The following is a 106,979-nucleotide window of genomic DNA, read 5'->3' as shown; positions in this document are numbered from 1 at the left end:
ATTGGAAAGAGAAAAGTTCAAAGAAAATGAATAATTGTGAGATAAAGAGAGAGAAAAAATGAATAAAGAAAGATTTAATGTTTTATTTAAATTTAAAAATAATTAAAGTAATGTCAATTTTAAAAAAAAAAATGGATATTACATGTGGCAAAAAAATTGACGGTGTTTAACATTTTCGTTATTTTAAATAAAATTGACATTTTTTAACAAGTTAGTATATATAAATAGAATTTTGATACTTAATAAGTAAATTTGACACCTTCTTACAAGTTGGTGTGTAAAATTGACATTCTTCCCATTTTAATATATATATAGAGACTAACTTTTTTAATAGTCCAGATTCCAGAAATATCTCTCTCATATATCTCTAATTTTAATATATATAGAGAGATTAACTTTTTTAATAGTCCAGATTCCAGAAATATCTCTCTCATATATCTCTAATTTTAATATATATATAGAGACTAACTTTTTTAATAGTCCAGATTCCAGAAATATATCTCATATATCTCTAATTTTAATATATATAGAGAGACTAACTTTTTTAATAGTCAAGATTCCAGAAATATCTCTCTCATATATCTCTAATTTTAATATATATATAAAGACTAACTTTTTTAATAGTACAGATTCCAGAAATATCTCTCTCATATATCTCTAATTTTAATATATATAGAGAGACTAACTTTTTTTAATAGTCCAGATTCCAGAAATATCTCTCTCATATATCTCTAATTTTAATATATCTATAGAGACTAACTTTTTTAATAGTCCAGATTCCAGAAATATCTCTCTCATATATCTCTAATTTTAATTTTAATATATATATATAGACTAACTTTTTTAATAGTCCAGATTCCAGAAATATCTCTCTCATATATCTCTAATTTTAATATATATATAGAGACTAACTTTTTTTAATAGTCCAGATTCCAGAAATATCTCTCTCATATATCTCTAATTTTAATATATATATATATAGACTAACTTTTTTAATAGTCCAGATTCCAGAAATATCTCTCTCATATATCTCTAATTTTAATATATATATATAGACTAACTTTTTTAATAGTCCAGATTCCAGAAATATCACTCTCATATCTCTAATTTTAATATATATATATAGAGACTAACTTTTTTAATATTCCAGATTCCAGAAATATCTCTCTCATATATCTCTAATTTTAATATGGGAAGAATGCCAATTTTACACACCAAATTGTAAGAAGGTATCAAATTTACTTATTAAGTATCAAAATTCTATTTATACCTATTAACTTGTAAAAAAGTGTCAAATTTATTTGAAATAACGGAAATATTAAACACCGTCAAAATTTTTGCCACATGTAATATCCACATATTTTTTTTTTATTTTTATATTTTCATTACTTGGATTATTTTTTCATTTACACAAAACATTAAAAATTGTTCTTATCCATTCTTTCTCTCTCTTATCCCACGATTATCCATTTTTTTTCTTAATTTCCCTCTTCATTTCCTCTCTAATATACATAGGGAGTGCATAAATAAGTCCCTTCCTAAAATGAAATTGAGGCCATATCTTTGTAATAAGATCATTCAACCTCTATTCCTAATTTAATTCAAATGGAGATATAAACCTAATCTTTTTATATTATAAATCAAAAATAATTTATATTAAATTGAGTCTTTATAACTATCTACAAAACTGTAAAATTAATAATTGAACTACAACAAGTTCAACTAAAATGACATTACATGATTCAAAATGAATTATGTGTGACAAAAATTTACTGTGAATTTAATATAATCTATTAATTTTGAATCATGTAATTTCATTTTAATTGAACCTGTTTAGTTCAATTCTTAATTTTATATATTTTTTGGTTTGGTTAGATATAAAGACTCAACTTAATATAATTTATTTTTGGTTTATAATATAAAGAGATTGTGTTTATCTCTTTCCATTTGAATTAAAAGTGGATAAAATAATATACGATAATATGATAATATGATGTGTAGAGAGATAGAGGTCAATAAACCTCAATTTCATTAATTAGTTTCATTTTAGGAAAAATAATCAATCGATCCCTATGGAGATGGAGATGGAAATGGAAAGAGAAAAGTTCAAAGAAAATGAATAATTGTGAGATAAAGAGAGAGAAAAAATGAATAAAGAAAGATTTAATGTTTTATTTAAATTGAAAAATAATTAAAGTAATGTCAATTTTAAAAAAAAAAATGGATATTACATGTGGCAAAAAAAAATTGACGGTGTTTAACATTTCCGTTATTTTAAATAAAATTGACATTTTTTAACAAGTTAGTATATATAAATAGAATTTTGATACTTAATAAGTAAATTTGACACCTTCTTACAAGTTGGTGTGTAAAATTGACATTCTTCCCATTTTAATATATATATATATAGACTAACTTTTTTAATAGTACAGATTCCAGAAATATCTCTCTCATATATCTCTAATTTTAATATATATATATAGACTAACTTTTTACTTTTTTAATAGTCCAGATTCCAGAAATATCTCTCTCATATATCTCTAATTTTAATATATATATAGAGAGACTAACTTTTAACTTTTTTAATAGTCCAGATTCCAGAAATATCTCTAATTTTAATATATATATAGAGAGACTAACTTTTTTAATAGTCCAAATTCACCTTAACCTCGACTCTACTCTCCAAGCTCACTGCTCAACCAAAGCCTGTGGTCTTTCCATCCACCTTAATAAGATAAGATAAGGTCCCAAAAGGCGAAATCTCGGTAAGCTTGATGACGACTTCCGTTTTGTGAGAGTAGACGTGCGGATGAAGAATGTCTCTCTCATATATCTCTAATTTTAATATATATATAGAGACTAACTTTTTTAATATTACAGATTCCAGAAATATCTCTCATATATCTCTAATTTTAATATATATAGAGACTAACTTTTTTAATAGTCCAGATTCCAGAAATATCTCTCTCATATATCTCTAATTTTAATATATATAGAGACTAACTTTTTTAATAATCCAGATTCCAGAAATATCTCTCATATATCTCTAATTTTAATATATATATAGAGACTAACTTTTTTAATAGTCCAGATTCCAGAAATATCTCTCATATATCTCTAATTTTAATATATATATATAGAGACTAACTTTTTTAATAGTCCAGATTCCAGAAATATCTCTCTCATATATCTCTAATTTTAATATATATAGAGAATAACTTTTTTAATAGTCCAGATTCCAGAAATATCTCTCTCATATTTCTCTAAATTTATCTTACTTATCTAATCATAAATTATACGTCATAAAGTTTGTACAGAGTAAATTAATTATCATATTTATTTTTTTAAATATATAAATAAATGTATTTAAGAGTATGTTAGGTAAGTTTTAATTGAATAAGATATAAAGTTAGGAAAATGAATTTTGAGGAAGTGGAGATTTATTTTTATTTTTATTTTATAAAATATTTAAAAGATATTGATATATAAATAAATAAAAAATTTAAATAAAAAATATTTTAATTAATGAATTAAATGATTTAATAGATAAAAAAGAAAATTAGAATGATGATTATTTAAATAATTCAAAATTAAACAAGGCCCAATATATATAATTTAAAAATAATAATGTATATTTTATTAAATATTATTAAAACATTATCAATTTATAATTTTAATAAATTATATATATATATATATATATATAATTTATTTTATATTTTATATTTCAAAATTTTATAAATATATTTAAGTTTATTATATAATATATTATTTAATTAAAATATTAAGATATTTATAATAAAAATTGAATACAATATTTGATTATTAGAATAAAATTAAGTTTTTTATTTTAAAATCCAACCATATTAACTATCTAATTAATTATTTTAATATTAAAGTTATTTTTACTTTTTTTAATATAAATTAATTATTAAATAAAAATATAATGAGTGAGAATAATTTGGTAAAATAAATGAAAAAGTAGTTATTTAAGTATAATGGAAATGACATTCGATGTATCTTGTAATAATTTTATCTCTAATTTAACCCAAAAAAAACTTACAAGGTTAAATTTATAATAATTTGATAAAGTTAATATATTCATCAGATATTTTCTATAAATGCATAAGAAGTTTAAGGACTATAGTTAAATTTTTAATTTGAATATTTCCTTTTTCAATTAAAATATTAGTTTCCAGAATTTTCTAACAGAGGCTATTTTGAATTTATTTTTAACAGATGGGAGTTGCGTATTGGATTTCTAATTCTCTTGCTATCCTTAAATCTTTTAAGGAGAAATATCCTACATAAGTTTCAGTTTCAATCTTTGGTATGGTTCCGATCGGGAATTAACGAGTGTAAATGATTATTTTTGATAAAAGAATTTAAAGAGTATTGATATATATGAATAAAATAAAAAGTAATAATTTAAAATAAAAAATATTTTAGTATTTTATTTAATGAAAGAATAATGTGATTGTTAAAAAAATAATTAATTAAAAAAATAATTTTTTTGATTTTTAAAATAATTAAAAAGAACAAGTCCTTAGACTTTTCAACCTTCTTTTCTATTACATATTATATATGCTGACAGATGTCGTTATTACAATATCTTTAATTTTATTTTTTTTATAAAAAAAATTAATTGAGACGACGAATACAAACAATTGAAACAAAACAATATCTATAGTTGACCAATTTGAGGGAACTGATAATAGTTATTATTACTTCTTGTATTAAAAAAAAAGCCCTTTAAAAAAATGTCTGTCCCTCTTTATTTGGGGAATTTGACGAAATGACCTTGCAAACCGGGTTATTTGACCCGGTGGAATTTTGATAATTTAATTGCGCTTGTGGTGATTTTATTTTTTTTGGACGATTTTGCCCTCGTCGCGAAACGCTAAGTCACTTAGCGTTTCGCGAAGTGACGATATGTGAAATGTCCAGATTGCCCTTACTATTTAATATAACCTCCGTACTTTTTTTCATTTCTTTTCTTCTCCTTCTCTCTCTTCCCGCTCTTCTCCTCCTTCTCTCTAAACTCCGGCGGCGGCGGCCGCGAACTCGTCGGAGATCTCGGCGGCGAAGTTCATTCGAAATCCACTATGAGCTCGACGACGTGCACGAGCACTGTTCCAATAGGTACGTCTATTTGAAGCATGTTTTATTGATGTTCGGTTTCTGAGATTGATTAGGGTTTACTTCCTGTTTCGCTAAGTGCCTAGCGATTCGCGAAGGACTTCTCGTTTCGCTAAGTGCCTTACGATTCGCGAAGGCGAAGGCCTTCCCGTTTCGCTAAGTTCATAGCGATTCGCGAAGGACTTCTCGTTTCGCTAAGTGCCTTACGATTCACGAAGGCCTTCCCGTTTCGCTAAGTTCCTAGCGATTCGCGAAGTATTAATTATACGTCTCTAAATCAAATCATGTTTTTATATTGCAGCTGAAGTTTTCGTTTTCTATAATGGAGAGTGGAAACTTGATGCTGATGGAATACTGTATTTGATGCATCTTCAATCAAAACATTTGATCTACCCCAAAGTACTCGTTATGCTGAATTACTTGATATACTCTACGATAGACTTAATCTCCAGTTATCAGCATACGATTTAGTGCTCCAAGTGAAGTATGATATTCCGAATATCAGAAATCCAAAACCTGTTTTTATTGATAATGATGGGGATTTGAACACATATCTATCACGCTTGATTTTGGGTCGAACAGTGTCACCATTGTGTGTATCTGTAGTGGAGAAGTCAGCGTTTACTAAAGAAAAGATACCACTACTTACATACCCAACTCAAGAAAGTATACTACCACCACAACTTACTCAGAAATTTGTTCCACCTGTTGTACCCTTGGAATTCTTTGTTGAAAGTCAAAATGAAGCCGGAGAAACCTCTTTGCCTCACATCCCACTTACTCAGGACTTGCATGTTAATAGTGGTGAAAAAGCATCAATACCTATACAACCAAGTGCAAGAAGATCATCATTGGGTACACCAACTAGTGCAAGAAAGGCATCAAATGGTACACCAACAAGTGCAAGAAGATCATCAATGGGTACACCATCTAGTGCAAGACGATCTTCAATGGGTACACCATCGACAGACCCGACAGACACATCACCGCCAAACCCCACATTTGCGATGGCATTAACTAGTGAAACCGTATTGGAAGTTGGTTTGTTGTTTGAAAATAAAAAAGAACTTCAACTTGCTCTATATAAATATGCGATGACCAATCATTTTGAATTCAAAGTGGAGAAGTCAAGAAAAAATCTTTGGGAACTCAAATGTTTGGATGAGACATGCAAGTGGAGCTTGCGGGCTGTGAAAGGTAAGTTTTCTGAGATGTTTAAGATCCGGACATTTGAGCATCAACACTCATGCTCAACTTTGTCGAGGCCCAAGAAAAAAATGCAAACACCAGCATGGGTTATTGGGCAGTGCGTGAAGAACAAGTACATGGACCATCATCATAACCACTTGCCTAAGAAAATAATTGAAGACATGCAGACAACTTATGGGATATTTTTGACTTATAATAAGGCATGGAGGGCAAGGAAAATGCTTTAATAGCGGTGCGAGGAACGGTAGAGGATTCTTATGGAATACTGCCATCATACCTTTACATGTTGGAGAATTGTAATCCTGGTACCATAACCGACATACAGACAGACGAGCTCGGTCACTTCAAGTATATGTTCATGTCCCTAGGCCTCTCAATTAGGGGTTTCAAATCCTTTTGCCGTCCTGTATTATGTGTTGATGCTAGTTTTCTTAAGCACAAGGTGGGTGGTCAATTATTGGTGGCTATTGCATTGGATGCGAATGAGCAACTATATCCTGTCGCATTCGGCGTTGTTGATTCAGAGAATAATAACTCCTGGACTTATTTCATGCAAAAATTGAGAGACGCAATTGGATTAGTTGATGATCTCGTCTTCGTATCCGACAGACACCCAAGCATCGCTAATGCCTTGTGTGCTGTTTTCCCAGAAGTAGACCACGGTGCGTGCACATATCACATAAAGATGAATATTGTGGCCAAATTTAAAAGTGATAAGTGTCATGCGGAGTTTGATTCGACTTCAAGGGCATACACTGTCCACGAATTTAATCGGTGGTTTGAGAAAATCAAGGTTAAAGATCACAGGATTGCTGCCTATTTTGAAGAAATTGGGTTCCCAAGATGGAGTAGAGCATTTTTTCCCGGTAAGCGATACAATCAACTGACAAGCAATTATGCTGAGAGTTTCAATAGTCAGAGCAGGGAAGCCAGAAAGTATCCCATTTCAGAAATGGCTGAGTATTTAAGATTCACAATACAACAATGGTTTAACAATAGAAGAGAAAGAGCGTCTAATCACGAAGAAGTTTTATCTCCAAATTATGAGAAAGTGTTACGTGAGGGATTCGAGAAGGCTAGATTCTATACAGTCCAATCACTTAACCGATTCGAGTTTTATGTGCATGACAATCAGTCCCATTTCAAAGTCAATTTGAAAGACATGAACTACACTTGTAGAGTATTCGAAGTTTCGGGTCTTCCTTGTACGCATGCAATGGCTGCTGCCCGTAGTCGGAATTTGGTTTCTTATGACTTCTGTTCAAGGTATTAATATCTAGCTCACGTGTTCATTCTGTTTAACCAATTAATAATTCGTTATATTTTCCCTACACACAGGTATTACACAACTGAGTGTTGGATAAATTCATATGCCGAGACATGTTATCCTCCCGGTGATGAAGAAAATTGGGATGTTCCCGAACATATCAAGCAACGTTCATGTCTTAAACCAAATGTGAAGGTTAAGAAAGGCAGGCCACAAACAAAGCGTAGGTCATCCCAGGGTGAGGTCCGTAAGATCCCGAGACGATGCAGCTCATGTGCTGGGCTTGGACATAATAGGGAAACATGCAAAGCAGTGATGCCTGCACCATCTACTGCACGAGCTTCATCATCTAAGCAGCATGACTCATCATCTAAGCAGCATGACTCATCATCTCAACAATATGAACCTTTAGCTTGATAGATACTATGTTGTAATATATGTTGTTAATTGAACTATGGTACTGGTATGTTGTTAATTCAGGTTTAATGCTTGTTTAAAATATTGTCAATTGGCATTATATAATCCTTGTTCTACTTAATCCCATCGTTATAAATCTTTGAATTCAACCTTAATAAATTACAAAATTGTTCAATCTTGATTTCAAATATATCCATCCACCGACCAAACCAATCTCAATTGAGAAATGAATTAAGGTTGCTAAAGAAACAGATGGAAAATATAATCAATCTGATGGGAGGCACTTAGCGAAACGAAGAGTACTTAGCGAAACGGGATGGACTTAACGAAACGGGAGGGTACTTAGCGAAACGGGATGGACTTAACGAAACGGGAGGGACTTGGCGAAACGAAAAGTACTGGGCGAAACGAAGAGTACTTGGCGAAACGAAGGCTACTAACTTATCTTTTTTGTAAGTTGAAGGGTCAATTTACAATACATCAATTTACACAAAATAATTTACAATACATAATCCAACTTCCAACATATTCATCAAGGTTTACAATACATCAAAATAAGTTATCCAATTTACAAAAAATAATGTTTAAGGTTCCATAATCTGATGGAATAACCGGACCGCCATCTTCTGTCTAAAAAATCCCATATTTTCTGAGGTCACATTATGCACGGGTTGATTAGCGGTCAAGTGTTCCATGTACATTAGCGTGAAGACCCCACAATCCCCGCTCTCTGTTGCCCGTGGGACTTCTCCAACCTTAGCAGCAGCGGTTTTCACTTTGGGGTGTGGAAACCGTTTGTAAGTCATTGGTTGGAGGGGGCCTTCGAAGTTGAAATTAGGATACCTTACCCTCTCACCGGGAGTGATTGTTTTGGCGAATATAAATGGAATCATGTCGCAGAAGGGTTTCAAATAAGGATCCAGATTCTTATAAAGATAGGCATCACAGTCGTACACGTCAATGCGGTACTTTTGAAGACGTGCTACACACAAAATCCAGTGTTTCTGGTTAATGTTCACTGGCATGTAGACGTCGTCAATTGTTGACCACTCTGGCATATATCTATGTGGTGCGCCCATATAATAGTCTTTGAATTCGTCGACTGGATATTTGGAAGGATCCTTAATAAAAGTCCGGTGCTGTCGCCTGATTCTATCCGACAATACGCAATCCCCAATTGCCGCATGTGTATTTTTATATGTCTTGGGATAGCAGGAAATCCTTTTCCGCAGTAGATGGCAAAATGCATCGATTTCCTGCACAATGGGAGCATACAACATACATTGAGTACATATCAAACAACATTGACTAAGTACTTAGCGAAACGAAGAGTACTTTGCGAAACGAAAAGCACTTTGCGAAACGAAAAGTACTTTGCGAAACGAAAAGCACTTTGCGAAACGAAAAGTACTTTGCGAAACGAAAAGTACTTTGCGAAACGAAAAGCACTTTGCGAAACGAAGATTAATGAATTGATTTGAACGACTTACCGTGTCTTCAATCCATGTAAGCCTTGTTACAACTCTAACCAACACTTCCTTCTTTGCTTGAACCGTATGTAAATCCGTTGTCGAATTATCGGTTTTTGGATCATCCAACCACGCTTTTACTTTATCCAGTAGCTCATCTTCAAATTTTTGAAGGTGATTCACTTTCATAGGATCCTTTGTCTTGGGCATTTTTGACAAGGAAGGGTTGGTGTACGAGTCATCTTTTTTCGGCTTCCTCACTCTCCTCCCATAATTTCCTTTAGGAGGAGTATTGTATAACTGGAAATCGTCATTGTCATCATTGTCATCATTTGTCTGTGCTTTCACATCCACCACAGTCTTCTCATCCTTCACCTTCACTTTCAAATCCTTCAGTTTCAGATCAACCTCCACATCATCCACCTTAGCCACACCATCCAGCTTCTCACCGTCCTCCACTTTAGCCTCAACGTCCATCTTTACGTCCTCCACCTTCGCATCGTTGTCTTTTCCTTCATCCTCCACCTTCTCATCATCATCGACCTTCTCATCGTTGTCTTTTCTTTCATCCTTCACCTTCTCATCATCATCGACCTTCTCATCGTCCTTCTCACCGTCTTTTCTTTTGTCCTTTTCCATCTTTTCATCATCATCCACCTTCTCACCGTCCTCTTTTTGTTCATCCTCCACCTTCTCATTGTCCTCCATTACATCGTCTTTCTTCCCATCATTCATCTTCTCATCATCCCCCACAGTCTCCTGTATCGCTATCATCTCCTGCAAAATAGACAAAATTCTGGTCAGTACAAACTTAGCGAATCGACAAGTACTTTGCGAAACGAAAAGTAATTTGCGAAACGAAAAGTACTTTGCGAAACGAAAAGTACTTTGCGAAACGAAAAGTACTTTGCGAAACGAAAAGTACTAACTTTGCGAAACGAAAAGTACTTTGCGAAACGAAAAGCACTAACTTAGCGAAACGAAAAGTACGCAGAATACCTCTTTCTTCTCCTCCTCCTGTTCAACCTTGCTCTTCTCAACTTCGACATCCTTCTTATAATCCTTAACCTGCAAAATAGGTACTGGTCAGATCAGATATGTACTTAACGAAATGAAATGTAAAGTGCAAAATTCAATATCTCCATACCTCAGTATTCTTTTCCTCTTCGACCTTCACAGCCTTCTTAGAATCCTTCTTCTTACTTTTCTTCTTCTTTATATTCTCCTCCATATCATCTAATCTGGTTAATAATATGGACATCCTTTTGTTGGATTTTTCTAACAACTGTTTGGACATATTAAAAACCATCTTCTTGAACGACTCAAGGTGAGTTTGTTGAGTTTCTTGGATTGTGATTTGTAGCTCTTTGATGAGCTCTGTTTTCATTTTTTTCATCTCCTCTTTCATCTCTATTTTCAGCTCCTCCTTAATCTCATTAAAATCACATCCAACAGTAGGTGTTGGAGCCCGAGGAGAAGGTGTGTCAGCCCGAGGACTTGAGGTCGCGGATGGGGGAGTAAGAATGTGGGCCGGAATCGATTCATAAGCAAGCTTCTTCTTCAAGTTGGCTGCTTCTTTAAGAGTAGCATCAGCCTTTCTCTTCCTCGTGGCAGGTTTGGGGGGAATCGGAGTAACTTCTTCATGTTCACTTTCTTCGTCTTCATCAACATCATCTTTTATTACCTTCCCATCAGTAAATCCCTCAAAAAAATCATCAGTTGTCTCGTCGATTTGCTCAAATACATCACCACTGTATAACCTCTTCTCCATGGAGGACTCTTCCATCTCAGTCACATCCGTGGTCTCTAGAGCAATCTTTACCTCCATCGATGTGTTTTTCCTGTTGGAATGATAGAGTAACAACCTTGGGCGTAGAGGGTCATTAATCTGATTCCTTCTGGCGAATTTAGGGATAAAGTTTTCGAAGACCTCATACGTCCACACTTGAAGTGCCAATGCGAACCCATAGATGTTATATGCAAAAGGAGCATAAGGATCTTCAGCCTTCTTTTTCTTGTCAAAAAATGAGGTACAAAGATGTTTCATGTTCTTGTTTAAACCCTTGAGGGTGGCTCTAAAGGTGACCTTCCCCCATGGATATTGGAGGAAAGTGTCATTGTCTTCCACCATGTTGAGTATTTTTGGAAATATAACTCTTTTTGGGTCAAATGTGAATAGGTACTGGCAAATCAGGCATACCAGCCCCATCTTGAATGCATCTTCCTTGTCTTTGCATTTGAAAAAAGCCTTCTCGAAGTCGCACATTTTCACACTCATGCTCCCTTTAAAGTATTTAACCGAGAGAGGTGGACAACAGCGCAATTTTTCTTGGTCCAACTCAGGATAAACGCCGAAACATAGGCAGGTAACTAACGCATACTCCTTCATACCAAATACAAGCTTTTGCCCATTCACCATGAAAGTTATCTCCTTGGAGTTTGAGCTTAACCTCCTCAACAACATTTGATGTACAATACTTCCTGAGAACTGTAAGAGGGGGGCTGTGAATAATGATCTGAACTGGGTATTGTACACACTCTCCAGAAGATCCATTTCCTCGAACTTATTCACAATCTTCTTCAGGGTGAGGGCACTTTTCCACGAAATCCGACCGGGAAACTCAGTAACAGTTGTTTCTGCCATCTACAAAAGGAAACAACATCATCAAAAATGTTAGAACAAACACATACAAACGTAAGAACTTAGCGAATCGGGAGGCACTTAGCGAATCGCTAGGCACTTAGCGAATCGGGAGGCACTTAGCGAATCGAGAGGTATCGAGCGAAACCGTTAACTGAACATAAGACAGCATTACCGAATCGGAAACATTACGAAACTAATCAGAAACAAACAATAAACTTAACATGCAAAAAACCCTAAACAAAAAATCTGAAACAAACACTTAAACTTAACATGCAAAGACCAAAATCCATAAGCAAAAAACCAGAAAATGATCGGCCACAACTAGGTATTTAGCGAATCGCTAGGTACTTACCGAATCGGAAGGTACCTAGCGAAAGCTAATGAAACCCTAATGGCAACAAAAATATACTGAACAGAAACCCTACTGGCAAAAAATATATACTGAACAGAAACACTTAACATTACACTAACATGCAAAAACCACCAATGAATAAAAAAACAGAAAATGATAATGAACTAACCTTAATGACGAACGAGAAGAAAGCAGAAATGATCGGGCTTGACAAAATTCAGTGAAGAGAAAATGGGTTAGAGAGAGAGAGAGTCGGGCGGTTGAAATGAAATGTTCTGAATTTTTTGAATATATAAGGTCTAGCGCGTGTGAGTACGCGCGTCTCTTCAACATCCGTAGCGAGTCGGGAGGCACTTAGCGAATCGGGAGGGACTTAGCGAAACGGGAGGAACTTAGCGAAACGGGAGGGACTAAGCGAAACGGGAGGCACTTAGCGAAACGGGAGGCACTTAGCGAATCGGGAGGGACTTAGCGAATCGGGAGGGACTTAGCGAAACGAGAGGTCAACGAGCTCCAGCTAAGAGAAGATGGTTTGAATACGTTTTCGCTACTATATTTTAATAACGAAATCGAATTCAAACCATTCTCCTAGCTGGAGCTCGTAGTACTTAGCGAATCGTCAAGTACAAAATTTTTTATTGGTTTCATAGGTAATCTATCTCGTTTGACAAGGTATCAACAACAAAGTCATGGTTTTGAAAAGAACATGTGTTAGCAAAACAAACCCTATAATTTTACATGGAAACATTTAGATTCTTCAGAAAAAGTGTTTGAAGAAGCGATCGTTGAACTCCAGATAAGAGAAAATTGTTTGAAATTTATTTCTTTAGCTTAACGACTAACGAAATCAAAGTCAGCCAATCTTTGCTTATCTGGAGGTCAATGATAGATTCTTCAAATGCATTTTCTGAAGAATCTAAATGTTTCCAATGTAAAATTAGAAGGTTTATTTTGTTAACACATGTTCTCTTCATAACCATGAAGTGATGTAAATACCTAGTCAAATGAAGTTCATGATTAACTATAAATAACAAAAAATCTTGATACTTAGCGAATCGCGAGGTATACTTAGCGAAACGGTAAGTCCGTAGCGAAACGGTAAGTCCGTAGCGAAACGGTAAGTCCGTAGCGAAACGGTAAGTCCGTAGCGAAACGGTAAGTCCGTAGCGAAACGGTTAGTCCGTAGCGAAACGGTAAGTCCGTAGCGAAACGGTAAGTCCGTAGCGAAACGGTAAGCAAATCTGAAACGGAAACACATACGCTCTTATCAGACAGAGATTTTCAGCAAATATGAACAAATAACAAATAATAACCTAACGAAATGCTCAAACATGAACCAATATGAACCATATAAGAAATAAAAATCAACAAAACGGAGAAAATGATGGACATAAAGGAAATATGAAAAGGTTTTTGAAATGAAGAAACCCTAAACAAGAACATAACTGTTAGAATGAAGATCTACCTCGACGCCGTTCAAATAGTTAGAATCGGAGAACTCACATAAACCCTAGTATAAGAAACCTGCATGCAAAATAGATCTAGGGTTAGAAATCGGCAATAGATAAACATAAATGAATTAGTTAGGTTAGAAGAGCTCTGATCGGTATAGATTTGTATGTATATTGGAGGAAACGGAGACGTCGTCGCCGCCGGCCGCCGTCGTCGCCGGCCACCGTGAGTGAAGGAGAGAATTGGAGAAGAGAGAGAAAAAAATTTAGGGAAATGAAATTATTTGGGTATTTATACAAACCTCTAATCCACTTCGCGAAACGCTAAGTCACTTAGCGTTTCGCGATAAGGGCAAAATCGTATAAAAAAAAATATAACACCACGAGCGCAAAAAAATTTATAAAATTCCACCAGGTCAAATAACCCGGTTTGCAAGGTCATTTCGTCAAATTTCCCCTTTATTTTGATTACTTTAAAAAACAAAGAATTTAAAATCATATTTCATAATTTTTTTTTTATATATTTGAGTTAAATTATTAAATATATATTTTTATTTCAATTTTATAATAAAGTATAATATTTTATTGATGAATTATTATAAACAAATATTCTTTTGGATGATCACGAGACCCATATTCCACACAGTATCATGAATCATATTTGTGGTAAAGAAAGGATGGGTGAAAAGAATTTGAAATTATCTGAAATAATAAAAAAAAATAATTCTCTTCCATCTTTTTTTTACTATTCTTTTTACCAATGAGATGTTGTAACGTCATTCTCTTTCACAATTTTTTTTATTACTTGTACATGTTGTGTTTGCACACAAAAGTGAAGTATTACTTCTTTGAATTTTTTCTTTTTGTATTTGTACATGTGACGCTTTCTTAATGGGTATAAGCACTATCTATACTGATAGCATCAAATTAACCCAAATTTTTTCTCTATCATTTTTTTTTTTAATTTTGAGGAGAGAAACTTGACTCCATTATTAGTCTTCCAAACTTATCTTCATATTTTTTTAAAAATCATTTATATTTAATTTTATTTCATTTTAACGTCATTCAATTACTTAATTGTTTTTTATAAAATTTAAATAAAAAATATGTAATAATTAAACTAATTAAAAACATAAATAACTTATCTTTCTATTAAACATTTAATAAAATAAAATAAAATCCCAATCAACCCAAATCAAACAATATCTTTCAACGTAAATTTTGGTCGTTCATCCTTAACAACTCACTAATATTCATCATGTCATCACGTGATATTCATCACGTCATCACGTGCGTCAGTCCTACATTGCTTCCCCATCAAATTATATATATAATTTATTTTTCATGATCAAATTCAAATCTCATGAATATATGCTTTTGTATTTTTTTTTAATAATTTATGGAAATTAAATAATAATGGTGTTTTTTTAACTTACTATTTATTGTTAATTTTATACAAAATTTCAGATTAATTTTAAAATATATTATTTTATCCTAAATATATTTGGTAGAGAAATGATAGAAAAAAGAATTTGGATAAGAAAAAAAAAGAAGAAGAATGATAATGACACAATTTGAAGGCTGAAAAAAATCTAATTTTTTTTTCACTCTTTTCCACATCTTTATTTTCTCTATCATTTTCCAACCTCAATTTATGTAGTATCTATTTTTTATAATAAATTTTATAAACCCACTAAGGTATTGCATTGATTATAATAAACTTAAAAAATAAAAGATTACGAGTTTGATTGGTCAAGGCTGTGATGTTATGCTTCTTCTCCTAATTAAAAAAAGTTATACAAAATTTCAGATTACTTTGCACATATGCCGTGCTATCTATTTAACCAGTCGCTATTATTTATCGACGCTTCATGTTATCGTCGGCAACTTATTGGCGGCGCAGTAAAGTGCCAGTAAACACTTATTGCGACAGTAAAATCTATACTTGTTATTCTATTATATTTCAGCCCATATTCTTTATAGCCAGCCTCTTATAAGCTGGTCACAACTTAAAACTTAAGAATTTATATGAATATCTCATTAAATTTTAGTAATTTATGAACCAAATCAAGCTAAAATATATGTTTCATTTTAATTATTTTGTCTTACTTTATTTACATCTCATTTCTCATATTGATATTACTCCCCATTTATTTAGTCATTAACCGAATCTTCTGTTGGGTTTTTTGTTTCCTTAGTCTATGAGGAAAAGCCCAGCAAATAGGCCCATTTGGGCCCCACTTTATTCACTTATTTGGGAGCAATATAAAAAGGGAGAAATCTTCTTTTGCAAGAAATAAGAGCAAAAGAAAGAGAGAGAAAATCAAGAAAGAAAAGAGGGAAAAAACTTCAATTTCAGCAGCCTTAGTATTTTGATGATTGCCGGAGTTTGCACCGTTGGATCGTTCTAATTTTTGGACAGCAGCTTCACAACTTCTGGGCCAACATTCTGAACGGTGGAGATCGGATTCTGAGGTCTGGAGGTCGGGGTTTCGTTGCCGGAACAGTAGCAGTTGTTTTTGGTGATATTCTTCTTTTCTTGTTCTTTGATTGTTTCTATATCCTTGATGTGCATGTTTCCAAGGGTATTATAAATTTGTATGCCTCTAGTATTGTCTAGAGAAGATTTTTGTATTGCTCTCTTACTGGTGATAGTGGATTTTAAGCGGCACTAGGTGTCCCGTGGTTTTTACCCATTGAGGGGTTTTCCACGCTAAAATTATGTGTTGTTTGTGTGTGTTTGCTTGGTGTGTTACTCACTGTTTTAGGACTGTGTTGATTACATTTTGCATACCTATTTGTTAGCTTCCTCACAGGTTTAAACGGTTTGGGAAAGTGTTGCCAAACGTAGGATAAATTCCGCATTTGTTGTTTACTGTTGTGGTGCATTTCCATCAAAGTGGTATCAGAGCCTTAGTTGCTTATTTGTGAATTGAACTGTTTGAACGATGGAAACTAATACTAGTAGGATGATTAATTTGAATGGTTCAAATTATCATGTTTGGAAGGCAAAAATGGAAGATCTCCTATATGTGAAAGATTATTACTTACCTGTTTTTGCTACTGATAAACCTGAGAACAAAACAGATGCAGAATGGACTATTTTGCATAGACAGGTTTGTGGATATATTCGGCAATGGGTGAAGGATAATGTGCTGAATCATATTATTGGGGAGACACATGCTCGTACTTTGTGGAACAAGCTTGAACAGTTGTATGCTCGGAAGACTGGGAACAATAAACTGTTCTTGATTAAGCAATTGATCAAGTTACAGTACAAAGATGGCACTCCTGTTACAGATCACTTAAATGCGTTTCAGGGTATTGTGAATCAGCTTTCAGGAATGGGTATCAAGTTTGATGATGAGATTCAAGGTCTATGGCTACTTGGTACATTACCAGATTCTTGGGAAACTTTTAGGGCATCCTTGTCCAACTCTGCACCGGATGGTATTATCACCATGGAATTGGCTAAGGGCAGTGTTATGAATGAAGAGATGAGAAGAAAGTCACAGAGTTCCTCTTCACAATCAGATGTCTTGGTCTTTGAAAAGCGGGGGAGAAGTCAGAGTAGAGGTCCGGGTAACAAAGGAAATCAGCGTGGTACTAGCAGCTCTGGTAAAGGGAAGTATGCTAATATTGAGTGTTACTATTGTGGTAAAAAGGGGCACACAGTAAAGTTCTGCAGACAGGCAAAGAAAGAGAACAAGAAGAAAAACTACAACAACCAAAACAACAATCAAAGGAAAGATGACGATGGCAGTGACAAGGTTGAAGTGAATACTATCACTAATGATTTTTTTGTTTGTTGTGATGATAATTTGGTGAACTTTGCACATGATGAGGCGAGTTGGGTGATTGACAGTGGAGCTTCGTGTCATGTTACATCACAAAGAGATTTTTATTCATCTTACACTCCAGGTGATTTTGGGGATGTCAAGATGGGTAATAGTGGGATATCAAAGGTTGTTGGCATTGGAGAAGTCTGTTTGAAGTTTGATACTGGGATGGAGTTGGTTTTACAAAATGTAAAACATGTCCCGGATATGAGATTAAATTTGATTTCTACAGGTTTACTTGATGATGATGGGTACAACAACTACTTTGGTAATGGTTTGTGGAAACTCACTCGTGGTTCTTTGATCGTGGCAAAAGGTAAAAGGTGCTCAAAGTTGTATGTGGTACAACTAAAGATCTCCAAGAGCATTGTTAATGCTGTGGAGAATGCTGACATGACTGAGATATGACATAAGAGACTTGGTCATATGAGTGAAAAGGGCATGGCTTTGTTGTCAAAGAAGGAAGTGTTATCAGGTGTAAATGATGTTCAGTTGAAGAGGTGTTCTCATTGTCTTGCAGGTAAACAAAACAGAGTTTCCTTCAAGAGCCATCCTCCCTACAGAAGAGAGAACATACTTGATCTTGTTCATTCTGATGTTTGTGGTCCTATGAAGACAAAAACACTTGGTGGTTGCTCATATTTTGTCACATTCATTGATGATCACTCCCGGAAGGTATGACTTTATACTTTGAAGTCTAAAGATCAAGTTTTAGATGTGTTTAAACAGTTTCATGCCACAGTTGAGAGAGAGACTGGAAAAAAGCTCAAGTGTATTCGGACAGACAATGGAGGTGAATACATTGGGCCATTTGATGCTTACTGTAGAGAGCATGGTATTCGGCATCAAAAGACTCCTCCAAAGACACCACAGTTGAATGGCTTAGCAGAGCGGATGAACAGAACATTGGTTGAGAGAGTCAGATGTTTGCTTTCACATTCAGGGTTGTCGCGTTCCTTTTGGGGTGAAGCGTTGAACACGACGGTACATGTTATTAATCTAACCCCTTGTGTTCCTTTGCAGTTTGATGTTCCTAACAGGGTTTGGAGCGGAAAAGATGTTTCTTACAGTCACTTGCGAGTCTTTGGATGCAAGGCATTTGTGCATATTCCCAAAGATGAAAGGTCAAAGCTTGATGTGAAGTCTAAGCTTTGTGCGTTCCTCGGCTATGGCGATGATGAGTTTGGATACAGGCTTTATGATCCAGTTCAGAAGAAGCTTGTTCGAAGTCGGGATGTTGTGTTTATTGAAGATCAGATTTTTAAGGATGTTGAGAAGATAGAGACAGTTCCTCGACATAGTGATGATCTTATTGATTTGGGTCCAGTTCCTCTACAACATGTTGACACACAGGTTGGAGATGATGTTCCTATTGATGACCATGGTACTGATGATGTTGATGCTCAAGAGCAAGATGTAGATGAAGTTGTTCATCCAGAGTTACCAGTTCCAGACATGCCACCATGTGTTCCACTCAGACGGTCTACGAGAGATCGTCATCCTTCTATACGTTATTCTGCAAATGAGTATGTTCTTCTCACTGATGAGGGGGAGCCTGAGTGTTATGCAGAAGCTATAGAAGATGAGTACAAGAAAGAATGGGTTGAAGCTATGCAAGACGAGATGGATTCCTTGTATAAGAACAATACTTATGAGTTGGTGAAGTTGCCTAAAGGCAAGAGAGCATTGAAGAACAAGTGGGTTTATAAGGTGAAGACTGATGAGTTCACCTCACAACCCAGATACAAAGCTAGATTGGTGGTCAAAGGATTCAGCCAGAAAAAGGGTATTGATTTCGATGAGATTTTCTCTCCGGTTGTGAAGATGGGTTCTATTCGGGTGGTTCTCGGTTTAGCGGTCAGTCTTGATCTTGAGGTTGAACAGATGGATGTCAAGACTGCTTTCCTTCACGGTGAATTGGATAAAGAAATCTATATGGAGCAGCCTGAAGGGTTTCAGGTAGAAGGTAAAGAAGACTATGTGTGTAGACTTCAGAAAAATCTATATGGGCTGAAGCAGGCACCGAGACAGTGGTATAAGAAGTTTGAGTCTGTTATGGGGGAGCAAGGCTACCGAAAGACTACTTCAGATCATTGTGTTTTCTTTCAGAGGTTTGGTGATGATGATTTCATCATTTTATTGCTTTATGTTGATGACATGCTTATCGTTGGCAAGAATGCAGGAAGAATTGCTAAGTTGAAACAGCAGTTGAGCAAGTCTTTTGCAATGAAAGACTTGGGGCCTGTGAAACAAATTCTTGGGGTACGGATCACTCGAGATAAAGCTGCCAAGAAGTTGCATATGTCACAAGAGCGATACATTGAGAAGGTGCTTTGTAGGTTTAACATGGACAAAGCTAAAGTGGTTAGTTCTCCTCTTACTACCAACTTTAAGCTAACAGATAAAGATTGTCCTACTTCAAAGGAGGACATTGAAGATATGGATAAGGTTCCATATGCCTCAGCGGATGGTAGCTTGATGTATGCTATGGTATGTACAAGGCCAGATTTAGCTCATGCAGTTGGTGTTGTTAGTCGGTTTCTGTCAAATCCTGGTAGGAAGCATTGGGAAGCAGTTAAATGGATTCTCAGATATCTGCGCGGTACTTCCAAATTGGGTATCACATTTGGAAATGAAAAGCCGGTGCTTATGGGATACACAGATTCTGATATGGCTGGAAATAAGGATAACATGAAATCCACTTCTGGATATTTGATGACATTTGCAGGGGGAGCTGTTTCATGGCAATCAAGATTGCAAAAGTGTGTGGCCTTATCGACAACAGAGGCTGAGTATATGGCAGCAACGAAAGCTTGCAAAGAACTATTGTGGTTGAAAAGATTTCTGCAGGAGCTTGGCTTCAAGCAACAGCGCTACGTAGTTCTTTGTGATAATCAAAGTGCAATACACCTTGCTAAGAATTCCATGTTTCATAAGAGAACGAAACATATTGATGTGCGATATCATTGGATTAGAGAATCTCTTGAAGATGGGTTGTTTGAACTTGATAAAGTTCACACTGATGATAATGGTTCCGATATGTTGACAAAGGCATTGGCAAGGGAAAAATTGAAGGTGTGTTGTTCGATCGCCGGGATGGCGAACCCTTCCTCATAGTCAGGAAAAGGGGGAGATTTGTTGGGTTTTTTGTTTCCTTAGTCTATGAGGAAAAGCCCAGCAAATAGGCCCATTTGGGCCCCACTTTATTCACTTATTTGGGAGCAATATAAAAGGGGAGAAATCTTCTTTTGCAAGAAATAAGAGCAAAAGAAAGAGAGAGAAAATCAAGAAAGAAAAGAGGGGAAAAACTTCAATTTCAGCAGCCTTAGTATTTTGATGATTGCCGGAGTTTGCACCGTTGGATCGTTCTAATTTTTGGACAGCAGCTTCACAACTTCTGGGCCAACATTCTGAACGGTGGAGATCGGATTCTGAGGTCTGGAGGTCGGGGTTTCGTTGCCGGAACAGTAGCAGTTGTTTTTGGTGATATTCTTCTTTTCTTGTTCTTTGATTGTTTCTATATCCTTGATGTGCATGTTTCCAAGGGTATTATAAATTTGTATGCCTCTAGTATTGTCTAGAGAAGATTTTTGTATTGCTCTCTTACTGGTGATAGTGAATTTTAAGCGGCACTAGGTGTCCCGTGGTTTTTACCCATTGAGGGGTTTTCCACGCTAAAATTCTGTGTTGTTTGTGTGTGCTTGCTTGGTGTGTTACTCACTGTTTTAGGACTGTGTTGATTACATTTTGCATACCTATTTGTTAGCTTCCTCACAGGTTTAAACGGTTTGGGAAAGTGTTGCCAAACGTAGGATAAATTCCGCATTTGTTGTTTACTGTTGTGGTGCATTTCCATCATCTTCAGTTCATATCATATAGCTTATTAATTACATATAAGATACTCTCCGAATAAAGCTAGAAGAAAAGAGGGATAGCGATAAAGATGACATACATATATATATATATAATGTTGGTCTATAATTGACGCATAATCAAGGGAGCACCGAATTGAGGCTGAGTAGTGGCTACGGGACAAGGAGCATGGGCATAAGTTGGGGAAAGCTCAAATGAGAAACGTTGAAGAATCATGGTCACCACCATCTTAGCCTCTACTAAAGTGAAATTCTGGCCGATACAAACCCTTGGCCCACAACTAAAAGGGAAATAGGAGACGGGACATTTTGTTGCATTCGATATTCCATTTGCAAATCTCTCTGGCTTGAATTCTTTTGCGTCGTCCCCCCACATCTCTTTATCATGGTGAAATAACACTATGGGCAATGATATTGTTGTCCCAGCTTGCAAATGAAGCGATTCTCCTAGTTTCATGTCTTTCGCAGTGATTCTAGTGAGTTCAGCCACAGGTGGATAGAGCCTTAGCACCTCGTTTATTATCATTGTAACCTGAAAAGTGTAGAATTTAACATTTTGACAGCATGACTACTTCAGCTAAGTGTCTAAATTAAACTTACAATCTTAAGGCGATTAAGTCCATCAAAATTGGGTTTTCCTTCCTTTCCAAATTCATTACAGACTTCTTCTCTAGCTCGATGTTGCCATTCTTGGTGTTGAGCCAAAAGAACCATTGTCCAGAGAAGTAAAGTTGCAGTAGTCTCTTGTCCAGCAAAGTAGAAGAGTTTGCATTCTTGGATTACCTCATTCATTGTCATCACCATTAACTTCCCATCTTGTTTTCCATTGAAATTGGATTCTAATAATATGGTTAACAAGTCTTGATTGTTTTTTTCACCATTTTTTAAGGCATGCACTCTTTTATTGATTACATTAATGAGTAGATGTTCCAATTGTTTAGCTATCTTCTTCATTCTCATGTTTCTCTTTGTTGGAAGAAACCTAAATCGAGATAGTATTTAGTAACAACAAATTAATATCCATATGTGCTTCAATATACAATAGTGTTATTATTAAGTTACCTCCATCCCGGGATGTATAGTTCGTTTAAAAGTGGAATGACGATATTAGCTTGTAGCGTTAGAAGCTGAAATATCTTCCTTCCTTCTTCATAGGAGCTACCAAATGCAGCTCGCGAAATCACATCGGCTGTCAATTTGTATAAATATGGCCAAACATCCACTTCTTTGGACACTTTCAATTCCTTTTCCCATGCACTTATCATCTCAAGGCAACTCACATGAAATGCTGGAACCATAAGCTACACAAAGAAAAACAGAGATAGGCAGCATGTAAAGGATTTAGACAGGCCATGCGTTTATATAAAGGAAATTAATTTGTCACCTTTATCCTCTCCATACGAAAAACCGGGTTGATAATTTTTCTATGCTTGATCCATTGATCGTGTTCATGGTTTGAAAGTCCATCGATCAACAGTTTTATGAAGGGGTTGGTCTTCGGCTTGATATAGTTAAAATTCTTCGACAACACCTCCTTCATTAGATCCGGCTCTGTAATGTGTACTCTTGGTATGTTTCCAAACCACATGAATGTTTTCTTTCCTATATTTTGTTATACAAATTAATTAAACACACAAATATGTATTAGTTGCATCTCCTTTTCTAAGGAAAAGAAAGGAAGAATGAAGGAAGGAAACATATACACACATACCATAAGTGTTGATGATTTTGTGAGTGAAGGGGACGAGACGAGGAACAATGTCGTCTGAGATTGAAATAGGGTTGGTCCGGTTCTGTTTGGTTATGGCGTTGCAATCTTTGAGGTCTCCAAACAAGACCCTATAAGGATTCCCCTTAAAGCCTTGGGTTCTAAGATGGTTCTCCATTCTCTTGGGCTTGAACCAAATCCATTCAAGAATTCTCCATCCCCACCATGTAACCACTGCCACTACCAGAATATAGCTTACTATATTGGTCATGATCAACTCATACATCTTTCTGTTTTGTTTTGGTTTAAGATGAGGCCAACTACTTCTTGATGCTTTTATAAAATCACTCAAGGATAAAATGGGAATTTAAGAGAAAAGTTATTTTACTTTCAATTACACAATTAGAGTTTGACACTTTAGAACAACTTATATTATAAGACCAACCTTACCCACAAAGAATCAAACTAATGTTGAAGCTTTTATAGAAATAATTTTATAAGTTTTTTCAAATTTGAACCACCGCAACCGATCTAGTTCCCCAAATTTGTTGAAAATTACTTTGACTCGAGGTTGTCTTTCTCCTAAGAGAATCTCATACCAATATTTAATCTTAAAACTATTTAAACATGTAATGAAATGAAAAACAAAAACAATTGACCAAAAAAAATTATATATAGTTATTATCCTCTTGTATGTATAGTTTATAATATTTGAAAAATCTTTTTCAATAACTTGAGATTAGAATAAGACATCACAACCTCTATATTATTAATTCAAAATTTTACAAATATATATAACAATAATTAGTTATACTTTTTCTATATTTATGCCAAAAAGTATCAATATCATCTATATATACAAGCACACAAATATCAAATATCATCCATAATCGAAAACTGGCTTTCACAATACAAAGTTGATGCATGCCCAATGCCTACCACTTTTTCTTATTTTAGGTAGTGTTTTATTAATTTAATTTACTATCTATATCATGCTATTATAGAAAACTGACTTTGAATACAAAATTGATGCATGCCCACTTGACCAGTGCACCATTGATCTTTCTTATTGTGGATGTTTTTTTTCTTATTATATTTTATTGACTATTTATGTCATGCTATTATTTTTATTTAAATAGTAATATTCATATATATTATTTTTTAAGTGAAAATAAAAGTCATATTATAAAATAAAGTATCAATAATTTGTTTGTATAATGAAGAAAGAATATATATCAAAGAAAAAATAATTAAAAATCATTTTTGTATGTGCATGCTATGGGTGTTTTTTTTAATTTATTATTTGTTTGGATGATATTTTTTTTTGAGATATATATGACTGATATTGAAATAATTTTTCATTGTTAACACATAAACATGTTTATTGTTAAATGACGCAATTTAAAGACTAGTTTAACTCCCTAGCTCAAACTCAAGTGACCATTTCCATAAATGTTAGATGATACTTAAAATTATTTTCAAATGGATTGAAATGTACCTTGTTATTTCTTATAAGTTATTATTGAAGTTTCATTAGATTTGATTGTCCATATTTATACATTTTCATTTATAATTTTTTATGTACTAATATTAATATTTTGTAAATTAAAAAATATATAAAGTGTAGTATTTTCCAAATTCTGAAATTTACAAGTGTCGCTAATTAACGTCGCAAAATCTCTTGTTAAATAAACGTCGGAATGCTTTTTTACTCATTTCAGACACTTATATCCGCCACTAAAACATTTTTCCGACACATTGTTTAACTTTCATTTTTTGCGCCGGTAAATGTGAAATATTTTGTAGGGACTGTTTCACATCTCCAAAATTGGTCAACAAGGACTTGCCTCCTTCGACACATTTCTTGAATTTAATCAACCCTATATCTTTCTAACATATGGCCCCGAATCATAATAGAATATCAAAATCACGATAAATGTATGCATTGGATTACATAAAAGTACTGGTCTTAACAAAATTGGAATGAAAAGGATAATTATAATATCCAGGTTGCTCTATACTTGAGCATAATCAAGTGATCAGGTAAACAGTAATGGAAATTAAATTTAAAAAGGATAACAATAACTGGTCTATAGTCGATGCAGAATGAATGGAGCACCAAACTGAGGCTTAGTAGTGACGATGCGATAAGGAGCATGGGCATAAGAAGGAGAAAGCTCAAATGAATATCGTTGAAGAATCATCGCCACTGCCATCTTAGCCTCTAGTAAAGCAAAATTCTGCCCGATGCAAACCCTCGGACCCCAACCAAAAGGGAAATAGGAGACATGACCTTTTGTTGCATTGGATATTCCTTCTGCAAATCTCTCTGGCTTGAATTCTTTAGCATCTTCCCCCCATATCTCTTTATCATGGTGTAACAATAGAATGGGCAATGATAATGATGTCCCAGCTTGCAAATGAAGTGATTCTCCTAGTTTCATGTCTTCCTCAATGATTCTAGTCATCTCAATAATAGGTGGATACAGCCTTAGAACCTCGTTTAGTATCATTGTTACCTGATCAACATGAAAAGGTAATTAATACTTATTAGTGTATTATAAATTAGATTAAACTTACGATCTTAAGGCGGTTGATTCCATCAAAATTGGGATCGCCATCATTTCCAAATACTCGAAGGACTTCTTCTCTAGCTCGGTGTTGCCATTCTTGATGTTGAGCCAAAAGAACCATTGTCCAAAGAAGTAAAACCGCAGTAGTCTCTTGGCCAGCAAAGTAGAAGAGTTTGCAGTCTTCGATCACCTCTTTAATGGTCATAACCTTTAGCTCCCCTTGTTTGAAATTGGATTCTAATAATATGGTTAACAAGTCTTCATTGTTTGTTTCACCATTTTTCAAGGCTTCAACTCTCTTATTGATCATATTAGTGAGTAGATGTTCTAGTGCTTTCACTATCTTCTTCATTCTCATATTTCTCTTTGTCGGAAGAAACCTACATATATATATATCGACAATGGTAAAACAAAACTAGTCACTTAAAGTAACAACAAATATACCTCGATCCTGGGATGTATAGCGTGCTTAGAGCTTGAGTGACGAGTCCAGTTTGTAGCGTTAGAAGCTGAAATATCTTCCTTCCTTCTTTATAGGAGCTACCAAATGCAGTTCTTGAAATCACGTCTGCTGACAAATTCTGTAAATATGGCCAAACATCCACCTCTTTCGACTCTTTCAATGCCTTTTCCCATGAATTTATCATCTCAACGCAACTCACGTGGAATGCTGGAAGCATAAGCTAGGGAGATCGAGAAAAGGAGATCACAACTTTAACATATATACATGCTTATTTTTAATTCAAATAGTAAGTTACAAAAGAGAGTTTTGGAGCTGATATTTAACATCTCTAAGGTAAGGTGTTGGCTAATATTTTGTATCCATTGAGCCTATAGTATAGGACATTTATATGTATGAATTTTTTTAAACTAAGGAATAGAGAAGAAATGTGTAACCTTTATCTTCTCCATACGAAAAGCAGGGTTGACGATTTTCCTATGCTTAGCCCATTGATCATGTTCATAGATACCAAGTCCACCGACCAACATTCTTCCAAATGGGTTGCTCTTCGGCTTTAGATAGACGAAATTCTTCGACATCACCTCCTTCACCAGTTTTGGCTCCATAATGTGTACTCTTGGCATATATCCGAACCACATGAATGTTTTCTTTCCTATATTTTGTTGTACAAATGTAACAAACACCCATATAATAATATACTTAAAAATACTAAATTATGTACTATATTTATAATATAATTTCATTTTTTTTTGAAAATTGAGACGTTTTTACATTGCAACCCGACCCAAGGTATATACCGTGGGCTAATATCCATCAATACTACGAAGAAATGAGCACAACAATATCAGGTCATTACAAAATAAAGAAACATAAACTAATCAAAACATGTCATAAGTGCTGAAACGAATATTAATCTTAATATTTTTAGTGGTAAGGTATGTTTTTCAGTTCTTACCCACTCCGTGTTTCTCTTTTCTATTTGGATTTATAATATAAATTATATAATTATATATGAACAACTTATAATAAATAACATTTATAAATGACCCTCAATCAAACTTGTGGAGTAAATTAATTAAATATTGAATGCCTGATAAAACTGAAACTGAAATTTTCATATTGAAAAAATATTAATACGTTTAGTTTTTCTTTTAATAGATAAAAAACAACTTCATTATTAAGAAATACCAATAATTAATTCATAAGATATAGTTTAAATTGGATTTTTTAAACTTAAAATTAAATGTATCTAGTTTAGTTCACACTTTAAATGTTTTAAATGAAAGTGAGTCATAGACAACAATGAAAACAAGGATATATATAAATAACAAAATAAAACTACCTCATACCCATGTTAGAAAATAACATGGAAATAAAAGCAAAAAAAGAAACTAATTAAATTAAATAATTTAAAGTGAATTATTATTTGGTAAATCTTCATAACAATTATAATGATATTTGAAAATTGGTAAGTGAAAAGTGAGTAAATTTTTGACATTTAATATGTAAAATATTATTGAATTAAATAAAATTTTATCATGTGAAAATGGAACAAATTTTGGACATATATATAATATAAAAGGTGTAATCTATGGAGTACGTAAATAAAACTTTATGAACTGAAAAGTGAATTAAAAACAAAAGATAAATTAAGAAGTGTATTAAAAGAAGATTGTTTGACTAAATTTTGAATCATAATACATATATTTTTTAAATGACAATATTTTACCAAATAATTTATTTATTCTAGGAAGAAGTATACTAAAAGGTCACATTGAGTCATAGTTTGCATGCATCCCTTTGTTATTATTTTTTTTAGTTAATTTGAGAATGAGTTGTGAAAGTTGAATTTATTTAGAGTTTGATTATAAAATTCTTTGAGATTTTGATTTATTTAATGATATGACAGTCTATAAATAATAAATAAATAAAATAGGAAAGCAATGAAGGAAGGCATGCAATGAAGCAATGAAGGAAACCATAGGTGTTGATAGTTTTCTGAATCAAGGGGAGGAGACGATGAATATTGATGTTGTCCGAGGGGTTGGTTTGGTTTTGTTTGGTCATGGTCGCGGAATCTTTGAAGTTTCCAAACAATATTCTATAAGGATTCCCTTTTATGCCTTGGCTTTCCAGATCATGCTTCTCCATCCTCCTCGGTTTGAGTCACATCCATTCCAGAGTTCTCCATTCCCACTACCCCGCCACCGCTAGCACCACAGCCATCGCCAATACGTACGTAGCTCCCTTTGTCGGTTAACTCATACATGGTTTTGTGATGGAGAAAGAAAAGAAACAAAGGATGAAGTTCAAAAGAGAAAGAAGGATGAAGAAGTTCTCAAGAGATTTGTAGAAGTTCCTAATTGTAAAATTTCATTTTGCCCACTAAATTTTTATTAAATGATCATTTTGTTTCCTCGCCTTGTTTTAGGATCACTTTTATTCACATACTTGTAAATTAAAGTGGGCTCAAAGACTTAATTACACTATCATCATTTAACTATTAGTTAATTTTGTAATTAACTTATTAAATTATATCAATGCAACTTATGCATCTCTTTGATATCAATTTTTTTCTTTCTAATGTGCATGTCTACAGTTTAAAGAAGTTGGTCAATTATAAGTAATGAAATGAATCAATTTGAACATTTTTAAAAGTTTAAGAAGCAAATGAGTTTTTGATACAAAATGAAGGATCAAAATGAATTTCCATATATTTTAAGGTGCCCTAAATAGTATACATATATATAATATATTTATTTTAATGCTAATTGATTGTCAATAGTTGACCATTATATATTATCTTAGTACCTTTTAAAAAAAAAATGTATTGTCTTATAATTAATAGCTAATATATATATATATATATTATTTTCTTTTGGTCAAACAAGGAGTGAAGATTGTATATTAATTTTCATTAATGATTTCTAGAATTTTCTAATAATTTAAAAAAATAATACAAAATTATTTCATTACTCAAGCAAGGCCTGCCAACAAGTTCTTGGACTAAGACATTCCATTCCTAAAAATTAAGAACTTAATTTTGTTTAGTTATTAATTCAAACCTTCACTAAAAATAAATTTTTTTATTAATTTTTTAAACTAGATTTAAGAAAGAAAAACAAATTCACATTTTTTCAACTGCGTAGACTGGAGCAGTACAAAAATTGAGACCGAATTTGCAAGCAATAAACATAGATTTTTTTTTTAAATTTTATGAAAGTTGAATCGATATCTCACTTCTTATATATTGTGTGATGGAGTAACTATTTATTAAAATTATATATATTTATAAGTATCGGGATTAAAATATTCTACAAACTATATTGTGATAAAAGTGCATTGCTTTTTGTCACAATGTTGTAGACTCAAACTTTTGTGGACTTGACCATTTTAAAGACAAAAAGTTACATGATGAGATTAAAATAAAATTCACTTTTGTTTCAAGCGAGGGCACTCCAGCAATAAATTGTTTTTACAAGTTATTGTTGAAGTTTCATTAGATATGACTGTCCATAATTATACATTTGTATCTTAAAATATAAATATATAGCTAATTTAATGTATTTATAATTATTTTTAGTACTCTTGTTAGTATATATATATATTGTTAATTATTATGTAGATGTTTATATATATATATATAGTTTATCTAAAAATTATTGAACCGACCCAAGTATAACAAATAAGGTGACATGAGAAAACTCAAAACCTATCTACACGTAAATCGATAATAAGATAATCTATTTTATAGGGGAGAGTAAATATATATTGAAAAAAAAACATTTGAAAATTTAATCTATCAAGGTGAGAGAGGCGTGATAAGATTAAAAATGAATAGTTTGAACATCGATTATAAAACTTATAAGTTTCTTCGGTGCGCGCCATATGACGTTATATATATATATGAAGACTAATTAGTTGTCAAACACATGTGAGGATGAATACTAATTAATTAAAAAATGAAAATGGTATCATTCTTTGACTATATATAATATTTACCTAGAGTTTGATTATAAAATTATTGAAGCCATTTTAGTTTGAGATTTTGATTTAAGTTTCTAAATAAAATAGGAAAGCAAATGAAGGAAATTAATTAGGCATGCATTGATCTAACAAGAGATATATACAAACCATAGGTGTTGATGGTTTTCTGAATGAAGGGGAGGAGACGAGGAATGATGTCGTCTGAGATAGCGATAGGGTTGGTTTGGTTTTGTTTGGTCATGGCCGCGGAATCTTTGAAGTCTCCAAAAAATATTCTATAAGGATTCCCTTTTATGCCTTGGCTTCTCAGATGTTTCTCCATCCTTTTCGGCTTGAGCCACATCCATTCCAGAGTTCTCCATCCCCACCACCCCGCCACCGCTACCATCACTGTCACCGCCAACGCCAATACAACATAGATCCCTTTGTCGGTTAACTCATACATGATTTTGTGATGGAGAAAGAAACAAGGGATATGTAGTTCGAAAGAGAAAGGGGAAGAAGGATGAGGAAGTTCTAAAGAGATTTGTAGAAGTTCCTAATTGCTAAACTTCATTTTGCCACTAAATTTTATATTAAATGATAATTTTGTCTAGTTAACTTGTTTTAAGATCGCTTTGATTCACATACTTGTAAAAATGGCTCAAAAGACTTAATTACACTATGTTAAATTATTAAATTATATCTATGCAATTTATGCAGCTCCTTAATATCAATTTTTTATTTTCTAATGTGCATGTCAAAATTTAAGAAGTTGGTCGATTATAATTAAGAATGGTAATGTGGCGGATTGGAACGGAAATGCAATAATCATTTATGCCCTAATCTATTTCGGAGATTTTTTTTACTACCATTATCATCGACTCGTTCGATTTTGAGAAATCCCTACGGAGCACCGTTATACCATATTATTTAAAAGAAAGAAAAACAAATTCTTTGATAAAAAAATTTAAACAAACATTTTAATATTATATACTCGGTAATATATTGAAAATTTATAATATTATAAAGAAATATTTTTTTAATAAAATATGAAAAATAAATAAATATATTAGTGAGGTTATATATATCATTGTGTTTATAAGTGTTCGGGACAGAATCATGGTGAGATCGGAACATATAACACATATACTATTCCGGTAAACTACCGATCAAATTGGAGAAAAACGAGATAATTTGGATCGAAAATCGAGGAATGGATTGTAATTCTCATCCCAAATTATTATTAATGAAATGAATCAATTAGAGGCTTTTTCAAAAAGTTTAAGAAGAAAAAAGAGATTTTGATGCATATTGAAGGATCCAACTGAATTTCCATAACATTTAAGGTGTCCTAAATAGTATATATAAATAATATAATATAACTACGAAAATTTTCGATCCCAATTATCAAAATATAATTAAAATTTTCGTGTGCGATGCAAACGGATAAAATATAATTAAAATAAATTTAATAATAAAAATAATATGTATTTGATGTTTAAATTAAATTCTTAATAAATCACAAATAAAAATAGAACGCTCTCATTCTACATTTTATTTAATTCGGTAAAACAACTTATCTTCTCACATATCTCATCATATATTTTTTCTGAATAAATCTATCATCTCGTGACCTTACACTTTCACTTTGGTCAATCAAATATTTAATTCATATTTTTTAATATTTAACATCGTGACCTCACACTTTGGTCAATAATATATTTAATTCATATTTTTTAACCACTTTCAATTGATATACCAGCCTATTATCCCTCGGAAAACCACATCCCAAACACACTTGGTTAAAGGGTTATACTTGTTTTGTTAGGTTGCAAGTTCGAAACACACATATAACATTTTAAATTTTATTTTTAACCGTTTTAAGTATATATATGAGCGGGTCAACCCAAAATCCGACCAAGTATCCATTTACTCTCACATATATATCCAAATTAACCACAACTTTTGACCCGACAATCCAAACACTTTAAAAATTAATCATCATTATATATATATATAGATTAGTTAGTTAAAAAGTTGAACTTATATTGTTAAAATGTCTCACGTTCATCAAATTTAATGTTGAATTTTAAAAATAAAGTGTTATTAGCCTAATTGGTTAAAATGTTATAATTGTTTTTTTAGGTTGTAAGTTCGAAACACTCATATAGCATTTTAAATTTTATTTTTAACCGTTTTAAGTATATATATATATGGACGGGTCAACCCACAATCCGACCAAAGTATCTATTTACTCTCACATAAATATTCAAATTAACCATAATTCTCGACTCGATAATCCAAACACTTTAAAAAATAATTATTATTATATAGATTTTTTAATGCTCATGTTGATTCTTAATGGTTGATTTTTATTGAAATATGGCTAAAGAATGTTGATGTTGTTCTTTAATGATTTGAATTTTGATGGATAAGATTTTAAATATGATAATTATGAAGTAATAATTTATGTAATTTTTTGTGTTATATTTTTGTAGTTGCTAAAAAATTGAATTCGAATTCAAATTGATTTGGCGATAAAAAAATTCAAATTCGGTTAGAATAAATACCGATAATCAAATTTGAATCGATTCAATTTTTGAATTAGCTTAAAAAAAATAAAATTTCAAATTTTGGTTTGAATTCGAATTCAAAATTGACTTGACAATAAAAGTAAAAAAAAAAATCGAATTCGGTTTGAATTTAAACTGAAAATAAAATTCGAATTGGTTCGATTTTCAAATTAGCTTACAAAAATAATTCGAATTTCATCTCGATTTTTGAACGAATTTTAAACAAATTCAAATTCAAATAAGGTTTTCATTTGATTTTCGAGTTGGGTTTCAACTCGAAACCAAACTGAAAACCGAATTCATTTTTTATTATTTATTTTTATTACATATAATTATATAATATATAATAAAATAATCTATTACAGAATTGAAAAATCAATATTTAAATCAATTGTGGTCGATGTTTATTGAAGTATCTAAATTCTTATAGCCAAAAAATGTTGATATTGTTGTTTAATGATTTGAACTTTGATGGGTAAGATTTTAAATATGTTATAATTATAACATAATAATTTATGTAATTTGTTTTTTTTAGGTTATATTTTTGTAGTTGTTGAAAAAATTGAATTCAAATTTAAATTGATTTGGTCATAAAAAAAAAATCGAATTCGGTTCGAATACAAACCGATAATCAAATTCGAATCGGTTCGATTTTTGAATTAGCTTAAAAAAATAAAAATTCGAAGAATCCGAACCGAGGAACTCAAATAATTCGAAAACCGAACTGATCGATAATGATCACCCCTACCCCACGATCATGATTTTTACATTAATTTAAGACGTTTTAAGAAGAATCGAACTCGTAACCTTTATACTCTTAACAAATAAATTGGTCAGTTGAACTACATAGAGGGTATTCTTGTTAATATTTTGTAAATTAAAAAATATATAAATTGTAATAATCTAACGATTCAAAACGTCTCTAGCCTAAACTAAGTGTGACTACTAACAGTCCTAGACTTTAAGAATCCGGTCAAAATATATAAATTTGATGCAAAAACCATGTTAAGTAAGCGTCGGAACAAGTACTTCTTCTCGGCGCAATTTGAAACGACGCTAAAACATTTTCCCGACACATATTTCAAAAAGGCTTTATTTTGCACCGGTAAATGTAATATTTGTCACATCCCAGCCAGCAAACAATAAACGAGGATGAACTGCTTCAACTAAGACTTGCCTCCAGATCTTTCATAAAATTCATGAATTCCATCGTTTCTATATTTTTTTAATATATTAAGGCCCCGAATCAATCACTATCTTCCGCTGTCCTTACATGATTCTTACATTTCAGTAATATAAATGGATCACTTAAAAATAATAAAAAAACACTATTGCCTACTAAACTATGCCTTGATTTAAATATTTAGGGGAAATTAAAAAGAATAACCATATATAATGGTCTATACTTAACCATGCATAATCAAGTGAGTTTGCAAATAGGAAGGCATGCATGTAAGAAGAGATGGACATATACAAACCATAGGTGTTGATGGTTTTTTGAACGAAGGTGAGGAGACGGGATTGATTGTTGGTAATCTTATTTCATAAAAATTACAAGTAAATGATATATGAAAAATAATACAATGATAATAAAACAAATACAACAGATTATTTAAGAAATGAAGAAAAATCTTCTCGTTTGCTCCGAGGCCTGTGGAATCACAGTTCCCTTAAAACAGTTTCACCGTCTCCCGTTTGTGCTGGAGAGTTTCGTCGGTGGCTGCTTCCCAGGGTACAACGGAACCTGCAATGATTTAGCACAAAAAATCACTACAACAACGAACTAGACAAAAGTACCTGAATTACAATCACCGGGTTTTGCACAAGAATGGTCGAGTCAAGAAACTCGAAGAACACTCACAAGAACACTCACAAGAACAAGGAAAGACTTTAGAATTCTAGAGAGAGAAGTGATGAGATGATGTGTTGAGAGGAATACAATGTGAAGGGATATTTATAATTAAAAATTAAACTCATAATCAATTCTTTAATCCAACGGTCACTAATCCATCATCCATTCATCCAACGGTTATCGTTGTTTGCCTTTTCATCATCTTTGCAAGTTACATCCTACAATAAATATTTTGTAGTTACAATGACAATTAACATCATTTGTTAATTGCCTCATTCAAGAATGAAATTTCACCTTAATTTACATTTGAATTTTATGTGAATTTCATTTGGATTAATTTCATTTTAATTCACATTTGAATTTCATGTGAATTTCATTTGGATGGACCAATCAATTACCTATGAAGTCAAATGCTTGTCATTGCTTTAAGGTGGGAAATGTCCATTTACAAATTCATGGAATTATTAGGTGTCATTTGTTAAAAGAGTAAGAGAGATTGGCTTGAACACTAACATGTCATTTACAAATGATTGTTTTCTGTTATAATTTTATATACAAAAACACTAATAATCATCATGTGGGAACTATCTCCATTCTTTGTTCATGATTTCATAACATGACTTTATATAGAAACACCTTTCTTTTTATCGAATCTTATCCTGACCGTGTTTCTTATCTAGATCCAGAAACAAAAGTGTTTCCAAATTCCCCCCAAGTTGTTAACAAGCCCAGCGTTCATTAATCAGTTTATTATCTCAAGACATTTATATAGTAAAAGCTGTCTGAAAATGTAGTGACAGTCTAACATGATATATAGAGCTATTATTACATCTATCTGAGGTGAGTAGGTCGGAAGCAAGATCATGCTCCTCTAGAGTTTACGGAGAATCAAGTGAGCGCCAAACTGGGGTTGAACGAGCACAGCAGGAGAGGGTGCATGTGCATAAGATGGTGAAAGTTCAAAACAGAAGCGTTGCAAAATCAAAACCAATGCCATCTTTGCCTCTAGCAGTGCGAAGTTTTGCCCGATGCATAACCTAGGCCCCCAACCAAATGGAAAAAAGGAAACTTGGCTCTTTGTTGCCTTTGATACCCCTTCTGAGAACCTTTCTGGATTAAATTCTTTGGCATCATCCCCCCAAATCTCTTTGTCATAGTGGAGGAGGTAGGTTGGTATACATATCTTCACTCCTTTTGGTAAGACAGTTGATGATCCTAATTCTGTGTCGTCGTGGATGATCCGTGTTACTGAAACTAGAGGAGGGTAGAGTCGGAGAACCTCATATAGTATAGCAGTTACCTGATGACAAATTAGAGCACGAGTGTTGTTAAAATAACTCTTCTTTTTTTTTTCTCTCTTTTTTGTTTTTGACAATAGGGTTTTTATCTGAAGTAGGTTATGACAACATCCCACTGAAATACCCTCACTTCAGTCAAGGTGTTTTCAGTGATCGAAAGTGTTGTTACGTTAAGAAAATAACTTACAATTTTAAGGTGGTTTAGTCTGTTAAAATCAGGAGTGCCATTCTTGCCGAAAGCTTCTAGAATCTCATTTCTGGCTCTTATTTGCCAATCTTGATGCTTGCTCAATAGAACCATTGTCCATACAAGTAAAATGGCAGTGGTTTCCTGCCCTGCCAAGTAAAATAGTTTACTTTCCTCAATCACATCTTGAATGCTCATTCCCTTTACACTCTTTTCACCATTTTCTTTTTCTTGTTCAATTTCTTTAAAGTTGGACTCCAACAATATGGCCAATAGATCATTATGGTTGTCTTCACCATCCTTGATAGCTTCCAATCTCTTTTCTATCATACCCATGAGTAAACAATCCACTTCTTTTGCTATTTGCTTCATCCTCCTGTTCAACTTCGTTGGCAGAAACCTATATCCAGGAATATGACTGAAAGCCAAAGCTTGAATGAAAAGTTCAATTTGCTCTTTCTGTAGCTGGAATATCTTTCGCCCTTCCTTATAACTGCTTCCAAACGCTGTTCGAGAAATCACTTCTGCCGATAATGTCTTGATATGCGGCCATACATCGATTTCTTCTTCAGACTCTTCGACGATCTCCTCCCACGCACTAGTCATCTCGATGCAGCTTTCATAAAATGCTGAAAGCATATTCTGTTCACAAAAAATGTTGATACTTTAATAATAGAAGATTACAAAATGAAGAAACACCATATATATATATATACCTTTAATTTATCCAAATGGAAAGCAGGATTAATGATTTTTCTGTGCTTGGTCCATTTATCAAGATTATAACTTGCTATTCCTGTAGCCACCAACTTGACAATCGGTTCTTGATTGGCCTTTTGAAAGATGAAATTCTTTGACATAATCTCTTTTATAAGCTCAGGCTCCATTATGATTACATGTGGCACTGGCCCAAACCACATGAAAGATTTCTTTCCTGTAAAACATAAATAATTCCCACATCGGTCATATTTTTCTGTCATTATTTAGTAAAATATATATTGAACCGACCCAAGTATAAGAAATGAAAAAAACTCAAAACATATCTTCACGTAAATCGATAGATAGTAAGATAATCTATTTTATAATAGGGTAGTAAATATATCTTGAAAAAAGTTTATTCGGTGCTCGTCACATGACGTTATGAATACTAATAAATAAATTATAATTGCATGGATATAATAATAAAATGAAGAGTGCCGTGGCGGCGAACATACCGTGGCGGTTGACGGTGTGGTGTACGAAGGGGTCGACACGAGAGATGACGGCATCTTGGTCGGAGAGAGATATGGGGGCTGAGTGAGCTTGTGTTTTCATGGCTAAGATCTGGTTCAGGTCGCCGTTTATGGGTTTGTAAGGATTCCCATGGAATCCTTGATTTCTCAGAAGCCTTTCAAGTTTCTTGGGACCAAACCAGACCCATTCCAACACTCGCCATGCCAACATGATCATTATTATTATTAAACTACTACTACTTATTATTATAGCTACCAACATGACCAAACCAACTGATTCCATCTTCATGTTCATCTCCGGTCTATTTACGGGAGGCAGAAAGAGAGAAGAGAGGACAATCCAAAGTGTCGAGGAATTTTTGACAAACAAATATATAGCTCACACCTATCCTTTCTATCAGAATTTCATTTTTTTAATAATGATATTTTGGCTGAACGGTGCTTAATGGGAAACTAAGCCATTTTGTTTTTAACAAATCTAACCAAAATTCTTTTTTTTTTCCTTTTTTTAATTAAAAAAAAAATATCGTTAACTTATTATTTACATAATATTTGTAAATAAAATATCTATATCACTAATTTAATTCTCGCTAAAATTTTAGCGAAAATATGAATTTCGTTAGTTACATGAGTTTCGTTAGTTATATTAGTGACATGTATTTATAAATGACACGTAAATATGTTTGAATCGTTAAAGACAAAATCTCTTTAATATAATTTTAACACTAAGAAATCATTCATGGTTAAGTTTGAAGAAATTGATCCAAAATTCTAATTTTCCACAATGAGTAGCCAATTTGACCAGACCTATATAAATATAAATAAAAGTTTATCAATAATATGCCAAATATATTGAAATTAAACTATGAGAGTGAACAAAAATAAGGTTCTTTGTATAAACAATAAGGTAATTAAGGGAGAAACTTCTATACGGAAAAAAAAAATGATGCCTAGCTTGTCACCTTGTTATATTTTAATAGGAAAACATATTTTTTCTTTTGCTTGTATCAAATGCTTAATTCTTAATTAGATATTGTTAAGTTCATAAATCAATCATCCTACACAATATTTTAGCCTCTTCTTATTCACTATCAAGCAATTCAATATGTGTAGTAAATTCCTTTCTTTGGTTTATAGTTTATTCATGACAACATGCATTCTCTCTTTAATTTATGAAAACAAAAACAACATTGTTTCAAAGATGTTTCAAGAAAGGCGAGATGACGCACAAAACTAGATTTTACGGAGAATCAAATGAGCACCAAACTGCGGTTGAACAAGTATAGCAGGACACGGTGCATGTGCATAAGATGGAGAAAGCTCCAAACTAAACCGTTGCAAAATCATAACCAACGCCATCTTTGCCTCTAGTAGTGCGAAGTTTTGACCGATACAAACCCTTGGCCCCCAACCAAATGGGAAATACGACACTTGACTCTTTGTTGCCTTTGACACTCCTTCGATGAACCTTTCTGGATTAAATTCCTTGACATCATCACCCCAAATCTCTTTGTCATGGTGTAGAAGATAAGTTGGTATAGAAACCGTCACTCCTTTTGGTAAGACCGTTGATGGTCCTAACTTGGTGTCTTCGAGGAGGACCCTTGTTATTGAAACTAGAGGAGGGTAGAGTCGAAGAACCTCATATAGTATAGCAGTTACCTAATTAAAAAAACAAAAAGGTCACAAAACATTAATGGAACCAACATTAATTAATTAGATTTACCAACATGATCAATAGGACTTACGATTTTAAGGTGGCTTAGCCCGTTAAAATCAGGCGTGCCATTGTTACCAAAAGCTTGTAGAATCTCGTCTCTAGCTCTTATTTGCCAATCTTGATGCTTGCTCAATAAAACCATTGTCCAAACAAGCAAAATGGCAGTTGTTTCCTGCCCTGCCAAGTAAAATAGTTTGCTTTCCCCAATCACATCTTGAATGCTCATTCCCCCTTTTACATTAGTACTCTTTTCACCCTTTTCTTTCAATTGATCAATTTCTTTCAAGTTGGACTCCAACAATATGGCCAGTAGATCATTATTGTTGCCTTTACCATCCTTGATGGCTTCCAATCTCTTATCTATCAGACCCATGAGTAAATCATTCATTTCTTTTGCTATTTGCTTCATTCTCCTGTTCACCTTTGTTGGCAGAAACCTATATCCTGGAATATGAAAGAAAGCCAAAGCTTGAAGGAAAAGTTCAATTTGTTCTCTCTGAAGCTGAAAGATCTTTCTTCCTTCCTCATAACTGCTTCCAAACGCTGTTCGCGATATCACATCTGCTGATAACGTCTTGATTTGAGGCCATACATCGATTTCTTCTCCAAACTCCTTGATGCTCTTCTCCCATGCATTAGTCATCTCGCTGCAGCTTTCATAAAATGCTGAAAGCATGTTCTGTTCATAAAACAGATAGATAGATTAGAGTTATTTGATTGTTTATGTATTTGGATTACAAAAAGAAAATACCTTTAATTTCTCCAAATGAAAAGCAGGATTAACTATTCTTCTGTGTTTGGTCCATTTATCATGATTATAAGTTGCTGTTCCGGTGGCTACCAACATGGCAAGTGGATGTTGTTCGGGCTTTTGAAAGATGAAATTCTTTGACATTATCTCTTTTATAAGCTCAGGTTCCGTTATGATTACATGTGGAACTGGCCCAAACCACATGAAAGATTTCTTTCCTGAATACATAAATCAATGATTATAAGGTGTTAATAATGGATAATAATTTTATTTATTTATTTGAAATAGTACGATAATAACAACTCACCCTAGTATAAGTGACAAAAGTTAGTATTTAAGACATCAAACATTATAATTTCGATTCTCACTTAAAATGCCTTTAAGTTGAAGGAATTAAGAGAAAATATGATTTAAAATCTACCCGTCACTTAACATTTTGGGTCGCCCGGGTAGCCCCATAAGTTTGATCTGCCCCTTAAATAAGTGGGTGACTTACAAGGTAAACAAATAACAATCCTAGAGAAATAAAAATTATGTGTTATTGTCTTATGGATGGGTGGGGGAATCGATTTTATTAGTTGATCGGTACGTACTTTGTCCTGAAGTTGAGGAATTACAAAATATTATCAAATTAAGTTAGTCATATCATATGTATCAAAATTAATAGTTTAAGAGGTCCTGGCCTGAATCAAAATTGAGACTTTAAAGGATTTTCTAATACAATTATGATGATATGAGATCCAACATGTCATCTTTTTTTGTTAATGGCAGACAAGTTACTTTAACTTTAATTATTTGCCATCTTTACCAAAGTTGATTTACAATATCGTAATCTTTTAACAATTAAATTATTTAAAATATCAAAGTATTCTTATTTTAATTTTATAAACCCATAAAAAAAAACTTTTAAAAATGAATAGATCAAACAAGTTCAATAAAAAAAGGTTCTTCTCTTTGACTATTCTCTTACACAACAAACAAGTTGTATAATTAAAAATATTGGGACAGGTGTAAGGTATTATTTGTTAAGGATAAATATAATAAAATACTAATTATTTTATTAAATAACAAACAAGGCGGTGGTGGCATACGTACCGTGGCGGTTGACAGTGTGGAGTCCGAAGGAGTCGACCCGAGTGATGACGTCATGGTGGTCGGAGAGAGAGATGGGGGCTGAGTGAGCTTGTTTATTCATGGCTAAGAGCTGGTTCAGGTCGCCGTTGATGGGTTTGTACGGATTTCCATGGAATCCTTGATTTCTCAGAAGCCTTTCGAGTCTCTTGGGACCAAACCAGACCCATTCCAACACTCGCCATAACAAAACAAGGATGATGATCAATAAACAACTGCTAAAACCTAGAACTTCCAACTTCATGCTTATCTCCGTCGTCGTTCGTTTATGGTCTACGGGAAAATTAGATATATAGAGAGAGACTAACTTTTTTAATAGTCCAGATTCCAGAAATATCTCTCTCATATATCTCTAAATTTATCTTACTTATCTAATCATAAATCATACGTCATAAAGTTTGTACAGAGTAAATTAATTACCATATTTATTTTTTAAAATATATAAATAAATGTATTTAAGAGTATGTTAGGTAAGTTTTAATTGAATAAGATATAAAGTTAGGAAAATGAATTTTGAGGAAGTGGAGATTTATTTTTATTTTTATTTTATAAAATATTTAAAAGATATTGATATATAAATAAATAAATAATTTAAATAAAAAATATTTTAATTAATGAATTAAATGATTTAATGGATAAAAAAGAAAATTAAAATAATAATTATTTAAATAATTCAAAATTAAACAAGGCCCAATATATATAATTTAAAAATAATAATGTATATTTTATTAAATATTATTAAAACATTATCAATTTATAATTTTAATAAATTATATATATATATATATATATAATTTATTTTATATTTTATATTTCAAAATTTTATAAATATATTTAAGTTTATTACATAATATATTATTTAATTAAAATATTAAGATATTTATAATAAAAATTGAATACAATATTTGATTATTAGGATAAAATTAAGTTTTTTATTTTAAAATTCAACCATATTAATTATCTAATTAATTATTTTAATATTAAAGTTATTTTTACTTTTTTTTAATATGAATTAATTATTAAATAAAAATATAATGAGTGAGAATAATTTGGTAAAAAAAATGAAAAAGTAGTTATTTAAGTATAATGGAAATGACATGTAGATGTATCTTGTAATAATTTTATCTCTAATTTAACCCAAAAAAAACTTACAAGGTTAAATTTATAATAATTTGATAAAGTTAATATACTCATCAGATATTTTCTATAACTGCATAAGAAGTTTAAAGACTATAGTTAAATTTTTAATTTGAATATTTCCTTTTTCAATTAAAATATTAGTTTCAAGAATTTTCTAACAGAGGCTATTTTGAACTTATTTTTAACAGATGGGAGTTGCGTATTGGATTTCTAATTCTCTTGCTATCCTTAAATCTTTTAAGGAGAAATATCCTACGTAAGTTTCAGCTTCAATCTTTGGTATGGTTCGGATTGGGAATTAATGATGGTAAATGATTTTGAGAATATAATTATTATTTTTGATAAAAGAATTTAAAGATTATTGATATATATAAATAAAACAAAAAATAATAATTTAAAATAAAAAATATTTTAATATTTTAATTAATGAAAGAATAATTTGATTGTTAAAAAAATAATTTTGTTTGATTTTTAAAATAATTAAAAAGAACAAGTCCTTAGACTTTTCAACCTTCTTTTCTATTATATATTATATATGCTGACAGATGTCGTTATTACAATATCTTTAATTTTATTTTTTTTTATAAAAAAATTAATTGAGACGATAATACAAACAATTGAAACAAAACAATATCTATATTGTTATATATTGTTATGCGAAGCATATAGTTGACCAATTTGAGGGAACTGATAATCTATATATATATAATGATGCTTAATTTTTAAAGTGTCCGGATTGGCGGGTCGAGAGCTGTGGTTAATTTGGATACTTGGGTCGGATTGTGGGTTGACCCGTTTTTAAATTTAAAACGGTTAAAAATAAAATTAAAAATGCTAGAGGTATGTTTCGAACTTGCAACCTAACAAAACAAGTACAACTCTTTAAACAACTAGGCTACAAAGACTTTATATTTTAAATTCAACACCAAATTTGATAAACGCGGGACGTTTTAATATTAATATAAGTTCAACTTTTTAACTAACTAATCTATATATATATAATGATGCTTAATTTTTAAAGTGTCCGGATTGGCGGGTCGAGAGCTGTGGTTAATTTGGATACTTGGGTCGGATTGTGGGTTGACCCGTTTTTAAATTTAAAACGGTTAAAAATAAAATTAAAAATGCTAGAGGTATGTTTCGAACTTGCAACCTAACAAAACAAGTACAACTCTTTAACCAACTAGGCTACAAAGACTTTATATTTTAAATTCAACACCAAATTTGATAAACGCGGGACGTTTTAATATTAATATAAGTTCAACTTTTTAACTAACTAATCTATATATATATAATGATGCTTAATTTTTAAAGTGTCCGGATTGGCGGGTCGAGAGCTGTGGTTAATTTGGATACTTGGGTCGGATTGTGGGTTGACCCGTTTTTAAATTTAAAATGGTTAAAAATAAAATTAAAAATGCTAGAGGTATGTTTCGAACTTGCAACCTAACAAAACAAGTACAACTCTTTAACCAACTAGGCTACAAAGACTTTATATTTTAAATTCAACACCAAATTTGATAAACGCGGGACGTTTTAATATTAATATAAGTTCAACTTTTTAACTAACTAATCTATATATATATAATGATGCTTAATTTTTAAAGTGTCCGGATTGGCGGGTCGAGAGCTGTGGTTAATTTGGATACTTGGGTCGGATTGTGGGTTGACCCGTTTTTAAATTTAAAACGGTTAAAAATAAAATTACAACCTAACAAAACAAGTACAACTCTTTAACCACCTAGGCTACAAAGACTTTATATTTTAAATTCAACACCAAATTTGATAAACGCGGGACGTTTTAATATTAATATAAGTTCAACTTTTTAACTAACTAATCTATATAGGTGTTGAGTAAATGGATACTTGGGTCGGATTGTGGGTTGACCCACCCATAAACTTAAAACCGTTAAAAATAAAATAAAAAATGTTATCCGTAATTTTTTTTCACGATTTTTATATTAATACTCGTGCAAATGCACGGGAAAAATGCTAGTAGTTATTAGTAACTCTTGTATTTAAAAAAGGGATAAATGATAAATTTAGGACTATAGTTACAGAGTTTTGTTAAATTTAAGACTTTTCTAATTTTTTATCATTTAAAGAACTCTCCTTACATTATTTAGTTATATTTAGGATTACCGCTAATTCCGTTAAATTATTTAACGTTGTTTATCCATCACATTTATTTTTATTATATTTTATTACATCAATTAAACATAAATTAATTAATTTATTATTATTATTAAACAAACAACTAACCGGTCGGAGACTCCTCCAATCTCCAAATCGCTCTCCTTTCACTGGAATTGAATTTCTTCAATGAAATTTTAATCTCCTCTCTTTCTCCCATCATCATAGCCCATAAGAAGACGAGTTGCACTAAAATTGTTCAAGGTGATTGGACTGTGAATGCATACCATCACTGTCGTCAACCGTCATCATTGTTGAATGTTGAAGATAAAAGCAACAGCCGAGGATGCCGACAGAGAAGAGGGAACTTTTGTTGCTTTTACTGATAAACGAGTAGACTGTTCTGTTCTGTTCTACTACTCAACTGGTATATATATATATATATAAATAAATATAAAGAGAGCTCTGCCATAAGATTTGTTTGACTCACGATAATGCCACGAGAGCGGAGTTAATAGATTTGTTTAACTCATGATTAACTATTGATATCAAAATCCGATTAAACTCAGAGCTATGAAAAAATGAAATTGAATAGATCAATCTTATATTGTTTTAAGATAAGGATAATTAACATTTCAGGAATCATCAATTAACTAGTTCTATATTTACTGTACATGATCAAATCAAAGAGGTTTATTTGAATCTAGTGTAGATTTTACTTTACTTTTAGCCCTAATAGATGTAGATCCACTTGTTTCTTCTCTTCCACTAATTCGTCTTCATCATCAAGTCTCCACGGCGGCGGTATCTTCATGATCTTCCTAGTTAGGGCCTTTAAAATCAACTTCCTCATTAACATCTCCAAGGATCTCTAGTTCCACCAGCGAATAACTGTCACCGAGTTCACCGCTGTGACCGCCCTTCTTTGGTGTACTGATAAAGAAAGGAACCCTCTGGCCTATTAAGTTGTTTGTTTAATAATAACAAATAAATTAGGTTCTGTTTGTTTGATGTAATAAAATATAATAAAAAGTAATGATATGTGTCAATAACGTTAAATAATAATTTAACGGATTGAGTGGTAGTCCTAAATATAACTAAATAATGTAAATAGAGTTCTTTAAATGATAAAAAATTAGGAGAGTCCTAAATTTGAGAAAACTCTACAACTATACTCCTAAATTTATCATTTATCCATTTAAAAAGGGAAATTTGATAATATAACCCTAAAAAGAAGCTAATTTTGATATTTAACCTTCGTAATAAACTTTTTGATTTTTAACCCTTTTTTTAAATTTTTTCCAATTTTACCCTTAATAACTTTTTTACATATTTTTTTTTCTTTTTTTTTTCTTCCTTTTCTTTTCCTTCCTTTCCCTCCCATTTCCTTTCTTTCTTCCCGTTTTCCTCTTCCCCTGAAGCCGCGGCGACCGTTGGCTTTCCCCGAGCATCCCGACCATTCTTCCGGTCCCTTTCTTCCTGCCGAGCATCCCGACGATCGCCAAGCCACAGACGGACGATCTCCAAGCACCAGCCGGACGTTCTTTGTTTCTCGTTCTCGTTCGAATCATTCAGAGACCTATACTTGTGTCTGCTACTGGCTGGGCAAATGCAGCAACCATAGATGTCATCTATGATTTACTACACATAAAGGGTCGCAATGACATTCCTGTTGGTCTAGGAGATGTACTTCCAATGAACCAATCTGACTCTATTTTCTCGGCTGTTGGTGATTGCAAGTACACTCAAGCTATCCCTAATGGTAATGGTGGATTCCTCGACTCAGACACCCTTTATGGATTAGCTCGTGATTTACCACGAAGCCCACGAAGGTAAACTGTCCTTGTAAATTGCATTTAAAGATTGTTTGGGTAAAAAAACGACAAAAGCATTTAACCTTTATTATTTTTCTTTTGGTTTCAGGTTTACTTCTGAGAACTCAGTAAAATATGGAGCTCCTCGGGATACTGATCATCCTGAACTTATATAAAAAATCTTGACGGTTCTGGATGTGATGCAGGAGGTCTTTATAAATGGTGGACACATAAGAAGTGGTGATCATAAAAATACAGAAAATGGCAATATCTTTACAATTCCCGCAAACAAATTTGCAGAATTCAACATGTTTCTTGATCCCATGGCTGCGAAAACAGTTTTCGAATCTGATCTTAACATCACACTTATCCCATTGAGTGTCCAGCGTAAGCTCAGTGAATTCCCCGTGATTCTAGAAAGGCTTCGTATCAACAAGAAGACGCCCGAAGCTTTTTTAGCTAAACGATTACTGTCTCGTCTATACAAGCTGCAACAAAAGAAACACAGATATCAACATGTGGTAAGTTGACATCCATTCATTGGTTGGTTACACTAGTTTGTATACAATAAATAATTGGCATTTGTTTATGTTATTCTGCAGGGCATGTTTTAAGGTGAAATATTAGGTGCAGTAGTAATGGCTGGCGACCGTCTCAAATTTATAGAGAAGTCTGTTGTAGTAATGGCAATGGGATTAGAATCTGAAGATGGGCAGACAATTATTACTGATGCTAATATGGGAAAAATGGTTAGAATTTTGGAAAATGTGGATTCAATTGCATGCTATGATCATTTTGTGGCTCGGCTAGCCGACAGACAACAATCGGCAGTTGTTGGAAGTCTTGAGGAACAGAAACAAACATGGAGCAAACCACCCAAGTGAACCTACAATCGGTTAGACAAAGTTGTGAACCTACAATTGGTTAGACAAAGTTTCAGCTTAGCAAATTTGTTGGAATTTTGTATGCTTATTTTAGTTTGTTATTCAGTGGATTATTATATTCTGTCTCATGAAATTAGTTTGTATTAATTATGATACTAAATCTAAGTTTCATTTTTAGCTAATTATTAACAAGTAACTTGAATCTTAAACTTAGTTAACATATATAATTAATAGATGGATCTGGAAATGAATACAAACAGCAGAGCAGTTAGTGTTATCCAGTTCATACTTGTTTCATTAGGCGTCCTCTTCCTTATTACACTTTCATTTTCTTTTCTCAAAAGATCAATAATAATATAAATAAGGAAATCATATTGAAATCTGAAATAAACATACAAATATAATTAATTAATATAAGATTAAGACATCATTCATTGGTCGGCAATAGATAAGACTTTGTTTTGTTCTAAAACAGGGGAGGCCAAACATTAGGGCATTGATTTATAATACATAAGTAGTAAGTAATCTAATAACATATTATTATTATTATTATTATTATTATTATTACATGTCAATCAAGTCTTCTTAACAAATACTCAACTTGAACTTCCTTTGTCAATGGCATGATCCAATCTCCATACAAATCCCCAACCAAGTTTGGTTTTATTCTGTAATTCGGATCTGAACCTGAAACCAGTTCATCTCCCTGATTAATCACCACTTCTTGACCATGAGTTTTCGATTTTATCTCCACCATTCTCTTCACTGCTTCTTCAACCATTGGATATGTAAGTAAATCCATCAGCCATTTTCGGTCCTACAACAAAGACAATATCAAAAGTTCATTAATTGACCTCTATTGTAACAACTAACAGGAACTTTATGTAAGTGCTCCCACACACTTAGTTGTGCTTTTATTGCACTTGTATAGTCCTCGGGCGAAGCTCGAAACTTAGCCTCTGCTACAAATTTCCCATAGTGAATTCTCTTCGAAAGGGCCTGGAAGAAGAATTGACACGAATTCGTCAAATTGATCAATGGGGATACCATATCTATATCTATATCTTTATAGACTATACCTGAAGACAAATTGTGTCACATACTGCTGTTGATCCACAATTACCATCATCTCCTTCCTTAACCAATCTGGGAAGAAGGTTTTTAAAGTACATATATATCCCATACTTTCCTGTTAATATTGATCAGGCGACCAATTAGATGAAGAACCTGACAAAGAACCAGCATAAGATCAACTAGATGAATGATGAACACTAAATATTGAACTAGTTTACCTGTGGATACTTTAAAGGTGGATACACGAGCATGAAGCTTCTCAGTTTCTTTGACCATAAACTCAACCAAAGACCCGCTAAACCCATCAACTGGAAAAGCATTAGGATCATTCAATAATCCTAATGGATGAGTCACATTAGAGTTAAGGACAACCATTTGTGAAACATGCGCACTGTAAAGCTTTGAGTTCCCTTAAAGAAAACAAGAATTACAATAAAATTAGCTATAATCTCCACAGTGGCTTCACCAAAAACTGAAGAAGAATCATGTTCAATCCAAATATGGGCTGTTCTCTACCATCGGTTGCATGCAAATGACATATAGAGTAATAAATGACTGAAAAAACAGCTTTGTGCATGATCCTCCGGCCAGGTGAAACCATTTTAGTTTTTAATATTCCTATACTCTTCTAGCTAGATTAGCAAACACAAGAGGATTGTGAGAAATGATAATACACAAGAAGCTATCTTAACTTGTAAGAACTTCACAACAGAAATTCAATTCTTCTATTGGAAAATTCCACGCCCCCGCCCCACGCCCACGCCCACGCCCACGCCCACGCCCACGCCCACGCCCACGCCCACGCCCACGCCCCACGCCCCACGCCCCACGCCCACGCCCACGCCCACGCCCACGCCCACGCCCACGCCCACGCCCACGCCCACGCCCACGCCCACGCCCAACGCCCAACGCCCAACGCCCAACGCCCAACGCCCAACGCCCAACGCCCAACGCCCAACGCCCAACGCCCAACGCCCAACGCCCAACCCCAAGCCCCAAGCCCCACGCCCCACGCCCCACGCCCCACGCCCCAGCCCCAGCCCAAACCCCACGCCCAAACCCCACGCCCAAACCCTAAACTAACTAAGCATTTCCGAAATGAAGCAATCCCTAAACTAAACTTCAGTAATCTAGGCATATTGCAGTAATCATTAATCCCTAAACTAAACTAAATGATTAGAACGAGAAAGGAGAACTAACCTCAGGTCTCTGAATGATTCGAACGAGAAACGAAGAACGTCCGGCTGGTGCTTGGAGATCGTGCTTGGAGATCGTCCGGCTGTGGCTTGACGATCGTCGGGATGCTCGGCAGGAAGAAAGGACCGGAAGAATGGTCGGGATGCTCGGGGAAAGCCAACGGTCGCCGCGGCTTCAGGGGAAGAGGAAAACGGGAAGAAAGAAAGGAAATGGGGGAAAGGAAGGAAAAGAAAAGGAAAAGAGGAAAAAAAAAAATATGTAAAAAGGTTATTAAGGGTAAAATTGGAAAAAATTTAAAAAAAGGGTTAAAAATCAAAAAGTTTATTATGGAGGTTAAATATCAAAATTAGCTTCTTTTTAGGGTTATATTATCAAATTTCCCGTTTCTTTCACTCGTTGTCCTTTAATTACAAAATCATTCGTCCTTTTCCCTTCCCTTCTCTTCTCATGGACGCAGTTCCCTTCACCATGAATCCTTCAACTCCATTTCCATCTCCCCCCTTCTCATTTCCACCTTCAAACCCTAACCCTAACCCTAATTCTTACCCCAGCTTTCACCCATTTCCTCCTCCCCAGTACTATCACCACCACCACCACCACGCCTCAACTTTTATCTCCTCCACCGCGCCTCCGCCTCCGCCGCCTGACCTCACTTCCTCTCTCGCTTCTCTCAAGGAAGTAATTCGTCTGGCTGAATCAACTGTTGATTCCATATCTTCTTTTCTCGGCACTGCCAATGTTGCTACAGCTGACGACAACCTCTCCACTTGCCCTTTCAATCCTCATCACCTCGTTCCGCCGGAGTCCCTGTTTCGTCACTCTCTCCAATGTCCGTCCTCTTCAGCCGTTTTAGATCTGGAGCTCCTCGGATCGTTTCGTTATCACGAAACTCTACAGTCATCCGATGAGCTAACCAAACAGAGGAGTTTCGTTCAAGAACTGCCCCCGTCAAATGCAGACCTATGTTTCTCCTTCGACGACTATGGCAACTTCTCGAATTTCTTCTACCGTGATTGTCCTGGTGTTGTTAGTTCTATTCATGATGGTAGTTCCGACAGGACCTTTACGTTGCCGCGGGTGTTATCAGCAGAATGTGCCAATTTCTTTGGAAGCGAAGAAATGGATGCTAGGTCTTTGTTTGGAGGGGACTGTTTCAGCCTTCTTCCGTCGGAACTGTGTCTCATTAGGAGGGAAACCGAAAACTGGAATAATTATCCTTCTTTCTATTCATATAGCATGCTTAGGGTACTTTTATGTTCAGGAATGGCTAATGAACAGAAATTTTCAAGGTGGGTAATCATGAATTCGCCTCGTTATGGTGTTGTGATTGATGCACCTATGAGGGACCATGTAGTCTTGCTATTCAAACTTTGTTTGAAAGCAATTGTCAGGGAAGCTGATGGATCAGCTGCTTTGCTATTTGATTCAGAGCAAAAGCACCTGCATACAGCTACCATGAGTTTTAAATGTCCCATTCTGGCTGGTGTAATGACATGGTTAGGTTATCAGCTTTCTGTGCTGTATGGAGAAATTAATGGAAAACTTTATTCAGCTAACATGCTTAAACAGTGGGTGTTGGACATTTCTTTGGGCTTATTAGTCTTTCCTGCTCTCCAAAGATTAAAATCATCTCAAATGGATAAATCTGAGAAGCGGTCACTTGAAATTCTTGAGGACAAAATAGATAATGTTAGTATTCTAAATAAAGAGTCAATTTTCGTTTCCCAAATAGCAGCTGCAATTGCTGCTTTATTTGAACTATCTTTGTTTGATAAAAAAGTCAAGGCACTAAGAACAAGTGGAGGGATTTCCACCCGCGAAAGGTATTCTTTTTCTCCCCAAAGTTTTCATTTGGTTGTTGTCAAGTGTACCTAAATGGTTCATTACTGTATCTCATTCTCTATGCCTGTAACAACCTGAATTTTATTATTCTTCTCTTGATGAATAGTTGGTTTGGTAATGTGGCAATATGTTCTAGGTAAATATGTACTAACCAAAACTGAAGCTGATTCTTTATTTTCAAACTAAAACTCAACATATGTGAACATCATCAAAATGATGAATTCTCTAATACTTGATAAAAAAAACCTGCCTACAATACAGACCAGATATTGTTTAAATAGCAAGCAAAATCTGTGAGATGTGGTGAAGTGACAAAACCCACCCTTTGTGGGAAAATATCTATTGAGTTCCACATCAACTCTACAAGTACTAGATCTCAAATGAAAAGTGGTCATAAACCCCATTTCACCCAAGAAAAGTTAGGTGACAATTAGCCTTGTTTGGGGAGAAATCAATTCTCTCAAAATACATATTTTCCAAAAATTACTTTAATAAATTATATTATTTTTACCTCAATCTTGATTTAGTATTAAACTAGTATGCCTAATAGAAATATTTCTTTTATATTTTTTCAATTTTATTTAACATCAGAACTTTGTAGCTCCGTCAATTGTACTACCAACTTATACTTAAGAAGATACACAAAAGCAATATGCAAAACAGACACAATTTTCTAGCTTTTCATGCATCTATTGTCTATTCATTGTTTCTTGCAGTTGATTTTATAATTCGGCACATTTGTGGATTTACTAAGTGAAGCTACTTATTTTTGTTAGAATGGCTGAGCATGCATTTTTGTCACAAAGAGCTGATGAAGAGCGAAAACGGCGACCAAACTATAAGCCTGTAATTGAGCACGACGGGCTACTTTGGAAGCGACATAATCAGGCATGTCTAGTTGGTAGCATGATTATTTTAGAAGAGAATAAGTTGTTACAGTTAGATTCATGAATATTGTGGTATCCACGTTGACAAATTATTGTTTCCAACATTACCCCAAACAGGATATACTTTGGTTTGCAAATGAAGCTCTATGTTAGGGGGAGTTTAAGATTCAAGAAATGTTTGCTTGAATTAAGAAAAAAAGCATCTTCACTTCCTAAGTCAACTCTAGATTTCAGTGACTCAGTTTTCAGCTTAATATCTCAGTTGTGTACTCACTACTCATGTTTATCTTTAAACATATTGTAGCATGTAGGATGTAGAAGCACTTAGGTTAGTTGTCATATATTAAGTTGTCATCTCTTGGTAATTCATTGCAGCTGTTGGCACTGTTTTATAATTATTTGTCAAATCCATCTGGATTAAATATATGTTGATTTCTAGGACACAAACAAGCTGAAGACACGAGAGGAGTTATTGGCTGAAGAAAGGGATTACAAACGCAGAAGGATGTCTTATCGTGGAAAGAAGATGAAGCGCACCACTACACAGGTAATATTGATTTAATTTTTGGGATTATGTATTAGACACTATTTGATTTGTATAGTTTAAAATTTGAGTATTATATTGAATATTATTTACTTGATAGAAGAAAGATGCTATATCACGGTCTGGTGTTTGTGCTAGTTGGAATTCTCTGGTTTCAAGCATTTAAGTTGGACAATTTGTTCCTCCGATTTTGAAATCTTGCTACTGGCACTTCTCTCGAACTAGGTTCTTTAAATGCAAAATTGAGGACTGGTACTAGACTTGAGCTGAATAATGCAGAAACTTTAAACCATTTTGTGGAAACATTGAAACTTTCTTTTTATAATGCTTAATATTCTTCCCAAGGGTGAGAGCAAGTACGTGTTAGCAATGTATTGTACCCAGTCATTATTCAATGAGAAGACAAAAACATAGAAAGGAAGAACAAATATGCCTCGTTAATTCTGCATTTAAGCATGACTCAATATTAATGTACATGAATGGACATATTTGAATTCTTTAGTAGTCCAGATAGCAGTAAAATGATATGTATGTCTAACATTATTAGCCTTTCGCTATAGCAATGAATAAGGACATCAAAACACGTGTATGATAGATGTGAAAACTGCTTCAGAATATCCAGGATGTTACTTCTTGTGAAGAACCCTTATAACATTCTACATAGATTCTAAATTAGGGCCAATATCTGGACCAGATTAAATTGAACTGTTAGCCCTAATTTAGTTTGGATAATGTGGTTCTGCAGTAGTGGTATGTTGTCTGCAATGGCTTCTATACAAAATAATGGTTTATATCCAATTAATTTGGTTGTTTAATGTTTAAAGAATATCATGCTTGGGTTTATCATGGTTGGTTTTTGTGTAGAAGCCATGTGATCTGTATATACTAAAAATCATTTTTTGTTGATATAAACAGGGACACCTAAATTTTTATACTTAATAAAAAGGTTCAGTAGAAAATAGACCTGCCATGCTCATTTCTGAACGTTGTAATGATTAGCTGTAGCCATTTCATCTTTTTAATTTTTTTAATTTACCTGGTTGCACGATGATCTACAATAGATGAGTGCTTGTGCATTTAATTTCAATCCCTCTTTGCATGAAATCCTGCCTAACAAGGACCATATTATGAAATTGTGATATAATGGTCTTTCAGAACTTCAGTAAGTGCGGATATTTTCTTTTGGCATTTATTGGTCTATCCCATTTCATAATCATGTTCCTTGTGAAAAATCATTCATTGATCTATTTTCTGAAGGTGATGAGGGATATTATAGAGGAATACATGGGTGAAATCAAGCAGACAGGTGGCATTGGTTGTTCCAAGGGAACAGTTGAAGAAAAGGTTTCATACAATTCCATTTCCACAAATAATAACCTTCCCGAACAAAAAGAAAATTCTCGCCGCTCCTCTGAAGTCACTGATGAAGCAGCAGATGGTGACAGGAATTCTTTAAAGCTTGAAGATAAAGAAAGATTTAGAGGACGAGCAAGAGATGAGTATTCTGAAGCCGAACATCGTGAGCGTCGTGGGAGGGATTCAAGTTCGTATTATGATCATAAAGAAAGAAAGAGAGACCGAGACAGGGATAGAGATAGGGATAAGAATGAGTCCAGTCATGATGTTTTACATTCTAGAAAGCGTTCTCAAAGCCGAGAAAGATATAAACATGGGAAACATGAAAGGTCTAGTAGGCAAAAGGATGAACGAGTTCATCATACATCAAAAACCGATGATAGATCGAGAAGACATTCGTACAAGGACCGCAGATTAGATTATGATGTAAACGAATTTGAAGACAGATATAACCCCATATGAAGATTGCTATTTGTTTGCAGGAAATCATCCCCTTTGCTTGATCAAGGAATGGTTAAAACTTCATTGAGGCATAAGCTGCTCAAGTCTGTATCCTCCTATGTATCCTCCTTTGAATCTTCTTTTAGTGTTGGTTTACTTATCTCTTCTTTTTATTAAAGCGGAACAACAACCTCTATGTTGATTTCTTATCTGACAGGCTTTATTAAGAAAATGTGGACATGACAACTGCAGGCACCATTTATGCTATATGTATCCTTAACGTTCTCATTTTTGTTCAGTATTTCAAATTTCTATGTGCTGCACACACATAATCACATACAACTGCTTTTTGTGGAATTTGAGGTCTTGGGATCTAATTCCTAATTCATTCAAACATGTACATGTGCAATTTATGTTACAAGATTATGTTTCCTGCATCTCATTGATGACAGTCTGCTGTACCATCTGTTTGTTGGAAGAGGAGCTTAGTGGTATGTCTTTTGGGATCATTGGTTATGATTTGAAGAATGACAAACAAGAGGGAGTTTGTTGCTTTGAACATATTTGTATTTTATTAAATGTGTACTAGATATGGTAGATGTTTAGAATTGTTGTTGCATAAGATTGTGAACCTTTTACAGTGAGAATTCTTTGATATAACACCTTACATCAGTGTTGGAATGAAACACTCCTTTTCAAATATTGCATAAATGTCAACTTTAGAAGCTTTTAGTACTTGTGCTATAGTGTGAAATGTGAATAACTTGCCTCAAATTTATATGTTCAATCCCAAAAAGCATTAATGTGTCCTTATCTGATATCCAATAGGGGTGAAAATGTTGCATACTACTTACTTGTAGGATACTGTGTCAAGGTAAGAAATCTTGGCTTTGTTTCTAAACACCAAATATGAAATTTGTTCACTTAGAATATGAAATGTTGCACTTTAGGTGGGGCAAAGAAAGGAAGTTTCCATAGATGACTAATGTGATATGTTAATTTAAGAGTGAATATTCCATCAATATTATGTGGTCAAACAATAAAAGAGTTAATAACATAATACATTAAATAATAAATTTCCTTTTTTTTTAAAGGCTGAATCATTTTGTAGATTTTGTTTTTAAAATTAAGGCACATTGATTGATGGATTGATTTTTTTTTATCATTTAATTCATCATAAAAACATTCCTACTCATCCATATTAATATTTTTTTAATTAAACTAAATTTATTTAAATAAACACTTACTTAATCACCTCAAAATGATAGGGAGAGAATTTGAAAGAGTGAACGGGTTACTAATTAATAATTTTTTATTTTTTAATTAATTAGATATTATCACATAGTTCTTACTAAATATATATATAGATGAATTTATCTCCAATAAATATTAATTAGTGAAATTGCAAATCGTTTTTTAAAAACTTACACATTCTTATTTTATTCGTCTGAAACTTAATGCCAACACGCGCGGTCTGGACTTTTTGGAAGGCCGCGGCAGCCGGTTTCGAGTTGGGCCCGATTGCAGGCCCATATATTATGGATCACTGTGAAATCTTCTGATTGCGTAAACAAACAGGCCGTTCATTGTTCAGCCCAAAACAAAAAGGCCTTAATTTTGCCCTAATTCAGAACTCTTTTCATTTTTCTTCGTAATTTGCATCTTCTTTGTATTCTCAAGAACCAGGAAGAACTAACTTCATAATTTCTCATTCATCATCTCACAGATGGCGTCATTGATGGCGATTCGTCGAATTCGAACTTCTTCTCTCACTACTCCTGTAATGGAAGCACGTTTTCTGCACTCTTCAAGATCAACGCCCAGGTTTACACTCCCTTCTTTCTCTCCTTGTCTTCGTCCTCAGTCTCTAAGTACCTCCTCAGCTTCTCCCATGCCTAATGAGTTTTACAGACCCCAACAACCGTCGGATGATTCTCACAAGGGTTTTTACCACGACCAGAGAAACCCTAATCAATGGAATCCCTCTACTCGACTCCATACCCCAAACCAAAACCCTGATAATCTGATGGGTTACCAGAATCAAAACTATCCTAACTGGAGCAATACCCAATCGACTCACCCTAACTTCAAGACTCAGGCTAACCCACAATATGATAACTCGAATTCGAGTCAGCAATATGGCGGGCCAAATCAGTACAATCAAGGTTATCAGCAAAACCAAATCCCTCGCCAGAGTCCAAACTATCGGAACACGGGAGGCTTTAACCAACCCAATCAATCATACCCACAACAAGGCACCCCTAATCCGTACAACAATCAGCAGGCGGTTAATCACCAAAGCCCACCTCGGTCACCTGCTTCTATTGATTTGTTGAGCTTATGCCACGAGGGAAAGATCAAGGAAGTTCTTGAGCTACTCGATAAAGATGTCCCAGCAGATGCCCAATGCTTTGAGGCCCTTTTAAGTTCATGTTCCAAGTCAAAGAAGCTTGAGGATGCTAAGAAAGTGCACGATTACTTTCTGCGTTCAAAGATCAGAGGAGACCTCCAACTAAACAACAAGGTAATTGAAATGTACTCGAATTGTGAAAGTATGACCGACGCCATTAGGGTGTTCGATCATATGCCTGAAAGGAATATGGATTCATGGCATTTGATGATCAACGGTTACGCAACGAACTCATTGGGTGATGAAGGATTGGCCCTATATGAAAAAATGAGAACTTTGGGTTTGAAACCAAACGAGCAAACTTTTCTCGCCATTTTATCATCTTGTGCTAGTGCGGAAGCTATAGAAGAAGCGTTTATACATTTCGAGTCCATGAAGAATGAGTACGATATTAGCCCTGGGATCGATCACTACATAGGACTTCTCAATGTACTCGGACACTCTGGCCATCTAACCGAAGTTGTGAAATATATCGAAACTCTACCTTTCGAGCCCACAATTGAAATTTGGGAAGCTTTAAGAAACTACGCACGAATTCATGGTGACATCGATCTAGAAGATCATGTGGAGGAATTACTCGTGGGTTTAGACCCATCAAAGGCGAATCCCAAAAAGATTCCTACACCTCCGCCAAAGAAGCAATCGCTTATCAGTATGCTGGAGGGTAAAAACAAGCTAAGCGAAGTTCGAAGCCCCACACTTTACAGGGACGAGGAGAAGATAAGGGCATCGAAAAAGGAAGAAGGGTATGTTCCGGACACGAGATATGTTCTTCACGACATTGATCAGGAAGCGAAAGAGCAAGCTTTGCTCTATCATAGTGAACGTTTGGCGATTGCGTATGGTTTGATAAGTACGCCTGCGAGAATGCCTCTGAGGATTATAAAGAATCTTAGAATATGTGGTGATTGCCATAATGCGATCAAGATCATGTCGAGGATTGTTGGAAGAGAGTTGATTGTTAGGGATAACAAAAGATTTCATCATTTTAAGGAGGGGAAATGCTCTTGTGGGGATTACTGGTAATGTTCTTATAGATCAAACCCTGCTTGGTTTGTGAAAGTGTCAAACAATAGTCTATTATTGTTTCTGAGACAAGAAGTTTGATCGTTTTGCTCTAATTAGTTACGAAATCTTTATATTTCCTTAAATATTTAAGGTAAAGAATGATCCCATATGGTTTTGTAAGGTACTCTTGATCCCATATATTGTTTTTGATGGAGTAATTGTATATTATATATGTTTGTTTTCAGTCAAGTGCTTTCACTAGACTTTATCTTTAGATCCATCCATTTAAAGTTAGGCCTTGTTTGAACCAGGGTTATTTGAATGATCAGTTTGTTAATTTTCAAATAACACTTAACGCAGGTTAATGAAATGAGTTTAATTGTGTAAAATAAACATTATGAGAAGAAATATATTTTATATTATTTTAAAATAAGTAATTTTAAGGATGAATTGAATAGTCTAATGGGATATTGAAGTATTGATCTTCCATGTTTTTGTTCTTTGTTTGTCTTTTTATTTATTTTTGCTTAGAGAGTAGTAGACTATAAAAATATACTTTATTTGATTACTTTGGCATTTAAAAAAAGAAAGAAAGAAGTATCTTAACATGTTAATTACATACTTTAAAAGAAAAGAAAAAAAGCTAAAACAGACGTCCAAAGTGAATAGATTTGCTTTGCCAAGACATAACAACTTTCCTGGTTCACAGAATTATAAAAAAAAATGCATGATTGTCATATATATATATATAATAATGAAGTTTTTATTGAAGTTGAAAATTAAAATAAAAAAAGTGGAAAGAAAGAAAATAAGAGGAGAAGTGAGCTTTAAGGGGTTGATTCTATATTCTTCTTGGATTGACAAAACACATTTTTACGGTATGCACCTAATGCCCACATAGGGAATATGTTTCTGTATGCTCCAAAGTTCATCATAATATTTGTCAAGAAAGCACCAGTTATTTCCTGTCATTTTGCACCACACATTATTATTATTATTATCATTATTATTATTATGTTAGAGTTAGAGATTTGTAGGCAATTTACCTGTTGAGGAAATTCACCACTTTCCAACTGTGAGTTGATTAGAAGCCTTGCTGCTCGATGTAAAGGAGTTGGGTCCCTTTCAGCCTGATTTGTGACAATTTTACAACCATTATATAAACAACTTGGGGATAATAATAAGTATGGAGAAGAAGAAAACAACATTTGACTGAAAAATAGGCAGTTTCCAAATTGCATTTTGGACTAAATGGGTGTTTATGGCCTGTTCCATTTAACTCTAGTCTATTTACTAAGGAACACTTTGTTTATACTGTTTGGTTGGTTAATGGTTACAGACATTCCTATTTGTTCCTAATTTGTTTAAGAGAAATAACCTGTCCAGCACAAATGAGACCCAACATTGCCCAGGAAGTTTGTACTAAGTTTGTTCGGTCACCTTCTAGCGGCACATATTCCTGTTAAACAAACAATAACTAGATTAATGCGCAAAGGAATGGATATGAATTATCTGATTTTCATTTTTGTTGGCTCCCCGGTACCTTATTTGGACATGAAAGGAAGCTTTCTCCCCAACCACCTTCACTGTTTTGAATAGAAAGCAGAAACTCGCAGCCTCTACGAACAGCTAAGCTATTTTCATATGTCTTCCCAGAAGCTTTCAATGCAGATAGTCCAAACCATGTAGCATAAACGAAGCAAATACCCCAAAATCCATACCTGTAAAATTATATGACACTAGAATTCAATACAAGCACTCTTAAAGAAGAAGAAAAAAATAGAAACAGAAATAAACTTTTCATCACCAAGAACCATCAGGCAGTTGCTTTTCTTCAATAAAACGTGTTGCTCTTGCAATTGCATCTTCTATTTCTCCTTTTCGATGCAATGGATATAAATCCTTGAACAATACAAGGGTTTGGATCACAGAGGAAGTGCATTCAGTGTGCCTAAAAGAACAAACGTCCAAAATATATAACATCAATCAAATTGTTTCAACATCAGCAACTAACAAGTTAATATCTTACTTTTTCTCAGAAAAAAGAAGTTAAAATCTTACTCATGTTCAATAACACCATCTCCAGAAACATGTGATGGGTTGAAAAACTACAGAAAATCATAATTTTGTTAGTGAAAAGTTGATGATGAGGAGGAGAAAGGAGGATAATGTCGAAAGCTTGCCTCGAGCCAGGGTGGTCCTCTCGCAGGTTCCCAAGCTGGAAAACCGCCATTCTTGCTCTAGAAAAGATGTAATTCCAAGGAGAAAAATTAAGAAAAGGACATGTGAACATTAAAGGCCATATGAACACCTAGTCAAGTTTTTGAAAAATAAATGTTAAATAAACCAAATGAAAATATCTGTAATTTGAACTTTGAAGTACTAGATATATAAGTTGATTCGCTAAAATGTAGAAACAATGTTGGAAAGTGTAACATCTTGATTTCGTAACCGATGAAGAACACAATTCTAGAAGGGGATGAGAGGAATAAGAAGATATAATCACGATAGTAGCCACGAATAAGGATAAGTAGCCATAGAAGAATTAGACGAGATACCACGAAGAACTAGACAAGAAAGAAATCACACTCAACTCAAATCCTTATCAAAATAATCGATATCTGAAAATTGTGTATAGAAGGGATATTTATAGCATAGTTCATAACAACTATGTCTAATGTATTTAAATGTTTGAAATTACAAGTTTGAGCAGCTTTTAAAACCACAGGAAACGTGGTCATGCTTCATAATAGGGATTTAAAGAATCAATTCATCTAACCTGCAGTGAGAGAAGGATATTAACAGCATCGTACAATCGCTCAGCCTCAAATTTGGCCCCTACAGTTTCTACTGGCATTTTTGAAAGTAGAAGTACAGCCTGCCAGGTTGTATTACAGAAGAAGAAGAAGACTAAGGACATATATACCTTTGTATAAATATAACAACCATTGAAGCATAAGGGTTAAGCAAATTGCCTTGAGAGATTCAGCTGTGCAGTCTGAACCTTGCCAACCATTGTCTTGTTCTGAGAGCGGCCATCCACCTTTCGAAATATGCCGATACATTTCCTGAAACTTACCTGATGGATTTTCTTGAATCTGCATTTGGGAGCCTAATGAATGAAACAATGTCTCTTTATTGAACAAATCAACCGTGCATAAGAAAGTGATAAAAAGGGACCTGTGTTTGTTTCAGGTAATCATGTGCCTTCTTGAGAGTTGTCCCATATTCATCGGTCAGATCTGTCGCTACAAGTGCTTGAATCATGAAGGCACAATCCCATGCCTGAGTACCAGAAACCTATACTAAAACGCTAACGTTTTAGAAACAGACAAATAGTTGACCGAAGGTATCTCTGGATAATAATACTTTACAAAATCAGCAAAGTCTTTGTGGACCAGACCTGCATTTTCATTCCATCTTCAGCTATCCAGAGAAAATCTGGAATCCGGGCAAGGTGCCTTCTGAAGGCGTCTGAAGCAGGGTCTTCAACCCAGCATGCTAGCAAATGGAAAATCTGTAAAATGTACAGTAATCGCAAAATTTACGGCCTCAGGCAGGCAATGAGGCATGTAATAACAATATTATCAAGTTTAACTAGCTTTTCTCAACTTACCTTTGGTATGCACCCAAGGGTAACATATCTACTGTTCTCATCCTCATAGTGAATATGTTTCATAGTAATACTTAGAGCTCTGTCTCTCAACTTGGAGAGAGGCCAACAACTCATCAAAGGCTCAAAAATGCGATAAATGCCTTCCCAGAGAACATCTTGTAAGAAGGGATGGGGATAATACAGGTCCTCCTGCATTAAGTATATGTTCATGGTTCTTCATTATGTAAGAAACTATTCAAATAGAAAATTAAGAATTCTACTAAATAAAACAACATTGATAATTAGAGTAATACCCAACTTTTAGATATTGATAACTAGAAAACAATGATAAATTTTCTTAGAAACACTTGAATGTTGATATAGATGAGCTGAAATATAACTTAATTAAACATATTGTTGACTTAGACCCAGATTCAGCTCCAAAAACTTTTTCTAAATGGGTTATTTATAAATTTGGGGAACATATTATTGTACACTTCCAAATGTGCTTTAATGACAAGGGGATGAGATTCAATGAGAATTGGAGTAACACCCACCTTCAGACAAGAATAGCGTGCTTTGTTCCAGTTGATATCTCTATAAGGTATGTTGTACAGTTCTTCTCTTAGGGATTTTACAACATCAGTGATTGTTCCAACAAATCTTTTTCCATAGAGATAAGAAGCAGGAATGAACATTTCACGAAGATAGCAAAACATTTGTCCTGCATGGGTGTTTATTGTCTGTAAGAAATAGAGATATTTTATCATTCTACTTCCTGAACTTGCTCTTCATTTTGCCTCATCAATTTGGTAGGCTCTTTTTACTTCCTCAACTTATAAAAATGGCTCCGACTACATCTATTTGTAGTTTTTCTATTTGTAGTTTTTTTTTGTTAACTTATGTTTCTATTTCACTTAAAAGTGATATTTCAACCAATTGAGAACAGGGAACTACAAAGATTGTGTAGAGATGATGCATGAACTAAACAGATTTAGCCAAAAGTAATGACCTTGGGAAATAATTTGAGCCATTTTTAGAAGTACATAAATCAAAACGACGCAAGTTTAAGAAGCAGTGAAACTATTCTGTTAATCAAGACAAACTGTGGTCAGAGATTTTCTTCAAGAGACATGCGAGCAGAAAACAAAACAAAACCTGGATTTACGGGGAAAAAGGAAGGAAGAAAACACAACTCTGGAGACGCTGGAATGCTTCCTGCCCAGTCATACACTCCAAGAAACTGTATTAAAAAAAATATTGGTTAAAGAAACTGCATTAAATTATTCTTCTATCCATTGGAACATCAAAAGATCTCCCTTTTGAATAATTTTGTTTCTCAAAATGACATCCCAAGTGATTTCTATATTTATACTTACTGAAAGAAAAATCTTTCCCATGAAGGGAATCATTGTTGCACCACCATGATCAAGTATCCAAGCCCTAGCCCTTGTCACATCCTTAACTTCACTTCCTTCTCCCAGCAACCGCAATCCTATGTAGTTCATTGCTGTACCAAGCATTGTGCTATGTCCCTCAATATACATTCCCCAACCCCCATCACCATTCTAGTATCCAGAGAAAAAAAAATCCAATTTATATACATCTACAATCAGAGCAAGGTACAAGTGTTTTTTTATTAATAGTACCTGGTGATTGTAAACATATCGAAGAATTTCTTTTCTGTGTTCTGATGATAGTACAGTATTCAAAGAGCCAGTAACATAGAGAACAATTACCTGAATATATTCATAATTAATTAATTAATACCAAGAAGTCAGAATCTGATAACAATTAACTCAAAATTCTTTCTTCTTCACCACTAACTAACTAACTAACCAGTGAAGGGATAAGAATTTGGAGTCCTGCAGTTTCAGAAGGCCAATGGCCATCTATAGACTGGATAGCAGAGACTAATCGAACTGCTTTGGTCAAAGAAATTGTAGCAGCTTCACTGCTTATATCTTCTGTTGCTAGTAATCTTACTGGTGGTATGCAGCTCAGGTCAATTTCGCTTTCTTTGATAAGCTGGTGTCTTTCAAAAAAACTCAAATATCAACTCAATAGTGATTTTTTATAAATTAAATAGTAACACTATTTATTTAAATAACTTATGCTTTATATAGAAATTTCAAGAGAAAAAGAAAAGAAAGAATTTGACCTGGAAGAGCATTAAGAGGTCACTAGGAGATTTGAATTGAGAGCGGTTACTACGATAGCGATCACGGATCCGTTCAATCTGTTCCCTGTCCTCGGGTGTCCCGCCTTCGGGATCGAACTCCCATACTTGGCGGCCGACAAAGTTATTGACGCTAGACAGCCATGGCCCATCGCCTTGCCCGATCTTCAGCTTCCACATTATTATTCCTCAGCTTCAAAAGAGATGATGCGAGACCGCTTCCGCCATTGATCGATGAGAGGAAAGTTCCGATTGAAAAGAAAATGTTTCAATTCAGTCAGTCAGTCAGTCACAATCTCAGCAGCACTTGCTAAAGCTAAGCTAAGACTGGAAGGAAGCTTCAAATATAATGAATGATAGCTTGACTGAAGAAATTGCAAGGAAGAAGAAAGAACTGGGACTGAAATCAATGTTTCAATGACACCTATAATTAAGAAGGAAATATATAAATAAAAAGTAAGCTTGGCTTTCTTATTGAATCAAACTTTGGAGCCAAATGATTTTAATCAAAACTTTAGATTTAATTAAATCCATTCCTAATTAATTATAAATAGGGTATTTGATTAAAAATCTCATTTCTCATCTTTAATAATTATAAGATTTAGCTAATTCCTTCTTTCACTTAGTTAGTAATAATTACGGGATTTAAAAATAAAATTAAGGTGGTAAACATTATTAATACATTTAATCAAATAATTCAACATATTTTATTAAACAAAATACAACTAAATTTACATTAAAAAAAATTATTATCTAACATTAAAAAGTAAAATTATAAAAATGAATAAAAAAATATTGCAAATTCATGCTTATATATATAAAAAAATTGATTCATAAAAGTTTTGTTACATATTTATTTATAAATATATATAATTTATTTATAAATATTCATACAATTTACCTATATTAAAAAACTAATAATTAATTTCTTTTTTTTATTTTTTCCTCTAATTATATATATATTATATATTTTCTCTTCATATAAATATATTTTTTTTACTAAATTAAATAATCTATATAAATTTCGAAGATATGAACAGCAAATGATCCACTGAAGATTGAGAGAATTATTTGAATAAAAAAAATTTGAAATAAAAAACTTCATCCGACTAAATAAGATGTCACATTAAACAAAATATAACATAAACTCAAATCTAAGTAATTAAAAAAAATAGGACACTCTAAGGCCAAAAAAAATATTTTTTCAACCTTTCTGCAACTTTATTCTAGAGAAAAAAAGAAGAGAAAAAAAGAAGAAATAACTGAATTATTACGATTGGTAATTACATAAGAACATTTTAATTTTTCAGTACAACTTAAGGTATCCTACTAGTTTAATTAAAAATCTCATTTCTCAACTTTAAAAATTCTAAGCTTTAGCTAATTCCTTCTTTAACTTAGTTATTAACAATTAGGGATTTAAAAATGAAGTTAGGGTGGTAAACATTATTAATATATTTAATAAATTCATTCATTATAATATAAAATTGATAGTTGATTGACTAATGACTTATTTTATAATGTTATTATTATAACTATAGAAAACTGGTGAAGGTAGTTGGTGAACTCATTAATCTTCTTTATATTTTTGAATTCTTTAATGTTAGATCTTAGGTTATATTTGTTCATTTTATAAATATTTTAGTTTATATTTTCATTGTTACTATTAAATGATTAATCTCATCGTGTTTTGCGATAAAGTGAACACTGGTGTATTTTTTTTATCGTTATGTTTAAACAACTATCATTTATATCATATTATATTAATAATATAATCAATTAAATAAATAAATAAAATAATAACAATTTTGAGTGTGATTCTTTCTAAAATGTTATAATTCGGGAAGAATGGGTATAAGAAATGTTTTTAGTATGAATATTTGTGGCTTGGAAATAGATAAAGATTCTAAAGAAATAGACATTTCATGTAAAGGTTTTTGTTCAACAACGGTCTCACAAAAGTTAATAATTTTTAGGAGAAAGGTTATTATAAGTAAGTCTTTAATTAGGTTGACCACATATATTATGTATATCTATATCTAGATAGTGTTTGGTGAAAAGTACATTTTTTAATTCAATAATATTCTATATAAGAGTGTTTTAAAAAGGTGTTTGTTATAATTTTATTATATTTTATATAATTTATACCATATATTTATATAAAACAATAATTAATACCTTAACTATAACATGATTCTTATATTACTTAATTTTTAATTTCTTATTATACTTTTTATTGCTATTATATATAATTTTTTATTATATAATTAAATATATATTATTTAATTTTATTATTATTATATAATCATTTTTAATGTATATTTTTTTAATAATTCAATTTTTTAATTAAATAGTATTTATTTAATTTTATAAGATAATTTATTAATTATTATTTTTTATATTTACTTATATAATAAATAATATTATTTATTTTATATATTATTTTTATTTTAAGTTTATTTTATTATAATTATTAATAATATTTAAATTAAATAAATATAATTTAAAATTGATAGTATAATTTCTTTTTTAATTAAAACTATATTAATTATTAAATAATAAATAATATTATTTATAATATAAATAAATATATAAAATAATATTAATAATATATTCATATTATATATCAAATACTAAATTATAAACTATATTCAACTTATACAAAACTATCAAATTATTTATTCTATCTTATATTATCCTATATTAACTATTTCCAATTTATTCTTCTATAAACCTCATACAAAACTTACTGCACAACAATGAAGGCATCCATGATGATCGATGACATATAATAAAAGGAAACATAAGATGTAATATTATTAACATATTAGGTTTATCACTAACATGTACATACAAGTTCATCTTCTTCTTACTTTTATGGCCTATATAATTTACCCACGAAAAAGAAAAAACTTGTATGCATAATGCATTCCTCCCTCCCTCCTTCCCTCTCAAGCAAGAACAAAATCAATTTCATGAAAATGCCCTATAAACAACTTCCTCTTCCTCCTCATCAGCTTCTTCTTCCTTAGGCCTCAGAACAACCTCATTCTGCATTTAAACATCATTATCATTTTCCAAGAACAACATAACTTAAACCAGTTATTCCAAACAAACCCACAACATCCATAGCTAGGAGGAAAATCATATGAAAATATTAAGTTTATTTTGAGCAGTTGAAAATTCTTGAAAAAAAGAAAATCTCAATAAACCCACCTCAGAAATTCGACCGCCTTCTTTGAACATCAATAGTTCAGGAGCAGGAGAATTGGGATCATCTGCTTTGCAATCCCTGGGGATTTCGAACAAAGATTGAGGGAATTGTTTGCGAACAAAGCCGACATCGAAGTAAATGATGCCAGAATCAGGATCATCGATACGAATGTCCTTGACGGGAAACCAGAGGAAAAGGTCCTGAGCCAACATGCCTGACAGATTGCCAATCCTTCCAGATCCGATTATTCCAGATACGTTCAAATCGTAACGAACTTGAGACTCGAATTGAGCGCTGCAAGCCGACTGCAAATGGACCTCGAATCGTCCGGTGAACGAGTTAAAGGTAAAATTGGTGATACCCTTTGGAAGAAGTCCGATCGGAAGTCTGTTTGATTGAAGCACGTCATAGATTGTTGAAGCCGATGATGTCGATAATAACAATGAAACACAAATTAAGAATATCTGCAACATGATCTTGACGACACTACCCATTTCCAAGAATGGATTTTGGGGCTAGGGTTTAGGTCAGGAAATTATTTAGCTTTATAAAAAGAACCAAGGGGGGACATGACAAATTGAAAGTCAGAATGAATGACCTCAGCTTTCTTGTTTTTAATTGTAGGAGAAACAAACCCATTAAATAGGCCCTTGATCTTTTATCATAATTTAAATTCTTCTCTTCAACTTATTGATAATAAAAATAACATTGATGTGTTTATTTTGTATTCTATTATTAGAGAAAGAGAGATAACCAATTTTCATACAAGTACTAAAATGCAAAAAATAATCCCAATGTTGCACATTATTTCCTTATTAATAATATCAATCAACAGTCAAGTAAGTTGAAGGGCCAAAGGATGAAACAAATGCCAATATCTAAAAACCAAATTCAAGATCTCAAGTTCTCAAGGACACATATCAAAACCACCCACCATTCAAAACAAAGTACAAGGTGATTGATTTATAACATGTTTAAAACAAATATTAGTCAACAAACAAACTCCATTATCAGTTTTGGATTCAACGGATCCCCAAGCAGTCGACAAGTTCTAGTCTTCATCCTAATACCGATCATACCTCCTGTACAAATCACACACATGCATGTATATTAATGGATGTACTATTCCATTATGCAGTCCAATAACAGTTGCATATATATTGTAGCTAGTACTACTATATGGTATGTAGATTAGTTTTTGGATCATTTTGCTTTTTGTAACAAATGTATATTTTTTTAGAATCATAATCCCTATAGAAGAAAGATAACTATTGATAAGGAAATTGTATGCTGTGGAAAAATCAATCTGTTTCATTTAATCCCTCTAGAAGAAAGACTTCAGTGTAGGGTTGTTTTAATGTGACACATTATAGTAAAATCCTTAATGGTAAAAGAATATACCTGCTCCGACCATGATCCCTGGTTCGTTCCTTGGACCTTGAACGTGATCTGTGACTGCTTCGTGAATTGTAACTACGGGACTGATCTCTACCCCTTTCGTTATCATAATGATCTCTATCGTAACCACGCCCCCTGCTATTACGATCATGATCCCTCCTGTGATCGCGACTATCTCCCCTCTCACGATCCTTGCTAGATTCTCTTTCGCGTTCTCTGCTTTGTTCTTTTGATCTGCTTAAAGATGAAATTACAAAAATACCCAGAGAACAACTAGCAACAAAACTACTGAAGAAGATTAACAAGGAAAACTAAGAGCATGTTTGAGGAAGGTTTCAATTTTATTTTTTATTTTTAAATCCTGTTTTATAAGGGATGTGAGATAACTGGACTTTTGTGTGTACTGTCCAATATGCCCTTGGAATTTTAAATAGTTTTATCCATAACAAAACTAAGAATATGGGTATTTTAGTTGATGATTTGAATGATGAAGTGATTGATAATGGGAGAAGAGGTTATTTGGATTAAATCCATATAATCCTTCATCAAACAAGGCCCAAGATTTCACAAATTACCTTTTATCCTCTTCATATGCCTTCCTCTTGTTATTCCTTTCTTCCTAACAAATTGATACCCAAAAAAAAGTATTAGTCAGTGAAGTATGATATAAATAGAAGAGTAATAGCCCAAACTTCCATAATAGCAAACCAGCAATAAACTGATTTGCTTGATAGCTGCAAGGGAAGTTACACATGAGAGCTAAGCACACATTCCATACAACATCATATTCATTACTTTTTACCTATTTGACTACTGAAGCAGGCCAAAAATGAAAACAATCAAAATTGATAATCCCCACTCACTGTCTAAGGAACTAATTCAATATGCATGTGAAAATGTAAAAAAAGAAAGACAAAATCCGGGAATACAATGATCTAATATGCATACAACATCCGGGTCCAAAACACCTTACCCAACACAAGTCAAATATTCCATAATCCTATGGATAGACAAGAAATTCAGCAATGCACACAAAAAGATCATATCACCTTAAGTTCTGCCAACTTATCACGGATTTGCATATATCCCAAGTGAAGCTTGCCTCCGAAATGGTCAGCCAAGCGCCTATCGCTGCAAACACATTAAAAAATGATAAGGCCAAATTAAATAGCATAAAAGATATTTAAATCAATTCTTATATGACATAACTGCCCCATAATTTCTAGCTAATAATAGCATGATCTACAAGCATAAACCAGAAAAGACGCACATTCTTTAGCTGCAAAATGTTATCCTCGAAAACTGGGCCCAAAAGCCTGCTGGTGAAAAGGAGGTATAATCGCCAGGTCAAAAACTGAGCACTTAAAACCCTTAACACTATTTCTTTGTCACCCTTAAGAAAATATATGAGATTACATTCATAGTAGTAGATAAAGAAACTTTACCTGTCATACACACTTAAGAAGGCACCACAAATATCACATACACGTAGTTTCTGATCAGTCTGAGAGAACAATCAAATAAACAAAGTCAGAACTGATGTATTAGGACTCCATCACACAGCTTAGTATCTTTTTTATGTGACTCTATGTAATATGATGAAAACATCTGATATCTAGAACCATTGAACATTCAAAAAGAAAACAGATTAGTCTGTAACCTTCACCTTAGTAAGTAATTAGGTAGTAATCAAGAAAAATGTCGAGTTAAACAATTTCCTAATGTACAGTTAGTCTATCAGAATCAGTTAATAGCAGAAGGCAATACAGATGGTTTCCTTTTTTACTTGGGTGTTGTTTAAAGGAGAACTGTTGAGTAGAGTTCACGTACATTAGCTAACAAGGTTTAATACATCATGTAAAGAGAAAAACAAACAAGGAACTAGGTTCGTGGTCAGACATCCTCCTAATGAGTTGATAGACATGAATTCTAGAACTGGCTCCACCTCTCCCAGCTCTAAAGCTGACCCCTGGTATAATGGCTCTATTGCTGACATGCTATTGGGTTCAATAACTCTGATAACCCTATGCCATGCTCTTTGTCAGTGCATAATGACAGTTTGGGACCTAGCTACCAAGGATTCACAAGAAGGAACTGGCACTCCAATTCCTTGATTTATAGCTTCTCATCAGAATAAGAATCTTACAAACAACACATGTTTAGAACCTCTTCTTCGAAATTCAAAGTGCACGATCCATACGAATCTTATTAATTAATTGTTTGTTAAACATATTTATTGTTTGAAATTAAACAAGATTTTTCCAATAGTATACTAATATTGCATATAATATGTTCCTTGATAGTAGTTACATCCAAATCAATGGAACATGGAAAGCAGGATGCCTGTGGCATGCAGGCATTGGATGAACCAAAGTTTCATTGAATTTAACTTTTCCATTAGAAGGGAGCTTGCACACATGGTCATTGGTACTGCTTTAAATACTCCACCTCCTTCAAAGGTTCTTAATTTTGACTGGTTAAAGGATTCTATAATTGATTGCTAAACAGGAAATGAGATCATACAAGAATGAGATAAATAGCTTGTGAAGTAAATGACTCACAATGCGGACATCAACAGCAGTGTACTTGGAAGTGTCATGAACAGGTTCCTGTCTCGCAGCCAGCTAAAGAACAAGAAAGAATTAGTACATAAGTCCATGCCAAATAACTGACTCAACAAGTGCTAGACAATGAAGAGTAAGAGGATTCACATAACAAAGATAAAACTTGTGTCAGATGTAATAAATAGAAGAACAAAACAAGACAAAATGTAAAGATAGCTACTGACAATCACATCAAACATAACCTCTCACATTTAGTAATTCAGCAATCACAAGAAGATGTGAATATGGTTAGTTGTACCTGATGTAGTTCATAACCAAAATGCATCTTTTTATTTCTTAAAATGAACTTCAAATATTTATACCATCTGAAACAAGAACCCCATACTTCAGAGCAACTAGATTCATGCAGTATTGTCAAGTTAAATGTAAGAAGATAAGATTGAACAACCATCGTCATGCAAGCATGCAATGCTATAACAATGAGAGTTTCTCGGAAGCAGGTTTTGTATCTCTATGCTCAATATAACAACCTATATTCTAATAAAATGAGAAGAACGAATTTATCTATCTCTGTTGTAGAAAACATAGTGTAATAACTCATAATTAATATGGCATACAATGCAGAGACAAACTTTTCACCTTTTTCAGCGCTTCTGCTTCTTCCAATGCTTTTTGTGCCTCATCAACCATTCCTTGCTCACCTTAAGAACATAATAACCATGATAAGCTCCAACTCATTGAATCAAATTGTAGGCATGAATTTGTTACAAAAGTTTTATCATGTAAACACAGATAGGTAACAACTCAAGAAATTTAACATATTTAATAGATTCACAATTTCCTGTTAATGAACAAGGGAAACACTAAATGGAACTGTTGATAAAGCGTCAATTGATTGAAGAAATACCAAGCATATAAAATAATGAAAAGCACCAGAACAGACTCCAAAAGAATGGGAAATAAAAAGCTTCAGACCAATCTGAACAGACACTGAAATGGATGGAGCAGAGAAAACACTCATGGAATTTTACCAAGATAAATACAACTCAAGAAGAAAACAGAACTGGTCTAGTAGAATCAATTTAGAACAGTTCAACATTGAATTGGTGACACTAAATAACATAAGATAGCATAAATAATGTGATAATGGGGAATAACCAAGCTGACAAATCATCCATGATTCATCAATAGTTGGACTCAGAGACTCCTAAATAGAAAATTAGTGTGCCTATGCAAAGTAGTGGTGGTTTGTTTTTGGAATGTTGTTAATCATCATTGAGTAAAAAGATGGACACTGATCTAGACTGATCACTTTCAATCATGGTAATGTAGTAGCTAGATTACAAGCCATAGGGTTGCCAATGGACAAAATCAGCAGTCAGAAAGAAATCTAGTTATGACAAAGGTGTGAATAAGGCCTTAGCGCACTTCTGGTGATATTGAAGTAATATGGAGGACAGGCTCTAATAAAAGACATGGAGTTATATTGTTCATGTGGAAGTATATCCCGGGTAAATTAGAAATATTAGGATTAATCTAATATTTCATAACAAGGATAATATCTTGCTAATCTGTATGTATAAGTTAAAAGATAATTATCGTAGAAGTAATTATCTCATTATTCTAGGAAAGGGTATCTATCCTAGAATTGTTGTGTATTGTATATTTAAAGGGAATGATCAGGCTAGTCCATGCTTGCCCAGCAGCATAAAAGAAGACTAACATGGGTAACTACAGTGGTCAACTAAGCATGATGCAATCCAGCAAAAACTACAATATAGCTGCAGATGATATACAAGACCAAAAACTCAACGTTAAATCGGTCAGCTATTAGTACATCTGCGGAAACATTGTGTATCATTTCCAAAAGCAACAAGCAGTTGAAAGGTCAGTTCTACAGATATAATATAACACGACTCCTTGAGATAAATGCAAAGAATAACCTTCACTGAAAAAGTGTACATACCCAGATCTTCTGCTTTCTTGAGCCTTTCATTGATCATTTCTTGTGTACGCGGATCAGGAGTAACATCTGGTATAGAAGCATTGGGAGGCGGTTGTGGTAAGGAAGCCCGGTCTTTGTTGAAAGCATCTAAAAGAAGTATTGACTGCAGGAAAAAAAAGAAAACCTTCAGCAACATTTTAGGCTGTAAAAAATAATTTTGTAGCCAAATACAGATAATTACAGCATTTACAAGTATTCTATGTCACATTGCGAGGACAAGAACTACACCTGTTTTTCAGCTCTCTTTATTCTGAGCTCTTCAACTATCTCCATAGCTCGTATCTTCATATCAGTCTTGCCTTCAAGATCTGCAATATGTGTACGTAAGATGATGTAAGCCTACATGACCATTTTAAAAAAATAACTATATAATATCAAAGTTATAGGAACTTGGCTTTCAGATAGTAACATGGCTAAACGAGCAGACTTATTTTCATAAGCTCCCCAGAACAATTTGCTACAGAAAGCAGGAAGACACATTCTTCAGAAATTCCTTACTAGAATATATGCCCTATGGGATGTTAAAAAAATTATTAAATAATTAGTTAACATATTCAGTCCAGTCTTTGTGTTAGTTTAGTAAATTATTTCAGTATTCATGTGACCGCGAGATTAGTTATCCTATTTGACATATATAATTTTATTCTTTTAGATTCTACCTTGATGGAGAGAATGAATAGGAGAAGAAAACAGTTCTCAAAAGTCTCATCACTTCACGGATATAGTATACAATGCTAAATAGGAGACAGCTTGAATTGCATTGCCCAGATATAAATAATACGGCTTAGTTAAGGTTGCAACAAGACTACTATTCTGTTGAACAACATTTTAACAATACCTTTTAACCAAAAACTTGTAACAAGATTCATATAGCTAAGTAAACACAGTATTTAACTGATTAATTCACCCAAAATGATTTTCAGAAACTTTTTAACGAACAAATTGAGTGAAACAAATAGCAGCTGCCACAAGAACAAGGTACATTACTAAACATAAAGTCTTCTCCCTAGTAATTAAAACCTCACAGCCCCCTGGAGAGTTAAACTTAGACATTGTGGAGTTAGTCTTTCTTTGTCAATTTGACAATCAATATATAGAAGAAGAAGGCCATAAATTATGAACCCACCATACTGTTCAGCTTCTTTTAACTTTTCTTTGATCTCTTTTGATAACTCGAGGGCCTCTGCTGTCTGCATTTTAAAGTTAAAACAAATTAAAATCACCACCTTAAAATTCAGAATCAAACATCAAAATGAAGCACAGAAAAGTAATATACATATCCCATGGTAACTTAGAAACTCAATTCTAACCTGGGTAACCTCAGTTACTGAAATGGCAATGGCAGCCTTGGCATCCTCCTCTTCAAGACGTTTAAGAGCTCTAGTGATTTTCCTCTCACATTCAATAATAAGCCTATCAATTGCATCCTCTAAGTCCCTGTCATAGTTATCTATACCTTTCTCTTTCACTTCTTCATATCTAAAGAATAGTTAAGGTTTCCTACCTTTAAGTTAGTCCTAAAACTTTAACAATCTGAACTATAATGCCAGACACCTCATGAAGGTAATTATGATGCAGTCCAAGAGAACATGTATCATTAAAATTGCAAGAGAAAGAACATTGGCTGATCAAAGAAAATCATCCAAACAAAACCTGGTAAAGACTATTGCCATTAAAATTAGGATATGGCAGGTTCCATAAAGCCTGATTGAAACCAACCCAACCAAACAAATCAAGAATTTATAACCCATTGAAAGCTTCCTTTTTCCATTGTCAGTAATGTAACTTTGCACTAAATTAGCAAGGAAAATAAGAACTGGGTAACAGAAACAGGATTAAGCTGCAGAGAACATTTGAAGTTAATCTGAAATCATATTGGTTATAAAGATTGCAAAGAAACTGAAAATTCCTTGAAATACTACAAGCTGCAAACTATTCCAAGTAACCATGTTTTGTTTTTCAATTTCAAGACCTCTGAAAAAAAAACTGGAATTAGTCATTCATTTACGAACACATTTTGAACTTTTTCTATAGAAAGGTGATAGTGAAATGCAAGTGAAATCATAAACAATATTCAGAAGCTAAGTGATTAAGGTTTCCCCATTCCATACCCGAGTGGATTTTAATCTATCTCGCTTGGAAACAAAATAAATGTGAAAATGTAACAAGTTTTTGTTAATGACATAGTAAAGTGAAGCAACACAAGAATATCCACCATAAATATCATATATGAATTAAGATGTAAGAGGCATGTTCAACCCAATCCCCTTTTTGCTCAACATAAGAAGTTAGTGCATTTTCCATCTTAGATCTAGTTTAAGGTGCACAGCAGTGGAGGTCTAACGCCTTGATATTTACTCTACATCAAAAGTGTCTCCAAGAAATCCATCAAACTCTCTAGAAAGGATCAAATGAAACCCTCCAATTATTTATGTCAAACCCAAATATTTGCATGTTCAAGAAAATCATCCAATTCCTAAAAAAGATAAAATGAAATCCTCCAATTATTTTTTTGCTACCAACACTTGTGGATGATGAACAGGAACATATTCTTCTACAAAAGAAAAGGGGCTTATGATAAAGAAGTCCTTGTTTCTTTTGCAGGGACAACCGGATACAAATTTATTCATAAAGTCATAAAATTTGACAATATGACGTAAACATTTATAAAAAGAAAACAAAATCATGACAACAAGAGTGGTTGCCTAATCACAACAATAGAAAGGATACTCTTTTCTCAGCTGCAACGAATGCACTTTAGAACATGGCCCCATATCCATTTTCTGCACAGAAACATAAGAAGGAAACTGAATGTTAATATATCGATTAAAAAATCATGTTCAATACAACTATCTTAGATCCCGGGAACCAACAAATGGACAATGAACCTGTGATTCCAAATAAATTTTCCTTGTCATACTCTAGTATGTTTAACTTCTCGAAGGTTAAACGCCTAAAATTCCAGTAAATAACAAAAATGATTCTAAATACACGCAAAAGAAAAGGAAAAGGCCCGTGACTCTAAGATGCAATATTCATTTCAATTACTTCAGATTATATATATATATATAAGAAAAGTTGGAGAATATTGAGCAATGATTCAGAAAAGGAGTACATACAGTTAATTGGAAGAGTTCATGAGGGCAGAGACCAGCCAAGAAGAGACGACAGATATCACGATCATTGTACTTCCTATTGACTTCGGTCACATCTCCGTTTCGATTCGCTCCCATAAGCACGTCCAGCTGCTTCCTTATTGCATCCATTTCTCAGTGCTCTCTTCCTCCTCCGATTCACTGTGTGTCGGTTTTGATTTTGGCTTTTCTGGCGCGGACGGACGAGACAGATAGGGTTTGATCACAAAATGGGACTAGAACACACACCAGTGGGTTTATACTTTATATCAAATAAATTTATTTTAGGTTCCTCAGCAAAGAAATAAAAAATCAATTTGGCTTGTGTGGGTTGATACTTTATAAATTATTTAAGAATTATCAAATACAATATCATTATTTTAATTCTTTATAACATTTTTTAATGAGTCTTTCTTAACATTTTAAAATATTAAATATAAAATATTATTTATTAATATATATCCATTTTTTAATCAAAATTTAAAAAATATATATTTTTAAAAAAAAATTATAAATCAAACAAGCTACTACTTATAAAATATTAAATAAAATTGGATAAACGTAATTGACCTCGTGGTTAGTTTTTTTTATATATTATACTTTGTTCATCAATTTATCTATCTAATTAATCTTTTTATTTATTATAATATTAAAATTATTTTTTACTTTTTTTTAAGTATAAATTAATTATTAAATAAAAATGTAAAAAGAAATAATAATTTGATAAAAAAAATTAAAAACCAGTTTTAATCCAATAATTTTTTTTTGAAAAAAACCTAAACAAATTTCATAAAAATTAATCTTCAAACAAGATCAAATACTTTGTATTATTATACTAATATTTTTTTTAATGTGAACTTTTTATTAAAATCGTGTAAAATTAGATTAGGATAAATTCGAGATAATATCATCAGGTGTACGTCCTTTTGTGCAAAAGTTTACCAACAAACTTTTAATTTTACCGTTCCAAAACTATTTTCTCTGTTTTTTCATAATATACCCCTCATACTAAGTGAGATATGCAAGATCCATTTGCCAAATCCCTAATTTTAATAAAATATTTCCCCAAAGTCCAAATTTAGTCTGATAAATTAAATTTTGAAAATAAATAATCAATAATCTTAAGAAAGTCAACAAATCCCATTAAGTTTATGTAATAATAAATATATATAATTTAATTCGATTCATTTTTTTACATAAATCATAAATTAAAGATTTGACACAAAAACCTATATTATAATAACAATGAATAAATAGTTAAATGAAAGCTACTAATCTTTTTGTCATTCAACCCCTTACATTCCAATATCTTAGTTAATATATAAATTAAAATGACAAAAAGTGATTTCAATTATAGAACAAAGGCTGAAAATCAACAAGCTTGATTAATTATTACAGAAGAAAGCACTAAGCCCATTATTTAAATGGCTTGTAATAACTCATTTAACAGTTTAAATGACAATTGGAGACAAAATCTGAATATTATGCCAATGTTTTAACAATAAATTATACAGACAACAAATATTTGGAAAGTTCCCTTTTGCTTATAGTTGATGATGCTGATGCAGATTGGTAGACTTTCAAATTAAGGTTTGTTTCAAACATCACAAGCAACAGAGATTGTGTGTTTATCAGAGTTCATCCTGCAAAACATCCAAATATGGAGTATATTTATCCTCACTTTGCATTCACCATAACAAGAACCAAAATTATTATAATTGGGAAGGGTGTTTCGATACTTACATGATAGTCATCCATATAATCATGGCGATCACGCTGCAAAAAATCAATTTCAGGTGTTATACAAAAAAATAAAAATATCTCATCATCATGGCGGCACAAAAGATTGTAACTACTATCACCCCACTTTAATCGAGATGTTCTTAGTGTGAATTGAATCAATCTAATCCTTTAGGAAAACTCAATAGAGATAGAGAAAATTCATACCCTTCTGTATTTGTCTCTTTGGCGTTCTTTATCTCGATATCTCCGATCATGACCCCTCTCCTTTCTCCTCCTTTCACCTTCTTCTCTAGCTCTTCGAGATTCCTGCATATGCATATTAGCACCCACTCACTTTTTTCATCAAAACATTTAATCAAGACAATGCATACTGATGAAGGCATTCAAGGTACTAGATCAAATAACCTCTTCTTCTCGGGCTTTTCTCACTTTCTCTGCTTCCTCAAATGCCTCCTTTTCAGCCTAAAATTTCCAAAGAAAGACATGTTAGTACAAATTGAATACCTATGAATTTACATGGTTTTTATAGTTTGACAATATATGTTAACAATATATGCTATAACTATTTTTTTTAATTCAAATTAAAATACCCAGTTACCTCTCTGTTGGCAAAAACTTCCTCCACTACTTCTTTTGCGTAAGCTGGGTCATCACAGATCAAAATGTTGTCGAAAACTGAACCAGCCTTCACCTGCACATTAACCATAAACACAAATAAATTGTTTGCCACTATAAATACTTGGGTGCATCAATGTAAAGGGGATGGGAAATGTCAAACCTGCCAAACTTCGATCCCTACATACTTAATTGTCTTCAAAACATAAAGGTCCGGATCATCTTCAAATTCTGAGGTGAGAACGAATTCGATTATAAAAATCTCATGCATATTTATATGGGCGTGAATGAAGAGTAGTTGAGAATCCATACCGGGATTATCAATCCAAGGAATCTTCCACTTCCCCTTATAGTTAGGATTCTTGATTTTCTGCCATCCAAGATCAAAATTGTCAATCTAAAGCAATTTGTACTTAAAATAGAGTTGCAATAAAAGTGTACAGCACCTTAAGTTTCCATGGCCCTTTGTATTCTGGATTTGGAATCTTTGGTGTTTTCCATATGCCATCTTCATCTTCATCCCAGTTAGCAGGCTGATCAAGTTGAAGGATTAATAATTCATGAGATTTTCTCAATACACAAAAATCTTCCCTCTCCAGAAATGCAGAACCAATTTGGGATAATCATAAAACACAATATAGTAGCTAATATAATAGTCCTCTTCTAGTTATAATCTATGCTATAGACACATTGGGCTGTTTTATTATCTCTTTTATTTTTCTTTTCAAGTTGATCATGATCCAAAAACTAATTTGATGATGATCCAAAAAAAAGAGAAAATGCAAGTTTCCAAATAGGCTTATAAGAGGAGCGTTGCTAGGTGCAAGCAGCAAAATGATTGAGCCAAGTTAAGCAACTTGGCATCCATCTATGATTCATTAAGTAATGCAGTTTTTTACTAATGCTTATAACACATTAACAATATAATGGATCTCAAATAAAAAACTGTCATGAAATTTCAAATCAAACCTTTTTAGCATTTGGATCAGGAATTTCTGCTGGAATAGAATCATATCCCTGAATGTCATAGAGATTTTCAAATATAAGAAGACAAGAAACAAAATACAATATAAGGCCAAATGAAATATGTATTGGTGTGTACCTTAGGCTTAACCCCATTTGGGTCATCTATATATTCTCTGTCATCCCAGTCTGCTGGCTGCAAAATTATAAACTCAAAGCCTTTAGATAGCCCAATCCTCATAACAATTGCACGAGGAGGTAAAATATTATTCTCGTACTATGTAAATCTTGTTCTTAACAATCTATTAGATTTTTGAGGGGAGAATGAGACCTTTTTAGCATTAACATCTTTAAGTTTGCGTGGGGGGAGGATATCCCAGTCAGTATACAAGCTTCCAGACTCTCTTTCTCGATTGTCAATCAAGATACTATACGTTGCATCAGGCCGAAGTATAAAAGTGTAGAAATGAGTTAGCTTGTCAGTTTCACATTGCAGTTCCTTCTTAATGGGGTAATTCTGCCCTTGGTAAGAATATATAACATGAAGCTTCTTTGTCTGTGTACCGCATATATCTGGTCCAAACATTACACTGTAGAAGCAGAAATAGTAAAAGAAGCAAAACCATCAAAACTCTATAAATTTAGTATCTTTCAACCTGTTCAAAGCCAATCACGATTCCCTTATTTGACAACATATGATTCTTATAGTAACAGATAAACTTACCTATAGGGAGTGTCCCCTCCAAATTTCTTTTGATTCACAAATCCAGAGAGAAGCTTTATATAACCACCGCCACATTCAATATCTTGTTCTAGCTTTATAGAATACTGGAGAACCAGTGTTCTATTTTTGTTGGTGAACTCGGGGATTTTTGCAGATATGGCGGAATGCTTGGCATCAACAGATGTTTGAATACCTATCAAGTCCCAAATTTCATTTAAGAGACCATGCTAAAGCTCATTTGGTTGTAATAAGCAATTAAGCATTTGCTTTCTGAAGTGTTAAAAAGCAAGTACAAAGTAGAGGCATATTTGATAAAGTTGAACATGGAACACTGAAAATCAATTGTTGAATATGCTAAGCTAACTAGTATTTAATGTTATGAAATATAAATTAGAGATATAGTTTTTTAGTGTAATCCATCCAATTAAATTTGACATTATTATTATTATTATTACTTTTTGTTCAGATGTTAAAGTTTCTACTAATAATTGTTAGGGGAGACAGATTTCTATACCAAGTATTGAACGCGTAACCTAAATGTTCATTGAAAAACATAACCATCAAACCATGTTAAATTAACATTAAATACACTTTGATAAAGAAAGTGATCATAATTATAGAAAACTGATCATAATTTTTATAAAAGGAATTATGATAAAGAAAATGATCATAATTATAAACATATTTATTCCATGAACCCTCTTGATACAAAATGGGATTGGTTGCTTCTTAAAAGGAATTCCTTTTCAAAATTTTCAACTTATTTTTATAGCTTGGGCATCCACTTAGCCAAGCCATTGTCTTACTCATTTTTATGATATTGATCTTCTTATAAACCAACACTATTTAATGAGTAAAAGGAGAGAGAGCGAGTCAAGCCCTTGATAGTTCTTGTATGAAAACTACTGCTTTGAGTCTACTTAATGTATTAAGAAATTAATTCAATAATATTACCAAACTAATTTTATAGTTTAGATTGATAAGCAAAATAATCAAAGAAAGCCTAATAGTCAGCTATAAATGATGATTCAATATTATTTGATAAAATAAAAATTTAAGGGCTAAAGATTAAAGATTGGAAATTAAGTGTTGAATATGTTAAGTGATTTGAGTATAAAAAATGACTTCGTTTCTCAATCAAATTTAAGCTCTCACATATGTATGATCAATTTTAGTAGATATTTCTCAAATTTAAATTAAAACACTCAAACCAACTGCAGCACACGTTATTATCAACCATTTCCAAATAAGTTGATTATGAAATTTCTATTTTAGGTAAGATTTATCATTAATAAAGTTAGAATTTGTAGTACTTATGTTCAGATCAATCAAAAGTACTATATTAGTGAAAACAGAAATGTGTATTTGAAGTCGAAACTTGAAGGAGGTTTACATCTAAGAAGATAAGACGCAAGAAGAAAATTTGTGTTCATTCATTTCTTGTAAGAACTACTCACAAGAAAGAACAAGATAACATTTAGATCAATGTAAAAATTGGGTAAAAACTATTACCCTTATCATCATGGTCACCAGCCCATTTTCCTGCTGTATGCTTGAAAGAACCTGCTTTTCCTTCATTTTTTTTCCAATCTGATTTGACCCACCTACTTTGCCATCCACCTTTTGCAAACAAATACATATTTTTATCAAGACTATGGTTTAATAGAACATAAGAAATGAAACAAAATCAAAAGAACCAATGATGACAGTAAACAGGCATCTATATCCATAAGATCAATCCAACAGGGCAACAAAAACACTTGATGCCCCCGGAGGGAAATGAAGGAAGTATGTATTATCAATTATGCATTCTTAACTATTAAGCATAAGTGGGTTATTCAGATTATGGGTAATCAAGGAAATAGAAAAACACTACAGTTTTAAGTTTCAACTGGAGGAGGAGGAGGAGAATTGTGCTAATACCCATTGAGGGAGACAAATAAAGATGAAAGTGAATACCATAAACTTCAATATGATCTGGTTGAGAAACATAAATTGGGAGGACCTAGCTCTCAAGTTAGTGGTGGAAGAAGGCTTAGCTTAAGTGAATGATTATGGAGATATGCAGATACTAGTTTGGGACTGATGTATGTTTCCTTATAACAATGATAATACGCCTAGTTACTTCAGCCATAGCTGAATCGAAAAGGTTAAAAATAGTTCCAGAAGAGATTAAAGATCAATTACAAAACGAAATGTAAGAAAACTGGGACTCAGAAACTCTGATCTCCAAGAAAACCCAAATAAGCATAACTTCGCCAACCAACATCTTCAGATTCTGAAGAAATTTATGAAAAATCAAAGCAACCAAACCGAACTTTCTTGGCGGTAGAAAAAAAAGGAAGAGAAGAGAAAGAGTGGGAAAGCTACCTTCAAAGCGTTCTTCGAAAATGATTTCGGAGATGGAACCTCGTACAAAGAGAGAGATAGCAAGAAGAAATAGGAGCATCATAGCGAACCCCTCCATTAGAGGCTAAATGATGAGCTTCAGTAGTACTTAGTGGTCGCTTCCCTGAGAATACTTATAGAAGAATTCCTAGTATGGAAATGTCCATGGCTTTCTTTTTAATTACAGTCTTGTCCTTGTGATCGTCTACTTCGCTCTCCAAACTTTTCAGCCAATTAGATTTCAGCATTTACGTTCTCCGACCAATCGCGTGCCCTGATTCAACCGTCTTTTTTTAGTTTTAAATGTGAGTTTTTTTTTTTCTTTAAAAGAAGTTACTACAATATCAAACCGCGCCACGACTAATAGTCAAATACTTATGTTTTTTAATATTGTTTATTTGAATAAATGTTTAGTTATTTAAAATAATTGATTTTGAAAAATTAAATATCTGTATTAATATATTATAAAATAATATATTTTAGTATTGCATTTGAGAATTAAGATATATAATTATAAAATAGTAGATGAAATAAAATAACAATTTCGTTACTTGACTTGACCGTTGACGTAAGTCATCCAATGAAAAGTCAAATTTTCTTTTTTCTCTATTTGCAATAGTTTCCTCCAAAGACTGAAAGAGTAATGTAAGTCAAGTAATCAAGCAAAATATTGATATTGTTTTTTTTTTTTTTTTTTTTTTTCTCTTATGGTTATATAAATAAATAAAATAAGAATTTACAAATTTCATATACATGTTTACATATTTAGCTGGATATATAAAATTCATAATATATTTATTTTTTTCCTCTTTATTAATATAGGATGCTAGTACGAAATTATTCTTAACTTTGGTGTCTTAAAACCTCCCTCATATCACTTGAAGAGTTATTTAGTGGGTGGGTTTGTATGTAATTAAAAATAATTAAACAAAAATATAGTATATAGATTTTCTTATATATATAAAGAAGCATTTACAATAATTTAAAATTTTTCTCATTATTTTTTTTAGTAAGTTTAAAATAATAATATGTAAAATTATAATAATTTAGAGAGAAAAAAGGTAAAATTTTAATTTGAACAAATAAACAATTTTAAACTAAAACTAAATAAAGAAAAGTACAAAAATAAGGATAAACTCAAGACTTGAATTGTATTTTGGGCTGAGTGGAAAAGGTGATATGGTGGAAATTGGAATCCAAACAATTTTTTTTTTTTGGAAAAGGAATCCAAACAATTAAGTAAGATTTTGAATCATTAACTTTTTGAAGCACTCATAAATATAATAACTAAAATTTTGTAAATTTGTTATTATGTCATTATTTTATAGTTAAGTTTGATTTGATTGAAAATATACTCAACATATTACACTAAATTTAAATTTATCTAAAAATCGAAATAAATCACCTAATATCAAAGTTCATTGCAGTTAATAGAATTAACATATTATATGTATTGTTTCATCTCTATGAGCAACTGGATAATATATTTGTCAAAAGAAAAGAGGCCAATAATAATTGTTATTAAAAATATTGAAAGGGGCAATTATTTTAGAAAAAAATAAAATAAACGGCACATTGAACTGCGTTTTCTGCAACCAAAGATGACTGAAAATAATACCCAACTCATTATTCATGGTCCATATTCCTCTATCATCAAGAATTACTCAAGAATCTGCAGGAAGTGCGTAAATGCAGTAACCCGTGTTGGAAACAAAAGAATTCAGATGCAGCTCGTTTACTAATGTGCAGGAGGAAACGATTTTTTTACTTTGCCTGCGGATGGGATGCAATGAATTCAACAGCAAGATTAATAGAGCTGATCTTGTCTGCTTCATTGTCAGGAATCTCAAAGCCAAATTCTTCTTCAAATGCCATTACAACCTCTACTGTGTCTAGACTGTCTAGTCCAAGGTCATTCTGGAAGTGAGCACTCTGAGTAACCTGAAAATGAATATTAAGACATAGATGATAGAACTCTCTGTAAATTCGGAAGAAACTATGTAAGAATCCATGTTTTTGTTCAGCCCAATATTACTCTGTTCTGTGCACCTGATTGGTGTTTTTTCTTTCTAAAACCACGGTAATTCTTAGCTCTTTCTACCCTAATACAGGCTCCAAAACACTTATTGTTTACGTTTCTAGATCCAGATACATAAATATTGGATACTTAACTAAGACAAATTATAAAAAAAAAAATGTATCTTGAGCCAGATATATACATAATAGCCCATGTGGAAACACTTTTTGTTTCTAATGAGAAACAGCGAACAGATTTCTGAAAATACGAGACTAAGTTATTCAAATGTAGCAAATGAAGTCTGTTACTATTTCATTTAGCAGATGATCAAGTCAACCGTTCAGAGCATCAAGCACTCATCAGAAGCAATCATCTCATAGTGCTCTTCATTATTATAATTCCAAACAGTGGAACTCAAATTACACTGCTAAATTATGATGTTGACTCTGTTATTCCGCAGTCAGTGAAGAAACCTCAAATATATTATATCAAACTAAAGTCTCATTCACTCTATTAGACGAGCATTAGTACTCTTGGGAGACCAGGAGACATGTCTCCTCAGAAAACCATGTTCTCTCAGGCAGGAGTAACCCATGATTAAGAAAATACCGTTGCATGATATACAGTTACAAACATACTCATTTCAATTTAAGCATGTAATAATTTGGAGAGGAGGAATCAAGAATATTAATCATAAAACTTGAATGATTAAATATCCATTTTCACGAGATATTGAAAACAAGAATTGGGAATACCCCACCAATTTTATAAATCACATACAGGCAGATGAAACAACATGAACATCTCTAGCGTCTCAGTAATGCACATAATTCATAGATGAAGCCACTCAATGCGAAAGAAGAGCAGGCCCTTAGGACAATGCAATTTCCAAGATTGAATGAGAAGAATGAATCATGAACTGAAAATTCTGTCAAAATTTGATGCAAGTACAAGAGGAGGCAATGTTACATGTCTAAAATCCAGACCAAGGTTTTAATGAACTGGAATGGAGAGTTTTTATTTCAATTCAACATCTACTTGCACATAATAGCCATATAACGGATACAGTACGCATTTCACTTTTTATTTTATCCACTCCCCAAAAGCAAGAACACTAAATATCTGAGATCCAAAAGATTCGTTTAACTCAATGAAATATTGGGGCTAACTAAACCCTACTCAGAAATAAAAGGATGATTTAATTAGCTGAATACCTTGGAAGGATCAACCTTCTGAAAATTCTTTACGACGGAGATGACGCGATCGGTAACCTCCGACTTGTCAAGAAACGTTCCTCTCGCTTCCTCCGATAAATGGCGCCGAAAAAATTCCCCAAAGACGGTCAAGGGCCGAATGCTTTTTCGATCGGGTTGCACAGAAATTCTCAAGTGCTTGAGAAGTGCAATTCTAGCCGCCATTTCTGAAGAACAACTATAGATCGCTCCCTAGGGTTTCTTGTGCTCGGAAGACGGACGACAGAGAGAAGGCACTGGAACTGGACCGCTGAAAATGTGATTTGGGAAAACTAATCTTTTTTTACAAGAAACTAATTAGAGAAACATTGTTTTATGAAGAACGAATTAATTTTAATTTTACCCCTAAAATGTATTAACTAAAAATATTTGTGCTTAGTAATAAATTTATAATTCACTTTTTATAAACATTTATTGATCTTCAACAAAATCAAATTTCATTCATATATATGATCAAAGTAAACTAATAAAACTAGGACTACTAGTATGTACTTTTTCTTTGATATATACATATTTGATTGGAAACAATCTTATTTGGAAATGATAAATAATTTTTGATGAATTTTTAGATATTTGATATGTAAAATTGTAGTTTGATGATTAATCTCTAATAGGTAATACGAGATTCAAACTATTAAAATTTAAGGTATTTAAGATTTTTTTTTTAAATGAGAAAAACATATATTATCTTATTTTAACACGTTATTTTCGTTTTTCTAATTAGTTTGTCATATTCTTAAATGAAAAGATATTTTGAAAAATTTTGAATATATTTTTTAAAATAGTATTGTTTCATATTTTTTTTAGATTTATGTCTTATAATTTGTTAAAGTTGATTTGAGTAATTACAAAAATGTGTAATTTAAGAAAGATTTGAAAAAAATTGAATAAAAATATATTTTATATTTATTTTTCAAATTTATATATATAATGATGCTTAATTTTTAAAGTGTCTGGATTACCGGGTCGAGAGGTATGGTTAACCAATTAAGATAATAACCAACCAATTAAGATGATGCTATAGGTATGGTTTGAACTTGCAACCTAACCAAACAAGTACAACATTTAACCAATTAAAATAATAACACTTTATATTTTAAATTTAACACCAAATTTGATGAACGTGGAACATTTTAACAATATAAGTTCAACTTTTTAACTAACTAATCTATATATATAATGATGCTTAATTTTTAAAATGCCCGGATTGCCGGGTCGAGAGCCGTGGTTAATTTGGATATATGTGAGAGTAAATTAAAAATAATATCACATTTGAACCGTAATTTTTTTTCTCGATTTTGTATCTTTACTCGTGCAAATGCACGCGCTACATGCTAGTAACTTCCTAATGATATATCATTGTGTATGGTGTACAAATTTGGACGTATATGTATTTTTAATTAAGTATTTATTGAAGATATACGCGTTCAAAATTGTCGAATATGTTTTAAATGCCTTTCAAAAACGTGTAATGTGTGAAAATATATTAAAAAGTTATTTTATTTATTTATTTATACAAATATGTTAAATTAATTATAAAAATGAAACTACTATGTTAAAATAAGAAGACATAAATTTATTCATTTATGAGAAAAAGTATGATAGTTGGTGCCTATATAACACAAATCAAACTTTGAGTCTGGTCTACTTAAAACAATACAAGTTAAGACTAATAGGAATTGTACAATTTAAAAAATGTAAAACAGAAAATTGTTCATATTAGGATGTACACAAATTGATGTAAAGTCCTCAACAACTTTGAAATCTGCTACTGTGTTGAAAAAAATGTTGTTCAATAGAAAAAGAAATAGTCAAAATTAAGATTAAAGTGATTATTTCATTTGATAAAAGATTATTTTTTAAATATTATAATTTTGACAAATATAATAAATATAAAATTTCCCTCCCGAATATAACACCAAATACCCTTCAATTATATCTTTTTATCTTATAATTGTTTGGGTAACATGAAGGGTCAAAACTAAAGAGTTGATACGGAGCATGCATACAAAACGCACAAACAAAGTTAGTCGCAAAGCAAGAGCTGAAACCACACCAGCAAGTCAAGTGGAAGCATGAATGCGAGAGGAGACTAACAAAGGCGGTTTGAAGGAATTTCGGAAACGGTTTTTTCATCTTGACTCCTCAAAAAATGTAGTCATGATGAGACGACACCTTACAAATGCTTGACTCCTCAAAAATGCAAAATTTTCGTTGGTCTTGACTCACTTGTTTTCGAGTCACTTTGATTGCGATTTAATTTAACAAGTCATACTGTTTCCTTATTCATTGTCAAGTTTTTAAAACTCTTCACCAAGTCTTGCAAAATAAGGATAAAAATGCTGCAACAAAATTCTAAACAAATGTCATGATAATAAGTTGGTCAAGCTCAACCTTTTTACTTTTCTTTTCTACCTACTTTATTGATATTGATTTATAAATGAGACTTAATGAACACTTAAATATTTTAAAAGTAAATGAAAAATATATATAAACAAATAATTGATTTACTTTAATTAGTTGTAATGAATCAAACTTAATGTTGTGATTGATTTGAATTATTTAAATGATTTTTTATATAAATGGTGAAAAATTGGGTATATATAGGTGAGAAGATTTAAAAAAACAGTAATATATGATTAAAAATAAAAATTATTTGAATTAATATTTAAAAATTATTTAAAGTCTTAACTGATTTGGACGCTAAATGATACTTTTATATATATATATATATATATATATATATATATATATATATATATATATATATATATATATATATATATATATATATATATATATATATATATATATATATATATATATATATATATATATATATATATATATATATATATTCACATTTCACCTTTGGATATTCATTGGCCATCCACGGAAGTTTTTTCTTTAAAAATATATTATAAGATTATACTTACGCGTTGAATAGTTGTAGATGAGTTTTCTACTGACTTTATTTGTAGTTTTCTTAAATTTCTATTGGATTTCTTATTGTTTATGAAAGAAATCTTGAATATCTAAGGAGACGTCAAATTTGATTTCGTTTGGGAAAATCTATGGGTTAAACTTTTAAAAAAGAGAAGTTGTGAGGAAATGATCATGAATGAAGACAAAATTATAAGTTCAACTATAGACAATTAAGAAACATATATGGACGCGACCGACCGGATTATAAATGTAACCATATTCTTCTAAAAAGATGTCACACAGATACACACAAGAAAATTAAACAAGAATCAGACAAATTAAACATGAATAGAGTCGAGAGATCCATGAAGCAAACAAGCAACACAAATAAAAAGCGTGGCACAAGCATGGCGAGCACCACATCCACAGGACATAGCATGTTTACCAACCACACAAACACGACGAGCCAAAGCCAAAGCCCGCGGAGGACCCAAACAAATACGGCAAGCCAAAGCATACGGAGAAATCTCACTAACTCGACAAAGCAAAGCAGACAGAGAATCAACAAAGTTCATGTGAGCCCAAGCACAAACACAATTCAGGCTAGCGTGAAAAAACAAAGCATGTTAAGTGACCACAAAAACAAAACAAGCCAAAGCTTACGGAGAAACCAAACAACATACGCGAGCATGCCAAGTCAAAGTAGTATGCTTACAAACCGCATAAACACGACGAGCCATAGGAACCACACAAGTATTAACACAACTCGAGCGAGCATCCAAAGCACGAGGAGAAACCATGCAATTCAAGACATGTCCAGACAAAGCATGCTTACAGACCAGACAAACACAGCCGGCCAAAGCATGCGGAGAAACTTCAAAAGCATTCCAAGCACAAGAATGGACACAATTCATTCCAGATCGACAAAGCCAAGACAAAGCATACCTACAAACCGCCGCGAAGGTGTGGTTGAAGGAATTTTGGAAGGGATCCTATCTGTAACTAATCTTGCCCGAAAAGGTTTGGGAGACCCTAGCGGGGTTTTAGACCTTTTGTTTGAATGACAAAGAAAATGAGGAGGATCAAATCATGAATAAGTACTGGTATTAATATGTGTAATAATATTGTTCCTAGCTTAATTTGATATTGAAGAATAAGGATCTATATGAATAGTTTGTTAATTATATTTATTTTCCCATTTTTCAAATTATTGTAACTATGTGGTTAGTTCAAGATGTTGAACAATAAAATTTGATTTTGAAAAAACAATTAATAAACCCTTTTAACCATGGGAAATTGCATTAACATTCATGCATCTATTTTCATCTACTTTCTCTTTTTCTCTTTAAAGAAAAGATCAAACACAAAAACATATAACTTTCAAGAACAAAAACAAGAACCCGATTTGTCAAAGAAGAAGAAGATTTACACAGAAGAACACAGGGAATAGTTACAGTACCCGATCTGTCTTCAACCGGAACAAGGGTAGGATTCTAGAGACCGAGGAAAGAAGAGAAAGAATCTACTTGACGCCGATCCGCCGAATACGGAGGAGGACCCGATTCTAGTTAGAAAGAAACCTTAGCTTTCTTAGACTAGACGGAGATTGGAGAGTAAATATAATTAAATACATTTTTTTATTATAAAAATTAAATATGAAATATAAATTAAAAATATATATTATAAACTCGATTAGCTCGATGAGGACTCGAGCCGGGTATATAACTACTCGAACTCGGCTCGATTATATAACGAGCCGAGCTCGAACTCGAGTTTGACCGAGCTACTCGCGGGAAACTCACGAGCAGTTCGTCTCATTTTCAGCCCTAGTGCTAACCTTACTTTTTGTGTATCTCAAATTTCTGTTCGCTTCATGGCCATGCTTTTAGCTTACGTCGTGCGACTCGTGCACATTAAACTTAATAAGCTAATTAGTTATGCTGTTGCTGGTGCAGCTAGTAAGACGTCATTGCTTATAACTTTTGTTAGGCTAATCCTGAATCTCACCATGCTAATTTTATTCTATAAGAATCACGTGACTCTGTTAGCCATGGCCATCATGACCATGGTCAAGAAATTGTCCATTGCCATGGCCATCATCTTCATCTTCACGGCCATGATTTCCATGCTCATAACTCATCAAACGACGACGGATGGACGAGGTCGACACCGTGTAGACCGTCATGCCCAACGTCCTATAGTACCCGATCTTCTTCTGCAGATTAATCATGAGCAAAATCCTACTAGAGTACTCGTGGACGAAACTGAAGACAGGGCTCCTAAGATTAAGATTAAAAATAATAATAAGCAACAAGTAATTGAGGAGCAAAAACACACTCATGAAAAAGAAAATTGATGAGGAGGAAGAGAAGGCAAGCCTCAAATCTGATCAATTGAAACTATTAGGTTTTCTGAGAACAAGAAAGAAATTGAGAAAATAACATCATAATAGTGTTCCCTATTTATATAACCCTAATTTATACAATAATCCTTCAATTGTATAAGAATATATAAAATTATACTAAATTTTTAATTGGACCTATTACAACTCAATAACTAGACATTCCTAGCATTACATAAATATATAATTTTTACATTCCCTCCTCAAGATGAATATCCTTAAGATTCATCTTACTTTTAAGATTGCAAAAAACTTTAAACTTTAGTGAAAATATCAGTCTCTTGCAATTTTGAATAAACGAGTTTTGGACGGATGAATCATTGTTTGAAATTGTCCCGAACAAGATGACAATCAATATCGAGATGTTTTGTTCTTTCGTGGAAGACTGGATTCTCTGTAATGTGAATAGCAACCTTGTTATCACATCTTATCGGTATAGGCAGTTTAATGTGTGTGGAAGTTTTTGAGCAAAAATGATATCCATTTTAATTCGCATACTGTTGTCGCCATACTACGATACTCAGCTTCTGCATATGATCTAGAAACAATCACTTGTTTTTTTGTTTTCCAAGATATCAAGGCTTCACCGAGTTTGATATAGTATCGTGTAATAGATTTGCGTGTATCACTACACGTAGCCCAGAAAAACTCTCAAATAAAAAATTAGAATTACTAGGATAAAATAACCCCAATGATGGTGAGCCTTTAAGATATCGAACAATCTGCAAAGCTGCCTCCCAATGTACATTTAACGGGTTATACATAAACTGACTCAATTGTTGAATGCTAAAACTTATATCAGGACGAGAAAAAGTTCAAGTATATTAATCGTCCGATTAATCTTCTGAATTTTTCTGGTTCAGTGAATATTGAACTATCAAAGTTACTCAATTTTGTTCCTTTAATCATAGGAACACCAGCTTGTTTACAGTCAGTCAACGCTGTGTCGTTTAAAATATCCAACACATATTTGCGCTGGTTTACAAATAAACCTGCTCTAGTTCTGTAAATTTCTAGTCCCAAAAAATAATTTGCTTTGCCTAAATCTTTAATTGAAAAACTGATATTGAGATGTTTTTTAACGGATTCAATTGTTTCCATGTTGTTTCCAGCTAATAACACATCATCAATATAAACAATCAAAGCTGTAAAAGTGGAGTCAATTTTGTATATAAAGAGACAATTATCATGCATAGACTGTACAAAACCAAATTGAACAAGTTTTTTGTAAATTCAAGATTCCACTGTCGGGATGATTGTTTTAAACCCTATAAGGTTTTATTTAAACGACAAACCTTATTAACAGTTTCTATTTTTTCAGTATATCCTTCAGGGATGGTCATATAAACGTCTTCCTCCAGTTCTCCATGAAGAACCTGTTCTAGAAACCAGTTATTAGCAGCAGTTAATGCAAGTAAAAGTCTTACCGTTACAGGTTTTGCAACCGGTGAGAAGCTATCATGAAAATCTAATCCGTCCCTTTGATTGTAGCCTTTAGCAACTAATCTAGTCTTGTACTTAGTCACTGTACCATTTGGATTGAGTTTTGTTTTAAAAATCCACCTGTAATCAATTAATCAATTGATTTCTTTCATTTTGGAAGTGCAACTAAATCCCAAGTTAAGGTTATTTTTAAGTGATTTCAATTCTTCACATTTTTATAATTGTTTTCTTTATAAGGGTCCGCAGGGAGTAAACAATCTATCATGGAAAATGGGGGCGGGAATAGTAAAAGATTTCCCTATCCCTACCGTTGACATACCGGATAAAACCTATTAATATCCATCCAAGTGGATTTCTATTTTATTGTTTGTGGACTTTGTAATGGAGACAGATAACATAAATAGGATATAATTAATTTATTTTTGAAAATTCAATCACCTTAATAAATAAAATAACTTACCCATATTATTAATACTACACCAATTCAAATCTTTGTACCTAAATAAAATAAATAAATAAATTATTAATGTGAGGACTAAGTCCAAATGCTATTTTCTATTTATACAGTTATTATGTGCCAAACTAAAAACTGTCTCTTGAGATGAATACATTTAAAATTTATAACATGGAGAGGAGCAAAATTCAAGCTGGCTCGACAAACCAAAGCTCGAGTGTTGAGATAAAGCATTCTTACAAACTGCTCAACCATGGCTTGCTCCAAAACAAGAACACAAACCGCACAAGAAAGGGCCGAAGCATGACAAACTGCACAGCCATGGCATGCACCCAAGCAAGTAGGGGTGTTCAATATTTGGTCTGAACCGAATATCCGACCGAATTCGAATTCACCGAATTCGAATAAACCGAATTCGAAATACATTTTCGGTTTTCGAATCGAATTTTAAACCGATTCGAATTCAAATACGGTTTTCGGTTTGGTTTTCGAGTTTAGGTTTCAACTCGAAAACCAAATCGAAAACCGAATTCATTTTTATTATTTATTTTTATTATATATTATATAACTTATTACATATCTATATTAAATTATCATGCACCTCCACTAGATCCCTACATTAAATCCATAATCCCTAATTCATTTTCTCATTTCTCTAGTTATCAACACGTCTCAACCGCCATATATTGTCGTCGGCGACACTATTTTACTTTCGCCGTTTAATTGTCGAATATATATTAGCGTTAAGCTAAGTTTGCGTGATTTATATTTTTTTTATAATTTAAGTAGATAAGATCTCCTTAACAACTTATTTATTTTGTTAACTCTTTTTAAAAAAATTATCTTATGGGTAGGTGATGTTCTATATTTAGTCTAAACCGAATATCCGACCGAATTCGAACCGAATTCGAATTTACCGAATTCGAATAAACCGAATTCGAATTTATTCAAATCGGTTCGGTTTTCGAATTTGCTTAAAAAAAATAAAAATTCGAAGAACCCGAACCGAAAACTCGAAGAACCCGAAAACCGAACCGATGAACACCCCTACAAGCAAGACCGCAAAAGTTCACATTATAAGAAAGGCGAGCAGAACCATGACAGACCAAAACTCGAGAGTTGAGATAAGGAAGGCTTACAAATCGCACAGCCATGGCGTACCCCATAGCAAGAACATAATTAACCACACACACAAATCGAGCCAAAAAAATGTGACGGGTCCAAGCTCGGGATCAGTTGAGATAAAGCGCACGCTTAAACCTGCATGGCGAGCCCAAAAGCAATTGGACAAACCACACGGTTAGCCAGGCGAGCCGAGGCACGATGGACCAAATTGCTCGAGAGTTGAGATAAAGCATGCTTACAAACCACACAACCATGGTGATCAGCCCCAGAGCTCAAGTTCAATTCAGTACACAAGGGAGAGGAGGAATGAAGTGACGACAAACACAACAAGAGTAAGTATGAGATCAAACACGGCAAATAAAAGGATGAGCACGAATCACAAAGGCACTGTGGTCGAAGGAACTTTGGAAGCGCTGCTATGTGGTCTAAAACCTACGCAGTTAAGTTTTAGAAAAATCTGAAATTCATTTTTTTTTCTAACTTACTTGTCAACTCAACAACAGCATATAATATATTTAGAACAGATTCGTCATTGTTTAGAGCCTACCAAAATAATCGCTCGAGTTATACACAAAACCTGCACAATGATTGATGCCCTTAGTCTATATATGTTCTAAGGCCTAGCTAGCTACTTATTCTCATCATTAACAACAAGACATTCATGCCATTCAAATTTATCAACTGATACTCATGAGCATTCAAGCAATCAAACATGTACTATCAAAATTATAAATCTTCTAATGTCGACTATCTTAATTAAGTTCGTGTGAATCACACTGCCTAATTTTAGAATTACCTAAAAAAGAGATTCTTTCACTTATGGAGAATACCGTTTGAGAAGTGGGTTGAAGACTTATGGAGAATTGTGTGCTGGGAACAAGAAACTTATATTAATTGGGACACGTTACTATATATGAGTGCAAAAAAACATAGGATAATTCATGATCTCAATTACTTCATGGGATTGTCCTATATATGTCTCTACTTGTGGAAACTATATATATACCAATTTTATTATGTCTCCTGCTAAATTTAATCATTTTTACATGTGGAAGAAACAAAAGCTGGTCGGTGGTACTTGTGTTTAAGAGATTTTAGAGGTATTGCTCACTTTCATTGATTCTCGGATATATTTAATTTGTTATGGGTTAGTTCGATGTTACCCATATAGACCAACAGTGCCTGTATCCACGCATCGTCACCTGCTGTTCAAAGAGAAAAAAAAAATCAACAAATAAGAAATGTAATATTTGTATAAATGTCATTTTGTTAATGGAATACTGGCACTAATCATTTTCATTAATCACATCATGTATGCATTCTTTTAATCAATTCATGATTCATTAATAAAACAATTTATTAAGGTGTGGATTTCTTAATTTTTTAATTGACCCAACTCATTCTTAACAATATATACTTAAATACAGTGACAAATTTATGTAGCTCACCCAAAATATATATATATATATATATATATATATATATATATATATATATATATATATATATATATATATATATATATATATATATATATATATATATATTATATTTTTACGGTTCAAATATGACTACACTCACTAATTTCTTAAAAAATTTCAATATAATGTTTATCTAATTATTACAAAAATAGTAAAACTTACTTTTATCTACTAATTTTAATTGAAAATGTTATTTTTGTAAGTTTACCCCAATTTTATTTCCTGGGTCGTTCCAGCTTATATATTAATCACATGTATGTATTTTTTCATTCTTTTAATGGATTCATTCATTAATAAAACTATTTATTGAAAATATAAATAATTAAATTTATAAAAAATTAATTTAAATATATATCAAAATATAAATAATTATATTTATAAAAATAATAATTTAAACTGGTTGAGATTAATCTAGGAACCGATCATGCGTGGTGAAGGAGGTGAGAAAAATGAGAAAAAGAAAAACATTTTATTTCAGTCATGAAAAGTCCTTATTTATTCTTTGTCTCAAAAGAAAAAGTTGATAATAGTGGAATTACAAGTAAACCTATTTGGATTTGAATATAGGCAATTTCGATCCATAATCTAAAAATATTTAATTCATCTAAATTTTTAATCACATAAAAGTTGGAGACTTTGGACATAAAAAAAACTATAAGTTTGAGTATTCACCTTTGTATTATTTAAATTTTAAAAAAAGTATATATTTGTGCTGGTGAAAGTTCTTTCACATGGATTAATACTTAACCTCATTATAGTGAATTCTGATATTAAAGAGATTCGTAATTTTACTAAGAATGTTTTTAAGTAAAATATCTGATTTATTGTGTTATTTTATTTTCGTTTATATATATAATTTATTATTTTTAAAATTTTATTAAGTAGGGGAATTAATTTATTATCTTAGTTTATTTAAAATAAAAAAACTTTGGTTTCTTTTTATAACTATAACTTTTACATAAAATTCATCTATTTTATCATATATATATATATATATATATATATAAAAAAAATGATTAGGTGAGAGAATTTGGTGAGGGAATGACGTGGCAGAATCTTATTCGATGAAAAAATCAAATAATTTATCTCTTTTCTCTCTTTCCTCTCACTTTTACATTTTTCAACCAATGAAGGTGATGCCACGTCATTCCCTCACCAAATTCCCTCACTAAATTCCCTCACTCTATCATTCCTCATATATATATATATATATATTCTTACCTTATTCTTATCAAAATTAAATATAAAATAAGATTGATGCTTTGTTCAATTTGATTATTTTAATAATGAAAAACATTATTTTACTCACTTTAATCAAATCATTCAATTCATTATATTTTATTTTAAATTATTATTTTTTTTTATATTAATACTTTTAAAAAAAATATTACTCAAAAATATTATCACCTCCTCAAAATCACTGTCAATCATTATTTTTCAAACATAAATTTTTTGAAGAACCTTTATCCAAACAAACAAGGCCTAAGTAATTGATCAACCAATTTATTATATTTTTATTTTTTTAAAACAAGGTCGGTAGAATTCATAATTCCTTAATAAAGGACTCTTACTGAAAAAGCATAACCACCCTTTAGGCCTTATTTGAGGAAGGAGTTTTTTTGATTTTGTATGGATTTTATAAAAAAAAAAAAAAAACCTTATTTGATAAAAAGTAGAAAAAAATTGGTTTTTAAAATTTGAAAACTAAGGCCTTGTTCGGTTATGGGTTATTTTAAAAACCAAGAGAGAGAAAAATTGATTGATGGGTGATGATTTTGAGAAAATAATGATTATTTTTTGTAAAAAGACTTAAAAGGTATTGATATATATAAATAAAATATAAAATAATAATTTAAATTAGAGGGTATTTTAGTATTTTGGTTAATGAAATGAGTGATGTGATTGTTGAGAAGTGATTGATTGGAAAATTGATTTGGTTTGGATTTTTTAAATAACTCAAGGAGAACAAGGCCTAATTTACCCTTTGACTTTAGAAGATATTGTGTAGGTGAGAGAATGATGGTTTAGAGAGAAGATAAAATTAAAAGGTAGTTTTGATATTTAAATGATAAAATTATTTGATTTGATAGTTAATAAAATGTTTGGGTTTTGGATAAAAACTGGGTTTTATCCAAAAACTCATTCATCAAACGAGGCCGTAGAGTCTCTCACTTTCCATCGAATAATATACTCAAAAAGGTTGATAAATAGCTCATTTCGTGGAAATCAAGTCAGTGAGGTATTTTTCAGACTCTATAAATTAGGAACCCCTCAACTCCAATTTAATTAAATTGAAGATCCAATTACCTTACATTTTGTTTGTTCATCTCCGAAACCCAGATTGATTGATAAGGTCAGTACTCAGTCATCCATTCATAAACTAGTTTACTTACTGTTCTTCTAAACTTTCATATTTTATATATTGAAATTGACCATGATATCAACAAGTGAATGGAATGAAATGAAATGTATTGACTTAAAAATATTCATTACGAGATTAACTCACTGTGTCTATTACTAAGAAAAATAAATTAAATTATTGTTAAATATATATCATATTATATTATGAAGATTTTGAATTATTCTCTTTTTAATCAATTATTTGTGCATACCTATATTTCCACCTTCTTAGAACTCAAATTGTTTCTAAAAGAATTCACTATTATGTTAAAAAACACTTTTTATAATTAATTGATTTAAAAATAAATCTATTTAGAAAAATAAATAAATGTTAAATTTAGAGAGATATATAGATTAAATACTTTGAAAGCAGAGTCTCAAATATATTGGAAGAAAAAATAAAATTACTAAAATTGGTTGATTATTGTTTGATATTGTTAATTTTTTTTTTATAATTTATCCGTGAATCTAATTTTTAAAATGAAAATTAAAGTAAAATAATTTATAACATATAACAGATTTATCTATCTATCAATGGATGGTCTGAGAAAAGAAAATGGACGGAGGGATAAGAAGAAAGCAGTAGTAGTGAAGCATGGGCAGGGAATTACACATGATCATGATGGCGATGGCGATGGTGATGGTGATGGTTCTCAAAATATTAGAGATCGCCCACAGCGGGGTCCTACAACACTTGTTATTTATGTCGTCGTGCTCACCTTACTTTTCTGCTATGTGCATCGCAATCGTCTGTTCGCCATGGCAATGGTTTTGGCCAAGGATCTCTTCGTTGACATCTTCATGGCCATACTTTTAGCTTACGTCCTGCTGCTCGTGATTTTCGTGCTCATTAAACTTAAATTAATAGATCATAAGCCAAATAGAAATGATGATGATGCTGCTGCTGCTGCTGGAGGAGGAGGAGACAGAACAATTACAAGCAATTATATAACTTTTATTAAACTGGTCCTGATGCTCACCATGCTAATTTTCATCTATAAGAATCATGTGACTATGTTAGACATGGCCAAGGAATTGGCCATGACCATGGTCAATGATTTGGTCAATGTATTGGTCATGACCATGACCATATACTTCATCACCGTGGCCATTATTTCCTCTTTCATGTTCATATATAACTAACTGGTCAAATCACGGATGAAAGACAGAATCCGTGTAGACCAACATGCCCAACGTCCTACAGCACCCGAACAAGTGGACCAAGCTGCGCGCAGACATATGCTTGACTTGAGATACCATTTTCCTTTATCGATTGTTGTACACATTTTCCTGCCATCAATTAATATATATTCAATAATTAATCTTGTGCTTGTTATCTTGTCTTGTTTGGAATATAAATGAGAATGAATATCATGTTAGTCATTATAATTATATATATATAGAAAATGATAAACTCATATAATTATAAATTGAATTTAACCCTTGTGATTTAATTTAGGGTGTTTACATGCGAATTTGAGAGAACGATGATACGAATTGAAACGGAATCAGTCTTCTTTCTTACTGAGACTTTACCTAATAAGTGTTATATATGGTTGTGAATTTAATGAATGAAAAAATAAATTTTCATGTAAGTGTCATACCTAAGTCATAACCCAATAGGTGATATATATGGTGATGAATTTGAGTAATGATATTTATATGTGGGTGTTGAGACATGACCCTTTGGTATATTTTGTGACTAACTTGAGTAATGAAATATTTATATGTGAGGGTGTGGAGACTTGACTCAATATGTGATATATAGTTTTGAATTTGAGAAAACGGTTATTTGAATTTAGCTTTATATTTTAATTTGAATGAATACGACATTACTAACCATAACCATATAAGTTTAACATATTTACTAATTAAGAATAAATTTTATATTTTAAATTCAATATAAAGTTTAATAAACAAACTACACTGTGTTTATATATTTTTTTTATTATTAATTTCTTATAAAATAATTTTAAGACAACAGTAAGAATTAGATAATACATTATTTTATATAAGTAAAATTATAAATTGAATTCAATAATCACAATTACTCTAATGGTTAAAGTGTTCATATTTTGTATTTGAGACTATGTTTTTAAATATTATCTAATGTAAATTTGAGAATGAAATTATGAAGACTAAAATGACAATGATAGTAGTATATATATGGATACAAATTTGATATATTTAAGAGTACGTGTTAATAATAAATTTTTGAAGGAGAATGTATCATGATATATATGAGTGCAAATTTAAGAGTAAGGGTTAATGATTGCGAAATTGAAGAATATAATAATTACATGTGCATGTGGTGCTGAGATCTAAGAGCATCAGCAGCGCAAATGACCTCTGCCCTCTTATTTTGTCAAATTAATGTTCCACCTCAGCATAAAGCGGGCACATATTGAACTTGGGCAAAACACTCCAATGCTTCTGCCCGCCCTCTTATCTAAATAATTTAAAGGTGTTTTAAATAAATAACTAATTTATAATATTATAACTAATATTCCTATATTATAGGAAAATTTAAGAATTTAAACTTTAAAACGTGTTAATATAATTAATAAAAAAAATATTAATTTATTTAAAATATATATTTATTAATTAAATATATAAGTAATTTAATTTAAAATATTTTTATAATTTAAAATATATTATAATATTAAAAACTGAAAATGACCTACATAAAAATTAAAAATGACATACATAAATAAATTGAAATATAAAATATTTTTATAATTTAAAATATATTATAATATTAAAAATATAAGAATAAATTTGTGAATATATAACTAATATTACTATATTATAGGAAAATTTGAGAATATATAACTAATATTTTTATATTATAATAAAATATAATTTTTTTTTATAATTTAATAAAATATAAAATATTTTTATAATTTAAAATATATTATAATATTATTATAATTTAATATATAATTAAATATATAATTAATATTCCTATTTTATAGTAAACTTTAAAATATATATTTATTTAATGTTATTATAATTTTACTTAAAAATAGTAGAAAAAAATATTATAATTAAATATATATAACTAATATTCCTATATTATATAATATATTATATTATCTAATCATGAAAAAGTCAGAAGAGGGCATGACCGGCATAGAGGGCACTGCCCTCTTTTTCCTTTTATCTACAATGCAAAAAATGAAAAAAACCAATGACCTGCCCTTTTCCACGCTGTCCGATGCGGGCACAGGTCATGCGTTGGAGATGCTCTAAGTCACAACTCAATAAGTAGGTTTCATGGTGAGAGTTTGAGTAATAAAAAAGTTACGGTGGTTCCAAATTTTAAACCAATATTTCATCATTTTCTCTTAACTCATTAAGAGTCTATCGTTTCAAGCTGATAATCTATTAATTAGCGTTTTGTTTTATTTGTTTTTTCTTCATTTTAAATTTTTGTCGTTGATTATTATTTTTTTTTATCATTTTTAATATACATAAATATTTTTTAAAAAATAATAATTTAAATTGTTGGTATTTATTAAGTATGTATAAAGATGATGGAGTGAATATTTATAATTATATAAAAAATAATTTAAATGTATAAATATATAAATTATAAATAATTAAATTTATAAAATAAGAATATTTAAAAATAATAATCAAATTTATAAAATTAATAATAATAATAATTTAAAGAGATATATTAAAATATAAATAATTAAATTTATAAAAATAATACTTTAAATAGATATATTAAAATATAAATAATCAAATTTATAATAATAATTTAAATATATATATTAAAAATAAATAATTAATTATATAAAAATAATAATTTAAATATATATAATATAAATTATTGAATTTAAGATATCTATATATATAATGATGCTTAATTTTTAAAGTGTCCGGATTGACGGGTCGAGAGCTGTGGTTAATTTGGATACTTGGGTCAGATTGTGGGTTGACCCGTTTTTAAATTTAAAACGGTTAAAAATAAAATTAAAAATGCTAGAGGTATGTTTCGAACTTGCAACCTAACAAAAACAAGTATAACTCTTTAACCAACTAGGCTACAAAGACTTTATATTTTAAATTCAACACCAAATTTGATAAACGCGGGACGTTAAAAATGCTAGAGAGCTGTGGTTAATTTGGATACTTGGGTCAGATTGTGGGTTGACCCGTTTTTAAATTTAAAACGGTTAAAAATAAAATTAAAAATGCTAGAGGTATGTTTCGAACTTGCAACCTAACAAAAACAAGTATAACTCTTTAACCAACTAGGCTACAAAGACTTTATATTTTAAATTCAACACCAAATTTGATAAACGCGGGACGTTAAAAATGCTAGAGGTATGTTTCGAACTTGCAACCTAACAATACAAGTACAACTCTTTAACCAACTAGGCTACAAAGACTTTATATTTTAAATTCAATACCAAATTTGATAAACGCGGGACGTTTTAATATTAATATAAGTTCAACTTTTTAACTAACTAATCTATATATATATATAATGATGCTTAATTTTTAAAGTGTCCGGATTGGCGGGTCGAAAACTGTGGTTAATTTGGATACTTGGGTCGGATTGTGGGTTGACCCGTTTTTAAATTTAAAACGGTTAAAAATAAAATTAAAAATACTAGAGGTATGTTTCGAAGTTGCAACCTAACAAAACAAGTACAACTCTTTAACCAACTAGGCTACAAAGACTTTATATTTTAAATTCAACACCAAATTTGATAAACGCGGGACGTTTTAATATTAATATAAGTTCAACTTTTTAACTAACTAATCTATATATATATAATGATGCTTAATTTTTAAAGTGTCCGGATTGGCGGGTCGAGAGCTGTGGTTAATTTGGATACTTGGGTCGGATTGTGGGTTGACCCGTTTTTAAATTTAAAACGGTTAAAAATAAAATTAAAAATGCTAAGGTATGTTTCGAAGTTGCAACCTAACAAAACAAGTATAACTCTTTAACCAACTAGGCTACAAAGACTTTATTTTTTAAATTCAACACCAAATTTGATAAACGCGGGACGTTTTAATATTAATATAAGTTCAAGTTTTTAACTAACTGATCTATATATATATATATAATGATGCTTAATTTTTAAAGTGTCCGGATTGGCGGGTCGAGAGCTGTGGTTAATTTGGATACTTGGGTCGGATTGTGGGTTGACCTGTTTTTAAATTTAAAACGGTTAAAAATAAAATTAAAAATGTTAGAGGTATGTTTCGAACTTGCAACCTAACAAAACAAGTATAACTCTTTAACCAACTAGGCTACAAAGACTTTATTTTTTAAATTCAACACCAAATTTGATAAACGCGGGACGTTTTAATATTAATATAAGTTCAACTTTTTAACTAACTAATCTATATATATATAATGATGTTTAACTTTTAAAGTGTCCGGATTGGCGGGTCGAGAGCTGTGGTTAATTTGGATACTTGGGTCGGATTGTGGGTTGACCCGTTTTTAAATTTAAAACGGTTAAAAATAAAATTAAAAATGCTAGAGGTATGTTTCAAACTTGCAACCTAACAAAACAAATACAACTCTTTAACCAACTAGGCTACAAAGACTTTATATTTTAAATTCAACACCAAATTTGATAAACGCGGGACGTTTTAATATTATTATAAGTTCAACTTTTTAACTAACTAATCTATATAGGTGTTGAGTAAATGGATACATGGGTCGGATTGTGGGTTGACCCACCATAAACTTAAAACGGTTAAAAATAAAATAAAAAATGTTATCCGTAATTTTTTTTCACGATTTTTATATTAATACTCGTGCAAATGCACGGGAAAAATGCTAGTATTAATAATGAGTTATAAGACTTAAAATAAAAAAAATATTGAGAATTTGAACTTTAAACAATATTAGTTTGAAAAAAAGAAAGATAAATTATTTTTAAAAAATGAATTTCAAACAAGATAATTTTAGTAACTTAACCAAAAATCTATATATATATTCCAAACTTTTAAAAATAATAATAACTATATTAGGAGTTCTTAGGTTTCTACCTTAAATTATAGTCTATATATACCTACCTATATTAAATATTTTAACACCTAATATGAATTATCTCATTTATAATATATATTAAAACCCCAAATCTAATATTTTTGTTCCCAAATCGCATTCATAAATCAGAACTCATCTCTCCTTATCCGGAACCAACCTATTATTCCTTCTTCAGCAGATTAACTAAAAAAATGTTAAACGAAACATGGACCTTTAAAGTTTAAAAAGGGTCAATATCAAAATAATGTAAACGATTAAGGACACGTTTACAATATTTTGTATTTGCCCTTAAAAGTTCATTAAATTCTCCCATTTAATTAAACAATGAAGATTTGAAAAGATCTTTTCGGGGGTTGGCTCTCTTTTTCCTTAATTAATTTTTTATTTTATTTTTTTTGAAAAAATCCTTTAGTGGGAGCAAAGTAATTAAACGTGTTTCTTTACGCGTTCTTAATTATTCAGATCGAGGAGCATTACTTAGAAAGTTCTCTCTCTTTGCATTAAATTAAAACCTAACTTTACATTTTGATGACCTAATTGCTGTAGGCCCGTGGCGTGAAACACGGGATGTATAAGAAACTTTTTGTAGTTGTGTGTTGTTTTTGAGGCATAATTATTATTATTATTATTTGCTTGTTATAAATAAATGAATAAAGTAAGTTGTTTTAAAAAATTGAACGTGAAAAACGACTAGACTAGACTTGAGTGGGTGAAGAAAAAGGAGAACAACACTTGAGTTTAGGAAATTAAAGTTAATTTTGAAAATGATCAGACTTGAGTGAGTGAAGACAGATGAAAACAAATAAACAACATTTTATTTCATTCAATTAAAATAAACAACAAACATAGTCAGTCAGTCAGTCAGTCATCATGAGAAATCATTTTCTTTTTTTCTTTGCCTCAAAAGATGATAGTGGAATTACACGTAAACCTACTTGGATTTGAATATAGGCAATTTCTCCTTAATTAATCTATAAATATTTAATTCATCTAAATTCTTAATCACATAGTTGGAGACTTGAACATAAAAAAAAAAAAAAAAGACCATAAGTTTGAGTATTCACCTTTATATTATTTAAATTAAAAACAAATATTTGTGATAGTTAAGGTTCTTTCACATTGATTAATACTTAAACCTCAATAGAGTGAATTTTGATTTTAAAGAGTTTCCTAATTTTACTTCTTAATTTGAAAAGATTTTCATGTAAAATATCTGCGTTATTGTGCTGTTTTGTATTAGTTTATATTTGTAATTTATTATTTATAAAATTTTATTAAGTGGGGGAATCAATTTATTATTGTAATAAGTCTTAATATATTTATTAATATAATTGTTTCCAACAAACCTCTGTTTCTTTTGAGATTTTTTACATAAAATTCAAACTATTCTATTATTTTGATATTGACCCTTTTTAAAGTTATTAAATTTTGAAAATGATCAGACTTGAGTACTGGGTGAAAGCAAATGAGAACAAATAAACCACCTTTTATTTCATTCAATTAAAATAAACAACAAACATATATATATATATAGTCAGTCATCATGAGATCGAAATCCTTTTCTTTTTTCTTTGCCTCGAGAGTTGATAGTGGAATTAAGCCTACTTGGATTTGAATATAGGCAATTTCTCCTTAATTAATCTATAAATATTTAATTCATCTAAATTCTTAATCACATAGTTGGAGACTTGAACATAAAAAAAAAAAAAAGACCATAAGTTTGAGTATTCACCTTTGTATTATTTAAATTAAAAAAAAATATATATTTGTGCTGGTTAAGATTCTTTCACATTGATTAATACTTAAACCTCTTCCTAATTTTACTTCTTAATTTGAAAAGGTTTTCATGTAAAATATCTGTGTTATTCTGTTGTTTTGTTTTAATTTATATTTGTAATTTATTATTTATAAAATTTTATTAGGTGGGGGAATCAATTTATTATTGTAATAAGTCTTAATATATTTATTAATATAATTGTTTCCAACAAACCTCTGTTTCTTTTGAGATTTTTTACATAAAATTCAAACTGTTCTATCATATATATATATATATATATATATTTTAATCATCAAATTATTTCATTCTCTAACAAAAATAAAAATAACATATATATATTATTACTTTATTTTTATAAAATTTAAATATAAAACAAGATTTCGACCAATTAATTTATTTTTTTTAAAACGAGGTCGGTAGAATTCATAATTCCTTAATTAATAAAAAAAAAAGAATAGCCGTCACTCTCCACTTCTGGAAGCTTCGATAATGAGTATTAATTAGTATATACTAAAAAAAGCTGGATAAAAAAACCCCTTTCGTGGAAAATAATTAAAGCCAATGAGGTATTTTTCAGATTCTATAAAGGACTCCTCATATTGTTCCCAGTTATTTGGGAATTCTTTCTCTGTTACATTGAAGATTAATCAACTTTACATTTTACTTGTTCATCTCCAGAAATCCAGATATATTCATAAGGTCAGTCACTTATTCATAAAAGCTTATTGTTCTTGTAAACTTTCATTTCATATTTATTATTGAAATTTAATAAATTAAATTTGTGTCAAATATATAAAATATAATATGAAAATTGAATTATTCTCTTTTTAGCCAATTAGATGTACATTTCTTCCACCATTTTAGGAGTTAAACTATTTTAATTTTTTTTATTATATAACTCAAGTCAAAAATAGACTCGTTAACAAAAACTAATAATAAAAATGTCTAGAATTATATATGTATATGAAATAATATTATAATATAATTATATTTCAATTTGATTTAAAAAAATTATGATTTTATAATTAAATCAAATTAGTTTAAAAAAGAAAATATAAGTATTAAATTTGGAGAGTCAAAAAGTGATACTATATCTTGAAAATTGAGCATAAAAATGTTCTAAAAAAATATTATTTTATTAAAATTTGTTAATGACTATTTGATTTTTATGAGAATTTCATAACGAAAACATTAATCTAATATTTATATTTTAATTTACGAATATTATTTTGGGTATTACAATTTTTTTCAAAATCTCATATTTTTATCCTACCAATTATTTTTACTATATCTTACATTATTTTTGTTTC

General features: G+C 32.1%; 15 protein-coding genes and 1 pseudogene across 16 annotated transcripts; 3 read left to right on the top strand and 13 right to left on the bottom strand.

Annotated features, from left to right (window-relative positions):
• Positions 1-8,616: 8,616 nt before the first annotated feature.
• Positions 8,617-11,272, bottom strand: LOC124929701 (SWR1-complex protein 4-like). Its single transcript, XM_047470099.1, has 3 exons — positions 11,186-11,272; positions 9,523-10,278; positions 8,617-9,288 (listed from the first exon to the last, which is right to left on the bottom strand). Exons 1-3 carry the CDS (start codon positions 11,270-11,272, stop codon positions 8,617-8,619), a joined length of 1,515 nt encoding a protein of 504 aa, XP_047326055.1.
• Positions 11,273-21,762: 10,490 nt separating this feature from the next.
• LOC124929700 (cytochrome P450 CYP72A219-like) lies at positions 21,763-23,653 on the bottom strand. Its single transcript, XM_047470098.1, has 5 exons — positions 23,371-23,653; positions 23,044-23,261; positions 22,722-22,960; positions 22,260-22,641; positions 21,763-22,191 (listed from the first exon to the last, which is right to left on the bottom strand). The coding sequence occupies exons 1-5, from the start codon at positions 23,651-23,653 to the stop codon at positions 21,763-21,765; spliced, it is 1,551 nt and encodes a 516-aa protein (XP_047326054.1).
• A 1,804-nt stretch (positions 23,654-25,457) lies between these two features.
• Positions 25,458-25,907, bottom strand: LOC124929699 (cytochrome P450 CYP72A219-like; the record flags this gene model as incomplete). Its single annotated transcript, XM_047470096.1, has 1 exon — positions 25,458-25,907. A coding segment is annotated over one exon (450 nt), but the record flags the coding sequence as incomplete, so codon positions are not given.
• Positions 25,908-25,932: 25 nt separating this feature from the next.
• Positions 25,933-26,637, bottom strand: LOC124929698 (cytochrome P450 CYP72A219-like). Its single transcript, XM_047470095.1, has 2 exons — positions 26,364-26,637; positions 25,933-26,320 (listed from the first exon to the last, which is right to left on the bottom strand). Exons 1-2 carry the CDS (start codon positions 26,618-26,620, stop codon positions 25,933-25,935), a joined length of 645 nt encoding a protein of 214 aa, XP_047326051.1. The 5' UTR covers positions 26,621-26,637.
• Positions 26,638-26,810: 173 nt separating this feature from the next.
• LOC124929697 (cytochrome P450 72A397-like) lies at positions 26,811-30,835 on the bottom strand. Its single transcript, XM_047470094.1, has 2 exons — positions 30,538-30,835; positions 26,811-27,055 (listed from the first exon to the last, which is right to left on the bottom strand). Exons 1-2 carry the CDS (start codon positions 30,833-30,835, stop codon positions 26,811-26,813), a joined length of 543 nt encoding a protein of 180 aa, XP_047326050.1.
• Positions 30,836-35,519: 4,684 nt separating this feature from the next.
• LOC124929695 (cytochrome P450 CYP72A219-like) lies at positions 35,520-37,809 on the bottom strand. The gene is made up of 4 exons (XM_047470093.1): positions 37,497-37,809; positions 36,999-37,216; positions 36,283-36,924; positions 35,520-36,097 (listed from the first exon to the last, which is right to left on the bottom strand). Exons 1-4 carry the CDS (start codon positions 37,807-37,809, stop codon positions 35,669-35,671), a joined length of 1,602 nt encoding a protein of 533 aa, XP_047326049.1. The 3' UTR covers positions 35,520-35,668.
• A 741-nt stretch (positions 37,810-38,550) lies between these two features.
• On the bottom strand, positions 38,551-41,390 carry LOC124930891 (cytochrome P450 CYP72A219-like). The gene is made up of 4 exons (XM_047471261.1): positions 41,081-41,390; positions 39,986-40,203; positions 39,263-39,913; positions 38,551-39,176 (listed from the first exon to the last, which is right to left on the bottom strand). The coding sequence occupies exons 1-4, from the start codon at positions 41,358-41,360 to the stop codon at positions 38,748-38,750; spliced, it is 1,578 nt and encodes a 525-aa protein (XP_047327217.1). The 5' UTR covers positions 41,361-41,390; the 3' UTR covers positions 38,551-38,747.
• Positions 41,391-42,444: 1,054 nt separating this feature from the next.
• Positions 42,445-47,307, top strand: LOC124929694 (annotated as a pseudogene).
• Positions 47,308-47,550: 243 nt separating this feature from the next.
• On the bottom strand, positions 47,551-49,532 carry LOC124932199 (chorismate mutase 1, chloroplastic-like). 2 transcript variants are annotated; one of them, XM_047472817.1, is made up of 5 exons: positions 49,362-49,532; positions 48,380-48,571; positions 48,167-48,276; positions 47,990-48,086; positions 47,551-47,904 (listed from the first exon to the last, which is right to left on the bottom strand). In XM_047472817.1, the coding sequence occupies exons 2-5, from the start codon at positions 48,534-48,536 to the stop codon at positions 47,861-47,863; spliced, it is 408 nt and encodes a 135-aa protein (XP_047328773.1). In that variant the 5' UTR covers positions 48,537-48,571; positions 49,362-49,532; the 3' UTR covers positions 47,551-47,860. The 2 variants fall into 2 exon arrangements, with proteins under 2 accessions (XP_047328773.1, XP_047328772.1); XM_047472816.1 differs by lacking the exon at positions 49,362-49,532 and adding an exon at positions 48,678-48,777.
• A 245-nt stretch (positions 49,533-49,777) lies between these two features.
• On the top strand, positions 49,778-54,937 carry LOC124929512 (U11/U12 small nuclear ribonucleoprotein 48 kDa protein). Its single transcript, XM_047469892.1, has 4 exons — positions 49,778-51,181; positions 51,977-52,088; positions 52,527-52,634; positions 53,889-54,937. Exons 1-4 carry the CDS (start codon positions 49,806-49,808, stop codon positions 54,447-54,449), a joined length of 2,157 nt encoding a protein of 718 aa, XP_047325848.1. The 5' UTR covers positions 49,778-49,805; the 3' UTR covers positions 54,450-54,937.
• Positions 54,938-56,086: 1,149 nt separating this feature from the next.
• On the top strand, positions 56,087-57,997 carry LOC124929202 (pentatricopeptide repeat-containing protein At2g15690, mitochondrial). The gene has a single exon (XM_047469503.1). It carries the CDS (start codon positions 56,155-56,157, stop codon positions 57,862-57,864), a length of 1,710 nt encoding a protein of 569 aa, XP_047325459.1. The 5' UTR covers positions 56,087-56,154; the 3' UTR covers positions 57,865-57,997.
• A 447-nt stretch (positions 57,998-58,444) lies between these two features.
• On the bottom strand, positions 58,445-63,998 carry LOC124929495 (beta-amyrin synthase-like). Its single transcript, XM_047469871.1, has 18 exons — positions 63,603-63,998; positions 63,281-63,469; positions 63,091-63,180; positions 62,821-63,009; positions 62,600-62,684; positions 61,999-62,165; positions 61,463-61,651; positions 61,250-61,363; positions 61,027-61,146; positions 60,822-60,944; positions 60,626-60,724; positions 60,030-60,086; positions 59,908-59,954; positions 59,654-59,797; positions 59,390-59,567; positions 59,225-59,305; positions 58,893-58,976; positions 58,445-58,811 (listed from the first exon to the last, which is right to left on the bottom strand). The coding sequence occupies exons 1-18, from the start codon at positions 63,798-63,800 to the stop codon at positions 58,674-58,676; spliced, it is 2,292 nt and encodes a 763-aa protein (XP_047325827.1). The 5' UTR covers positions 63,801-63,998; the 3' UTR covers positions 58,445-58,673.
• A 2,487-nt stretch (positions 63,999-66,485) lies between these two features.
• Positions 66,486-67,374, bottom strand: LOC124931746. The gene is made up of 2 exons (XM_047472295.1): positions 66,837-67,374; positions 66,486-66,671 (listed from the first exon to the last, which is right to left on the bottom strand). The coding sequence occupies exons 1-2, from the start codon at positions 67,326-67,328 to the stop codon at positions 66,594-66,596; spliced, it is 570 nt and encodes a 189-aa protein (XP_047328251.1). The 5' UTR covers positions 67,329-67,374; the 3' UTR covers positions 66,486-66,593.
• A 248-nt stretch (positions 67,375-67,622) lies between these two features.
• On the bottom strand, positions 67,623-76,185 carry LOC124932686 (luc7-like protein). The gene is made up of 13 exons (XM_047473354.1): positions 75,921-76,185; positions 75,532-75,584; positions 74,112-74,280; positions 73,928-73,991; positions 73,030-73,109; positions 72,763-72,904; positions 71,436-71,497; positions 70,794-70,856; positions 69,678-69,736; positions 69,282-69,363; positions 68,808-68,851; positions 68,236-68,466; positions 67,623-67,916 (listed from the first exon to the last, which is right to left on the bottom strand). Exons 1-13 carry the CDS (start codon positions 76,065-76,067, stop codon positions 67,898-67,900), a joined length of 1,215 nt encoding a protein of 404 aa, XP_047329310.1. The 5' UTR covers positions 76,068-76,185; the 3' UTR covers positions 67,623-67,897.
• Positions 76,186-77,301: 1,116 nt separating this feature from the next.
• On the bottom strand, positions 77,302-82,493 carry LOC124932685 (calreticulin-3). Its single transcript, XM_047473353.1, has 14 exons — positions 82,351-82,493; positions 81,493-81,600; positions 79,981-80,173; positions 79,588-79,846; positions 79,396-79,452; positions 79,263-79,310; positions 78,740-78,826; positions 78,606-78,663; positions 78,457-78,524; positions 78,277-78,369; positions 78,084-78,140; positions 77,883-77,984; positions 77,679-77,711; positions 77,302-77,578 (listed from the first exon to the last, which is right to left on the bottom strand). Exons 1-14 carry the CDS (start codon positions 82,445-82,447, stop codon positions 77,567-77,569), a joined length of 1,272 nt encoding a protein of 423 aa, XP_047329309.1. The 5' UTR covers positions 82,448-82,493; the 3' UTR covers positions 77,302-77,566.
• Positions 82,494-83,859: 1,366 nt separating this feature from the next.
• On the bottom strand, positions 83,860-85,907 carry LOC124932269 (acyl carrier protein 2, mitochondrial-like). The gene is made up of 2 exons (XM_047472885.1): positions 85,600-85,907; positions 83,860-84,309 (listed from the first exon to the last, which is right to left on the bottom strand). Exons 1-2 carry the CDS (start codon positions 85,801-85,803, stop codon positions 84,133-84,135), a joined length of 381 nt encoding a protein of 126 aa, XP_047328841.1. The 5' UTR covers positions 85,804-85,907; the 3' UTR covers positions 83,860-84,132.
• Between the last annotated feature and the right edge of the window lie 21,072 nt (positions 85,908-106,979).

This window comes from Impatiens glandulifera, chromosome 3 (genome assembly GCF_907164915.1).
Source record: "Impatiens glandulifera chromosome 3, dImpGla2.1, whole genome shotgun sequence".
Taxonomy (NCBI): Eukaryota; Viridiplantae; Streptophyta; class Magnoliopsida; order Ericales; family Balsaminaceae; genus Impatiens; species Impatiens glandulifera.
The sequence above is the reverse complement of the archived record's forward strand: the minus strand, read 5'-3'. Positions and strand labels throughout refer to the sequence as shown.

Coding starts and splice junctions, on each gene's coding strand:
- LOC124929701 (XM_047470099.1), bottom strand. CDS start 11,272: ATGGAGAAGAGGTTATACAGTGGTGATGTATTTGAGCAAATCGACGAG. Junction 10,279..11,185: donor AGGGATTTACTGATGGGAAG/GTAATAAAAGAT, acceptor TCTATTTTGCAG/GAGATGATAGCGATACAGGA. Junction 9,289..9,522: donor TTACATGGATTGAAGACACG/GTAAGTCGTTCA, acceptor CCCATTGTGCAG/GAAATCGATGCATTTTGCCA.
- LOC124929700 (XM_047470098.1), bottom strand. CDS start 23,653: ATGTATGAGTTGATCATGACCAATATAGTAAGCTATATTCTGGTAGTG. Junction 22,961..23,043: donor TTCGTATGGAGAGGATAAAG/GTGACAAATTAA, acceptor TTCTTTGTGTAG/CTTATGGTTCCAGCATTTCA. Junction 22,642..22,721: donor CTATACATCCCGGGATGGAG/GTAACTTAATAA, acceptor ATCTCGATTTAG/GTTTCTTCCAACAAAGAGAA.
- LOC124929698 (XM_047470095.1), bottom strand. CDS start 26,620: ATGCTTCCAGCATTCCACGTGAGTTGCGTTGAGATGATAAATTCATGG. Junction 26,321..26,363: donor TATATTTGTTGTTACTTTAA/GTGACTAGTTTT, acceptor ATATATATGTAG/GTTTCTTCCGACAAAGAGAA.
- LOC124929697 (XM_047470094.1), bottom strand. CDS start 30,835: ATGTATGAGTTAACCGACAAAGGGATCTATGTTGTATTGGCGTTGGCG. Junction 27,056..30,537: donor GAAAACCATCAACACCTATG/GTTTGTATATAT, acceptor AACAAAATATAG/GAAAGAAAACATTCATGTGG.
- LOC124929695 (XM_047470093.1), bottom strand. CDS start 37,809: ATGAACATGAAGATGGAATCAGTTGGTTTGGTCATGTTGGTAGCTATA. Junction 37,217..37,496: donor CCACACCGTCAACCGCCACG/GTATGTTCGCCG, acceptor TATGTTTTACAG/GAAAGAAATCTTTCATGTGG. Junction 36,925..36,998: donor TCCATTTGGATAAATTAAAG/GTATATATATAT, acceptor TTTTGTGAACAG/AATATGCTTTCAGCATTTTA.
- LOC124930891 (XM_047471261.1), bottom strand. CDS start 41,360: ATGAAGTTGGAAGTTCTAGGTTTTAGCAGTTGTTTATTGATCATCATC. Junction 40,204..41,080: donor CCACACTGTCAACCGCCACG/GTACGTATGCCA, acceptor TTATGTATTCAG/GAAAGAAATCTTTCATGTGG. Junction 39,177..39,262: donor GGCTAAGCCACCTTAAAATC/GTAAGTCCTATT, acceptor TTTTTTAATTAG/GTAACTGCTATACTATATGA.
- LOC124932199 (XM_047472816.1), bottom strand. CDS start 48,762: ATGGTTTCACCTGGCCGGAGGATCATGCACAAAGCTGTTTTTTCAGTC. Junction 48,087..48,166: donor GTGACACAATTTGTCTTCAG/GTATAGTCTATA, acceptor TTCTTCTTCCAG/GCCCTTTCGAAGAGAATTCA. Junction 47,905..47,989: donor TGCAATAAAAGCACAACTAA/GTGTGTGGGAGC, acceptor TCTTTGTTGTAG/GACCGAAAATGGCTGATGGA.
- LOC124929512 (XM_047469892.1), top strand. CDS start 49,806: ATGGACGCAGTTCCCTTCACCATGAATCCTTCAACTCCATTTCCATCT. Junction 52,089..52,526: donor TTTGGAAGCGACATAATCAG/GCATGTCTAGTT, acceptor GTTGATTTCTAG/GACACAAACAAGCTGAAGAC. Junction 52,635..53,888: donor TGAAGCGCACCACTACACAG/GTAATATTGATT, acceptor TATTTTCTGAAG/GTGATGAGGGATATTATAGA.
- LOC124929202 (XM_047469503.1), top strand. CDS start 56,155: ATGGCGTCATTGATGGCGATTCGTCGAATTCGAACTTCTTCTCTCACT.
- LOC124929495 (XM_047469871.1), bottom strand. CDS start 63,800: ATGTGGAAGCTGAAGATCGGGCAAGGCGATGGGCCATGGCTGTCTAGC. Junction 62,166..62,599: donor CTTTTTCCCCGTAAATCCAG/GTTTTGTTTTGT, acceptor ACACCCATGCAG/GACAAATGTTTTGCTATCTT. Junction 58,812..58,892: donor GTGGTGAATTTCCTCAACAG/GTAAATTGCCTA, acceptor GCAAAATGACAG/GAAATAACTGGTGCTTTCTT.
- LOC124931746 (XM_047472295.1), bottom strand. CDS start 67,328: ATGGGTAGTGTCGTCAAGATCATGTTGCAGATATTCTTAATTTGTGTT. Junction 66,672..66,836: donor AAGGCGGTCGAATTTCTGAG/GTGGGTTTATTG, acceptor GTTTAAATGCAG/AATGAGGTTGTTCTGAGGCC.
- LOC124932686 (XM_047473354.1), bottom strand. CDS start 76,067: ATGGATGCAATAAGGAAGCAGCTGGACGTGCTTATGGGAGCGAATCGA. Junction 70,857..71,435: donor AAGCAGAAGCGCTGAAAAAG/GTGAAAAGTTTG, acceptor CTTGTTCTTTAG/CTGGCTGCGAGACAGGAACC. Junction 69,737..70,793: donor CTGCTGTTGATGTCCGCATT/GTGAGTCATTTA, acceptor TTGTTCTCTCAG/ACTGATCAGAAACTACGTGT.
- LOC124932685 (XM_047473353.1), bottom strand. CDS start 82,447: ATGGAGGGGTTCGCTATGATGCTCCTATTTCTTCTTGCTATCTCTCTC. Junction 80,174..81,492: donor TGGTGACCATGATGATAAGG/GTAATAGTTTTT, acceptor GGGACTTGATAG/GTATTCAAACATCTGTTGAT. Junction 78,827..79,262: donor CTGATCCAAATGCTAAAAAG/GTTTGATTTGAA, acceptor CAACTTGATCAG/CCTGCTAACTGGGATGAAGA.
- LOC124932269 (XM_047472885.1), bottom strand. CDS start 85,803: ATGGCGGCTAGAATTGCACTTCTCAAGCACTTGAGAATTTCTGTGCAA. Junction 84,310..85,599: donor AGAAGGTTGATCCTTCCAAG/GTATTCAGCTAA, acceptor ATTCATTTTCAG/GTTACTCAGAGTGCTCACTT.